The sequence below is a fragment of the Odontesthes bonariensis genome, chromosome 21 (assembly GCF_027942865.1).
Source record: "Odontesthes bonariensis isolate fOdoBon6 chromosome 21, fOdoBon6.hap1, whole genome shotgun sequence".
NCBI lineage: Eukaryota > Metazoa > Chordata > Actinopteri > Atheriniformes > Atherinopsidae > Odontesthes > Odontesthes bonariensis.
The window spans coordinates 23593348-23714126 of record NC_134526.1 but is presented as its reverse complement, the minus strand read 5'-3'; the positions used below and the strand labels follow the sequence as shown (position 1 = coordinate 23714126).

The following is a 120779-nucleotide window of genomic DNA, read 5'->3' as shown; positions in this document are numbered from 1 at the left end:
GGAGGTTCCTGATTAGTACTTTATTAAATGCAGCAGTTTAACTATGTAGTGCCTTTTACAAAAACAGCATTTTCATTTTTTGTTCTTTTTGCTCCATGTGACTTATTGACAAAAGTCTACATTTACCTTTCACTTTTACAGTCTAATCTTAGGCTATTCCACGTGAATTCACTTAAAAATTCCACGAGATTGATGCAAAATGTGAAAGCGCCTAACATTTTAAAGATTTTGACTGGCAGTGTATGTACAAGTTTTTCAGTTATTATGTTTTCTTTCACTTAATTGCACAGTACTTGACATGAGCACAGGTGGAGAGCTATCTTATCAAGACAAAGTATTTTTTTTCCTTTTCTGCAAAGTCTTCCTGCTTCGTATAAATGTAATACTTTTCCAACCCCCCGCGTGGAGATAAACGCACACTGAGCAGACCATTGTCCTAACTGATAAAAGCAATGTAAAGTTTTGACGTACAAAGCACTTTATTGTCTCTTGTATACCTTTTCAGTGTTGTAAATAAATATTTACATAATTTAGTTTGCTTGTTCTTCACTAAACTTGGTAAAAGCAAAAGCTGCACTGACACAAAACCACTTTTTTTTCCAACGCTGCTGTGAGTGTTGAGGCTCCTCTCTACAGTTTGCTATGCCCATCTGGAGCCACTAGATGCCTCTGTTGTTGTTTGCATCCTCAGACACTTCAGCAGACAAAAAAATGCTGCATGTTCCAGCCAGTGGGAGGTTCAAGAGTGGATTACGAAGCTAAACCATACACCCGGGACCTGTTTTGAGAAAAAGAGCAGACTTTAATATATCACAGAATGAAAAAAGCAAAAGGGCTGTTAGCCTCTAGTTTGGAGTGCTTTCAGGCTGCAGTCTTACTTTTTACACTGGAGGATATGGGAGTGGGTGTGGCATCTAACAAAAGACATCATTTTGGAACGCTCATGGCATCATCACATGACATGCCCCTAACTGTAAAAAATGTGGCTCACATGTCAACATGCAGTATCTTTTTCTCGAGGCTTGGTCATAAATAAAATAGACTAAAATAAAAAAAAAAGAATAAAACCAGATAGTGTGATGGTGTATGTAGGAAAGTGTTTGTGGAAAAATCAGCCCACATGGCGTGTCTTTTAAAATCTTACCAGTATTTCTCATTTCCGGTTGCATCCAACGAGTCATATACTGTAAGTAAACCACAAGTTATTACATACATGTCATCTGACTACATTTTATGCGTCATTTCTACAAAGCATGACGCATAATGATGACTGAAGGGCCCCCGTGTGCAGTGTTTCAGTCACGTCTTTGTGAAATTTGTAAATGCGATGGAGGGTTTGCACATGACGCATGGGAAATATCAAAGTAATATAAACACGAGAAAATATGAAAAGAATCTGTTGATTTGAATTCGATGCCAGCAACACATTAACAAAGCAGTTGGCACAGGGGCATGTTGTGTTGCCTCATCAAGTGTTTAGGGACTCCAGGCTTGATTTAGGATTGATATAGGATTTTATTTTAGCAGCCTTAAAAAGTTCAAGACCTCCTTTGCAGAATTCAGTGTTTTATAATATGTTAAAATGTGTTTATAATATAGTATATTTTAGCCTCTTTCACTATCCAAAATAGATTGTCCTCCTCCCAAATTCATCTCCATGGTATGGAGGTCGAAATAAACCTGCTTAAAGAACATGTGACCTCTAGTGGTTGCGAGAGGAACTGCATGTGGAGTGTACAAATGGCGTCCATGGCGGTAGGTAGATGAATGTTTTTAGTCTCTGCTTACCATGTCCTCCCATCTATGTGAAGTTATTGGCTAAACCTAACCAGGAGGTGACTGTTTTTCATTGTAATGGTTTGTGTTTACATTAAACTAAATAAACCAGCAAAACGGTATCCCTGTAGGTGACAGTTTTTTAATTTAAAAAACAAAAACAAACTAAAAAAGAATAACTTAAAGAGCACTGGAAAATGACGAAAGTTTTTAGTAAAGTGATGCTGTGTTCTGAATTGATCATCAGTCAGAAGTTAAAAAAAATATATATATAATGTTCATATGCTGGTCCTCAACAAGACAACACGAGTCGTGAGCTCATGATTGAAATTGAAAGCACTGTGCATTACTGTGCCATCCAACCATGATGATGATGATGGAAATCATGACAATCTTTTTCTTTTTCAACATTATTCATTCAACTTTTTCCATCTTTTATTGACCTTGTCACAATTTTTCAAATTGTGTTACTGGCATAACATTTAAAATGACCTTTCCTCACACTGAAGCGCCGCCTGACCCTAAGCCCCTTTGTTGTTTTTTTCACAGAGTTTTGTTGTTTGTTTTGTTTAAAAAAAATGTTGTATTGTATCAATTCAAACAAGAATTTGTTCAGGCCGGAAAAAACTAATAAACTGGACACTTTGTCTGCAAGATTAATGTGGCCAACTATACACAGTGGATATCAGTGCCCTCTGCAGGCCAGAAACTAGACCTGATCCTCTGTTGTAACCTTTTGAAGGCGAATGAAAGAATTCTGAGAAAACAAAGAAGTATTATTTACGGATGCACTCCAGTTAAACGGGATTTGTTAAAAGGACTTGCTTTGTAGAAAGTAATCTGTGTCTAACTATAAGTTAGATATTTAAAGTGAAACTGTGGAAGCTGGGCTTCAGTGATGGGTGTCAAACTGGCTTAAGACAAATGAATGGTGTCGACTAACAGCATTTTTTTTTTTACACTTTATAGCAGGTCATGTCCAGATACTTGTTGCATGTCTTCTTGGATTTTGCCAGAAAAGTTTCATCAGATTTAGAACAGCAGAAACTCAAATAAATTACCGCAAACTGATTTGATTTGGCCAGAGCCAAGTTTGCTTTTAAAAGTTAATATCAGTTCAAACAGAGAGATGATTACCTGAAACACATAAAGCAGTCTTCTATTCATGCTATCCAAATTTGGTTCCTTGATAGCTTTGACTGAAGACTTGTGTGCAGGACTAAGATGCTGTGATGTTATAGTTGGTAAGCTCTGCATACTTATAGAGGTGGAAGAGCAAGAATCTCAAACAGACTTTAAAACATTGGACGGGTGGATAAGTAATGATCTGGGGAATCCAAACTTTCACCACAACAACTGCAAATCTAAATTGCTTTTTTGGGGGGGAAAAAGGCAATAGATGGTTGTTAAACTTAGAAAATGTTTGGGTGGCTTCAGTGAGGCTAAAGCACAGATTGACCAATATAATTATCACCAGCTTTGAAAAGTCCTTTGGATAACATTCAAGAATATCCCGAGAAGAAATATCTCCACGTACCTTCATCTTTGACTTTTTGACATTATGATTGATTAGGGTGTGTACAGTCCTTGATATACAAGGTTGGTGTAGTTTCAGTCCAGCTTTCAATTCTCCTTCTGTGAGAATAATAAGAAACCCTCATGAATGTCCAGTGTTGAACTCTCTTTAATTATGTATCCCTGATCTGTCTGTCAGTCTGAGGAGGTTCCCATGCACAAGATTCCCGACAGCAAGAGCAGCCTACACGTTGGACCTCTGAACCTCAGGATAACTGAGGAGGCATTTTCTGTCGGTGGATAAAAAGATGAAAAGAGGGAAATAAGGATGAAGGGGCAAGCTGCTCAGTAACCTCAGGCCTTGAGGCTATCAGCTTTTCATTAGCGAGTCAGTGAGTGAATGAGTGTGATCGGTGGAATGGTAAAATACGAGAGGCCGTGCTGGGCCACATCAGCTAATAGGGTGATTTGGGGGCTCCCACTGACTCCTATTGTGCATTGTCTCCAAAGTGAGCAACAGTGGCCCAACAGTGAGCCTTTGTGTGGGACATTTAACTGCCTGTTAGCATGCTAATTATGGGATGTGTGTGTTTCTGTGTCTGCCAGCAAGGATCCATCATGCTCTGGTCTTTTCCATCTCTCTCCTGGGATTTACACTCCTCCAATTTCCCTCTTCATTTTTTATTCCCCCCCCAAGGCACGAATGCACCACCAATCTCTGCAGCACTGTCTGACCCCTTTTCAAGCTCCTTCCTGTTGTTCCCATTTTCTTCGCCTCTGTCTATATTCCTGAATCCATGTGCTTCCAGGGTGTTTTGTATTGGTCTTTCATTTTATTTCTCAGCGGCGTCTGATTCTGCCACGCTTGGATCGGTTTCGCCCTCACTCCAACACTAGAAACACAATTGCAAATCTGCGCTTCCTTTTCTCCTACAGCATCTCTCTGATCCCCAACAATTCTCCAAATAGCATATCCTGCTCAAAAAACTCTTAGTGTGGCAAGTTACTCATGTCATGTGCACCAATGTTACTTTTAAACTGTGCTGCTGACATGTTAGATGGTCCTCTCTCTTGTCTTACCCCTTAAGCCATAAACATTTTTAACGTCTTCTTACTCAGAAAACTACCCAGAGATTCAGCTTGTAAAAGCCTCACAACTGCAAGACAAAACTGAAAAATCTTGTGATCTATCAATGAGAAACACTTGGGATAATTCTGAAATATGGTAAGTCTGCTGATCCTTATCAATGGCGTCATCCTGTGGGTTTAGATATTTAAGCATTACATTGCAACACAATTTCTTTACGTGTCAACAATTTCTATCTTATATTCAAGATTTAATACATGGAAGTTTTCAAGTATAAGTACATGCATGCTGGTGTCATCTGTGTGTGTCTTTACTTTACTTTGGTCCTAATTCCCTTTGCTTGTTGTGAGTGAACTGATTGTTTGAATAATGATAGAAAAATAATTCTCACAGTTATCGCAGGTCAGAAAATGGGCTAGCAATGATCAGTCCCAACATTTGAAGCCTGATGTGCCTGTAAAAATTGTCTTAAATTAATTTGGTGAGATCAGCTGAGGTTCAGGTGGTTCTGGAGTGGATTCCAACTGTAAGGACTTTTTTTTCTTTCTTTGCTAGCTCAATACAGGAATAGAGGTGCAGTTAAAAGAAACAAATCTTAGAGGCAGAGACAATAACTTTCTGTCATTTTTTTTTTTAGGGATTTAGATCGGTGGGTAAGATAAGAGCAGACCACAAATAGCTTTGGAAATGAATGAGGCAGACCATCCAACTTGGACATGCAAAATGGTAAGTAAGAGGTTGAATGCTTGCAGTTAAACTCGGTGCTTCAAGAGGGATCGCTCATTCTTGGCCTTTCGGGATATCATGTGGTTTAGTGTTGGCTTGCTATGTTGTTCCTACATGTGAAGCCTTGTTATTCACAGAAAGTGAAATCGTTCTGCGTGCCATCAGCTATTTTCTGCTAAGCACCTACACCTGGATGCACGTGGCTGTGTCTGTTCTCGTCAAAAAAACTATTGGAATCATGTTTCAGCGCGTAGTTTGCATATATATACCCGCGTGTTTTAGTTTAGCAAGTCTTTGTGTGCATTTGGACGCCCATGTGCACATCTACGTGTATGTCAGCAGCTGTGGACCCTGCATTTGAACTCTAGCTCACATGGGCAGAGCGAGGGAGGGCCGCGGGGTGAGAAGGCGATAGGAGAGGGGACTGATGCTCAACAAACTCGCCATCTCCCTCTTCCCTTTCATCTCACTCTCCCAGCATCAAACAACGACCTCTTTGATTCAGGCGACTTTGCAACCAGCCACCCCCAGACCCTGGAGGCCCCCACCCGTTCACGCCGCTTAATTCAATGTTCAGAGAAAAAACTCATGATTGGAAAAATGACTTTTTTATCCTCTTCCTTTTCCATATCTCCTCCTAAATAACGTCACCCCTCTTCCTGCTCTAACCCTGGCTGGTTTTCCTACTCACATCAAAACAAGTTATGGCCTTTATACACAAAAGAAGTAAAACTCGGGTCCATCCGCTCTCAGAACTAGACTAGACAGTAATGCTAAAAGTCCCTTCTAATAAGCCTTATTTTTATTTCTATGCATTCGGCTTGGAAATAAAATTGATATAAAATGAGGTCTTCCTAATAAAACAGCTGATTAGCTGGTTAGGATGTGAATTAGTCAGATCAGCTGCTCATTAAAATCACTACAAAACTGAGGGACTGCTGTGTGCAGGTAGGATACCGACTGAACAAGGAAGTTTCTGTTCCTCTTGTATAACTTATCAGAGCAGTAATCTTAAAACAACAATAATTATATAAATTCTATAAAGCTGATAGTAACAAACCAATAGAAAAATCTAAATAAAATATTTTAGTAAGGTGTTGGGCAACCACATGCCGCCAGAGCAGCTCGAGTTCTTAAAAAAGAAAAATGGTTAGGAAATTGAAAGAATGAATTCTATGAAGTCTCTGGAACTCTGCTGTAGGAAAGGGTCACCTTTATTCCAAAAGATACTCCGCTCGTTGGTGTTAACTGTCCAACACCTCAGCCCAAAATCTCCCATAGGTTTGTAACGAAGCTGAGATCTGGTAACTGAGAAGGTTGAGCACATGATTCATATGAATGGAATCTTTCAGTCACCCCTTGTGTCCTATGGATCGGGGAATAGGAATCCTGTAAGAATCAGATCCCATCAGAATAAAACTGTTTCACGACAGGATAGAGGTGATCACTCATGGAATGGCTCCCACAGCACAACAGAGGTCACACCACCACGTCTCACTGTAGAAATACATGACATTAGAAAAAAATGTTGTTTTTTTTTTAAATGAATGAAACATGTTTGTCTGACCAAAATTGTACAAAAAAAAAAAAATCTAAGTTTTCAAAGCTGGTCTAACACGTCCAGGCAATGCAGTTGGGGTCAAATCACTTCTGCCAATTAAAAGCCTAGCTGAGCTTTTAAATGTGCTCTGCACATGCTTCAAGGTGTCCTTTCCAGAACAAAGGAGGAGAAGAAGACGGTAACAGTAAAGAATAACTACAAGGGATAGTTTGCATCTTCTTGTAAAAAAATCAGTAAAGTGTAACTGTATATCAATAATGCCGGATTGCAATTAAAGCTGCTCTTGTTCACATATTTTTCCATTTTATCTGTCAGACAGTTACACAGGTCACAAATTGTGAGTGAAAATCAGCCCATTAGGACTATGTGTCAGCTCGCGGTCGCTAAAATTATTTTCAGAGTTGCTTTGCTCTAATAAAATCTTGATTTCATAACCACATCATCTGACAAAATCCCTATTCAAGTAACTTAGGCTACATTCAAATGTGGCCCAAATACGACTTTTTTTTGCTCATATTTGACTCGGACCGATTTTTTTCATGACAGTGTGAACAGCACAAGTCACTTCAGTATGTGGTGTGGTCATAGATTGGATACAGATTGGATTCTTTTTTGCAATGCGACCACAGTCTGAACAGTCAAATTGGAATTCATGTGACTTCGATGTCACTCTGGATCGATGTTTGTCACAATTCTGCGCAGGCCGAAGTCACCACATGCCTGCGTCTGTCTCTTTATTAGTTAAGTTGACTACTTCCATTCTCTAGAATATTGAGCGTGTAAATAGACACCATTTCTGATTTTGACTTCCTGTATCTTTTTTTTATTTTGCTCATGCGCATCTTTGTTGTTTTTTTGCTGCATTCAGGTCGGAACGGTTCACACTGAAATCTGATATTGGCCACATTAAAAAGAGCAACGAGAACAGGCCAACAGAAATCGTATCTGAGCAGTGAATCGGAATTAAGAATTAAGGCCCGCAATATGAGCGTAGTCTTACAGTTAATGTCTGTATAGTGACTTTCACTATACTCACATGTACAAAAATCTCCCGCTGAGAGGGTTAGAAGCGGCAGAATATCTTGAAAGCTTTCTCGGACGTTCCACATCGTCTGACCTACTTCAGTCAATAAAGCGATTCCCCTCTCATGTATTTATGCTGGGACGAGGACAGCTGTTCAGTGAAATTAGCATGAAAAGCTACTTTAAGTACGTTTCATTTAACTGATCTTAATTTCATTGTAATTAATAAGCAATATTAAAGTTGCGTTAGTGCTGCACAGGTTCTAACCCCAATTTGACACAGTCCTATGATTATTATCTATTGTATTAATTATTTTTTATCTACAATAATGTGAGAAAAATACGTTAACATAATGAGTTGAAAGATAAAGAAATTCCCCCAATAAGTGCCAAACTCAAGGCGGAGCACTGCAAATATATGTAATAATTGAGTAAATATTCCCATTTACTCCAACAAGTATCTGAAATGTATGTTGTTGTGTTCGGTGTTCGGTTACAAGCAAGGATGTCAAGTTGAATTACTGATTTAATGAGAATTTTGTTTTGTGCCCATGGGGCAAAAACAGTGAGAGAGAGAATCGTTAAATCGGAACATTTTTTGCGAGGCACATCATAGCTGTGTGATGATCTCCCAAACAGGGACCAGCCAGACATGCAGGAGAATCTGTCCAACAAAGGAAGCCCTTGTTCCCAGCGGAATTCTTGAACATCATTTTCGACATTTTCCTTCAAATGACTCAATCTCCACATCCCTCGCCTCTCATTCCGCCCAATTATCATTTTTCAAACATGTCCCGTCATCCTACAGAGATGGGTTGTTTGGGAGTTTCCAAATCTTATATATGGAGATATGTATGTGGGGGGGGAGGTTTTGTAAAAAAAATCAAATAAAAGAAGCACAAAAATACGCACATTTTGCCCTCATTGTTGATAGAGAGGCTGACGGACAAAACCTGTGGCTGATCTTTCTCCAAAACGGAGACGGGGGACACAAGGAACCATTGAGGTCCCTGTTTATGTTATTCCATCAGCATCGTCCCCCCTTTTCTTTTGCCTCTTGTTGCAGACACAGCTGCAGCAGGCGCGAGCAGAGCGGCTTTATGAGCGGCTCTTGGTTGATACAAAAGGGTGTAATGTTTTTCAGTGTGATAGTGGCTCCTCAGTGCATCTGGGGCAACAGTTAACTATGTGTGTGAGTGTGTGAAAAGTAGTCAGCGTAAATTTGAGTGTACTTTGCTCTGAATGCCGGTGGTCCAGTTTGATGCATCGCTGGACAAATTACGTTGACCAAAGGCACTTTTGTCGATTGGAGCCTTCTCATTGATACTGCACACAGCTCTGCTTAAAAGAATAAAAAGAAAGAACGAAAAGTATACGTGCATACAATTACCCAGAATCAGCCCGAAATTGCCAGTTAACGTCATCTCAGAGTAGAGTGTGCATGACTTCTTCAGAGGATTCAAGTTGTTGATGCGTTGATACAGAAAACTGCAGGAACCAGATTTCTGCAAAGAAGCAACTGCTGGGGGAGAAGATTAGAATTTCTTGGATCAAGAAACACAACAAATGGACCTTTGACCGGTAGAAACATGTGTTTTGGTCAAATTAACCCATTTTTTGAGATTTTTGATTCAAAATGTCGTTTCTTTGTGGGATTCAGGGAATCGAATAGCGTCTGCATGTGTGATTCTCACTCTGAAGCATGGAGGAGTGGATGTGATGATGTGGTGGAGCTTTGCTGGTGACAGCGTGAGCAATTTGTTCAACATTGAAGGTAGTCAACCACCATCTTTACCGCTGTATTCTGCAGTCACAAGCCATCCCATCTGGTTCACGCTTAGTGAGAACGTAATTCATTTTTCAACAGGACAATGATCTAAAACACACCTCCAGCCAAATTACCTGGTTTCCATAATCAACTGTCCCAAACCCAATTTAGAGGGTTTGGGATGAGTTGGACCACAGAGTGAAAGCAAATCAGCCAGCCAACCTCTTAGAGTATTAGAAAAGCATTTTGGGTGATTACCACATAAGAAAAGCAATTGTTGCTGCCCTGGGAAGGGCCATTTCCAAACTATTTGGAGTTCATCTTTCTGTCGTAAGAAAAATGATTCACAAGCGGGAAACATTCAAAACAGTTGCCAATTTCTCAGGAGTGGACGACCCAGCAAGTTCAGCCCCGGGTCAGACTGTGCAATGCTCAGAGAAACTGCCAAAGATCCAAGAGGGACAGTATAATCAGAAAAAGAAAAAACAAGTATGGCTTGTTTGGAAGGGTTGCAGGAGAAAACATGGCAGCACAGCTTCGGTTTGCAAAGCTCCATCTGAACAGAGCAGAAGACTTCTGGAACAAAGCACCCAGCAGCATACAAGCAGCACGTTTTCGTTAAAACCAAACAGAATTTCAGCACAAACACCTCATACCAACTGTCAGGCACGGTGGTGGAGGGCTGATGATTTGGGCTTGTTTTGCAGCCACAGGAACTGGACACCTCGCAGTCACTGACTCCACCATCAACTCCTCTGTGCACCAAAGTATTCTAAAGTCAATTGTGAGGCCATCTGTCTGACGGATCAAACTGGGTCAGGCAACAGGACAATGATCCTAAACACAGCAGTAAAACTACAACATCTCTATGTATGCTGTAGATTTGCTACAAGAGAGGCACGGTTCTCTTTTCTTTTTCTTTTTCTCTTTTCCAACGAATATGCGATAAGACCCCGTAGTTCTAAATACAGTTTGATGAACATAAAACGAGCAAATATTTCTAAATCTCAGCGTTGGTCTGAGAGTCAAAATGAGACTATATGTAGCCAGGTTCACAAAAACAAGAAGGAGGATGATTATAGAATACCAGTAGAGATCAGCCCCAGCTCACAAGTAACTAAACTCTAGCTCTCTCCTTCTCACCTGGGACCCTCTACCCCAGTACTGCCCACCTCCTCCACTCACACCCCACCTCAACCCCCACATATCAATTTCCTTTAGATGTCCCCCCTCACACAACTAAAGTAACTAGATTCTTTCCTTTTGCTGGCCAGCGGAGATATGAAGCTGAACACACAATGGGCTATTCATTAAAGTAGCGACGCACACACACACAAAATGGTGCACGTGCACACAGACTTTCATGTAAACACATTCATATACCCACATGTGGCTCACTCACACATCATCCAAAATCCCTCCCCAGCTGCAGTGAAAGTTCTCAGCCACCCTTTGCACACACGGATACACGCATAAACACGTTTTTTTTTACCGCTACCTACCAGCGAGCTGGTCAATCCACTAGTTCCAGTCATGTCACTCTGTGGGTGACCCTGACCTCTGTCCTCCCTGTAGGGTAGGAAAATCCATCAGTGTCTTGTTATTAGAGCCTCTCCAGAGGAAGTCAAGCTAGAATTCCTCCAAAAAATATAAGACATAGTTGATTACATTAGTAATGACTTAATATCTGCACAGTTAAAAGCACACCGGATCCCTCTGCAGGGTTGACTGATCCACTTCAATGGGGCAGGCAGACACACCTGCTTTGTGTCGGACAGGTGCATGGAGGAGAAGAGAGGGCGTTACAGAGAGATAGTGTGTTTCTGAATGGGACGTATGACAGCTTTTAATTACCACTGTGACTCCACACGTGTGCTTGACCACCCCTACACAATTCTATACGTTAAGATCTTTATATGGTCATATAATCCCCCCCACGTTACGAATGAAGAAATAGATAAATGTATGTAAAAAAAAGAAAGAAAACACGCACCAAGAAACAAAAAGGAGATTTAGATTTCACTGGTGTACGCTGGTCGTGGGCACTTTGTGTGTTAGAATTTGGCTAAACCATAAGGGTTAAAATTGACTCCAAATCCAGATATTTTATACTTTAGTTTTTATAAAATACAAATGAAGTGACATTTCTCGTTTTTATTTTTTTCTTTGTTTTGGTCGACACTCGTTACTGAGAGGCAGCAAAGATCAGGCAATTTCAGCTCTTACCTTTCAGCAGAGGACAGCTGCATTGAGAAAAGAATCCTTTCAAGCTCCATTTTATTCATCTATTTATTTGGAAATCGCTTGGCTTGTTTTCCAACTTTGCTTGCCCTCTAAAAAGGTCTTACCTGATTAGCCATTAGTAGTGGGAATAGTTAGAGAATTTGGGTCCAGATTAACTCTAATTGCAATAAACTAATAAAGTATAATTAGCGTGACATGCAGAAAGCCAAGGCCAGTATTTGGGAGGATGGTGCTTCGGGGATTTTAGGGGGGATTCTGGCATGGCCTTGGGCTGACGGGGGTCACATGGTCCCAGTTCCCCTCTGCCTTTAGAATGTCACACCACAGACTGCTGGCCTTATAACTGTCACCACAAGTGATCTTTAAACCTCACACAAAAACATGAAAATACTGCCCACTGCAAGTATTGGAGATTTTTTTCATTCCATCATATAATCTTCCTGTGTGCATGCTCATCTGTGCATCATATCTTTTTTATCCATACACATATATATGTATATTTATAAACATATATACACATGTAATCTTTATTCTTTCGCTTATTTTGTTTGACTTGGGCAAAGTAGTCAGATCAGACATAACTGGCCTCTAATTCAGTTTGAGTGTTTACTTTAGCCAAAACTGTTTCAATTGGCAAAGCTTGCCTCAACAGTTTTATAAGTGCAGACTGAAACTAAAAGGCTGATGTGTTGAGAACAAATAAAAGGCTCACACACTAACATGGAGAATCTTAAAAGTCTAGGTTGATAGCGCTGCATATAAATCACATTCAAAATTTCAAAACGTCACTGTCATTTCATCGGGCCAATTTTTTTTTCTTTCTTTTGTTTCCACGGATAATGACTACTCCTGAAAATGAAATAATTAGGTTTGAACGAACCGTGCTTAAGTAGAAGCGAAAGAAAAACAAAAGCGGTCAGCTGTTCTATTCAAGCATTTTTTGTTGTTGTTAATCTAAAATCTCTCAAAGTTTATATTATCTATTTAACAGGCAATGTCTTGTTTTGTAGATGCTCCAAATATCTCATGTATTTATGTATTAATTTGTTTGTTTATCTGAAAAAGATCTGGGAAGACCGTCAAGCCGTCCATCATTATCCAAGAGCACTGAGAAAATGATTAGAAAATACTACGCCTTCAGTATCCCTGTTAGATTCTCTCGCAGGTAGCTCTCAGGATGCATCAACAATGTGACGAGCAAATTTATTTTCCAGCATTTTGTCACAACACAAGACATCTAGATTAAATCCCAAATAAAGCTACAATTCGACGCACTTGCTTTAACCTCTGACAATCATCTTCTGGACATAAAAACGTGTAATATAAACTAAACGTCATCAGTTGATAAGTCTTGCAATGGTTGAAATTCGTCTCCCCATCATCATCATCATCATCATCATCATCATCATCATCATCATCATCATCATCATCATCATCATCATCACAAACACACACTGTTAAAAAAGACTCACGGCAAACCGAGGCCGTTCATCCTCAACGCTGCAGAAGCGAAATCCCCGAAGTGGCGCTCTGAAGGTCCCAGTTCTAAAGCTCCAGGAGCCAGACAGTCCCGTCGCAGCTTCCCGGGACGAGCCGCCGCACTCCTGGAGCTTTCCCCCCCTCTACATCAGAATTTAAGACACGGACAAAGAGTGGCAGTGAAGACACAAGCCTTTTTCTCTATTTTCTTTTCTTTTTTTTTTCATTGCACAAAACTGCTTTTTGTTCCCCATTTTTTTTTTCCATTTAAGGGGAGGGGGGGCTCGTTTTTGATCACATGATTACAATTCACCTGAGATAAAAAAAAAAAAAAAAAAAACAAAGAAAGAAAGGAGGGGAAAGGAGGAATGAAAGAGCCAGAGTCGGACAGAGAGATCCACTCATGGTTAGGATTCCCTTATCGCAGTCATCATACAAGGCTAATGAAAAAAAAAAAAAAAAAAAAAAGTGGTGATTTTTGGATTGGGGGCCAGTGTGTCGCATGGCGGGGATACAAGGGGTCATTGTTGTGAAGCACAGCGCGTGTGTTTGTACGGCCCAGAATGTCCACCTTCTCTCCTTTTCCGCGAACCGAGAGGTGCTGATGCAATTAGAAAACTCACACATGGATATAAAGAGGCGCTGTGCGAGGCTACACAAACTCTAGAGCAGTTTGAGAGATCAGACTACACCTGCTGAGTAGAAGTGGATTAACCAGCGATAATAGCTTTTTCTTTAGTAGACATACAAAGTTACTGTACACTTATACATCATTTTGCGAATGTGATCATTTGACACGGCTTTGTATTTTGGTTGATATTTTTTTTCTGAAAAGCTCTTTTTTTGTTGTTCGTCAGAACCTTCATTGATGCAACAAGGAACCTGCATCTTAATTCAGACCTGGAAGTGAGGCCTGTGTTTTTTTTAACGAGGCAGTTTATCGAGCTTCTCCACCCCATCTTGATAAATAAACAGGCACTTCTTTATTTTATTCTCATTTCATTTAATATCTTTTCTTTCTTTGATTATTTGTCTCCTTCATTGCAGTAGCCTACGTGAGGACATTTAGCTCCGCTGATATGTGACATTTATCAAAATCTCAACGTAAACTTGATTTCATTCTGAACATAAACCGTTTAGCTTAAAGGCAGCCGACACTTTTTGTATTTTGTATGTTCTATGCAACAGCTTGAGAGGTAAACTTTGTTTTTCGTGAAATGGATACACAGCAGAATGAAAGCCTATAAAGCAAACTCGGCCTTAAGTATTCAGAGAGATATGATGAATTAAACCTGGACTGCGTTAGGTTTATCAGCTGCCAAGTCACTCCAGATAAAAGCCAAGTTGTTCTGTTGCAAACCTCGCAGTTTCACATGACAGGGTAAAGAATTCTAAAATGATGGCACTCCAAAGTCGTGTTTAGGTTTTGCGTCACGTGAAACTGTCACGCGTGATCAAAAATGTTGGAATTACCAGCCGTAACTTTTTATAAAACCGTTTTCCCAGTTCCAAACTGAAAGACAGCAACGTTCTGCATTTCCAGAAATGATTGCATGTGTGATATTATATCACGAAAACGCTAAAGTGGGAGGTGGGAGTTGTTATTCTGCTGACTTACACGCCGCAGAACCGAGTTCGAGCCCCATCCGACTCATTACCTGTCTTTAAACTTTGTGGTGAGAGCTTGAAATGAAAATGAAAAAGAATAGGGCTGGATACTAATGAAACGTGGTTAAAATTGAGGATTAGAAAAAAAACACCATATGGTTTGTTTCATAAATAAGCTGGTTACAGCTTGGCATCACCTCGTTTGAACGCTGCCCTGCACAAAACAAACGGTCAGCTGTAAAACGTTACCTTCCAAAAACTTCTGCGCCTTTGATGTGACACAAGGTTTATTTGAAGTTTTCTTGGGTGTCGTTTAGTTAAACGACGTAAGACATAAAGTGTAGCTGGGTGAACAAGATATAAAATCGTGTGTATACTTTTCTTGTTCTAAATTACATGCGTAAAATGTGTCAGGCCTAAGCCAAATGAATTCGACCTCTATAGATAGATAGATAGATAGATAGACAGACAGATAGATAGACTGAAAATGTGCGCTGCTCCTTTAAGACTCGTCCCCAGGATCTTTTTATTTTTTTCTCTCAGTCTCATACAAGGGGCTCTTTAAGCCCTGCTGCTGACACACAGAGCATGCATTCATACTCGGGCGGCGCAGGCGAGGGGGCTGGGAGCGAGCGTCACTTTGGAAACTCGGGAACTCACGGATTCTCGTGCTAAACCGGCGACCTCCTTTTCTCATAACTGAAGTAAGGCGCTTAGCATTTCCAACCCTTTGCTCTCTGCTGATGGCGACTGACTGTGCCATTTGATTAGTCCTTCTGGTCAAAATTCTATCAACCTAAGAACTGAAGTTGTAATGTTACTTGTATAGTTGATAAGAGTTAATTTCACAGTTTTGGCACTCATAAGTTGTGCAAAATGACTGCATGTCCTTTCTGGAACCTTAAAAGTGACCCCGTAGGAGTATGATTATGTATTTTAACGACTCATTTTATGCGTGCAACAAGTGGTTTTATTCTAAACTAATTTGAGAGATGTATATCTAAAGGATAATTGATCATTGTTCTTATCTGTCACAATGAAAGAAAAATCAAGCTTTTCAGATAGATAAGGCTACAGAATGTGTTTTTATTTGAGATGCTTTATTTGAAGCTGTTTTTCTTCTTTTTTTTACAGTTATTGCAAGTAAAATATGATTGAGTTTTACACTCTACTTAGTTATATAGGTACATTTTGTGCACTTTTTAAATAGTATATTGTGGTTGTTGCTGCTAAATTGCAGCTACGTGCGCTGGCTGAGCTTAAAAGAGAGAAAAAAAAACTTTCGAGCAAGCAAATTAAGGCCAACTTATTGGCAAATCAGCCGGTGATAATGAGCTCACATCACCGAAATTCATTACGCGCGGTAAATCTGCTCAGTGGCCTATGTAAATCAATAACAATCAGAATCTAAAGAGCACGCAGAAAGTTTTCAGGCTGGTATGCTATATTTGAGGAGACAATAAATCAGGCATGTTTTCACATGATGGATTCACTCTTCGTGTGTCTGTTCCTAACATGGTGCGTACTTATGCCAAAAAAGAAAAGGAAAGAAGTCAGAAAGAAAACAAACTTCACAGTTAAAATGGTCAGCGTCGAACGGCTCAGTCAATGCATTTTCATGTTTAAATCTAAATAAAAGAAGGAATATGTTGTGCAACTACGCGCAAAGTTATTTGGTCTTTTTTTTACGCACGACGTTTACGCACTGAGGTCTCTTGAGACCTGGTGACAGCCTGTGGATTGGTCCTGCAGTCCAGGTGGCGAGCAAATATCAAAACTGGACAGGTGGTGAAGCTTTAGCAGTCCCTTTGCTGGAAATGAATACCCCGGACACCCACTCAAATGTTACTTAAAATCTGTTTTTCAAAACACTTTCATCGGAGCCACGAGACACAATCTGTAATGTAATATTCAATAGTGTTTTATCTACTTGATTAGAAACTGCCTGGCTTGGTAAACGAGCTTGTTCGGCACATTTGCCAGATTTCGACGCGTTTTTGCGCATGCCTCACAAATGATTTTTAAAAATATTTTCGTGGAAACTCGGTGGTTGTTATATTGGGTTTACTGTCCCACATTTTTAAATTGTTGACAGCCTTTTTCATAATCCGCACGCTCTAAAATCCCCAACAACATCCTTTTTAGGTGGAAAACAACGCAGCGGGCTGTGTGTCGTTGGTTCATAGAAAGGGCGCTGATTTAGGACGTAAAGTTCGAGGGAGGGTGTTGGTTTATTAGTCCAAAACGACAACACGTTTTTCTCCCGCCGATAGACCTGCCCCTGTCACACAAGCAAGCTGTGTCTGATTCACACACGCGCAGGGAAACGCACGCACACGGGGTTTATGTTTCCAGCGCCAGGTCGTGTTTATCCAAGAGCTGAGTATAAATCCAAGGTCTGTGCTGTATGCGGCCTCGTATCATTCCAAAGCGTTCTCTCCTGGGAGCTTGGAATAACTGTAAAGCCTTAAACAGTAGCTTGTTCGGGAGGGTGAAACCCGCGTCAGCGTTATGTAGGAGCTCTGCAGATACACATTACTTTAGAAAGTCCGTGTATTGCCGATAAAGAAATTACGCACAATCAAACACATCACTTCCCTGATGGGTCTTGACTCCTCTTCTCCTCTTCTTACACTAATCGGATGCCTCCTGTTTATGTAATACAACTTTAATAATACTCTTCAACCTGCTCTTTCAGGTCCTTGCTGTTGGATTTTAACCACGGGTCAAACCGTGGAGAGAAAGAAGGGGAAGTCGGGAGAGAAAAGAGGCCAAGCGAGTTTGGCGCACACCTTTGTCCTTTGACAGGTAAACTGGGGTCAAAGGTGCGGACAGAGCCGCCTATGATACCAGCAACACGGATGGAAAGAACTTTGATGTGGAATCCTCACAGAGTTTTGCAACGGAGACTGAGAGTCGAGACAGACTGGCAGTTTATATTATAACTTTGAGGAGGACAGAGAGACAGAGCAGACAGCTGCCACTCACTGTAGGACTACACAGGAGCACCAGGAGCCCAACAGGTAGAGCTGAGCATTTAGGCGCAGGTTTTTAGGTTGTATAAAGAAAGATGTCCAGAGAAGAGCAGAGCTTTTCTGAGGTTGAGCTCAGTCCCGGCATGTCGGACGATAGCCGCTCCCTCTCACCGGGTCACTCCTCCGGTGCTGCATGCGGGGGTGACTCGCCCCTCCACGGGCAGCAGCAGCCGCAGCAGGCGGGTCTGGACAGCGCGTCGGCGGGCTGCTCGTCCGTTAAATCTGACGACGAGGACGAACGCTTCCCCGCTGGAATCCGTGACGCGGTGAGCCAAGTGCTCAACTGCTACGACTGGACCCTAGTACCGATGCCCGTGCGCGTGAACACGTCAAGCAAGAACAAACCGCACGTGAAGAGGCCGATGAACGCTTTCATGGTTTGGGCGCAGGCAGCTCGCAGGAAACTAGCCGACCAACACCCGCACCTGCACAACGCGGAGCTCAGCAAGACCCTGGGGAAGCTTTGGAGGTGAGGAGACCACATCATGTGCATAGATGATTGATGATAGTCCACTGCTTTCAAATTACTGCAATGCTCCGAGCGTGGCAGGATTTCAGAATAATTCCAGCCCAATAAGGTGTGGTTCTGGAAACAGCTGTTGTCAAAATATCACCAAACAAAGCAACTTTTAGAAATATTTCTTTTAAAAAAAAATCTTCTGAATAAATCTTGGTTATATTTGCAGACAGATCACTGAAAGGGTGGGACTTAAGGTGGGGAACAGGGGAAGGGCAGGGGTCAGATCTGGGTTTCAGGAGTAATTCCATCAGGTTGAAGTGATCACATAGGCTGTAGTTTGTTGTTTATCCATCCATTTTTGACGGATAAACAACCAACTACAGAGGCATGACTTAAGTCCCCCACTATTTTCCCCAGTTCCTTCCATTTTAATCCCATTTCCATTATTCTCAACTCGATTTTCAGATCAGATGAGCCTCAAACATCTAAACACTAATACTATGAGACATGGATGTTTACATCTCAGATCGATTTCATGGCATAATGCAATTATGTACAGCGTAAGCCTCTACTCCTGTCAGTTTCACATTTTAGGATGTTAGCTTTCATTTTACTGTGAAGAAGGACACAGTTTAAAATGTAGCAAGCCAATACTTACTGATATGTATTATCTGTGAAACGTTTCTTATTAATTTTTTTTTTAATCCATGAGTTGAATATAACTTAGGAGACTTCCCCCAACCATCTCGTTGGCCTATTTCGGTGACAGCTCAACAACTGAGCAGCAGTTGTTTCTGGGCTGAGTGTGTCATGGTCACATGTTCCTGGCTAATTTCATAGTCTGTTGAGGCTATGCCCTCTTGCAAAACAGGGTGTTTTCCCAACCATTAACTTCAGATTTATAACAAAACATTAAACTAGTAAATATGAAAATATTACAAGAGTTCCTTGTTATTGGGACTTCTGTATATCTAATGTCTCAGTTAATGTTCTGAAATGGTCTAATTCTTCTGACCAAAATTTCTGTCCAATGTCTGTTTTACACTGGCGGCTATGCTTCGCGGCTTTTCATACAAATACTCACCGATTCATGTCAAGAAGCTCAGAAAACTTAAATGAATTAACCTTGTTTGGATCGAGTATTAATTAGATAAAAACCTGACCTTGGGCTCAGTCAGGATTAGTTAATTGGCCCTGAAACACGATGAATGGGGATGCTTTGGAAGGTCAGGGGTTTCTCATGCGATCCCTGCCAGCAGTAGTAGTCACAGGAGCTCAGTTCTATGTTTGCAGACAGGATGCAAACTCTGCCTTTATTATTTCATTACTATCCAGAGGTAAAAAGCCTCAAGCAGGCAAGATTTTAGATGCAGCTGTGCTGATTTAGCAAATTAAACAACCCCCAAGGCAATAGAGGACAATTTTACAATCTCCATAGATTCTTAAAATGCACAAAAAAGATATGTTATTGTGTGAAAATTATTTTAAAATACCTGGTGCTCATGTTCTTTTTACTGTTTTCTTTTTTGTTAGTTTAGAATTTTGTTATTGTAAACAAACGCTCTCAGATAACTAGGATTTCCAACAGAAAAGTTTTCTAAGTTGAATTTCTACACTCTTTTTGCAAAAACCCACTCTGTCACCTAATTTCGATGGAATGCTTAGCCTCTGCTTTTCTAATTCTTAAATTACCCAATCTACCAAAATCTTTTCTTTCAATCCAAGGCTTCTTAATGAGAGCGACAAACGACCCTTCATTCAGGAGGCAGAGAGGCTGAGGAAGCAGCACAAGAAGGATTATCCAGACTACAAATACCAGCCACGCCGCCGCAAGAATGGAAAAATTGGCTCTGGGTCAGGAAGTGAGACTGACAGCCATTTGGAGGGTGAGGTCAGCCACAGCCAATCTCACAAGGGACTACACCTGGAAGTGGTCCTCGGTGGGGGAGCCGAGTCCCCTCTGGCAAAGGGGCACCACCCTCATGCTGCAGGTGGGCTGCGGCTTTCCTCTCACAGACATCTCTGTCACACTGTTAGGTAATTGTTTTCGAATGTGCATAGCCAAAGAGGTGTAGTAACAACTTTCCTGTGTCTCTACAGGTCAGAGCCACAGTCCTCCCACACCTCCCACCACTCCCAAAACTGAACAGTCTGGGAAGATAGGAGATGGTAAGAGGGAGGGTGCTGGGAATGGGGGCTCCCGAAGCACAATGGGGGCAGAAGGAAGCTCAGGTCCTCCAGGATCAGGGAAGCCTCATATCGACTTTGGAAATGTGGACATTGGCGAGATAAGCCATGAGGTGATGGCCAACATGGAGCCTTTTGATGTCAATGAGTTTGACCAGTATCTGCCCCCCAATGGGCACCCAGGCGTTGGGCCGAGTGGTGGTGCAGGAGGAGTTGCAGCGGCCTCTCCAGCCTCTCCGTACACCTATAGTATCTCTTCAGCTCTGGCAGCAGCCAGCGGACACTCAGCAGCCTGGCTTTCCAAGCAGCATCAGCAGCCACAGCAACATCACGGCTCCCCTCTGAGCTCAGACGGCTCCAAGGCGCAGATCAAGAGCGAGACAGGGGGTCCTGGGGGTCACTTTGCAGATGCAGCCTCACCAGGCACTCATGTCACCTACACCCCTACTCATGTCAGCCTTCCTCATTACAGCTCTGCTTTCCCCTCGTTGGCCTCAAGGGCTCAGTTTGCAGAATATGCCGACCACCAGTCTTCGGGGTCATACTATGCCCACTCTAGCCAGGCCTCAGGGTTGTACTCTGCCTTCTCTTACATGGGGCCTTCCCAAAGGCCCCTTTACACTGCCATCACTGACCCAGCCAGCGTATCACAGTCGCACAGCCCCACACACTGGGAGCAGCCTGTCTACACAACACTGTCGCGGCCATGACAAATGAGGCCAGAGGGTAGCGGTGCAGGTTCAGCCCCAACATCAGACCAAAAAAGCAGAGGCAGCAGCAACAATGGCACCGCTGGTGGTATCGGTGATGAAAGTTGTCTGGTCTGGGGGAAGTGGGCAGGCACTGGGGGAGTCGGCTGGGAAAGCAGAAGGGATGAAACCTTCTTCTGATCTTGCCCCGATGAGAAAATGCTGTCATAGCCCAGGATAAGCTTGGAGCGTGGTGTTTTAAAGCGTTGTTGATTATTTGGTGGCACTCAGTGTGGTGTCAGAGAAAGTAGTATTTTGGGGATGCAAAGAAAACCCTCCACCCAACACCACCGCAGCAAAGCCTCTAGCACCTCAAACACATCAGTGACAGTCTTTATGGATGGTAAGGGGTCATGTCCCTATCGGTTTGAAGACTGTATCACAGAGGTATACCGTAGTCTACAAACCCCTTCCCCAGCAACAGGGAGTCAATGGTGTTTAGCACGTTCCTAATCTGTGTTATGAAGGGTGTGACTGAGAAGGAGCCAAATTTCTTCGGTATGACATGTTTTTATATGCCACAAGATTGGGGTGCCGGTCTATTAGTTGGCATTTCATTTTGAATTCAGGATTGCCCCTTTACCACACAGATGTTGTATATTTCTTTAAAAAGTCTACAAAAGAAATCGTAATAACACACTATTCAATCAAAGTCAGATTTGTCCCTATTTGTCACAAATTGTTCCCTTTTGTCCACTTAGAATGTCTTCATACACAGAATGAACAGGCGTATAAACCATGCTGAGGTTTTGCAAAGTGACGTGTATATTTAGCCTTAAGCGATGCTCATACTGACTCACTGTTATCAGGTTAGATGAATGCAGTGTACTTGAAGTTATAAATGTACCTGTTGTATATTGATGCATTCAGATGTGAAATATTTGTAAAAAATGACCAAAGTTTTGAGACCAAAACTTTTTGTTTACTTTTTATAGAGAAGAAACGTATTTCATGGACGTTTCTCCCAACATGACACTCAAAACTACCTGACATTTTGTAGCTAGTTAGACGTTTCTTAGCTGCCAACAGCTTCTCTTTTTCTTCATTGTTAATTTGCTTTAAAATGTTTTTTTTGTGTCAAAAACTACTTTTGTCTTTTTCACAGTGGCACTGATGAGTCTGACTGTTTTTTTTTTTTTTTTTGACATATTCATGTCTAAGAGTCAAAGTAAAAGACAATTCTATTTATACTCGGATAATCCATTTTCATTTATGACGGTTGCAGTGTGACAGTAGAGAGTACATTCAAGAAACTAATGATTTACTGTGACATTTACTGTGACAACTTTGTCATACATGTATATATATATAGATAGATATTTCTAACTACACTGAAAACCTTCACTAGTGCCTTTGGTTTTTGCTTGTGTGTAATGCAAAATGTGTTTATAGAACAGTATTCAGTGTGAAACAGTCAAATCTTTCGGTTGTAGTTACTAAAAACAACTTAGGTACAGTTACAGTGTAGGAAATGCCAATACTAAGAAATAGCTGCCACAGATGAAGTGCTTTAACACAACCTGATATTAAATATAAAATGTGCCTTGCCTTCACTAATACATGCTACTAACAAAGTGTGCAGAGGGGTAAAAAAAAAAAAAGGAAAAGAAAAAAAAAGAAAGCAATTTCATTTCATGTTTGTGTCAATCAATTTTGTAATTGTAAGTCAATTTTTCCTTGTGTATTTTGTTTCTCTCCTTTTCATTGGTAACTTTTCTTCATTATATTGATATATCTACATCATTTGAATTTCATGCTCTCCACGCGCAAAGGTATAGAATCCTAATGAATTTAATTTGAATTGTTTCATGTAAAGTCTATCGCTACTGGACCCAGATCGGACCAATATGCATGTACTGCTGCCTGTTTAACTGCTCAGTTAAAGCTTAAAGTCGACGTATTTGAGCACTTACCCCCAGCACATGGAGCAGAGGTGAATGCAATGAATTTTAAATTTCTTATTTATGTTTGGTTTATTGTTTGTGTCCGCCGTTATTTCTCTATTGCAAAGGAATCTTACGGAAGCAGTGAACAGCCACCAAACTTTTACAACAGGAATAAAAGCCTCAAGATGTGATGATGACTAATTATCTGTTCCTCTCAGATGAAATAAAACTATTAATTTCTACTTGAAGACAAGTCTGCCTCATTCTTACAGTGAAGCTAACAACAAAAGGCAAAAAAATCATACATGAAATGCTGCAGTAAAAATAAGTTTCGGTGGTGTCTTGATTTTTAAACCACAAATAGTCAATGTTAAAGAAATGTTCCAGCTGTTGTGAAACTAACAAGAAATAACACAGAAATATAAAGTGTATGTATTCAAAGCATCTTATGATACAGGTTCTGGCAAGTTCTGTTCAGCTAACGGCTAATTCCCTTGAACTGGTATCAAATAAGCTCAGCTTTATTCATATAGCACTTTTCAACCACGAGCACGACACAAATTGCTTTACACTAAAACGACTAAAATGAAATACAGAAGATCCCTCATGAGAAAAAGAAAGCACACCCTCTTTCAGTTCTGAGGCTATATGTATGAGGACACAATGAAAAAAAGTCACTGGTTTTTACCAGGGGTCCGTTTCACAAAGCAGGTTCAACCAACTCTGAGTCTATTCCTGATCTCTGAGTTGATCTACTCTGAGATAGAAAACCCTGAGTTTTCGGTTCCAGAAACGCTGATTTGAGTGAGGTTAATCAACTCTGAGTAGGTTCACCTTGAGTTTAGCGCGTGCACCACAACTTTAAAAAGCCAGCATCAATGGAGCCCCGATTCGACGAGTCACCAACCTCGAATTGGAAATCTTAATGCGCTCATACGGCGAGTTTCAACACGTTTTTAGAAATAAGGGCAACACCGTTGCAGCAGCAAAAGTGTAAGTTTAAATGGAGTCCTTTGCAATCCCAATAATATTACAGGGAAACTGCTTGAATGGTAGCCCATTCATTTATTTCATTTAGGTGCAATCCCGCGGGGGAGAAGCGCACTTGGCACCAGTTTAAGATGACATATAAAAACAATGTTCAAACAGGTGAGACCTCGGCATGGAGGCTCATTTTGATCATGTTTTACACTGTAAAGTAAATATTAAGTGGCTATTTGACTGTGCAATCATTTTATTCCCAACATAATGATGTTTTCACACACATCTATGTCTTCTCATCTATATCATCCATCCATCCATTATCTATACCGCTGAATCCGTCAGTCGGGTCGCGGGGGGGCTGGAGCCTATCCCAGCGGTCAATGGGCAAGAGGCGGGGTACACCCTGGACAGGCTGCCAGTCCATCACAGGGCCACATAGAGACAAACGAGACAAACAACCATGCACACTCACTCCTAAGGACAATTTAGAGTCATCATCTATATCATGTTCTGTTAAATAATTAAGCCTATTTAAACTAACACAGACTTCTACTGAGCCAACAGAAAGAAGGCAGATGCCCGTAAAACGGGTGGTGCCCAGCACCACCACCTCTAACGGGAGGGCAGTGGCTGAGGGAATCCCTGGAGGGAATCCACCCCCAAGACACGAGTGCCTTTATAAAATATAATAGGCCTATGTCTTTTTTAAGCCTATTCATACAAATATTTATTTGTCTTTTATGTCTTTTTTTTTCTTTTCTCCCAACACATTCTGATAGTGCTGCTCAAAAAGATAATTATCTGTAAATGCAAAAATCTATGCTAGTCTGATAACCATCTCCGACGAATATTTATTTCTCTGCGCAGTAATGCTGCACCTTCATCCACGGGATCGTTGTCAAAAGGACATGTTCGTGAAAAAAGTCGTCTCCTACTGTGCCTAATGGACTTCTAGAAGTAGAAGAACTTGCTCTGCTGACTGAATGAATGAGGAAATCAAATGTCGTGTGTGTCTGAAAGAGGGCGGAGACAGAAAGAAACTCGAGGTTTCTTGAATAAAACCTGGTCCCGACCAGGTTAGGTTCAGAGAGTCTGTTACTACGGTAACTGACCGTGAGGTTAAGTTACCTCTCTTTGTGAAACAGGCTAGAATTACCCCTCTTTCTCGGGGTTGAGTTACCTCCCTTTGTGAAACGCAAAACTCAGGGTTTCCCTCATTTCAGGGTTAACCTACTCAGAGTTTTCACTAAACCTGCTACGTGAAATGGACCTCAGGTCTTTAAATTATCAGGTAAATACAGCCTCAGATGCACAACAACCCATGATGCATTACAATGTGTAATTACCTATTTTACAAAGAAAACAACAATAAAGAAGCCAAAATGAAGAAGCAATGTGTAAAAAAAAAAAAGAAAGAGCAATAACTTGCAGTAATAATTTGAAAGAATTTGGGCCCAATCCTCTTCCCAGCGTTGCCTCAGTCATTGAATTTTGTTGGCATTCATTTATCCACACCTCTCAAAGAGGTCTGGCATTTGACTGAAGCATTGGAACGGCTTAATTATAAAGTAGTGGCATGTTCTGCCATGTTCTTGGAAACCCTTTTAAATGAGCCATATTTATTTAGTTTTTTTTCTAATTTTACTGTGATGAACTCTAACATTTAACATGCTATCTAAGGCCTATAGTGCCTTAGATGTAGCTCTTTCTTTTGTTTTTTTTTGTGGTTTCTCTGAGCATCACACAGTCTGACCTTGGGGTGAACTCTCTGGGATTTCTAGTCTTCTCTAAGATCATTGCTGATGCTTTTCCTCCTGGGCACACCTGAATGCTCCGGACCAGCAAACTGGCAAAAGGTCCGCTTTTACAGAGGTGCTCAAACTTATGACCGATGATGAAGTTGATTAGCAGAACCTAGCTGCTACTTATTCTCTTAATTCCCATAGAAACAATAAGGGTGTACTTTGTTTTTCACACACTGCTTCTGCATTTTGGCTTAATTTTGTCGAATAATGACACAGTGTAACATGTCACATTTTGTTGTTTATCTGTGGTTGTATTAGCCTTTTTAAGCTTCATCTTAAAAACTAAAGATGGTGTCTGCGCATCACAGACATACAGCGGGTTCCACAGAAAAGGAACCTGAAAACTGAAAGTTCTGCTTCAGGAACTTATGGTAACAATAAGCAAGCCTGCACTTTGTGAGCAAAGAGTTTGTGGCGGGTGATTGATGAACATTGGCCTTTGAGGGATTTGTTTGCAAGTAGATTTGTTTCCAAAGAAGCAGGCTGCACAGGGATGTGGTGATTAGCAAAGTCGCTTCACAGTAAGGAGGTTCCTGCTTTAAAATTGGCTGGGGCCTTTCTGTGTGAAGTTTGCATGTTCTCTACGCGCATGAGTGGGTTCTCTCTGGCTTCCTCCCACAGTCTAAAAGCATGCATGTGGAGTTGACCCTGTGTGGTTGTTTGGTTCTGTGCTGGCCCTGTGATGGACTGGAAACTGGTCCATGATGTACCCTGCCTCTTGCCCAATGACAGCTGGCATAGGCTCCAGCCCCCTGACTCTCTGAATTGGATCAAGTGAGTATAGAAAGTTGAGAAAAGGGATTTCAAAAGAAGCCAATGTAGAGAGACTAAAACAGATTAAATGTGACATCTTTTGAGGGTACTAGATAATACTCCAGCCATGGTGCTTTGGATGAACTGAAGATTTTCAGGGAACTATTCAGATTGGGGGCGGCTGTAGCTCAGGAGGAAGAGCAGTCGCCCACCAATCGGAAGGTCGGTGGTTCAACTTCGGCTTCCTCGGGTTACATGTCGAAGTGTCCTTGGGCAAGACACTGAACCCCACGTTGCCTACCGATAAATCCATCGGTGTATGAATGTGTGTGTGAATGATTAGAAAGCACGTAGTGTGTGTATAGACTGTATGAGTGTGTGTGAATGGGTGAATGTGGCATGTAGTTAGAAGCGCTTTGAGTGGTCAGTTAGACTAGAAAAGCGCTATACAAGTACAGACCATTTACCATATCAAACTAAAATGGCATTAATTTGATGATATTATGCAGACAAAAGAATGCCACTTTAGAGACCTGTTTAATATGTTAGCTAAAAGACTTATCTTATAAGTACATAGTTGGGTGTCAAATCTCATTTTTAGGGGTGTCTCTGTATGCTGATGATGTAATCCTGTTTTGTTCCAATTTGAAACTGACATGAACTACTTTGCTTGATCTGATAAGATCTTTTGGTGTCTTTACAGGGTACAAAATTAATTATATTAAATCTGTAATACCGTTAATGAATAAATTCAGACTAAACCCTTTAGTTTTTACTTCTTGTTGAGACTTTCCTTACTATTGATAAAATTGTCCTTACTAACCATAATCCACTCAAAAATAAGGTTACTAAGCTTGTGAGCAGATGGATAAAACTTCCCATTTCTATGATTGGATGTATAAATATTCTGGAAATGTCCATTTTAATTTAATTTTTTTGTATATCTTTGAACCCATTTAACTTCCCCCTCACAACAATTCTGTCTTTTACTTAAAAAGCTTTTTTCAAACGTCACACGGAACAACAAGCATCCCAGTCTTAGGCTTTCCGTGTTATATTTACCATATGTAAGGGCAGGATTGCAACTACCAATCTTGAGCGGTACTATTGGGCACCTCAAATTAGAGCTTGAATGTTTTATTTTGAGAAGGATTTAAATCCCCTAAATTATCCCAGTTTTCCCTTATATTGGGTAATGACGACTTCCAACCGGGTAGAGCAGACCCAGGGTTTAAAACTTGGGGAGTCTCAGGATAAAGCTAACATGTCTGGCCTCTTTAATGATAGTTATGTTCTCATGACATTTGAATAAATTAATTCCAGAAAGCATTTCTTTAAAAAGCTTTATCTTGGCCAGACAATGTAATAGCTTGAAACTTCCCCCTCTATCCACTGTACAAAAGTTTACACTGAACTTTTTATACTACAGGAGACAGGTTTCTTGTTGTATGACCTGTTTGTAAGAAAGTCCACAGAATCATCACACAACATTTTACAAGCTTGGAGAATGGACTTGCAGGAGAGTGCAAGAGAAGAAGAATGGTCAGAAGGATGTGTTGTAGCGCAAACCCTAACTATAAACACAAGCTCTAAATTATTACAATATAAATGGTTAAGCAGAATGTACATGGCCCCCAATGGGTGTCATCAGCATAACCATGGAAACACTTGCTATGTTTCCCGATGTTATTTCCCAAAAGAAGGGTATATAGAGAAAAGAAGTGGTCCAAGTCCAGAACACAGTGGAATCCTGTAATGGCTTCTGGTTTGTGTAGAGGACACATCGTTTACATGGTCATACAGGAATCTACCTTTGACTTGAGCCAACCCAAAGCAGTACCTTTGATTCTGATAATATCTTCAGGTCTTTGGCAGGAGAATAGTTCACAGCTACAATCTGGCTATTTGCAGCAGTAAGCTGAGCATTTGATGATTTGTATGCAATCTATGAGTGTATGCAGGCACTATAGTGATGATGCACAATCTTACAACAGTAGCAGACGTGTCATCAGAGCCACGGTCTTGTACTGTGGCTTGTGGCCGATTACAGCACTGAATGTTCCACTGACTAAACTTAGGCTTATCTAGCCGTGGGGAGGTATGATAGGTTATGCGCGCCCGGATGCATATTTCAGGTTTCTTCTATTGTGCATGTATGTGTGTATTTCTGCGAGTATTGCGGGTTAAGCCTGACTCCTAATTCCCTCTCTTTAATCGGCTGTGTGATACTTTGGAAAGACAAAGAGGGCCATTGATGGGGGATGTGGGGGGAGGAGGGAAAGAGGGCAGCGAGGGAGCCTTACTCGTAACTGCCCAGCCTGTAGCTTCACTGGGATACAAAGGGACCCTTGCTCTCTGCATATCGACCCCACAGTCCTCACTGCCCAGCCTCCTCCTCTTGCCCCATTCACAGAGAAAAGAAAAAAAAAATGGAAACTTGCTTGTCAGGTTAAAGCGGTTCTGGGATTAAAATATTAAAAATGAGATAAAAATGTTATGACAGAGTTGCAGACGAAACTGTGTGAATTTTGAGAGCCAGACTGTCAAAGCAGGTGTCAGGCAAGACTGGTGGACTTTTAAAAAGACAGCAATTAAAAAGTATTGTCTGTTGGGCGGATGGGTTGCGTTTCTGTGTCATAGACATGCTGAATCATTGGGGGTTGGCTAAAATCTAAGCTGAGTACTGCAGCTGATCAAATTCTGCTCTTGTAAGCATCTTATTCACCTTAGTGTTAAGAGACTGACTAATCATGAGAAGTCCATAAAAGTGGAACACCACCGAGTGAACACAAACTTAAAACTCAGGAGAAAGAAGAAAAAAAACTGAAAATATGAACTCATACGTAATAATACTGCACGTAGCTAAAAGTTGAGGTTTCTGAGCTCAACGTGAAGCAGTCACGAAGTCGTAATCATGTAATATCATCTGCGATACAATATCTGAAGAATTAAAAGCAACAGCCCTGTATGAAAGTAATGCATTAGCCAGTTATAATCGAGTTTATCGGTCGGAACTGAGAACGAATTGATCAGAAATAAACAAATACCATGCCGTTGGCTGAATTGTGATCTCAGGATTAATGGGAAATGTGCAACAGGTGAAAGAGCAAACAGCCGGGAAAAGACGCGGAGGAGGATGAATCTGAAGAGGACCGCAGACAGAGACATAGACAAAACCCTCAGAAGATATTACTTATCCCCTTTGCTTTGGTTTGAGGCAGCCTGATGGGCTCACACTGTTCGGTGCGGGTGAGTGTCACATGGGCTGTCCTCTCTACCCGATGACAGCAGAGCCGTGTCACCCCGAAGCACTGTCTCCTCCAGTCCAAAGTAATGGATTAAGGCAGTTTTTTTCAGAAATGAATGACCTTACTGTGGCTTCACCCACATAAAGTGTCAGTTCCTGCCTGATTTGGTACAGCTGACAACTAAAGGATAAAAGCTTCCGAGCTTTAGCGTCGTCATTTTTCTACCCCAGATGCATTCTTATACAGTGCTCTACCTTAATGTTATGCACACAATATGTACAAAACACTGAATACAGAAATCCAATTACTTTATTTTTTTGCTATACTGGTAACTTCCTCTTTCGTCCAGCAGGCACTGCCCTCTGCCTGGGCAGCAACCCATTTTTCCATAAACAATACAGGGACTGTTCAGCTGCCCTGTATGTATGTGGTGGAGTCGGAGAAGTGGAGGGAGTCACAGACAGCATCATGGCAGCTACTGAAGTTGTCATGCTGCAAACCAAAAGTTTGTCAGCCTGTTCACGCCGTTTATCAAAGACAGATGGAGAAACTGAAAAAAACTGAAGCGTAAAGATTAAATTCAGTTTTGGATGAAACTCATGAGAGTCAACTTGATTGCTTTTTTTGAAGTTTTGGGACTTTCCCCACTCTTTCAACATCAATTTGAATGAAATTGGAAATGTGTGCATTCTGGAGGAAATCTCATCTACAAAAATTTCCAAGAAAACAGACACATAAGAACACAAAATCAACAAAACAGGGTTGCCGGTGTTGCAAACTTTGTATCTTTGGGGGTTACAGCAGCACCATCAGTGGAAAACAGGGCCCGTTTGGTCAGACCAAAACCTGGACTTTTTAAAAATGCATCCAAACATGTTTGTCTGACCAAAATTGTAAGGAATCCAAGCTGTGAAAGCCAGACGAACATGCCCAGATAATTAGGTTGCGTATGCCAGTTATGCATCTGTGCAACTAGTCTCAAAGTGAGCCTAGGCACTCAGCGTAATGCTCCACAGACATCGTAAAAGCAGTACAGTCTAAGTATATATTAATACAGCCAAATTTAAAATGAAACAGCTGATCTTTATCACATATTTTTGTGTCAGACAGATTAAATCAGCTCACTGATTGAACATTTTCAGACTGTCCCCTCTATTCCAATAGAACCCCAAACCAAATCACCATTCTACTACCTTGAAAATATCTGCAGTGAACTTAGTTTTACTTACAATGAACTCTCACAGAGAAATTTAGAGGCAGCACAATGTCTTGAACATTTTCTCAAACTGTCCGCACCAGACATACTTCAGCCAATAAGCTGATCTGCCTCCCATGTATGTCAAGAGTCAAGGACTCTGGTCCAGTATTTGACCAGATTGAACAATAATTGTAACTTGACTCAAATGTGCACGTCAACTGTGAAATGACTTCTGAGAGCAAGTATAAAATCATTGCTGACATTTGCTAAGCCAAACTGCATCAACCAAACAAAACAGTGGATGGGCAGTTGCTCTGAAAAGCTTATTTGGAGACTAGTAGCAAGGTTAAAGCTGCATAGCTGGTGCACAGTAAGCTCAGTCAGTTTAAACAGGCTGTTGCAGTGTTGTAGATTATTATTATTATTTTTTTAAATGGAATTGGCTAACGGCATAATTATACCATCAAATCCCTGTGATGCAGATGCTTCCTGAGTGTGACTTCACACTAACCGAGTGGCAGTTATATAAATCAGAAATAGTAACTTAGACAAAGGAGTTTATTAACAAGAATAAAACAGCTCTTTTACACTAATCGCCTCTCTTCAAAAACAACAAATGGAATAGACAACACAGGATCATTTTAGTTAAAATTGGAAAAACAAAAAGTGTTTGACAAAAGTGTACGTCTCCCTCTGGTGGCTCTTATATATAATACAGCTTTTAAAATGATGTGCATCGTTGAACTCACTATGTCACCGAAAATCATTAACACTTTGCAACTGACAGACCAAGTATGATGTGTGAACCTGCCGAATGTTTCCTCTGTGCAAACTAGAAAGGGCTGTTCAGTCAGTTATAATGAGCTCGTCACAACCCCAGTCCTCGTAACTGCCGTCGGGAAGGTACCTTCGGATGATGATGGGGATCTTTCTGCTCCTGTTAGAGAAGCCAAACAACAATGAGAGTACATTGAAGAATCTCATCGACTTACTCCATGAAAATTAAAACGTAGTTGTGACAAATTGAAAGCGCAACTTACTTAAGTTCTTTCATAGCTATCTGCAGAGGATCAGTTTCTCCTTCCAACTCCACCATCACAGGAGCACACATCCTTTTGAAAAAGAACAAAAACTAAACAAACCATGACAAAAAATTGTGCAAATGCTACACAACGGGTTATACAAAAAAGTTTGATACAAGTTTAGCATGCTCACACACGTGTAAACACTCACGCTATCTGGAGAGCTCGCGTCCCAAGAACTCTGGCCCTCTCATATTTTGTCATGTACGATGTTGTGATCCTCCTCTGGTTTGCCTGCTGGCCCTCTCCTGCAGGGAGGATCTGCACATTCTCCTGATCTTCCTGCTCACCAGAGCACAATAAACAGATTTACAGCACTCTACAGCATCACAAAGCCTGAGCGGTAGCCACAAGAACGTGTGTGTGTGTATATATATATATATGTATATATGTATATATATATATATATATATCCAGATGGAAGGCAATTTCAGTCGCAGCACAGCTTACATCTTCAGCGTTTTCCAAATCATCTAATCCTTCATCCTCCTCAGCGTCATCAAAATCTCCATCATCGAAGCTACAAATGTAAAATGAAACTTGTTATAAAAGATGCGAGGTGTCAAATAATAGCACTGGGCGTTTATGATGCTAACTGACTAAAGGCTAGTTAGCTTATACGTTAGCTTACGTCGGCTTTACGTAAAAACGCAGTTTATTGTGGCCTGTTAGCGCTGTGTCATTACTTACTTATCTTCATTGTCGGACATTTCTTATTTAGAAGTTTGTGTGTTTCCCCAGTGAATCCTTACAATTTAATGTTTGTCAGGGAAACAATTTGTTGTCAACATGGACCCACATGAGCGCTGCGAACGCTGAACTTCCGGTGTGTGGTACGTTTTATAAAGAGTTCCGGATTCTCAGTGGGAGCGTGTGTTTCGTTCCCTCCTGGTTCCCTCCCGTCGTTCTTCTTCTTCTTTTAAGGTTTTGCACTCTAAGCGTTGCATTACTGCCATCTTCTGGAGTTAGTGAGCTCCTACAATACACTCTCAGATATGCTATTAGTTCCACCTTTGAATTTTTTCATCATGCTTCTAGATTTTGTATAATTTTTCTTGACTCCTGCCCTCAGTGCTGCTGCCACTCTTTACACAACTCTCACAATACAATGCCATTTTCCCTCTGATTTATTATTATTATTTTGATGATTACTACCCACCTGTCACTGCAGACTAACTTTGTTTAATGTATCTATCTGTAGAGAAGATCCATCATGATGATCAACTCTGGTCTGCATGATGTGCACCTTTATATTTCCACTCTACGACTACCAAGTGCAACTTAAAAAAAAACATTTGTATGACATTTACTTCATTCCAATTGTTATTAGAAATATGGAAGGTTTGAAATGTTTCATATTGTCTCTAATGATACCTTCGTGGTACAGGTCAGACTTTGTATTTCTGTTTCATAATGGTGTGAATTTGAAGGTAATGCTTTTGGCAGCTTGTGTATCCCATCTATTTATTTACTTACTTTGGGTTAGGAAAAAAAACAGTCAAAACATTAACACACTCAATTGAATGTGCAGCGTTAACAAACTATATTTCAAAAAGCTAAGGGTAGCACTTGGACTTCAGATTCTCAGGTATATCAGAACAACACTTGGACTGACACTGACAGAATGTTGGCCAAAATCAAACCACAAAATATCAGGAGAGTTTGTCAAGACGTGGTGAAGGTAATTCTTTAATTGCAAAGCCCCATTTCATCTGGATTTGATACAGACACCCCAAACATGGATAAAAATCTGCACAGTCTCAAATAATTCTTTATTTCCAACTTTAAGAATCCACTGCTCGAAAAATACTAAAGATATCCGGCTATCTTTTTTTCTTCCTATCATATAACACATATTTGCGGGTATCTGTGCAGTTTGCAGGCCTCAGGCAGCCTAATTTGGCTGAACCTGGTCCGTTCAATTCTTTATTTTTGTTGCCAAAAGAACATGCTTATGAAGGCTTGAATCGGTCACCTTTTAATGTAAAGAGAACTTTTTTACTCATGTAAAGGCTGCTGTGTAAGAAAATACGGCAGTGAAAACTGCTGGTTATGGTGAATAATTCAGACTGTAGTTGCCATGCGGGAGTTTGTTTTCTTCCATTTCTGGCTGCTGTCTCCGACAAACAGACAGGAATCCTGACTAAGCCCATATCTGTCCCTACAAGTAAAATGATAGCTCCTCATCATGTTGACGTCACATGATTGACATTAAAAACATCACGTGGACCAGTTTGGCTGATCTGGGAAATTAGAGTTTCTGCAGTGAGCACATTTTTTTCTTTTCAGCTCTTCTTCTCCACAGAGTCCTTGCGGCTTTCTGTTTTATGGTTCAGCATTTTAAACACTTTCGCAGGCTTGAACTTTCCTTTTGACTTCTTGGGCTCTTTGGGTCCCTCCTTGAGGTCTGAGAAGACAGATGGGGATCAACAGCGGTAGGTAAAGAAAAAAGAAAAAGATTTTCTGAGGGGTAACTTTGTGAAATTAAGCTACCTTTGTTCCTGACCGTGCCTTCCCAGAGTAAGTCCTCCTCTCTTTCCCTAAAGAGAAAAAAACAAAGCGGCGCTTTACATTTAAATCTATGAATGTTAAAGCACAAGATAAGTTGTTTTTTTTCCTGTGTACCTCTGCCTGTCCTGGTCCAAGCTGCTGACGATCTGGTTCCTCTGTTCAATGATGGCAACCAGCTCATCCATTAGCTGCTGCTCCCGACCTCGATCCTCCTGGCTCCAGTCACTTTCTAAATGGGCAGTTGATAGAGTAAAACACTTAACAAAAATCTAAAGTACTGTATCACATTAAAAAGATTCACAAAGCTGTACTTGGAGAGGGTTTCACTTCTTATATAAATTTCTCTATGTGCCTCTTATTCTGTGAGTAATTTCCCTGCTCGCTAAGATAAATAATTGTTGTTACTCTCAAACGTGTCATGTGATGTCCTGATACACACAGTAACATACTGACCAGGCTTATTGAGGAGACATCTGAGCTCGTACTCCACATCGGCTTGTCTGTCCTCTAACTTTTGCTGTTTTGTCCTGAGAAAACACACACCACTCGAAAATCTTGAAACTTTTCTTCTCGGAATAAACTGCAGTTGAAATGACAATCGTAGCATAAAACACTGTCACATATCCAAACATTTGTACCGTCTACTTACAGATAGACCAGTTCTGTATCTTTGCGAGACAGAACATGACGCTCGTGGATAAGGGCGAACCACTCTGTGAGCATTTGCTCGTCTTCTTTATCTAAAAAGAAATAGACCGTTGCTTGTATTCTTGTAAGCTAATATCAAAAGGACAGTGATCCTGTGTCGGTAAATAATTTGAACTGGAACTACTGTAGTAGGAAAAGTGAAGTGCACCCTTATTGCAGTCTCTGAGACTCCTCTCAAGTTCGACTCCTCGTTGTTCCAGTGCCTCCAGATGTGTGTGCAGTTCTCTCATCTGCACCTGCAGGTCTTCCATGGAAACATCCTGGTCGGCCTTCACCTGTCAAGCAACACATATATATATGTAGGTCCACGATATACATTAATGTCCATGAGGATGCAACAGGCAGATTCCTGCTCAGACTTTTGCTTTTTGGTGTGCTTGTTTTGAATAAAGCCACCTAAAGTACCTTCCTTTTGATGAGGGGGAAACCATGGCCAGGAGCAGGGCCCCGGCCGGATGAGAGGTCCTGACAAGTCTTTGATTTGGACATTTCGACTTTTCTGTCGAAAGGATTTTCTCTGCGAGCTGTCTAAAAGCAGAAAGACAAAAAAGAAAAAAACACACGTGGAAAATTGCAAGACGCTGTCCCGTGCACACGAAATCAGAACAAACAATGCAAATAAATCTGGCTTATATATCTACGCATAGAGTTACAACAAGTAAATGTTCTGATTAGATATAATTTTTTAGTAGGTAGACATCATACCTTACTTTGACACGATGCAAGCTCGACAGGTGCAGAGTTAGATTGGGAGGGCTCAGCTGTGATAGCGGGCACAGAAAGGCTTCTGGGTAAAATGTGACTCTGTGCTTCCGTAATAGCCACTAAAGCAACCTGACTACCATCTCTGGATAGTTTCAGACTGGGTTTATTCGGTGGTTTTACTGCATTCCGTTCAGATCCAACAGAGGGATTTTTGGAATTGCCTTTACAAACCACAGCATACGTGTCCCCACTGTTTTCTGAATACACAGCTGCCTCTGAGGGTTTCATCTGGTTGGCAGAATCAAGTTGAGCAGCCTCCCTCTGAGTGTCCTCAACCTTTTCCTCCTCTTCAAATGGATTGGGAGGAGGCGTTTTGAGCCTGTTCCCTGCCCCCCGCATGTTAGAGACAGTTTTGGACCGAGGGAGAGGCACAGGAGCTGGAGCTGGAGGCAGCTGCGTCCAGGGTCCAGGATGCACGATATTCAACCATGGATGATTGGTTTGCACTTTAGGGCTCGTGCTGGTTAGAATGGGGCCACGAGGAGAGAGAGAAAAAATAATGTCAGCTGGCTTTAATTCAAGTCCAGAAGCATAAAATGTACCATTCGTAACAGAGAAAATCAGCTATCCCTTTATAGCAGTAACTGTAGTCTGTCTGACTTTATCATTATTGTTTTTAACAACTGTTTTCCCTTCATTATACTGCGGACTGCACTGACAGCAGCTGGTCATCTTGGCTCATTTATGTAACTCTTTATGTGGTTATTAAGGCCAAGCCAATATTTCGACTTTCCATTCTAACATGAACATTGTGCACATGTATTTCTAAAAAAATGTTACGGTTATTTTCAAGATTTGATAAATGAATTAAGCAGGGAAGTTAACTTTGTCTGATCAATCAATCATGAAGAGACGTTTGATAATACAGTCGTGTAAAAGAGGGCATTTTAGATATTAGGACAGAATGAAACAATCACCTGCTCCTTACTTGTTCTACAAATGAGGTAAATACAATTTCAGATGAAATCTCCAGAACGTCAGCTGGTGTGTGAACATAGCAGCAAATCTATGTGTGCGTGCTGGCGAGTCTGCTGACCTGCGTGTTGCTTTCCACTCATGCCTCACTTTTGTAGATACAATCAGATAGATGCAGAGCTAATATCAATATATCACGGAGCCTCATATACCCTTATGTTTCCCAACATAAGAGCGGATCTCCAGCAGAAAATTTCCTGCTGTGAAATACACGTGTGAACCGTAGCACACCGTTCCCTCAATCTCCTGAATATCTCCTGTGTTCAAGTATGAAACCAGCTGATAACTAAAAGGTGCCCAGGTCCTGTGGCTGTAAAACGAGCCCAAATCATCAGCCCTCCACCACCGTGCCTGAACGTTGGTATGAGATGATTGTACTGATATGCTGTGTTTAGTTTTAACCAAACTTGGGGCTGTGCATTATGACCAAACATCTCTGCTTTGGTCTCATCTTTCCAAAGGACATTGTTTACATTGTTTTACAACGAAGTAAGGACCAGGATACATAAAACCTTAGAACTGAAAGCGGTTGTACTGCCATATTCAAGGGAAATACAGAGAGCAGTAGAAAGTTTGTACCAAAGAGAAACTGTTTTTGCACACTTACATATGAGAAGATCCAGGTGGAGATTTGCTTTGGCTGTCTGAAATACCTGCAAAGAGAATGAGGGAGGAAAGCAAAACTATCTTCTTTCATTTTCCACATTTAGTCATAACTGATAAGAAGGCATCGCATTATTCAGAGTATAGAATAATGATATTCTGTTCTACGTTTACAGCTACAGTAAAACAATACTGCTTACCTGCAGCGGGGGAGTCGCTCATTGTTTGGGCAGTTTTGGCTCTTGGTGCAGGAACAGGGACTGCGGAAGAGTTCAAGCTTCGTCTGGGTGCTGGAACGGGACGAGAACTTCCCTCCGCTCCTCCTGCACAGGGTGAGGAGAGCTCGGAGACCTTTGCTGCGTTCTGCTGTACTTTGATGTCAGCTACGACGGCTGCAAGTCTCCCGTTTTCTGTTTCCTCGACAGTCTTCTCTTTAACACTGGCCTGGGAACGACAAGAGGTTTCGGCGGCTGAGTCTTTTTCCTCTCTGCTTCCCTCCTGCTTTCCTATCCTGTCTGTCTGCGATGCTTCACCAACCAGTCTGTCCTGTGACTCTGTCGTCTGAGTGCAATGAGGCAGGGCTGTGACAGCCACTCCATCCACAGAGTGAAAAGCTGCCTTAACCTCCCACTTGGGCCGATTATCAGTAGATCTAATTTGCTGATTGATGTCACGACAGGCGGTTCTACTGTCCGTTACGTGGTAAACACAAATCAAGGAGCCAGTATCACTTCCTTGTGTGTAAGATCCTGGTAAAAGAGTGCAGTGGCACACTTTGCACCTGAAAGGCAAAGATGAAATGTGCTGCAGTAAAAGCATTAACATTCTAATGTCTACATAGCTCAAAGACGCTACAATCCAAATGCATTACAAAGTATTAAATCATTCATTAAAAACAACTCTGTAGTTTTAAGGCTGAGAATGTCGCCTCACATATAACCATGGCGATGCATGAATGCCAAATATGACCAGCGGTCACTTGAGACACATTAGAAACGCATTCTTCCACGTGAAGTGCACTGGAACTGAACCAGACGAAAAAGCCATCTGGCTGCATCCAGACATAAACTGAAGCACAAACGAACCTGAAGCAGCTACGATGATAAGCCTTTCCATGCACCAGACGTCTCTGTATGAGGTGGACAGGCTTGAAGCACAGACTACACACGGTTCGTGTCCTTGTGTTCGTGAAACGATCTTCTTTGCAGGTTTCCAAATCAGTCAAGCTCTGAAAGGAGAAGAGAAACCAGTCACTCCAGTCATTAACATACCAGCCAAGATGGCTCAGTGAGATAATTTTTTTTAAAAAGGCAGTGAGGCTCTACCTGTAGGCGAGTCTGACCATCAGGAGTCTTGTTACTCTTTGTGATGCTGTTTAAGACAACAACGTGTGATGACCACAGTCTGGAGGGTCCTGCTGCAAAGTCAAGGGAAGACATGCTCACAGAGTCCAGTCTGACATGAAAACGTAATGCTGTTTGAAAATTTCCTTCACATGACGTGAATAAGTAAATATATACAACAGTACATAAAAAATGCTATAAACTGTACAGGTGGGAAAAGGGGCCAGAACTTTACGCTCATTTTTAGATTGCAATGATATGATCCAACTGTGTGGACTTACACTGTAATTGTAAGTTTGTGAAACCTTTGGAATTGTCCATATTGTTGTAATAACTTGTAATAATAAAGATTACATGGGTAAGCCAGAAGGATGATAGGAAATGATTAGTTTAAACGACAATTTTTATGTTGTAGAAAGAAAAACTGTATTCCAGCTTAAGAACCTTATTCCACCTGTAAAGCATGGTGGTGGTAGTACCATGGTTTGGGCCTGTTCTTTGCTGCATCTGATGGCTTGCTAACATCAATGGAATCATGAATTCTGAACTATATCAGCAAAATGTTTGTTTAGGGCTGGGTAGCTGCTACAATTTCAGGCCATTTTTTTAACCTTTAATTTTTTCAAGTTGACACATTGCACCTTTAATGCAGAATAAAAAGGGACAGTTTTAGAATGACCAAAGTCCTGACTTTAATCCAACAGGACAGAAATGATCCAGAAGGAGTTCATGTGAGGAAACCCAACAAAATCCGAGTCTGAATCAACTAAAATCAGCAGTTACTGGAAATGTTCGGCTCCATTTTATGCTGCAGTAGGAGCTCACACCAAACACTGGAAGGTTCACATACTTTGAGATTGGATCATTTTCTTCAACGAATAGATGATCACGTGCAACATTTTGTCTTTTTTTTTTCTAATCTATTCTGCAGAGGGAAAAACTCAATTACATGCCTCATTACATTAAATCTCTCCTTGTTGTATTGCTGCAACGGTCTATGAATAAAGTATACGACTAAAGACAAATAAACAGGAAAAAGGAGCTATTGCCAACACACCACAGGACGTCCTGCTGAAGAAGTAGTAGTACTGAGAAAGGTAGGTGAAGACGCTTAGACAATCGGGCACCTTGGTGGACACCATGTCCTTTGGATCCAGCAATGCAGGGATCCCCAGTTTCGTTTCTGCAACCTCATATGCCTACAGACCCCAAAAAGTCAAAGAGAGAATGAAGATAGAGGATTTCTGGCTTTGATTTATGGTGGTAATCAACATACAGTCTGTCAAACACAGTGTGGAGGGAGAAATGTCTGCCTTCTGGCTCGCTACTCACCAGCTTGTTATTTTCATAAACATTATCTTTGGAGAGGGAATTGAAATCTCTGGAGCAGAATGAAGAAAATGGAGAAGATTGTTAGCGGGTGATGAAAAGACACAAAGTCACAAAGAAAACAGCAGCCTTTTTTTTGTTGTTGTTGTAAATGATGGTTTATCGAAGAGAAATAAAGCACTGAACATGCAAAATCAAGAGAAAAAAAAAAGACATGAGATGCTTTGGGCTCAGTGGTGGTAACAGGTAAAAACAAACCAACTGATCCCATTAAACTGGACAAGAAAAGGTTAAGGGGAAAGAGTGAGACAGATTAAGACCGGGACAGCAGATTAGTCCCAGGCAGAGCGTGCAGGTTCTCCTCTGCTCAGATTATCTAAGCAGGCCCCAGCCAAGAGAACAATTGAATATCAGGCCAGGGTCCCCATAACAAATAAAGACTTATATTGTTTTCTCATTTAGAGGTGTCCAAAGTATTCTACAGAAAAGAGCACACACTAAGGAAACCGTGCAACTGGTCTTTTTACATTCGGCTGAGGATATCTTGATAACTTTACTATTGATCTACTTACATCAAGTCAGGACGGTGTTTGTGAATGATGGCACAAAATGCAAGTCCGTCTCTGAAAGAAGTTGACGTGTTCTTTATATCCACACTGGGGTAATGGGCGCATGTGACTCGGCACCAGTCCCGTAGAACCTTCGGTGATGCCATCTCTTGTGCGGGATTTGACGTGTAGCACGAGTGAGCATGGCACTCTATGAGTTAGATGTCAAATGAGAATGGGCAGGGTTTGGTTTGGTTTGGTGGGGAGAACAGGAAATAATAAGCATCCTCTGCCGCTGCAGCTAAGTCTATGCACAATACCTGCGGTCACAACTGCGCATCGTCTTGATGAGGCACCAGGAAGGGAATTCTGTTTGTCTTCTGGAGTGTTTCTTTGTCCAGTAAAAACTTAAATGACCCCGTTGCGCATATACAGCGACTTTGCACTGTTTTTAAGCCTCAACTGAAGTTTCACACGGCTCCTCTCACACACGGCGGTCCAGTGTCAGTCTCTCAACCACAAACTACCAACGAGCTCCACAGTGACGTGAACTACTGTTATAACGTAGCCAATACCACAAAAACTCCTGGGCTATTTGACGAAAGCGGAGTTAATTCAAACAAAATCCCGTTATTTGCTGTGCTCCTCTTCATTGTGCTCCACAATAAGGGAAATGACCAATAGCTGCCACTAGAGGGAGACGCAGAGCTGTTACCGCTATAATTAGGAAGGGGAGGTTTCTTGTTACAAGTTTATTTCTCCGTTGCAAACATGACACGTGTTTTCCAGTTTCTAACTCACAATTAAATACATACGTTTCTTTATCAAAACGGAGATGCTTTATCGTTTTTGTAAACTCGCCACTGGCTGATCGTCTCGAACCATTAACCTATTATTTTAATTTCCATCAGTGAATGGATTTTTTTAATTGTTTCATGTAGTATGTAGTTTTATTGGCAAATACGATTGGAGTGTTATTTCTAATAATTGAAAATCGAAATGCAAAATGATTTGGTTGTCACGAGTAAAATAAACAATTATTTTGAAAGTACTTCCGGTTAAACAACTTAAAAAACAACAACAACTAATGTCGTAGTCAGAAAAGATAATGAGATGCAATTTTTATATAGATAAACAACCTAAGTAAGAGTATTCATTTCCAATCAAGTTTTATGAATATATTTTGGAGACGGATCATGGATGCACGGATAGATATACAATCGATCTGCAAACCAATGGCTCTCTTGAGTTACTAATGACTAACTTCCGGTGAGTCCGTTTCCACATTTGACTATAGAGTGTGTAAACTGATTTAAATCTATGGAAAATGTTTATGCACTTGACGATGTTTAATACGAACGCATCATAATCTCACTTATGGCTAAGATTCTAACTTGTAGTTTGTGTTTATATGGTTAAAACACACAAATTGATGCTGCTAAACACTGTAACAGGTGTGGAGAGCACGTTCATATCATAGTTATTTATTGCACGCTGTGACCTGCTATTCGTTTCAGTAAATGTGTGCATGTTAAAAACGTTTAGAAGTCGAATAAATAGATTGTTATCACCGTGTTTTACGAGGATTGCATATCAGTACAATCCACAATGTCTTTGCAAATCTCTGTGTTCCTTCTACGCACTCAAGCTCTACGTCGCTTCTTTTCTGGCTACGTCCGTGGTGTCCCTCGCGAGACCGAACGACCACATAAATCTCGTAGCAATGGCTGCGCCGCCCGACACGGAGAGTTTGGAGTCTCATATCAGTAAGTGTTTTAATCGTATTTCACCGTGTTAGTATTGTCTGAAGACCCCGGCAATGATAAATTGTTATCTGTGAGATGCAGATGAAATGCCATCTCATTACAGCTTCACGAGCCCCTGAGAGGGGGACTCATACCCCGCCGTCTCACCGTGGATGCTAACCTAGCTCAGGAGGTCTGCCTGCCAGCTGTCAACACTCTGAGCACAGCCTCGCGTAACTTTAGCTTTACGGACCCCTTGCCCAATCAATTTGTGGGCGATAAGATCACCATTTTTAGTCCTATAGGCTTCATTGTGGTTTGTCAATCCTTTGACCTCTTAGGAAAGATCGAGAAGAGACAGAAGAACTGCCGACAACAGCAAGCTAGCTATCGTGACACTCTGTTAGCACCTGCCCTTTATATTTGTCTTCTGGGTGATATGCTCAGCCACCAACTTGGTCAATATTGAAATTATGGAGTCAAGACCTTGAGGTCTTCTTCACCGGTCTTACTTGCCGACATAATCAATTTAGTTTTATTATTGTTGTGTACAGTAAATGCATTTCTGCTGTTTTGTGGCTGCTTGTTTACAACAGAAACCTTTAAGATAATCTAGGTTAGCCACTCCTTGCCAAAATCAAATACCAGAACAGAAATGTCAAAAAGACATACCAACAGATCCTAATGAAGGGTAAACATTTTGACGTGACTATTGTGCTGAAGTTGGACTGTATTGATTTGTACGGCATTTTGGCAGTGTTGTGTTACATGCATTGGTGCCAAAAAGAATGTATTAGTTTCATATACAGTAGGTGTGACTGATCAAGTGGGAGTTGAGTGTAGAAAGAAGTGAGCATCAACACTAGGAAAACGTGACCCTCAATACCACAACATTTATGTAACCAAATGCTGATAGGCATTCAAACATAAGAATAGAAATCACTTCTGTTTGTTTGACATCCCTTTTGCTAACATTTCAGACAGAGCCACAAATCCGCTTAATAGGGACACAGACTGGATCAGCATCCATGCCTTCTGTGACCAGCTCAACAATGATTTGGAAGGGTAAGAGCAGGCTCGAGTAAGAGTCTTGTTTGTTAGCTGATTCAAGTTTATTAACCTTGGAGATTCCAAAAGCAGAAATGGTTGTTTTTCATTACCAAGGAGGGCTGTTTTCCATGTTTTCACCTATGAGGGCAAATATTTACTTGTATCTATTGATCAGATTTTTAAAGCTGAATACAAATCATTCTTTTAGTGGAAACTCTAAGTCTTAAAAAATATGTTTACAGGCCTCAGCTGGCCACCAGGCTTCTGGCCCACAAGATCCAGTCCCCACAGGAGTGGGAGGCCATGCAGGCACTGCTGGTGAGTTCAGAACCGAACCAGGGTCTGTCATGCAGAATTTGCTGGCTTTACCAAGCAAACTTGTCTGGAACACCCTATGTACCTTTTGTACACTCTTGTTTTACCACAAGGTTCTGGAGACGTGTATGAAAAACTGTGGGAAAAGGTTTCACAGCGAAGTGGGCAAGTTCCGTTTTCTCAACGAACTTATCAAAGTGGTTTCTCCAAAGGTAAGCCTTTTCAGAGTCTCCACATGTGGATCTACCGTTCTTCAGGTTCAAGGTTTATTTGTTGGGTGTAAATCAACAACTGGCGTTTTGTCCTCACTCTCCTGCACAGTACTTAGGCTCACGGTCTCCTGAGCCCGTAAAAAAAAAGGTTTTCGAGTTGATCTACAGCTGGACTTTGGGGTTACCTGATGAGGCCAAGATTTCAGATGCCTATCAAATGCTTAAGAAACAAGGTAAGAGGCCATCAAGCCTAAAGATGATTGAAGATTACAGTGACACCAGGTACTGCTGCCCAAATCAATTGCTGCCCAAATCTTTTAAATTGGTAAAGAAACTAGTAACCAATGTTAAGAGCCATTTAATGCCTTTTCTTGTTGGTGCTTTGTGCCTCTAACTTAGGTATTATTAAACAAGACCCAGAGCTGCCACCTGACAAACTACTGAACCTTCCTCCACCCAGACCTAAGAATGCCATCTTTGAGGATGAGGAAAAGTCAAAAGTAAGGACTTTCCTAATGAGATTTAACCATCAGTCATATAAAAATGCAATGGGGAATGGTGAAGCACCATCTGTTCACTCATTTTTCACCACTTGAACTCTGGCTTTTTTTGCTCTGTCAGATGCTGTCTCGCTTGTTAAATAGTTCACACCCTGAAGACCTGAAAGCCGCCAACAAACTCATCAAGGAAATGGTCCAAGAGGTATATTCTCTCTGAGCCCCCCCCCCCCTGCTCCTTTTATTGACAGAATGTTTGGTTTTTATACATGAACTCCTGAGACTTTTCATTAGTCTTCTTCCAACTTTGCTTTGAGCTACACTCTCATGTATTTGGCCATGCTACTGCTCAGTCATAACACAATAACCACCTGCCTGATACGGAGTAGCTCCCCATTTTTCCATCAACACAGCTCTGGCCAGTCAAAATACACACTTGTTTGTGTGAATTTTGGCAAATTTGTCTCTTGCACATGTTCATGTGCATGTGTTTTTATGTTTTCAGGATCAGAGGCGAGCAGAGAAGGTGTCGAAGCGGGTAAACGCCATCCAGGAGGTGAAGGAGAGTGTCTCTCTGCTGACTCAGCTTCTGCAGGACTACGACAGCAGTACTGCTGATCAGAGCAATGCTGAGCTGATACAGGTGAAATAAAAGCCAGATTCTTTCAGCCACTCGCGTGTTGTGTCAGCTCTGTTTCGAGTGCACAACTGTAACCCGATCGCAAGCATGTGATGACGGGTGTGTCCGTGTCTGTGTGCTCAGGACCTGTACCAGCGCTGCGAGAAGATGAGGCCTACGCTGTTTAGGCTGGCAAGTGACACAGAAGACAACGACGAAGCTCTGGGTGAGTTGTATGTTTGATGACTGAATAAAAGATTATAGTCCTTTTTTATTTTTTCAGTGAAACAAAATATCTGTTTCTTTTTTAACAAAGTAGTGGCTATTGTCTGAGTACCTTTTTTGAATGCCTTGCACGTAATTTTGGTTTAAAGTTTGACGTCTGTATGAGTGAAAGAAACAAAGGATGCATTTATTGCAAAAAAAAAGGAGTGTGTATATGCTTAAGTTTACGAGGTCTATTTAAATGCACCACGAGGTCTCGCAGTCGTTAATATGCAAAGGCACTTTGAGTGGTCAACGGGTCTTAAAAAAGCACTGTATAAATTACGTCCAATTACCATTTGACTGCAGTTTTTCTGAGAAAGGGGCTGACATGTAATGAAGGGGATTGTAATCCACTCACTACCACCCACACTGCCCCCCTTATTAATCGCATGGTGAAATATTAAGAAATGTGCAAATTTATAGACGTAAAATCATCTAGATCTCATGAACCCAGGTGACCTCTCACTTTATGCCCATAGTGTTCTTGTAAAACAATCTTTCTCTAGTATTCCTTTTTCCATCATGTTCCTTAATCGGAACAATTCAAGGCTCTTTTGCAGTCTGATCCACCAGCAGCCTTTTCACACTCGCTCTGTTTTGAATGACATTAGAAAATAAGGAGCTCTTTCCTGCGTCTCCCCACAGCCGAGATCCTCCAGGCCAACGACAGCCTGACCACCGTCATCAACCTTTACAAGCAGCAGGTGAAGGGGGAGGTTATAAACGGAAACAACACGTTAAGCACACTGAAACCAGGCGGTGAGTTGCACAGCGATTCCCTTTTAAGATTAGATTTGGAATGTAGCTGTAGGGGCAGTGAAGACAACACTTCCACGTGTGAGTAGTTTGAAATGAGCTGTTTTCGAATCCATTTTCTCACAGGTGGAGGGACGGCGCTGCTAGATCTGTCGGGATTGGACACCTCACCCCAGTCGCCCCCCTCCTTCCCTGAGTTTCCCACTCCAACAGACAGCCTGAATGCGCCCTCGCAGGAGATGGGGATTAGTCTCCTTGATGACGAGCTTATGTCACTCGGTAACATCATGTCATGAAATTTGAGCTACATTTGTGGAGGGCTGCTACTCGGGCAAAATGGAGGCGTTTTCTCACACTGTACAGGTTTAAAAACTAATCTTTGTGCGTCGTGCAGGTTTAAGCGAAGGAACACACACTTCGAACCCCCCCTCACACCCAGAGGACTCCACAGCGTGGGATTCCTTCCAGGTGAGGAACAGGGACATGTTTTGCAGAACGGTGATGTTCAGATACACCTGATTAGTTGATAAGTTCATGCTAATGGTCACCAACAAGATCCAAGCACGTTGACAGTCTCATTTTCTCCTTCCAGTCTTCTGACAGCATAGATGCAGACATCCCAGCAGCACCCAGCCTCCTCCTGAGTCCTGACCCTCCCTCCCACTCTCAGCCCCTTTCGCCTGGCTCCACCCCAGGGAACTCGGCCCTGGATGAGCTGGACCTGCTGGGAAAGACACTGTTACAGCAGTCCCTGCCCCCAGAGGGCCTGCAAGTCAAATGGTATTTGAAAAATAGTTGCATGCATTAACTTAATTGCTAATCTATGGGAAATGGCCTCAAAGTGGTCCCAATACTGTCAGCTTTGCTTTAACTGCGCTTTATTACTCCTACTTAATATTCACTTTTCAACATTGTTGGTGATTTATCTAAAGTTGATTTGATAAAATTACAATTATTATTATTTTTTTCTCCTTTAAGGGACAAGCAGCAGTCAAAACCAACTCTGAGAGATCTTCAAAGCAAGTCGGGAGCCAACATTCCCCCCAATCCCATCCCAGCCTTTGCCTCAGATCCCCCTGCTCCTCCTCCCAGCTCTCAGCCCAACCTCAGAGCCACGCTGCTGGATACGTCCCCGACTCACACAGAGACTCCTCCTGCACAAGTTACCCTCACTGATGTTTTTGTACCGCTAGAATCCATTAAACCCAGTAAGTAATCCGAGATCACTTGATGGCTTTTTTTTTCTTTTTTTTCTTTTCTTCTGCATACCTTGAAATCGAGTTGTACAAATCTTTGAGGAAATGAACACGCAAAATACGTGTAAAACACGCTCAGGCATTTCAGCAGTTTTGCAGTTCAGACTTTATGTGATTATGCTGATGTTTTGGTACAAAAGTGTCCTTTTCAGGGCTGACAAAATGACACAAACCATATATGATGTGTCCAGTTGACTTGGAAGCTTTGATTCATTTTATTTTTTGGGTCAGATTTCTACAGTTGGACAAACCTCTGAATCGTCTCCCCTCCCCTCTCCTCTCCTCTCCTGCTCCAGGCAGTCTGTTACCTGTAACCGTTTTTGACGGAAACAGTCTGCGGGTTCTCTTTCACTTTGCTCGGGACTCGCCTCCGTCTCGACCGGATGTGCTGGTGGTGATCATCTCCATGCTGTCCTCGGCCCCCGTCCCCGTCACCAATATAAACTTCCAGACTACCGCTCCAAAGGTTAGCCGTATTAAAGTTCAAAGCCTTTGTCCCATGTTAGATGCAGTAAATGAGCTCCACTGCAGCTGACTTGTCCCGGTAAAGAATGTTCATCTCTCGTGTATAAACTGTAGTCTGTGGCAGTGAAGCTTCAGCCTCCATCGGGAACAGAACTCCCAGCTTTCAACCCCATTCTCCCTCCTGCTGCCGTCACACAGATCCTGCTGGTAGCAAACCCAAACAAGGTAGGCTGAGATTTCTGGTCATCTAGAGGCAAAAAATACCATTAAACTGGCTTTTGTGTGTGAAATGTATGAAAATCGCCTTGCAGGCTGAATTTTTGTTAACTATATGTCAGCAAGAGGTCCTTCCAATCAAATTGAACCATTTCTCTGTCCACCTCTTTGCGTGTTTCAGGAGAAAGTTCAGCTGCAGTACGGATTAACCTTCAACATGGGCGAGCAGGAGCACCATGAAAGCGGGAGTGTGGAACAGCTTCCTCCTCCGGAGAAGTGGGGGAACCTATAGCATTGACAACACGAACACAACCCGACAGACTTTCTGCTCTCAGACTCCGCCTCCCCCAACTGTCCAGCTCAACACTCCTTGGAACACGTTTTCCTTTGCAAACGAGTCATGCTTTCTTCGATTGGTATGGTTTTCTTGGGATTATCATTATACTCTCGCTCAGTCCGTGTAAGGCGCGTATGCTTTGCTCTAAATTAGTCCCACGTGTCTCGGGCCGAGTCTGCTGTACGTTGCTGAGTTCAAACGAGCCTGGGAACTTGTTGCAGTTCTGTCATCTCGTTTAACGGAGTGCTAAAAGGGAAAGAAACCGCAGCAAATGTGAGCATATTTGCACATTTGGTGCTCTAATCCTTTGTTGCACTTTGGGCCGTCAGAATCGTTATCAGTTGTTTACATTCACCTCAGCATGCTCCATGACTACAGGACCGAATGCTTGCAAAAGTATCTGGTTAACATATGTTTGCAGAACAAGGCTGTCCTTAATCAACTCTCTGTGTTGTGTTTATTCAGTGATTACTTGCTTTTCTCACAATGACTGAGTCACTTTTGATTGCACAGAGAATGAATATTTTAATAGTTCTGTTTTCCTGTCATTCCCCTCAATCTTGTCTAAAGATCAAAGTCTACTTTAACATCCGAGCTGTGTATTCTGCCATATGTGCCTATTTTACATTATTTAAAGTTTAGCGCTTCTGAATGGATTTCTTTTTCCTCATCTGTTACGTGTTAGTCATATTAGGACTGCTGTTTATCTGGGCTATAGATCAGCTCCCAATCTTAATATATTCATCTTTATAACAATTTTAAGTTTAATTTTGATTCTAGTCTTTAGTTTTGAATTTTAAATTAATATCAATGAGTGTACCGATTGAAACCGAATATCAAAAAGTGAGTACATGCAAACCGAGCTGCACTCGGGTGCTCCGAGCGCGGCGTCCGTTTCAAACACGTCCAACTCGACTCTACAATCTGCGATGCATGTCAGCTGTGCTGAACACTCTCCCGACCACATTCCACTGCACTAATTTCCAGTAAGACTGCTTTGTAAATGCCACTGATGGCAGATCAGTTCTGTACATTTGACCTGTGCGGTGTGCAAACAGCCTCGCACTGATCCAATATTCCAAATGGGAAATAAAGTTGTTTTTTTTCCCTTGGTGATCGAAAGGAATATTATTTCACGTTGAAGATTGAAAGTTTTGACTCGTGCAAAGATCTGTGATCCACCTCTGTGAAAGGAGTGTTTCAAGAAGACACAAATACACTGAACAGCTTTATTAAATGTGAAAAACAAATGGTACAAAGACACTTACTGTTAGCTAGGAAATCTCAATCCCAGCTCCAACGACAGGACCAAACGGGCGATCAACCTACTAAGTTAACTTAAAGCGGGTCTCCGATTCCTTAGTAAATGCAAACGAAAGCCCATTTACGTGCATGAATACACGGGCCTGTAACGCCTAAATAATGCAACCGAGTTGAAGCTCAATGAAAATGCTAAAGTGAAAAAAAAAACTTTACGAGAGACACCCATTTCATCCTAATTCTTCTCAAAACACAGCAGGATCTCTTCAACATTTCAAAAAAAGGATTTTTCAATCACAAAAATAAAGTTACATCTGAAATTGAAACAAGCCTACATACAATAATTCACTTCAGCACCTACCTTTAACACACCTGGGAACACCAGATATTTGGGATAATCGGGACAAACTCAGTTAACTAACGCAACCAATCCCCTTTCAAACTAAAGAATGCTAATTAGTCAGACTGATGCTGTGGAAATTAAGCTCTGAAGAATGCCACTCATAATAATAACTGGAATGTATGAGTCAGAAAGATGTGGCAAAATCAACATAACTGACTGATTTTGGGACTTTTGCCCCGTCTGTGTGACGGTGCAGATTGTGTTGTGCTCATTTTCTGCCTGATAGAGAGGGTGATGGTGAAGGGGCGAATTGGAACGGTGAGTGCCCCATCAGGCCCATCATGGGCTGTGGTGGGTTGAACTGCTGGGCCATTAAAGGCTGCGGGCCCGATGAAGGAGGTGGAGCCTGCCCCACACCGCCTGCCCCAGAGCCAGAGCCGCCTCTGGAGCTGCTGTACTGGCTGCTGCTGCTGTTATTCTGGTACTGCTCATGTGAGTTGGAGTTGGAGCTGGAGCTGGACCTGGACCCGGACCCATAGCTGCGTCCTCCATCCCTGCCGCTGCGATCTCTGTAAGAGGAGGAGGAGGAGGAGCGGTCGCCATCCCGACTGCTTCCAGTGCGGCCATCTCGGCCGTAGCTGCTGCTGCTGCTTCGGCTGCCCTTGGAGCTGCCCCCTCCACCGACAGAGCGCATTCTTCTATCACATTCATCCTGGTACATCAGGTTGGGATTGTTAGAACTGGAACCACGGAAACGGGAGCGGCCACCTGGAAATGGAAAAGAGTGGGACGGACAGACTGGTTGTTAATGGCACCTTATAAAGTCTATAGCAAATGAATCCAGTTGAATGCATTTTCTCACCTCCCCCACGTCCTCCGTCTACCAGCTGCAGCAGCTTGGGGTTGATGGCCTGTCGGGCTTCTTCCAGCACCCGGATCAGCTCTCGGGCCTGCCGCAGATTCCCCGGAGTGAAGAAGGTGTAAGCAGTGCCTTTGTTTGTGCTGCGGGCCGTGCGCCCGATACGATGGATGTAGTCCTCCGATGAGTTGGGATAGTCATAGTTGATGACAAACTTGACATCCTCCACATCTTTGCATTTGAGGTGGTACAGATCAAGAGTTGGCATTATTGGATCAGTTTCAGGGAGGGAAGAGACAAAAACAGAAGTCAAAACCAAACCAACACCGGGCAGAGAACTGAATGAGTTCACTTACTTCATTTTGGAATTTAAAGTTTTGTTTTTAAAGCTAAGGATATTCAGACAGAAAATAACCTACAGGACACCCATCATTCTCAAGAAGAATCACTTACCTGTCAACTGATCCGATATAAAAACATTAATGCAAAACGACTCTTTTAAATGCCAATTTCAAAACTCAATAATCATAATAGTTTTTACACACGTGCACAGAGGCTACATGCAGTCTAAGCTGAAGATTAACTGAATTAAGTAGGGGATCAATTACAGTGGTTTGCTGGATACTTTGGGCAAATATTTAGACAATGTGACCCCAACCACTCATGTGATTCTTGTGTAAAAGACAGACACACAAGTCGCTGATTAATGATTTCCGTCTAATCTCAACTAAACAAACTGCAGGTCTGTTTCTCATTACGAGGGCTCAGAAAACACTGCTGATTGGTGGAAAAAAAATCTTGTTTTGGAAGCATAATGGAGAAGGCTGACGAAGGAGAAAATGGGGAAGAGGGGGGTGAGGGACAGTACTTACCCTATATCAGAGATTTAGTGATGACATACAGAGTTACTTCTGTCCCCCAACCCATCACCAGTCCTGGGAGGTCTGCAGGGGTACGAGGAGAGCGCAGGGGACAAAAGCAGTCCCTTCTCCCCCCTCGCCACTCCTCCACAACACTCCCAAAGCTGGACAGTGTCTGGATAAGAGCTGGACTGTGGACTGGGACGCGGTCCTACTCTAGTCAACTGTGCCTCTTCATTACTGCTGGGTTTATGCGGTCTCTAGCTGAAGGTGATCGGAGGAGAGGCCTTTCTGGATCCTTTCATGTCAACTTCAAGGATCAAAAGTCCTCCTGAGAATGACTGACTGCAATTTCTTAAACGACTGATTGCCAGGAACATGTAAGCTCTAATTAAGCAGTGGATCAGTGGGAGTGGTAGATTTTCTAATGAGCTTTCATCGGTGTGGTTTGTTCCGAATGCCTCCCAGGTCACTTCCATTGGCAGTGGTAGCATAAAGCCCAGCTTTTCAAGTTTAGTAACAAGAAACAGACACTAAAGGAGAGGACAGGTGGGTGTATTCTGTGAGGGGGATGTCAGAGTGGGCTCCTGACAGGTTCGGAAGATACTTGATGTGATTTATTCAAAGAAAAATGGCCCAAGTTTTAAAGACAAACCAGGGCACATGGGTAGAGTTGGAGAGCGTGAAAGAGGGGACAAAAAAGACAAGGATCAGAAATGGTGTAAAGAAAACAAAATGGTATTGAAAGAGAGACGAATGAGAGAAAGAAGGGAAGATTTGGGAGGAAAAATGAGCAAAAGAGCAAGAGGACCGATGAGAGGAAAGAGAAAGGCGGATGAAGTGGTTGAAAAGGGACAGAAAGAAAGAGAAGTGAAAAGAGGGAAAACTGATCATAGAGAGGTGGTTCCTCCAGGCCAGGACTCCTGCCAGCCAGGACCAGACATGACGTCCGCAGAGGGAGAGGCCGGCCGGCACAGCCAGTGATGGGGGGGTGTCGGGGGCTGGCATCAGGGGGCAGTTCAGAGGGGAGTCTCACTTCCTGGCAGTTGTCTCTTTGTCTTCTTGTGAAACTCCACTGCTTTTCAGTTTCACAAAGCTTACGTTTTGTCTATTAAAGTTTGTTGTGTGCAGGACCAATTTAGGTTAAAGCTTTACTGTCCAAAGTCTGTTAAAGGGAATAGAAAATGCATCTTCTCAAGGACTTTGTGATCCATTCAGAATTGAAAAAAAAAAAAAAAAAAAAAAAAAAAATCTCTAGGTGAGTGCGAGTTAATTTAAAAAGGAAATCTTATGGTGCATCGCTGTGATGATAGCTGGGCCAAAGGGAGTCCGCCCTCCTTCACACCCCCCTCTTCGCCCTCTCACCTGACAGCCGCCCCCAACCCTACGATCAAATTTGGAAGCCCAGGGCCATCCTAGGCTTGCCCCGCCCCCCCTCACCCAAATCGCCCAGGTCACCAGTGTCCTGGAAGCGGGGGGGAGGGTTTAGTTAGTGAGCTCTGTTCTAGGTTTTCAGCAGAGAAGGCTTTGTCTGGGACTGATTAATCAGGCTGTTTTCTCTCCCCGAGTCAGCTTTCGATTTGTCATGCCTAGGTCCGGCTGCAGGCTCCCGAGGGCCTGTGTGCGTCTAGTTGCCGGAGGAGAGACTTGGAAACAAACAAACAAAAACAAAATGAAAAGAAAACAAATGAACACAGAGTTAGGTTAAAGGTTGACTGCCATCCTGCGAGGGGGCTGCTGTACTAGCAACACCCCTCACACTGTCACACTTCATTCAACATTATTCCTATGCTCTTCTTCAGTAGTGCTCAAAAGAGCAAAGTGATTCACAGGGCACCCTGTTTCAGATATATCATATACTTCTTAGATACACAAGTTATCTGAGAAGCAGCATATATTCTCTGAAAGAAATGCAAATCCATACGTTTGTAGTTCAATTCTGAGCAGCCTACTCAACATTAACGTGCAGTGAACAGCCTAATCAACACGTACTGACCATCATTCATAATTTGTACATAACTAATGGTCGCATACAATGTATGTGTTCTGTACTGCGTGTGGCTTTGCACATGGGCACACAACATACCTAAACCACGCGAGGCCACATCTGTAGCGATGAGGATGGGAGCTTTGCCGCTACGGAACTCTGCAACGCCAGACAATCACTGATTAGGTGCAGAAAGTAATTTTTTTTAAAACATGGCATCGGAAGGAAATCAAAAACAAGCATGTGCACCAATATTAAAAAAAAAATTGGCTTTTGGTGTAAGAAAAAAAGAAAGAAAAGGGGACATCTGTGTCTTTTGTACCTGACAAAACCCAGTCTCTCTCTGGCTGGCTCTTGTCACCATGGATACACATCGCTGGCCACCTAAAGAGAAGGTAGCAACCAATCAGATATAATCTTAGAATTAAAACAAGTTGCGATCTAATGCATCACAAAAATGCACAACTCTTTTAAAGCACTGGTGCTGAGACGAGAAGGTCCGGTGATAAACCCACCCGTCCCGTCTCATCCTGCGTGTGAGGTCATCGCAGCGCTTCTTGGTCTCAACAAAGATAATGGTCTTGTTTTCTTTCTCAGCCATGATCTCTTCCATCAGCTGCATCAACCTGGTAAAAAAAAAGTTTTATTACATTACGGTCATTTTGCAGAGCCTTTTATCCAATGCGACTTACAATAAGTGTGTTCCACATCGGTAGGCAAAAGAACTTCAGGTCACAAGAAATCATAAGTGCATTTCCTTCCAAAACCAAACAGCTAAGAGCATAACTAGTGCTAGAGTAAGTGCGGTAAGTTAGTTTTATTTTTATCTAATTTATTTTGCAGGACAATTCACTATGTGATCAGTTTGAACAGGAACAAGTACAGAGCCAAAGAAACAAGAATAAAACAAGGAATATTAGAAAGGAAAATCAATTTAATCAAAATAAAATGTAATAACTGTAATGAAAGATGCTCTATGTGACCAGTCACTTACTTTTGGTCCTTTTCATTCTCCATACACACATCAACAATCTGAAGGATGTTGTGGTTGGCACTCAGCTCCAGTGCCCCGACATTAATTTGGACGTAATCCTTCAGGAAGTCCTCTGCCAGCTGGCGGACCTCTTTAGGCCAGGTAGCACTCCACATAAGGGTCTGTCTGTCCGGCTGCACGCGGAGCACATAAAGCAAACAATGATGACAGGCTATAAAATGACAACTTCTTGCAACAGAAACAGACTAAATCATCCTTCAAAAAGCTACAAAAGCGAGATCGTGTTCTTTTCTACAAAACGTAAATAAAGAAATCCTACACAACCGAGTATTAGCTTTACCCTGATCTGGTCCACAATTTTGCGAATCTGTGGCTCGAAACCCATGTCCAGCATGCGGTCAGCTTCATCCAAAACTAGATTCGTACAGCGCCGCAGGTTGGTCTTTCCTGCCTCAAGAAAGTCAATCAGGCGACCTGGAGTGGCAATGCAGATCTCAACCCCTAAATGAGACAAATTTCTCACGTTTTACTGTGTAACCTTATGCACTTGGTATCAAGTGGACAAATGTGCTGCTGACATAAACAAAAGAGCCGTAATCCAAACAGTAAAAGCGGCTGTTGTCTTTACCTCTCTCCAAGTCCCGGATCTGAGGTCCCTTTGGAGCACCTCCATACACACAGGTGCTTTTGATGCGGGATGACTTTCCATAGTCATGTGCCACCTGCTGGACCTGCTGAGCCAGTTCCCTTGTAGGGGCCAACACCAAGCACTGTAGAAAAATACATTTAAGGTCACAACAATGCCCCGTTTAGTGCATCACACGTGGGAAGGCAGACTGCTCGGTAACATACAATAGGTCCATCTCCACGCTCCAAGTAGGGCTGATGATTGATGTGCACAATGGCAGGGAGGAGATACTGAAGAAAGAAAAGGAGAAAGATTACTAGATGTGGTTACTTTGAGTATTAATCTTAAGAGGTCAGAGCGTTGAAGATGTGCCTTACCGCTAAGGTCTTCCCAGAGCCAGTCTGAGCGATGCCCACCATGTCTCTCCCGCTGAGGGCCAGAGGGAAACCTTGGGCCTGAATGGCTGTGGGCTCCTTGAAATTCTGCTGCACGAGCACATCCATCACATATTCTAGAAAGACACAGACAAAGCATTTGTTTATTTTACGCACAGGTGACTTTCGTTTAATAGTCGAAGCTGCTGTGTTTTGCACATGCACAGAAAGATTTACTGCTTGGGCTTACGGGGAAACTGTGCATGGTGGAAGTTGGTGACAGGCTTTGGGCAACCCGAACCACGAACGGTGATTTCTTTCTTCCTGCGGTACTCCTCGATATCAGACTGAGAGCCAAGGGACAACAAAATACTGGATTAACCAGCAACTTCACATAGTTTTTTTTTTATATAGCCCAGTACATTAGGGAGAATTTTTAGAAGACTGAGTACCTGGCTTATTCGCTGCACTTCCGGGTGTTCAGTGTAAAAGTTTTTCTCAAATTTGGGCAGCTCATCCAAGTCCCATCTCTTCTTTCGTAAACGGTCCCCTGGATTCCCAAACTTTTTCCCCTGTGGTGCTCCGCCCCTGTTGGATCCGAATCGAGGACTGCTGCGTCATAAACAAAACTAGGTTACACAGGCCGCAGCGATATCTATATGTTACTGTAACTGTGCACAAGAAAACACACGAGTCCATCATAGCTACTCTTCTACCAGCTCGCAAGCCAATTAACTTCCAATTAATTTCCTCACCCTCTGTCACGGCCGCGGTCTCGATCTCTGTCACCGTAAGAACCTCTCATTTTTTGATGACACACGCTGGCAAATGATAAATCAGTTATTTAAATATGCAATTTTCGTGGTTTTCGTGTCTGTGTCTGGCCTTTACTGACAAGCACAGGAGCTATATCCGATGAGCCCACCAACAAGTGCCAAAGATAACCTTGACCGTAGACTAAAGGAAGAGTAAAACTCGATTTCTCAAATATTTGCACAAAAATTACGAAGAAATGTTAAAACAAAGTGAATCTCGGTTGTGATAAATGTAGTCAACGTCCAGCTAAATTGGCTCGATATTGGATTGCCGTATTTAGCACTGCTATATTGTTGTTAGCTTAGCTTGGAGCCAGCTAACGGAAGTTAATGTGATTGGTTGGCTACTAAACGAGTTCCGCCCATATATAATGATTGACATCTTCATAGCCAATGTACTGTCATTTGTTTATGTATTTACCAGCGACACAAACTTTACGTTTTCCTTGTTAATGGGATTAGATTCATTTTGCGTCTCTAGATAACATGTAGCTGTGACTAAATAGTAAGCGTATCGTCATGGTGTATATTTTTGGTTGCTCCAACGTTCTGAGAAATAAAAACGAATGTAAAATAAAGTTTAGAATCACTGCACAATGTCCCATATGGCTGTGATGATGGTGTTTACAAGCTGACAAAAAAAAAGAAAAAGTAACTTTTCAATTGCTTTTTTATTTCTTTTGCACACCAACTGAAATCAATACAGCATCGAAACATGAGATAGTACCAATATACATATTAAAAATATACAAAAAAAAGAGGATATAGGAAATTAAAATAATCAAAAGTATTCAAACAAAGCACTATACCAATTGATGCCATTACAGTCATCACCGTGAATATTTCACAGTGATTTCACTATTTACATCACCATGTATACAGCTTTGGGATTGATTTCACACATAGTATCAAAACTATTATTCAAATCAGTATGCTAGAGCCAGATATATGCTATAAATGGGAGCTGAATTTACCATAATTGTTTACCAGTGATGTCCATTAATAGAGCAAATGCATTCAACTTTGAATTTAACGGAGGCACTGCAGGTTCAGCAGAAAGATGGAGTGCATTTGTTGCACGAGATGCTTGGAAAGGAAAATGTCATTTAGCAGTCGAAGCTGTGAACACGATGTAAGAAATGTTTTTAGTATTCTGCTCAATAAATGCAATTTTCTCGTTGCAAGGTTACATGTCCTGTGTGACCATTAATTTTCCATCAATACCACGTTTACTTCTCATTTACCTGGACTGAGCTTTAATGTGCTGCGTGTTTACCTGCAGCCAGTAAACTTTGTTAGGCGTCTGCACTCAAACAGAAAAGCGCACATTCAGAGGCAGCAGCAGGCTTAATGAAGCCTGTCCATAAAAGCTACTTGGCCTTTTCACTGCTGTGCCTCGCCATTAAATATTTAGGATCACAACCACAAGCCACTTATATACTGGCCACTGAGAAAAATGCGCATGAAACATCAGATAGCAATGTATGGAGAATTCAATGAAACATTTATCTCGACTATTGCAGAGAGATGATTAAAACCAGCAGATGTATGGGCTCTTCTGCCGTTCCACAAATCAGTGCTTTAGTGCATTCCCTGTATTCATTTTGCAACTTTTCAGTGCACATATTTTCAAATACAGGGTCCAATTTTATGTGTATGTGTGTATAAAATGTGTTCAGAATGTAACTCCAGTCAGATCTAAAGCCTCGTCTGCACCAGCACATCTCTGCACCGTCTTCTTTGTCTGATTAACGCCTCCCTCTTCTTCTGCTGCATAAAAAAAGATGCCATTACAAGCAGTACCAGCAGAGGCAGGCCTCATCTGTGCTGCATGTAACACCATTAATTATGAGATTACAGTCCACAGCATATCACAGCTGTGCTGGCTCTGCAGGAAGTGCAGCTTCTTCAGTAATCTGCGATCTGCATTGGGCGCCGCCGACCTTCCGTTGGTCTCTCCGCCCACGCGGAAAAAAAATAAAATAAATCTCACGTACAGCTGTTCCCTCACTGCTCCACAAACCATACACCAGACCCAACAGCTGGACTTGGTATTACACTTTTGAGTCACTTCATCCAACAAAACCACAACAATGACAAAATACATAGAATATTTATAACGTATCTGGAATAATCTTTCAACAAACTAGTCTTTAAATGAGTTATACCTTCCAGTTCATACAACATTAAATATAAAATAATTATTTGCATTAAACTCACAACGAAACCCAGCAGTTCAAAAGCTCCTTACCTTTGCTGGACTATAAAGCAAACCTAAACTTAAAGGCAGAGTGTCTCAATAAATAAAGCCCGGGGCTCTGCTCTCTGTTTTTTAGCAGCGTTTTTTTAACACCCAGTAGCCATTTGTTACAGATGAAGATGGCGTAAATGTGGTAACGTTTCTGCTGTACTTTATAAAGTGCACTTTGAAGATGCTATATGCAGGCACGGCTATTTGTACCAGTCCGTCTCCCTCAGGTGGATACTGGATTTCTGTCTGCAACAACCTAAAATCACGACTGCAATATGACATCAACAAAAATAACAGCTTGGTCATTTAGCGAATGGCCCTGACCTCACTGCTCACTTAATTGTATTTGTAACATCTCCATTCTCCTTATGCGTCTCCTCCTTAGAGTTATTTCCCTTATGATCATAAGAACACTTCCTCACACTTGGGTTGCAGCAGTTTGATGCCCACCATTTCATAAATCTGACAGATCTGAGAGTCCATTGTTGTCTAACGTTAAAACTAACTTTACCTTTAAAGGTAAGGCTTAATTTAAAAAAATCTGATTTGTCTCACATTGCTGCTTAGAATTCAATACGGGCAACAGAATGTGAGCTTCAGAAAGGGTTTCAGTCTCAGAACTCGTCGTCAGAGCTCAGCAGAAGGGTCTTTTCATTGTCTCCACGGGTGCTGAGGTTGCTGTGGCTGCGGGACAGGGGCGGCCCCCCGCTTCGCTCCAGTGTGGACTGCTGCGTGTACTGCTGATAAGCCGGGGAGAAATTATGGATGGCATCCTGGACCATGTCGCCTGGATTCATGGTCTCCTTCAAGCTGCTTGAGATACTCTTCATCGGGGCACAGCGACCTGCAGGTGGGAGGCAAAAGTTGGAATATGAATAAAGAGGCCATGAGAAGAACACACAAGGCGGGAGGGATGAAAGGGAAGATTAAGAAAATAAATTTTCTTAAAAAAGACTGAGGGGTGAAAGAAATAAATCTATCCCCCAAATCAAGACATGCACATTATATAGTGGGTAGCTGATATTTGCGGGCATATAATCTAACACAGTAGTCGGGTTTCCATCGCTGTTCTTTGATGCTCACTTGTAATTTAGAACAGGCTAAGTAAATGAATGAATACATTTTTATATAATACAAACGGTTTCTATGCTTACATGAGGTGTTTTATTCTTTTTCAAATAAAAGTAGTGGTGCAGAAGAGGCTAGATAAATGTCTGATGCAGTCAGCCCTAACTTACAATCGCACACTTGATCCGCTCTTTCGGCCTGTAGATGACAAACACGGCCAGTGCTGGAGGGACTTCAATGAATAAACCCAGCAGACTGGGCAGAAAAGGTTTCCTGAAGCACCTCTCTCCGTTTCTTTCTCATCTGTGTCCAAGGCGACTGGTTTTGTCTGTTTCTTCTAGTCAAATTAACACAGCGGAAGCACCTTTCAACTGTTGACTCGTCGGGCTCCCATCTCCCCGTCGGCTTTTCTTTTTGCGTTAAACAAACTATGCAGGAAAGAGCTCTAATGCTGCTGCTGTATGCAGTTTTTTATGGTCAAATATAAAATGATTTTCTTACTGAACAATCCTTAACCGCACATTTGTTCGGGGAAAACAATGAACTCTCAAAACCAGACAAATAAAAATCAAAAAGTCTCTCAAAAAACGGAAAAAAACCCTATACAGTTGAGTTGACATCTCAACCAATCAACTGTTAAATTACGTAAGAGTCCAACGATTGCCATCATTCCCTGATGCACGCAGTTGGTGGAGAGAGAAAGCCGCCTTGAACTCACGAGGTTCCCGCTTCATACGTCACTGAGCTGCCGGAGCAGGTCAGGATCACAAATCTAACACGCCTCCTTTATGCGCCGATCCCTGGTGATCAGTTCTACGCAGATCTGACTAATCCCAACCGATCCCGCAATCAGGCTCCTGCACAACTTAATAACGAGCTGATGCAGCTATTCCACTTGAATGAGGTGTGTCGGAGCAGGTTGGGAATGTCTAAAACGAGCAGAGCAGGGGATCCTCAGGGCTTGGACTGGAAAGGGCTGATCTAACATATCTAAGATACGAATCAAATCATAAAATAATATCACCGAGCAGGTGAAGATTTGACATCAGTTTTCATTCCTTTCCACTGTTTTTTACTCAAAACAAATATTTTGTTTAACATAGGTTTGTTACGATGGGAAACATAAAGGACCAAACAACCGTGGTGAGGACATGCACCCAACAAACAGAAATGGCTAAGGGCTGAAATAACAAAGTAAAGGGAAGACAGATAAACACTCACTATCTAAAATGTTAGAATAAAATAAAGTGTTTACAAAATGCTCACATAATGTGGAAAATGGCAACACCAACGAAACAAATGTAATGGATCTCGAACCAAAATCAAGCACAAAAAGCCTTTTTTTTTACGTACAGCACTGTGACAGGCGACGAAGCGCAGCCACTGTCAGACCTACCGTATTGTCCATAGATAGGAAAAGAGCCTATGAGTGTGGCACAGTAAGGAAAGAAGAAGAGAGAGACACAAAAGACAGTCAAGATGAAGTCAAATGAAGGTAGGGAAAACACAGCAGAAGAAAGGAGAGCAGTTCATAACAGTCATTGTGTTCAGATAGGAATCAGTGAAAGAAAGGAGGGGGGGCACACCCACGGACTGCCGACATCAAACTGTACAAACAAACCTGGGGGAATCGCACTGTAACATGCACACTCACTTAATTGTCGTCTACACGTAGGGTTACATAAGCCTCCGGACTCCCACACACACACACACACACACATCACTTACCGTACGAGTCCAGCCTTTTGTCCATGTAGACCTTGTAAGTAAAGGCATGGCGCAAAGCAACAGCAGCAAAGAACATCTCGATGCAGATGATGAAGTTCTGGTAGCCAGCGGCAACCGTTCCTTCACCCACAGAGAAGTCAGCAGAGCTGATCTGAGGAATGGCTCCACATTTTTCGAGGATTGCCAGCAGCATCCCTGAGTCGTACAAAAGCAGTGTGTAAGAAAACTAAATCGTACACAGAGGAGTCATTGAGCAGTTTCTGGTACGCACTAAATCTATGCAGAGAAAGCCCTCAAAAAACAACTCTCACTAAAAAGTTGGCTCATCAACAGACATTGTTCATGAGAGGATGGTGGAAGCTGGTGGGATTTTTTCTCTTGGACAAACAATCAATGCTTGACCTCGGAGTTCTTCTTCACTTGTTGACACTTTGCAGCTGCTCTGAACGAGCCAGTCCAATACTTAATGTGAGAAGTTAATCTACTTAGCCAGTTTTTCATTTTGTTTTGTTTCAGTCTTCAGCAGTGACACAGCAAAAACAGGGAGGATTCAGTAATCAGACACTCTTCAAATCCTCTGAAAGCACCACTGGCAGCTTCATGACCTCTTGGTAATTATCCTTCAGGTTATCTGAAGCATAAGTAAACCTCCACCCAAACTTAAACTTGTTATTCCTTACCTCTAAAATGAATCTCCTGCCCCCCCTCTTAGAGACTGTCATCACCACCCCATGATAACGCCACCACGTGTTTGACTGTAAGGTTGGTTTTACTGAGATGATGTTCAGAGCCTGGCTTTCTACACAATTCCCTGTCTTGCACGTCTATAGATAATTCTCTTGACCTAATGGCTTTGGTTTTCACACACATAAACTGTGTGACCCTTACACAGACAGGTAGCGGCTTCTTTATTAAGTCCATCACATTAAATAAGAAACAAGTCGACTCTTGTGAAGTTGTAGAGACATCTTGGAGAATGCTGATAAAAGTAAGCTCTATCAAAGCTCAGTATCATAGAAAACTGTCTAAATACTTATGTCAATGGGATATTTTAAGTCTTTTCTTCTTAAATGAGTGAACAAAAAACTGAATCCATACTAAGATTCTAAAGCTCAAAAAGTGGAAAGCTATTATAAGCTTCTGTCAAAGCTGTCCGACAGAAGTTCGGAATGCGGTATTCTTACCCTGCCAGAATGAGAGGAAGATGACCGACTTGACCATGAAGAACTTGAGTACAGGGTTGTAAGGGACAAGAAGTTCTCGTGTAGCAAAGTAGAAGAGGAAGAGTGCGTAGAGCGACAGACTGACAGAGATGTTGTAGATAATAGTAGCGTACAGGTAGCCACTAGCCACACTGGAGGATAGAATCATAGGAAAAATAAATAAATCATATAAACAAACATAAATACGATGAAGTTGCTCTCTGATAAGTTTAATTTCAGTCCAGAGGAACTCTTTGCATCGCCCTAGTATATGTATATACAGAGTATATGCTGTAAAATTTCTGGTTTATTAAAGAAATGACTGTCCGGTATGCGTGTGATTTTGTACAGTAGGAATGCGAGAGTAAACTGCTGTGGCAACATACTTAAAGTCCCCGTCTTTATATTTGCCGAAGGCCTGAAGAATGACTGTGATCACTGCCATGAGGGGCTTCACCACACAGAACTGGAGAGTTGCCTGAGGAAGCAAAAACAAAAGATATGTCAACTACTGTGACAGGATTCTGACAAAAATGGGTAGAAATGAAGATCATTTTGAAAAGGTTAGTCGACAACATGAACTTAAAAAAACCATCAAGGCAACCTCTGAGCATCACATGTTGCATCAGATCGTGAAGAGTTCACACTAATATGACAATATTTGGTTCCATAATCTGTGAAGCACAACACTAAAACATGGTTATTATTGAGCGATGGTAGACATTTACGATGAGGAAAAGGAAGGAGTTGGTACCTGTTTACAAAACCTGAGGAAGCCAATGGAGTAGGTCTTCCCCCACAGGCAACACGTCCCGTACATGCAGCTCGACCTGAAGCAAGGCACAGGTGAAGTTAACCGGGAAAGCAGAGAGGCCAAAGGATTTCAGATTAAAGCAGAAAGAAGGCAAGATGGAGAGTGAAGGCAAAAAGGGAAAAGACGCCGGCAAATAAGACTTACTCAATAGCTTTCCCTCTGATTTCAGCCATGATGGCACTCTCTCCTCCCAGATACTCGTAACACAGACTCAGGAAGTTGTAGATGACGAAGGCTACAGAGAGTGACATACAGGGACAAAAATTAAACAAAAGCCACTCCAAGATTTTATGTAACAGCCAACAAAACAACTGGCAGTGTTTTGGGTTGTTTTAGGAAAACAGATATTTGCTCAATCCAAATGAAGAATTAGATATGATGACATCATATCATCCGAAACAGCCAGAGAAAGCTCACTGACTGTATGCAGCTGCAACGGTGGTCATTACTCAATCTCGCCAATGCTTGCTGCAAACTACAGCTCTGATTAGCTGATTCTGATTAAAGTGCTGACTTTGCCATTTCCAGGCAGAGGAGTGAGTCATACATCAACAGGCTCACAAATGACTGGGTGATGGCTGTTCGAGTGCATAATCACAAAGTGTAGCTCTCCAGTGCAAGAAGTGGATGTGGTGCAGCGTGATAAGAGGACACCTATGGAAACACACCCAGGAGACAGCTTGTGATCATTTCACACTGCCACATAAAAGTCTTACATAATGACAAACATTCAGAAGAAAAAATGCTCAAAACAAATCATTATATTATGTTATTAATCCCACAAGTGAACCACATACATTCCAGGCAGTGGTATTCACTGATTACAAAACTAATGCTTATAATTTAAAGCCAAATGTGAGGTTTTCCTCACCATTTTGGCCCATTTTAAAAGGCTGTGCATATGTATGGTCCTCTGTTCTAAATCTCAATTATCATGGAACTTTACGCACGTGCAAGAACCTGGATACAGACCCTCCCCTATTTAACCGCCATGCACAGCTAAATTGGTGCAAAATTGATACACTCATTAGTGAAGTGGATTAAAATGAAATCAGTTCTATGTCATGTCTCAGTTCTGGAAATATGACCTGAAGAAAAACTGCTGAATGTTAAAAAAGTAACAAAAGAGCAGCTCTGTAAGTTCATGGCAAAGAGCCAAGCAGAGGTAATAAAGTAATTAGGCCTTTGGACCGGGCAGATTTAACAACTCCTGATTTATTTTCAACAGTGAACACATAATCTGTACAGTATAAAGCCTGCGTGGAGATGATCAGGAGAGAGATACAGATGTGCTGATGGATCGTGTTTTGTTGGCTGCCCTCTTAAACAGCCTTTGGACACCTAAAGCAGCGCAGGAGCCAATCTGATGCCAAGAAAATCAGAATGATCTCTACATATTGGTTCTAAGGTCTTCCATAGCCATTACACACAACCATGACTCACAGCTTTATTATACAATCACATAAGAAACAAAGCAAAAAGAAAATCTCATCATATTCTGATTAAATTGTTTGATATCATATTCTGTCACCTTTCCATTTCACATTTTGTCCATTTCTAACGTGTTCACATGTTTGGAAGAATATGGAAGAGCAATGGAAGCCACACATTCTTTCTTTATAAAGATTGGGTGTAGTTATAGGAGCACGTGTGGGTTTTGTGTGTACACGCCATTCCTGTATCTGGCCCCAGCTGCGCCTCGGCAGCTATACTTGGTTGGTTTTGCAATAACGTGACAGATTTCATGGAAAGTCAAAAACCTTATTTCCACTTTATTTCCACAAGGCTTGAAATGGTGCACTCCACAAGACAGTCCACATTTTCAACCCCCCAAAAAAAATAATCACCAACACTCATAGTTTGAACTACATGACTGACGTTACAGATATAGTTAGAAAGCAAACTTTCAAATGACTCATCAGTGACATCACATGCTTACGTTTTTGTGATTAAATAACCAAGTCGGGCACAATCAGCTCTTCCCTGTTAAACATTTAGCGGTTAAAAGTTTACATTACCACAAGTAACCCAAAAACACATTAACAAGAGTTTCATAAAATCCTTTCTGCCCTCTTTGCTCAGCGGTAACACGCAGTTTGAATAAACCTGACAGGACTGCACACTGATTGTAGTGAATGGTGTCCCGGAGTGAGCAGATTGTATTTCATCTGCTGCCCCAGGTGTTTGCAGACTAATTTAGTAGTAACCGGCTCCCCACTGCCTGAGCTCTCTTTTTACTGTCAAAAGTGGCTGAGCTCACAAAAACATTCGCCAGAACACAGTCAGCAGCACAGCGCTGGCTTTGTCAGTGTTGCGTAATCACAGATTCAGTCGTTTTTTTCCACTCTAAAATGCAGCGACACGCCTTAAGCTTTACAGAGACCGGCGCTGTTTTATTGATGAAGTGCAAAAAAACGCCAGAGGCTGGATTATTCGATAAAGAAAACAACAACACATGAATGCTTTAAGGAATTCATTTAAATCTTTAAAGCTGCAGTCTGCAGGATTTGTTGTTGTCATACGTAAAGTCCTAATTTTTGGCATTTTAAGAGTTTACATGATCTATCAGAACGCTTGAAGTTGAAAACGGTGACCTCCGTAGTCGCAAAATGCAAGAAATGCTTACTTTTTAACCAAAAAATAAAAAGTTATTCAACTTCCTGTCCCGCCCCATCAAAACACATGAGAACTCGTGCACGTAGATGAGCGTACACGACTCCTCATTCATCAACTCACCTGTCATTTGCGATCATGGAAGACACAGTAAGTAGACTAGCCCGTAATGAAGTTCAATAGTGTAGATAAATAAGCGTGGGGACGAGCCTACCTTGTATCGCGCGTGCACAATCGGTGATTGACAGGCAGCAGAGCCCAGCTCGTAACCTGATTGGTTACCTTTTACTGGTCCGGTCTGCAATTTTGTAAACAAACCTGCTGGCTTTGGAGGGACCTAGCGGGACATATAGGGGACCTAGAGAACTCATTTTTTTTTGTATTGGGGTATTGAATGTACTACTTTCAGAATCCCCGGACAGTTCCAGGCATTATGTTTGAAAAAGAGTTGCAGACTGCAGCTTTAACTGCGGTAACAAAGCCCTCTGTAACTGTAAGTTCCACTACTGTATCATTTACTTTTAGTTGCCATTCCACAAATTAATTTGCAATTAAATCTAAACTAAATGGTTTTATAGAATCAAAAGGAGAGGTGAGGGGATCTTTCTCACAGAGGAGCAGTAACAGAAAGAGTGTCTATATGAACAGCAGCTAATTTAAAGAGTTGTTTTTAACAGTTAAGGTAAAGGAAGCTCCTTTAGCGATCGGCCTTTTAGCAGCTGCGCACAATTTGTGCATCCCACCTAGTCAGCAGTTAGTAGTCTCCGCTTTGGCTCACAGATTGCAGATGCTTTTTGAAGCCAGCCAAGAGTCTCTTTTCTTGATTAAGGAATTTTCTGACAGTCATCCTTGGAAATCCTTTCAAGATCTCGAGGGGGGGGGGGGCATTTCATTGTGTGTTTGCAGGTTTTCCAGGTCTGCTTCGGATCGTCGGTCACTTCCTGCTACTTCTTTGCAATTGTTTAGTGTCTGTCAGGTTAAAATGGCACATGTGCTGGGGCAGATTATGTCTCAGCTTTTCACCAGTTATTCCAGAACACATCCTACTTCCACAGCTAATCCCCTCTCCTCTAGGTTTAGCTTCACTTTAAGAGTAAAGGAGCCCACGACTGTCGGTTTAAAGAGTCGGAATTGATCAAGCTCCAGAGTTGAGTTGTCATCAGCTCAACAATGCATACTGATAACAGTCATAAAGACTCGATTAAGGCCGAGTAAGGTAATTTGTGTCATTTGCCCAATGTTACCAAAGCTCAGCTGTGAGTAGCAGATGTGACACAAGTATAAAAAAAAAAAAAGCAGTAGGTTTGAAACAGCCGTTCAGTGTTTGAGGCTCAACAAACACAATTCAGTCAAGTAAACTTAAGGAGAACACATGAGTGGATGAAGACTTAAACTTTAAAGGCCACAGATGCTACCCTTCCAACCATTCTTCACCCTCTACAACACCTACTGCGCGACGGGATAAAAACGGTTACCGCTGGTTACTGACCTTTTCTGCTGAAGAGTGAGTCAACACCGTTTTTAAATGTGTCAACTGTTCAGTTATCAAAATGTAAAAATGGTGACAAACACCCACCACAGGTCGTGGTCCTCAAACTCATCAAAGGACCATCAGTTCAAAACTAAAAATATGTTCTAATTTATAATGGTAAAAGCAGAGAAAAGCGTCAAACCAGCGATTTGTTTTCATTCAACAGCGTAATCGCAGCAATCGTAAAATAATAACAGTTTAGGTTTCATTCACCCATTTCCAGTTTTTCCATGACAACTTTCAAGACGTCTCTTTGGCAGGAGCTAAATAATACGTCATGATTAGTTATGAATTATCCGCTCAGAAGTGAGAGGCTCTGTCAAGGATTTGCTCAATTTCACACAGTTGCTAGGAAACTGGTTTCCCCTCCCCGCAGCCCCAACAGGCCATGCAGACGTGAGAACAAAGATGCCAACCTTTGTAAATGCATGCACTACAAAGGCCATCTGCCACTGGGGTAATCACACCATATAAATTCTCACTCCCTTATTTCAAATGGGAGTCAAAACATTTGCTGGAACACAAAACCCTCAGTCTGATCATTGTCTTGAATGTTGATCTGTTCTGCGTCTGTTTGACCTCATTGAAATGAGTCCCTTTGTCTGCCTACCTTCATAGCAGTCTCGGACTGTGTCGAAGTACACGTAATACTCCTCATTGGTGAAGAACAGAAGGCTGAGCCAGGAGTCGAAGGCATAGATGGGGACTATGAAGAGGATCCTGACTATGTGCCTCTGCTCATTTGGAGAGCTGTAGTAACGTAGGTGCATGTAGATCTAAAAAGAGGGGATACAGGAAGAAACAAAGCGATATACTCAGATATTTGAACCAGATGAAAATTCATATCACGTGACCATTTGCAAACACCTGGCAATGACTATGAAGAGCTTGTGTAAACAGGAAACAAAAGGTCAATTGCTTGGTTGTGACAGGCAGGATCAGAGATGATGATAGACAATCTTTAACCAGGCAGCAAACATGAGGTTCTGTGTCACAGTTAAAAAAAAAAAAAAAAAAAAAAAAAAAAAAAAAAAAAAAAACAGACAGTGGTGTCTGATAGCTTCACGTCAACACTGGACAAACAGAGTGCGTGAATATCTTCAACCTTGATGGAGTTTTCCAAAACATGCGCTCTTGCTGACGTAAAACTGGGTTTCCGCTCGGACAAAAGGCCCAAACGCAAAGATAACACAACGCTTTCAGAAAGATCCGTCTGTGCCTGCGCGAGACACGAGCGCAGAATGTTCTTGAGTAGGATAAACAAATTCTTTATCGGCTCTGCTGAGACGGCAGATTTGACTTTGAGATGGTTTTGCGTTGTGCAACCACAGTTCAAATTATATCTGATAAACAGGCTGGATGGCACCAAACGCCAAGTAAACTCGAATGTGTGCAAACAGCGTACACTTACCAAAGTCAGATACTGGAGCAGTGTGAGCCTGCAGAGTGTGTGGGGGGTTGTTTTAGGAAACTGACACCAAGCTTTTGTCACCGGCACCTCTGTCTGCTCCATCCGACCCCTTTTCTACTTACACAATGTCCAGCCCTATCATCTTTCCTGGCCTGTAAACAGACACACACCTTGGATAGCAAAACAAACAGTGGGTGACAACCCACCAAGTGAGGCAGCGCCCTCCCAGGTGTTGTTGCTAGGTGACCCTCGCCCACTCGTGCACAAGCAAACACACACCTCTCCAGCTCATCGATGACGTGGTGGATGAGCCAAGAACACCTGTTGCCTGAGTGACCGAAGGGCATTCTTTGGCCTTCAATGTGAAGAGCATCAGCTAACAATGGAGGACGAGTCATGGACCCCTCGACGTATAATAGATCTCCTGAACATGAAAGGGGGGGGCGTTTATATTAAAACACCTCTCTGCAACAGGGGACTAATATACAAGAAAAAAACAAAACAATAAGACAACGCAAAATTGTATTTATCAAATTGATCAGCACCACTAACACTGAAGAATTTTGTTTTACACAAAAAGTTCAACCATAAAACATTTTCTATCAACTGCAGAGAAGCAGCTGCTAAAGCTGGGTCCTCTAAGGTCTTGCAGTACAACCACCCTAAGTTGCCCCATGCTGGGTAAGTTTCATTAGGCCTAATCAGCCTCAGCTGATCCAAACTAGCACGTGGGACCTCATCTTCAGCCTTCAGCTTGGTGAACTTTCTGTGAACTGCAACACGACCAATCAATCCACATCCAGCCACAACTTGCATCTCGATCTCCTGAAATCCTCCATCACCTTTCCGCCATCAGTTATTTAATGTCGTTTCTTACAATTAATGTTTGCCGCCATCATCGGAAGACAATCTTAGCAGATCTCAAGTGAGAATTCCAACTGGATTCATGGTAAATCCCCTTAAAGCTCACACAATCAATCCAGCTTTTGTTATTCACAAGAAAAAGGGTTATTAACAAAGCATTTTTCTTACTAATAGTTTAGTAAATATGCTATGCTATGTAAAGTAATGCGGTAAGGCAAAAAAGAATAAAAAAATGAATCCCTCTCCCTGTTGGGTGAAAAACTAAGGTTAGGAGCGCATGTGTTTGGTGTGTGAACAAGCATATAAAGAGCCTTAAATTAGGCAGGACTCACGGAAAAAACGCTCTGGGCTGTAACAGCCTTTATGCTTTGATTTCCTTGCTCTTTTACAGAACAGGAGAGCAAACAAGATACAAGATTTACAGGTATAAAGTGCTCTGGCCATTCATAAACACTTGGTATTAGGCAACGTACAGCAGGTAGGTTTTTAACAGAATGCAAGTTGCTTAAGCTTCTGCAAACTTACCTGGTGACATGTGATCAGAAGAGCTGTCCAAACAAAAAACCCTGATATAGTTTGGGCAGTGGAGGTCATGAGGAAAAAGGGCTCTTCTGGCATGACCACAGGGGCTCCAGGTGCCCAAGAGGAGTTGGATCCTTGAGGGGCCACAGTGGCTGAGGAGCCTGGGGGGAGGCCATTCGGAGAGTCATTCCCCAATCTCTCCAACAGGCGCTTGTCTTGCCACAGCAGCCGACTCATCTGTATGAAGAAAGGGGGCCAGCTGAATCAAGATGCTTGAAGTGATACAAAACAACCGACTGTTCAGCAGCAGCACCTCATGTTATGAGGTTATGAAGTCTGAATAAAACATTGAAATGCAGCTCAACGGACCCATGCAAGACTGTGCCGTGACCTAAATATCAAACCGCTGATGTTTGCGTGAAAAAAGCAGAAGAAAAAGTAGGACAAATCTAAAATGCAAAAAAAACAAAAAAACTGTGCGGATGTGACGTGAGATGAAGAGCGAAAAGATGTGACATACGGTGGGTGGGTGGGTGAGGAGCTGGTGCTCCTACAGCAAGAGATGGATTGGAAGTGAAATGAGCTGGGATCTGCAAATCCACTCTGGTCCCTTCTTTTTCTCTGTGCTCTGCCCACAACATGGAGAGGTGCACTGGAGCCTCGCATAAACACTGCAATAAGTGTTCTTTGACATAAAAACGAGCTAAACGTATACTCCTACAAATTTACACTGGGAAACGGATAAAGGTGTTCTAAAGTGTCTTGTTTGACTCAATAGACCAGATGGGAAAATGGCAGCACCGATTTGCCTAAAGAAAACAATAAGTGGCCACACAACTGCACGGCACTTACTGGGACAAATGGAAGCTACACTGGCCCAAACCAAAGACCAGAACATCAAACACATCCAGACACTCGTGCCACCACCCAGACCATCAGCTCTCCCTCGGTCCTGTCATCTCAACAGCTGCGTCACAGTCTTGGTGTGGATTCCAGGAAGGCAATAATGCAATTGTTCACTGTAAAAACTAATTTCACTTTGATTCCTGAGCACCGGCTAAATATAGGCTGGTGCACAGTGTGGTCATGGATGACTCATGCTACTCGCCAAAGCCTAAATCAGCTAGGTATTGTAGAAATCTGTAGCTCGCATACACACAAACAGACATCCGAATTGGTTTAGCCAGATAAAGAAAGATAAACTTAGGACAGCAGGGACAAGTCATACATGTTCCTTTTTTTATTCAAGAAATATGGGGTTAGAACTGCCCATTTCTCTGTGTATTTAAGAATTGATAGGGAATATTTGCCAGCAGATTTCCAGTGTTGAAACAGACCATGGCAAAGTAATGTTTTGTATCATAACACTGGGTGGTGTTCTAACCATCTATCATGGCATCTTTTCCAAGAGCGCCTGATTTGCAACCGTGACTGCATAAAACGTCGCATTTAAAAAGGTATAAAAGATCGCCTGCATGTCATTCTAAAGGGAGGTCTGTCTTCTCAACAACGCAGCGGCGACCATCACGACCATCAGTTTATAGGTTCCCAGTAGGCCACAGATAAAGAGACGGGGGCAGCTCATCGATCCCGCTGACCGCATCCGTGTGGAGGTTCCAAAACATGCATTGTACTCTGAACTCGATCGATCCAGCAGCCTTTTTGATGAGACAAAAGTCTTCAAGCTAACCTGCCTGAGACCAAATGTGATGCATCGGACCGCTGTGGCTGCGTTCTGACACTAGTGAACACAAATCATTCTCACAGAGCCGAGTGTTTCCAGCAACAAATCCCACAAAGAACGAGAGAGCAGGTTCTCCCGTGTTTCAAGCCTACACAGCACATCTGTACATACGCACTCTTGCAAAATGCTAGAAAAGTAGTAATAGATCAAATGGGAATTTAGCGAGAGACAGTATATCCCAATACTGTTAAATTTGATCAGGGTACCGAAACACACTAAATTGAAAAAAATAGTAGCCGAGTGCTGATGTTTCCATCCTGCCGCGGTGCTTACCTCCTCTGCAGTTGTTTGACCTACGCTGGTTCCAATCCGGGCATCAATTTAGCTCATCGTCTCGAACCAAACGCAAACCTTTTGGAATACAAAAAAAAGTTACCTGGCTGAACGCGAACATTCAGTCGACAACCAACCACGTATCGAATCACTGCGATTCTGTCCGAAACTTGCCCCCGTGTTAAAGCTGTGCGGTCTCGGCAGCTGAGCTGAGCCTCAACTGTGCCGAGTGCAGCCGCTAGCCCGTGTTAGCAAACCGTCTTAGCTAGATTGTTTTCCCTTTGCTGGGAAAAAAAAAAAAAAAAAAAAAAACACAGATAAGAGGCCGTGGGCTTAATTACAACGTTAAAATTACACTAAAAAGATAACCGGCGTTGTCGAGCCATTGCCGACCCAACGCTGATGGACCACAAAGCTTTACGTCTCCAACATCAGCACAGTGTCAACAGCAGTAACTGCTTTCGGCGCATGCGCAGACACGCGTTTGCAGACCCCACAGTAAAAGCAGTGTTCAAATACCAGATAAAAGACAAACGCCTCCCTAAAAGTTCCACACGCAGCGACAAGAAGAAGTCGGGGAAACGTGTCAGCAACGTTATTAATTTTTATTACTTCATAAAATATACACAAATACTGTAAATAAAGTGTGTTAAAGAACTGTACAGGATATCAGTACACAATACACAAAGTGAAATCCCCTTGCCTCAAACTCTTTTTCATCATCCCCAAATCTACAGTTACAATGCCACTGGGTCATGGTGTCCTGTACAAAGGTAATTACACACAGTACACTGCTTTACACATACACACGTAAAATCCCTGCAATTGCATCAGTTATGCTTTCTTTTGAATGACATCGTCAGGGTTGTTAAAAGGTTAAAATTTATAAAGTGACATCAAACCATTAGTATTAACTTATGCAGAAGGAATAATGAAAGTCCAAAGAATTGTAGTACTGTATGAGGTGAACAAGCAGCCCCAGAGTAACAAGAACAGAGATTAAAACAAAAGAATTACCCATAAGTTACAAGAGAGCTGAATAAAAGCTTTGCATAAATAGAACAGATTTGAAAAAAAAAAAAAAAAAAAAAAAAAAAAAAAAAAGGAATATACATAAACTAAGTGACTTTATTGTTAACAGGGATTCAAATCTCTCTTTCACGCACTCATACACACACACACACATAAATTGTTTGATGACCCAGCTGGCACAGCAACAGTCACCCATCCCAAAGTTTAATACTCTTAAATACCCCCAATTATGAGTCCAGACCCTATTTAGTCATTAGTATGCATTTTTCTACTTTACACCTTTACAACAAATAAACCACATTTTGGCTTTACACTGAAATAATATTAAAAAAAATATATATTTACAGTGGAGTAAACAAGAAAAGAAAATCTGAGGCTCCAACCCCCCACAAAATGTAATTTCTATCAGAGCTATGAGACCCCTCCCCTATAGCCCCTAATAACAAATTTTTTTAAAAAAAAAAGAAGAAAAAAGAAAAAAGAAAAAAAGGTAACATCAAAATGATCATAAAAATTTCAGCCTCTACAATTTTTAGCCAAAACGAGCTGCTATGGTCTCTGGTCAAATATCAGTAAGCAGAGAACTTCCTGAGGAGCTTCCCTCAAGATCTGGGAGTGTGTCCTTCCAATGTCCGCCATACTTAACCTTACCCACTAACATTAAATGCAAAGAAATAAAACACTCAAGTCAAAACAGGAAAAAGTTGACGGCTAAGTTTTGAGGGACAGTAAATTGCCACTAAATGGATGAAGGGGCAAGCAATCACCACCTACTTCACCAGAAACATTACAACAGCTAAAGACATCACTTGCTTAGAACTTTTCAAAGTCACCCTTCTTGTTGTCGTCCGTTACCGTCTCGGCTACAGGTCCTCATTTCCGCTGCATTTGTATTTAGCTGTTATTTGTGTAGAAAAAAAAAGGGAGAGGGGGGAGGAAACTCAAACTGCAATTAAAACATGTTCGTGAAAAATTAACATTAACATTTACTGAAAAAGTTACATTTGCCGTGTTGAAATTGAAACAGAAATTACTAAGCCTATATAAACCTTTGATTAAAAAAAAAAAAAAAAAAAAAAAACTAAAAAAAAACATGCATGTCCCTGATGCCTTTTTGCTCCTTTGATGTCAACAGTTTTTCACATTTGTCAGAGTATTTAGGGAATGTTGAGGAAAAGGAGGACAGGAATGAGCAACTGTCAAGGTGAAGCATTGTCATTTGCCTTTTTGTGTGGCGGTGGTGGTGATGATCCGGGGTTCAGCAAAGGGTCAATTTCAGAATGCATGTTGGATAACTTCATGTATTTCTCTGAATCCTTAACAGATTTACTGTCTTGTTCCAAAGATCGACAAGTCCTTTAACAAAGCTTTTCGTTAAACAAGGAGGAGGAGAAAAAAAAAAAAAAAACAACAACAAAAAAAATCCTCGGCGGCAAATATTCGTTGCAGCCCTGCAAAGACAAACAGATCGTTGTTAGAGAAGGTTTGGATCAGGGAAGGTGATGTGGGGTAAAAAAAAAAAAAAAAAAAAAAAAATGTTAGAGCTCACCTGTCAATTCCACTTGCATGCAGAGCCACGGATTTTCATTTTCCCATGTGCTCGAATGGCACGCTAACCTGTGAATGACGGAATCAAAATTCATGAGGAGGAAAAGGCAAAGTAGCTCCCTCCAGCACTGCTCAGGCTGCTGTAATATCATGCTGGTGCAGGTCATTACACTGATAAATGCCACCTCACACAGATCTATGCATGCTAACTGCCTGTTCAGGAGACACACACACACACACGCCATAACATTAAAACCACTGACAGGTAAAGCTGGGAGGACCTGAATCCTGGCAATCACGTAGCTTAGACACATGCCACCAACCCCAATACATATTTGCAGGCCGTTCTTAAAAGCATGACAAGGACCTACTCAGTATTAGGTGCGGTCATAATGTTATGACTGATTTGCATAGATCTAAACTGTGCAAATAACACTGATCTGACAGCTTTGAAAACCGTGGGGCTCTGCCAAGTGCATGAGTGTGTTTCTGCCCGCGTTACCTTGATCTATCATAAAAAAGTATGCTGTGCTCAGCTGGCAGCTAGTCATCGCCTCAAAGAAACGGGTGTGTTTGAAAAATGCAAACGCTCATAAAAAGCAGAGATAATCCTGGTTTTATGCCACGTAAGTTTGTGTTGCTTCTTATTTAACCCCCATCTGTGTACGTTTTACATGATATTGTGTGTCAGAGGGGCCATTTCAGATTGCACACATGGGCTCTATGGATCATCTGCCCGACCAAAAGTTGCCGTGGATGTTTTCTCACCTGCGATGTGGAAATTCTCGACTGGTCGTGACGGGCTGTGAGGTCAGAGGACGACACGTTGGCAGGAGCCCCGCGGTGTAACCGCATGCTCACCTTCCTCTCCCGCTCTGCACGAGAAATTGCACGAGGTGACGTATTACCTGAAGCCAAGAATAAAAACAGTCCTTGTTTGATGCATAAATTCAAGGAAAAAAAAAAAAAAAAGAAAGAAATTCTAGTGTCTACGTGCTGTCATTCTTTTGTTAAAAGACCAAGTCAGCTGAAAGCTCACCAGACTGCTGGACCCGTGAGGCAGGATTAGACATGGCTTGCTCTGGCCCATTCCTAACCCTGTTGGGGGCTCCAGGGGTGGGACCTGGAGGAAGGCCTCGTGATGCTGACCCTCTGGGGGCTCCCCCGATCCGCTCATCGCGCTCGTCTCCTGTCCTCCTCTCCCGATCCCCATCCTCAGCTGTCCGACTGGCCCCCTGATAAACGGGATAAACCACATTCTAGATCATCACTGACAAAACTCGGCTTCAAGTTAGCTGCATTAGAAGTGAGATTTTTGAGCACCGCATTCGAAGCTGATGCCAGCTACACACTAAAACAAACGGCAACACTGTTGGCTCCAAATGAAAACTTACAAATTTGAGCATGTTCCAGTCAAACACATAATCGTAGGAGAAACCCTGTCGGTGGAACAGATTTCTGAAAAGCTGGCGCAGATAGGAGTAGTCGGGTTTGTCATCAAAACGGAGCGAGCGGCAAAAATTCAGGTATGTGGAGAACTCAGCTGTGGGAGGAGAAGCAACAAGAAAAGCAGCCATGAAAAAGTGTAACAGAAAAACAACTGAATTCAAATCTAACTTATGTAAATAAGACGACACTGGATTGTCAGCATTCAATTTCAAACACAGAAAACTAAATACTGCATCTGAAGATAACCAGAAGTTTCCATGTGCCTCAAATTGCAGAAAAACACCCCCAGAAGCCACACTCACAAGGGTATCCTTTGCAAAGAACTTCAATGGGTGTGGACATCTTCTTCTCACTGATGCGTTCATACTTCTGCCTCTTGGTTGCAGCCTTGAGGCCCTGCCAGGGGAGGGACCCCAGATTGAAGTACATGAGGACATAGCCCAGAGACTCCAGGTCATCGCGCCTCGACTGCTCTGTGAACATGAAACACAGAATGTATACGGGTGAGACGAGTGCAACAAAAATCAAACACCGACTCAAGTCCAATTCATAGTTTTAAAAAATGAAGCCCCTGTCTTCTTTAATAGCTTGTCAAAGTTTGAATATATTTTCCATTACAGACATAAACACCTCCCAGTAGGTCAATAAAAGTGAACTAATGCAGTCGATTTGACATAGCGTCCAACTCTCACCTGTATACCAAAAGGATAAATACAACAACAGAAACACCATCTGAGCTCTCATGTCTGTAGATCTTTTTAGATCTCTAAAACCAAAGTCCGAATCTAACCCAAATTATTAGCCGGGGCTGCAAACAAGCAGCCAAAACAAAAACAAGCAACCGATGTTCAAGACGGCCAGCTATATGAAAGTGCTCTTTGACAGCAACAGAAATTTCAAGAGAGACAGAAGTAAAAAAGAATTTAAAAAAATTTAATAAAAAGCAGATCAGGTTTTCATAGATCCTCCGTATCAACCTTACCAATTCCAAGATGCGTGTTGATGGACGCGTAGCGCGCTGTTCCGGTCAGGTTCTTGTTCTCCCTGTAGGGGATGTGCTGGTGTGTGCGGGCATCACGGTACTTTTTGGCCAGGCCAAAGTCGATGATGTACACCAGGTTACCCTTCTTGCCGAGCCCCATGAGGAAGTTATCTGGCTTTACGTCACGATGGATGAAATTCTTGGAGTGGATATACTCAATGCGACTGATCTAGAGAGAAGAGGGATGAAACGGTCAGGTTCTCTACGACTAAACTAAATATTTTGGTGTGCAGATGGGATGATATGGTGAGGTGACATTATTACACCTAACATCAGTCAGCAGTATCAAGGTGTACTCAACACATTTGTGACTGTGGTAAAGTAAGACAAGTGAGGGGAGGGGCAACAACAGGAAGGCCATGACCCCAGACTGTACGTGCAGAGTCAAACACTCAGACTGACAAAGCAACTTGGCTAGAATTACACCGAAAGGTGAGCGAGGTGGGAAGACCCTCGAATGAAATTAAATATCGAGGACAGCCCGGTCTCATGGCAAAGCAACCATCATAAAGTACACTGGATGAACAAGTGTACCAGAACATCTATAATCTTTTAAGAGCCTTCAGAGGAATCATATCCAGTGTTTTTATACTATATCATGAACCCAAAAGGAAAAACCCTAAATCATGACCTACTTTAGCAGGATCATCGCTATTGTATTTCTGCACTTTACGTTCAAGCAGACTGTTGGATAGAGCGCGATCTTAACCAAGCGGACTGCCAACATTCAAAGTGTTCCTGCCTTTAAAGGAAAGTTTCTGTCTTACCATCTGGTCTGCCAAAAGCAGGACGGTCTTTAGGCTGAACTTTCGAGAGCAGAAGTTGAAAAGGTCCTCCAGACTGGGTCCAAGGAGCTCCATCACCATGACGTTGTAGTCTCCCTCTGCTCCACACCACTTTATCGATGGAATGCCCACTAATAGAGACAAACAGTCAGCACAAAGTCTGGCCTAACCATATCATTGGCATGCCTGCAAATGACATTACAGGACTTATACAGACTTCTACACCTTAGAATAATTCCAGTTTGAGAAGGCTTACCTCCTCCTTGCATCATCTTGTAGAACTTGCTTTCAATGTGCAGCTGTGGGTGTTTGGTTTTCACACATTCCAGCTTGATGGCTACCTCCTCCCCAGTGGCAATGTTGGCACCTGAGGAGATGCATAAAATTAAAAAAAAAAAAAAATAGCCACAGCTGTAAGGACACGAAAGGGGCATCATACGCCAAGGTGCTAAATCAGCCTACGAGCGTGTCGTCCGTTTTTTTTATTTTGGTGCGTGCGCTCCGCTGCCTTTGATGGACTCAGTCGGTGAAAGAGCTCACTCTGATTGGATGTTCAGTGTAGCGAAAGAATGCACCAGAAGGGAAGTGGCAGTGACGACACAAAGCAACCAGCTAACTTAAACGTATGACTCACCAGCTCTTCTCCAAAACAAGCAGCAGTTTCAGTACAAATGAGCAACTGATGTACACTTGTGGTTTCCCTTATTGTGCAACGTACGTACGACAGGAAGATGAAGTTTAGAGCTCAGATGAAGACAGAAGTCAACCGCACATTATGAAACTTAAAACAAAAAGGAATGTTTTCACTCACCAAGGTAAATGTCTCCAAAGGAACCACTCCCTATTTTTCGCCCAAGCCGATATTTGTTCCCCACTCTCAGCTCCATGACTGCAAGGTGTCACTGTTAACATACAATGCAAATGTTGTTCAAAATAAAGCAAACACAAGCATAAAAAAAAAATAAATAAATAAAAATCTGAGACATTTTGGAAGAAACTACCATTTAATCATTAAAAGAAAAAAACAAAACAACCATTTTTCTGTTCTCCCAAGAGACAGAAATGGGGATGGCATACTCGAGTCTGTCAGCTGCTCACATGATATGCATCAATCCCAGCCACCGTGACCTCATGTTTCTGTGAGAACGCAGCCTGAGCAGAACTAGTTGATCAGCAAACAGCTGTCTGGTTTTAAGAAACACCAGATAAGATTTGTAGGGTAGCTCGGGGTGGGAGGGTGCGGGCTGCTCTGAGTGCAGCAGAGGCAGGGAAGAGGGCAGCAAGAAAAACACAGTGAAATTAGGGCAACACACAAACGCAGGTTCCTCTCGCAAGAGGAGTGAACCAGAGACGAATGCTGCACGAGTACAGGACACTGGCACACATGAGGAAATTAAGCGCAATTTTTGAGCCGAGCGGCACGTGACGCTGGAGCAGGATCATCACTTATTTAGCACTCGCTACCACGCCACATTGAGCAGCCACTGCAAAAGCAAGACTAAGCTCTCTGCTGCTCTGCGCTCGCACTGTCAAAGGAGGGAAGGCGTGAGCAGCCCCAGTGCACTGGCTGGCTTTATCTATGTCAAGGCCCTCAGACAATTCCGTGTAATGAACTTCAGAGAGTCACGTGCTGCAGAGCATGCATCAGCGCAGGGGTAACATTTATTAGAGATTCGTGTCCTCGACACTAATTTGGGAATGCTGTGTCAACAGAACGTGGCATTTGCAGCAACAATGCAGCCTTGTCCGAAAGCAGCCCGGCTTAATCTGCAAGCAACACTCGCAGTCAGACTGAGCTTTCAAATAAATTCAAATCAAGGCAAAACACATCAAGCCAAATGCTGCACGGTCTACCAATTGCGCTTTGAAGAGAGACCTCAATCCACATCTCTTCAGAGGAGAAAAAAAGTTTGACAACTCTGACGTGCCAAACAAGACAAGCTCAGTCACAGACATGCAAAGACATCTATATCATCTCAAAAGATCCTTCCCAATAGTATGCTCGATTATAAGCAGTGGGATCAATAGAAGCTCTTTAAAAAAAAAAAAAAAAAAAAAAAAAAAGAGGCAATCTTAAGCTGCACTGTCCTCTTTTCAGGACACAAAAATTTAAATAAAATCCCAGGACCTTATGGTGACCCCTACCTGGTGAGGGCAGCCTGCCATAGTAGATGTGATGGTGGCAGATGCATCTGGGTTAATAAAGGGTTAGGGTTCATTACACCAAGAGGGTTCCTCATGTGCTGAAGCCAAAGACCAGATTTAGGGTACAACGTTAATCACAAGGCCACGCACGCAAGTGCTATTGATTAATTGCTCAGTCCAGGAACACTGACAAAATACTTAACGGTGTTACACTGCATGCTTAAGACGGTGCATGCGTGTCTTTTATTATTTGCATAAACTCTGGTGTGTTCACTCCAGCAAGCTTCCGAAGGGAGAACTGAGTGTACAGTACAAACTCAACAGCAATGTGACAAATCCCTTATTTGAGCCTCCAAAGACGGCCTGTGTAATGTGAAGCAAGGGGAATTAGCCTGTCACACTGCACTGGAAAAACAACATGTGCTATTACGGTAGTAATCGTCTACAGGAGCATGGATTGGTCAAGATGATACACTACACATCTGCTGGTTAGGGGGGAGTCTTGCTAGTAGTTGTGGAGACATGATGTCCCAAGGAAGGGGGTCCACTATAGTCCAAGTTTCCATAAATCATAAATATGGCCTAAAGTGTAGCATGCTTTTGCGTTTTTACACATCCATCAGTCAAACCAATGTATGTACACTGTATATAGTAGGTAACACGGAATATTCCTCTTTAGGAAAACAAAAATTATTACCAAATAAGACAGCCAAAATATTTCGCAATCGCAGTGCTAACGCTACACCCCTTTAAAGGTATCACTACACAAAACAACTCCTGGGTTATAGATTAGATTGTTTTTTTAAAAATATATCTAATCACCGTGCTTTTGTTTATTTCACACTCACAACCTGGTAGCTGACATGATGCTACATCTATTTCCTGGCAGCGCATCAGAGCATAATTGTGATACTATTTTGCTACATTTCGGCAGATCTGCAAACGGTCACGATCTCCAAAAAAAAGCCTTTGAATTGTTTAAAGACGCTTTCCCCAACGTAAATGAGAAATATAACCCGCAGGAATTAACGCAAGTTAACTGTTAGCTGCTACGAGTAAGCTAGTAGAAATACGTTTACCAAGCCGTGATGTGTACTGCATCAGGGTTTGTTTTTATGTTGTTGTTTTTTTTTTAACTAAAGAAAGCTTCAAATGTTTATATCGCACTTGGCAACATTTTGTTTTTCATTTACAACCGCACCCTTGTATGTATTAAGCTAGCCTGTGCGGACAGCCGTTCCTATTACTCGCCCCCTCCCCCTCTCTTGTAAGCCGTGAATAGGAGACTCCGCTTCGGTCGAACCGGGCCCCTTTTCCCCCTTGATTTCTCCGGTACTCCGACCCAACACTCACCCGATATCAGGTTCGTCCGACAGCTGGTTAAGTGGAGATTCTGATCCGATAGTTGTCAGTCGGACAAGAAACCGACCAAAGGAGGATGGGCGCGGATTCTAGTAGCTCTCATACCCCCAGCTCTAAGCTCAGTCGTCGGTTGCGCTCCCTGTTGATAGTCCCCGAGAAGCTCCAGCTGCACAGACCGCCGTTCTCGACTCGAGTCTGTCTCCCCCTCTCGTTACTTAACAACGTGCGTGCTCACCACGTCGATGATGTCATTCTCTGGATGTCAGGGCGCCGTCATTAAAACAGGGAACGTCACACCTAATCGCTCTATCCTGCTTTACTTCCCCCATTCATTAATTTCAGTTTCTTCCCCTTACTCTTTTGAATAAAACTGCTCAGTTTGCAAAGCTAATAACCTTGTTTGTCATCTAGTCACCCTACTTACAAGCACATACTTAAAGACTATCTAAAACATAATTGATCGATGGCATTTTTTTTAGGACTGCAACAGCCTGTTAACACTTTAATAAATCATGAACACACGAGATTAGGTAAACAATGTAATGCAGTTAGTCACTGTATGGTGACTAGGTGCTAAATAGAATTTGTTTGGCTATGTGTAAGTGACAACTGGCTTGTTTCTCTGAGGTCCAGTCTATGAAAAACCCAGACTGCTTTGTCTTAGTATTTCTCTATGATGATAGGGAATGTGACAGAGGAATTCATATAACATAAAATGCCATGTTGAGTTACCCTGTTTGTTATGGCAATATTGTAGAAGAGTCAAATTGCAATTAAGAGCCTGTATACATTAGATATATAATATATATATATATATATATATATATATGAATATAAACCCACACCATACACAAAAGCCACAAAGACAAATTTAGAAGCCAATACTTTCATCTTTATTAATCTTGTTCTCCTTGTTTAAATAAATTTTCCTTTGTAAAATCTCAAAACGAAAACACTGAACAGGAGTGTTAAAGCCTGTCTTAATTTAAAACGAATACACAACAACAGAACATTAAAAACGTACGGTAACTTACTTTGTATCTGTAAACAACCCATCCCACCCCTCCCCCCCACTCCACACAGTTTGATAAGATTTGGCATGTCCATTTTCTAAACGCATATGCCTTCAGCTCTTTGTGTCATTAAAATGTTGTTTTGTTTTTTGTTTTTTTATTATTATTATTGCAGATCAGACAATTAAAAAAAAGACAAGACTGCTTAAAAAAAAAAAATCAAATGAGAGGAAGGAAAAAAAAGAAGAAAGGATTAGTGCCAATATTTCTGAACACAGTCAGCAGTATACCGAATGCACTCAAAACATTTTTTTGTATAGACCTTCTGTATAGTAAGCAGCCTTGCCCACATTATGACAGGCATTAACATGCACACACATTATCCTCACATTCATACGCACGCACAACAACTGCGGTGGTTTAATCCACTTACTTGGTCTCAGTCTCACTCATACTCATAGCGCGTACAATACTGCACACAGTATCGACACGTGGAGAAATGCATCATGGCCTAAATCTGCCAGCAATTTTAACATTTATCACTGCAACATTAACAAACATGTTCAAGAGAGGATAACAGAGAAAGAGTGCGTGAGATACAACAGTAGGAGGTCAGCATTTTTCGAAAACGGAACAATGACATTTTTCAATATTTTCCACTGTTCAAAAATCAAAACCATACAAACAAACAAAAGAAAATGTGAAAAAAAAAAATCTTAACATACACAGTAAGATACAGTTCTGTTGTCAATCAGAGCTGTTTGCATGTGTTTGGATTCGATCTCCGTCTTTAAGGGGATGTGAATACAAACTGCACTTTTAACCTCACATCATGTGGTAGTTTTAAGTTCTCTTATACGATGAAGGTAACGCTGTTTACAGTGCCTGTCTGTCTGAAGGCTTCTCTGTATTTGGTGTGTGCATGTTTATGTAAATCTGTTGAAAAGTCCCCTATTTACTAAGCACATTGCAATCCAGTCAAGTCTTTCAGACTGACTTTTCATTCTTTTTCAGGTTTCAAGTCAAAGCAGTTGAAATCTTCATCTGTGGAAAAAGGCTGTATACACATCTAACAGTCCCTGCATTTGTTTTTTATAATAGCTTAAGTCTGGCCATGAGAATGTGTGTAAGCATGTCTCACATTTCTGCTTTATATGTGTGCACATTTATATGCATACCATGTATACGTATGCACATATATGTGTGTAATACATTAATATGCATACCATGTAATTGTATGTGTGTGTGTGTGCCATAGTAAGTACATATGTATCCCAGTGTATGCTGTATCAGTGTGTCCAAACCAACTCATACAAATGGAGGGGGTTCATCAGATGGAATCAGCTCCTCTTCCCAGCAGGTCGCCAGGCAGCAGTCCAGAAGGGCTGTCCAACTGGTGCCTTTCTTCCATCTGCGGTGCCCCCCAAAGGCTACTGCTTGGGTATCCTGGAGTCATGCCCCCCCACAGGCCAGACCTCCCAGTCTCTACTCCCCCAACACCTCCTCCTTCCCCTGCCCCGTTGGTGCTCCACTGGGAAAATATCCCCAGCCCAGGTCCTTGGGCTGAAGAAGTTTCTGAAGAAGTGCCTGTACCATCAAGACTCTGCCAGCCAGAGCCGGAGGACCGTACACCGGGTAGAACCCCTGCTCCGCTTTCCCCTCCTCCGCCATTTCCATTTCCACCTGAAGGTGCGCCTACTACTGCCCGCTCACTCCCTGGGGAGCTCCCCCCACTGCTGGCCACAGCTGTGCCCGTTCCAGCTGAACCGGGCACCCCACTACCTGCTGCTCCTCCTGAGCTGGCCCCTTCTCCCCCTCCAGCCTGGGAATGTGCAAAATAGCGCGCAACTTCTTCTTCACTCACAAATTCCGCCAGGATTGTGGTGTTACCCAGAACACACCTGAGAAGAAAGTTAGAAGAAAAAGCTTTTTAGATCAACAGGGGAATGTTTGTCGGTCGACTTTTGTGCAATCATGAAGCTAACAGCAAACCCACATGTGCAGTGCACCCTGGGCCTTGGCTGCTTCCTGCCGGCTGCTGTAACGAATCAGAGCGCTGCCTTGGGTAAGGCCCAGGTGGAAGGTGAGCAGGGGGCCATGCTGCATACAGATAGTCCGCAGCGTGGAGCCATCAATCTACAGGGGGAAAAAAACACAACTGTTCAGTAGGGAAGATTTTCTGTGTGTGAAATATGATCATTCCACAGTAATTATACAGTAGCATGAGACACCTACTACTGGAGCAACCAAATGTCAGGCTGTAACCACAGAGGTTATACAACAATCATTATGTATATGTAAACCTGTGCATTAATAATGTAGATGGTACATTGTGGCTTTATCGATCTGTGATTGTGTAACAGTTACAGTGGGACAAGTTATGCAACACGGAGCACATAAACACAGCGTGTGGCCAGATGGCAAATTGTACAAAAATGAACTTGAAATGAAACACTTTAATGTCTAAGCTTTTCTCACAGAGTTGTCACACAAGTGTCACTTGAGCAAATTAACTGATTAAACGACTCATGCCAACTCCACAATCCAATTCCAGCTGGGTTCATGTCGTGTTCAGTGTGATATGCAAAATGCTCAATGAAAACGAATGAGTGCAGAAAAGCTTCTGAATTAAAACCATGACCAGTTTTATGGCCATCATAAAATCTGTTGTAGTAAGGTTTGTAAGGCCAGATGCATGAAAAATTTGTCAAATGACATTTTTTAACCTTTGGACTTTGGATAAAAATATAGCACAAATGATTTAATTCATTTATGTTTTAATGTTTTTAAATAGTGTAATTATAAACTGTACATGAACACAGGAACAAGTATATTCACATAATACCTGCATTTCCAACAAAATTAATTAATTACAGAAGCCCCCTCAGTCACATGATGCTTCAATTCAGCGATGTCTTTAGATGAGCAACATCCCGAAATGGTAAACTGGGGACTTTCATTTTCTGCATTTTGATGCGTTTTCAGAAATGATGCATGTTTGAATTCCAAATTCCTTGCACATGATACACTGGGTCCTATATGTACACTACCAGTTTATAGACAAGTGGTCAAATCGCTGATTGTTCGTTTAATCTCGTTTTAGGGGTTTTCCTTTCTCCTCCACCTTTGCTTACCTGAGGAGTCAGGTTGCTCAGCAGCAACCAGCAGCTTCCTCTGGAGGCAACCCCGTCACTCCAGGCGGTGCCTGTAGAGGAAAAAAACACAAGGAAAAAGACAAAGTTAAAGATGACAAGGAAAAAAACAACAGCTCTAAAAATTGCTTTATTATGATTAAAGACTAATTCTAACAAATTAGATACGTCATGATACAGTAGTCAGACCTGAGTCTATCTTGTGAGAAAGATCTATCCGGTATGAAGTACAGTCATAATCTAACAACATGGTTATCACACAGATTCACTGTAAAAAGTACCTGGCCCATATCTTGACTCTGGATTAATTCCACCCCCTCCCCAATTTCGGGCCAACCGTGGACCTCCAGTACCCCATGGGGAGGGCGAGGCCTGCTTTTGATTGGTTAGGCCAGGAGGGGGGCGTGGCAGCTGCGAGCTGTTGCGATTGGTCCTCCACAACTTGTTTTGTCCGATGGGCTCTGGAGGCCAGCTGGGCTTGTACTCAGAGTACTTTCCTGAGAGGGATATCCAGTGAGAGAGAGGAGGCGAAAACAAATTTGGACCACAGAGAAAAACACCGCAGTTAACTCGCAGGCCGAGAACAACTAACGAAACAATGCTCATGCAGCCAGGGTTACGGCAGATAAAAATTGAAAGACTAAGCAAATCACAGTAAAAGGGATCCAAAAGCCAAGGTGCAGAGAGGAAATAAAGGAAACCAAAGGAAAAGGTACCTGTGCTGTGTGCATTGCTGAGGGAGCTGTCTGAGGCACTGTAGGGCCAGGCACCAGGTGAAGGCAGCGAGGTGTTGAGGGAGGGGTTTGGCCCTGCAAAACATTACAACATTGTTTGAAATGCAACACGTCATCTCATAACCTAGACAAGGAGGACATAGCTGAGCTATACTGCAGGTCAAGCCTGAGGAGAAAAGTGCTGACTGAAGAGGTTTCATGGAGAAAAGGCAATGGAAAAGGTTTCTCAAAAAGACCATAATGAGTTAAAAAAAAATAAAAAATAATGTCTGCACTTGCGTCTGCTGCATCAATCATTTAAGAACCATAAGCTCTTATTCCAGCTGGGGAACAGCAAACTGAAAGCTGGGGGCTTTCCTTTTGTTTACAAAAAGGAAGGCCAAAAAAAAGAAAGAAACGACAACCGAAAAACAAACCGAAAGCCATTCCTCAGTTTGTCACTCTGCTGGCACATCTTGGCTGCATTTGTACTGCCAAATTACATATTTCTTGTATTTCTTATGAGCATATTATTGGTTTGTTCAACAATACTTTGATCTTTTTATTCATCTTGAATGACCTCGACTTCGTATGCATTTGCTTATGCTTATTTTCAGTGAAAGAAACCACCACAGCAAATTCCTTGTATGTGTAAATCAACTTGGGAATAAAGAGAATTCTAACTTTTATGTTGACAGATTACAACACAGGGTCGACATACTGTAAAGTCATGCATTTCACAGTAACCACACAACAACGACCTGTAGTACACTACCTTGTCCAGTTCAGTGTTTTAGCCATTGCAAAGAGTCATGAGGGCATTATCAACGACCACAACACCATACTCTATGCACCTCGCTATCTGAGCACTGACGACACATTAAAGAGCCATCGGACTGGAAGGTTTTCAATTCGGCCGAAGCGACAGCAGGCCAGCCGAGTCAGTTTCAGGGTATATCCTGTAGATGGCTTGTTTGTGTTTCAGCTGCAAGTGTGCATAACAACCAGAGGAGTTTTGAGCCGTCCACCCTTCTTGAGGAAAAAATGACATCATCTGCTTGTCATTCATGCTGGCAAAAAGTGAAACACATCAGTGTCTCTGTTCACGTTTTGTCTAATGCATTTATGAAAGGATAATTGCTGCCATAAAGGAACTGAAAACTCAAAACTAAATGCTAATAAGTAAGCAATGTCCCATTAAAAAAAGCTAATTAAAATGACGAGTAATAATTAATACTGTTGTAGTCTTTGTTTGGAATGTTTTCATAGAGAAAGTCTAGAGCCAACTCTGCTCTCCTCTCTCTGACAGACAGGCCTGAGCTACAGTACAGTACAATACAATACAGTGAACCAGGCACGAGCGACCAGTTCACTATCATTAAGAACAAGACTTGATTAATCAGGATGTTCGGCAATGCAAGCTCCCGAAAGTAACCGCACTTTCACAAAGCAAAGCCTCCACATCAGAGATCGTATGTGGGGTACGTGGGGCTCTCCTGCAGTTTAAACACAGTTCTACACTGAGAAAAGTAATGAATAGATTCATCACTCAGCCTTAAGCCTAACGGAGACGAGCTGCAGCTTCAAAATGGAGCTTTGCATAATGTAGTCTGGTAGCATCTGCACCTTAAGCTGATTCAGTAGTAATATTCAATTAACATTCAGTCATTTCGGTCATTTTTTGCTTGTTACAGTGTTAGTCTCCGTAATTTATTCTTTGCTTTATTAATAACCAACAACTAAACTCATCAAAATATTTATTTGTGTTTACACCAAGTCAAATACCTATGTTGTCTCGGAGTAACTGGTGGTCAGGGTCATTGAGGTTCGGGGATCCTGGGGAGCCTAGAACACTACCAGGGGTCATGTAGGGATCAGACTCTGGGTCTCCACTACTCTGTATTCCTTTCCAGGGCACACCAGGCTGGAATTCTGTCATCAGAGAAGAGAAAACATATTAAACTAAAATGATCATTTCAGCAACACTTAATAACATAACTCATATTGTGGATGTTTGTTTCTGTGGATATTTACGTTAGATGCATTTAATCTCATTTTAGAACACTTATTCACATAGTCTGGCCCCTGCTTTACAAACAAGTTAATCAAGTTCCTCTTTAAAAGCTTTTGAACTTCAGTTGAAAACCCTATTTTTTGTCCTCTGGTCCTTGTTTATCCTTCTCTGTAACAAATTTCAGAGAAACACTAACCTGGAGGCCAGCTAGATGTAGCAGGTTTACTCCCCATTTTACTCCCAGGAGTTCTGTGCCAGTTGTCTGCTGGGCCCTGTGGTGGAATCCCTAAACTTTCACTGCCCAGCATCTCATACTGGGAGTAAGGGGACCCTCCCCTAACCTTTATCCCACTGGGTAAAGGGCCTTTGGGATAGCACACAAGAGAGGAACAGAGTCAAACAGATTGACATGAATACGTTTCAAATCACTGATTCACAAGGTGATTGCTAGATCCAGAGCAGCCGGGGAGGTGTGTTTTCCCAAAGTGTGAATTTTCGATGTAAAACAAATAAATAAATAAAATCCTCCTTCAAACCATCTGTTGACATACCATTCTTATGAAGGGCTGTGTCTGGGGGTGAGGGAGCAGGGGAATTACCCTCCATCATCCATTTGAAGCGGGATTGCTGTCCACCCATGTCCTTCATCCCTCCCATCATGGGACTGAGCTCCAGTGCCGACAGGTTACCCCCAGGTGTTAGACCTGGCAAGAAAAACACAGCTATAGAAAAGAGCATATAGCACTCTACTACTGCTCAGTTATATCTGTCCACTGTGCAAGCTGGTGAGTGCACTGCGGTGTCTAACCACCTACCAGCATACATCCCTTGTGTTTTGGCATGAAGATCTGATAAGGGACCCCCCATTCCAGGATGTGGAAGGGGGTCTACCATGGTTTGTTTGGACAGGCCTCCTCCCAGGTGAGATGGGGACAGTTTGGAGCTCCCTCCAGCTGTCGGTGCCCCTCCTACACCCTGCTGTTGCTGCCTCCGCTGTTGCAGAACAGCCATAATCCTTGCCAGCTAAAAAGTAAACGATTTAGAAAAGTACAGCAAATGAACAAGTGAGTTAGTAAGTTAACACTTTTAACAACATTTGGTTCAACAGACCACTGTCTCCATGACTGAAGGGTACATTCTGGTAACATATAAATAGTAACATACTAGCTAACATTTAGTTGTCTGTAGAGTGAGAAAGCCAGTGTGGTTGCAGCAGATAAATTAAACAACAATGTCCGATATCCGGACTGTATGCCATCACATGGTTTTAAAACCTATTCCTCTCATATCCTCACCTGCTGTGGGTCTGGCTGCTGCCTGAGAGGCTGAGGTTGAGGGAACTTCCGCTGGTTCTGCAGCAGCTGCTGCTGCTGCTGTTGCTGTTGCTGCTGTTGTAGCAGGAGCTGACAAGCCTGTGGGTTGGCAGACAGAAGTGGTCAGACACTGGCATGAACAAACAAACAAAGTCTTGAAATGCATTCCAAACAAACATTTTATCGAGGCAGATCGTTAATCAGCTTTACAAACAGTTCGTAATGCATTTAAAAGCTATTTAAATACGCTATCACACAATAACTGTACAAATCAATCCAAGGTGGATTATTAATTTGAATACGATGACTCAGTCTATCGATGAGCAGTGTAACATTTTAGCACACACCAGATGGAACTGCTGCATGTGGGGGTAAATGTTGCTGAGCATTGCTAGCTGCTGCGGAGAAATTTGATGAGGAAACACTCCTCCACCAACACCACCGACCCCTCCAACACTTCCAACACCACCAACACCTCCTACTCCTCCGACTACTCCACTCACACCACCACTAGGGGAGGGCATCTGCTTCAGCATAGGACCCGGCACCTGCAAGTTAAAAGAATTTATACATACTGTTACGGTCAGGGACCGTATTAACTCACAGATAAGTACATAATCTTAGAATGGAGAAAACTTGTGTTAATAGCCTCTTAAAAGTTAGAAGTATGACCGTGGCATAAAATTTATAAAGTTGCTGCTGCTGTATTATTTCTGACAGTCGTACACAAATGCAAAATTTGTAGGACAAAAGGGACGTTCCATCTCTTATAAAAACAACTTAGTCATAGCCAATAACATGAAAGACTGGAGACACCAGACCTGAGCAGGCAGGAACTGATGAGGCACTTGAGCACGTAACCCCTGGGAGGGGTTCATCGGATGCATGCCAGGCTGCTGCATCCCTCGAGGCTGAGGCATCCCTCCTCCACCAGCAACAAACACCCCATGGCCACCCACCTGGAATTCAAGGGAAATAAAGTCCAACAGTATATTTATGATTATGTTTTCTCAAAATAGCCCAACTAGCACTGATTTAGAACAGCTTTCATCAACTATTTTATATTTCAGACAGATACAGTTGTTGAAATGGCACAAAGTTTTGGAAATAAAAAATTTAACAGTGATTAAAAAAACAAAAAACAAAACAAAAAAAAAACTAAAGAGATTTGTACCTTTTCACCATATGGCCCCATGTCAACAGGACCCATGTCTTTGGAACTAGGCATGCGGTACCCTCCGCCACCTCTTCCTCCCCTCCGCATCTCTCCATTAAAGTCATTTATTCCTCTCTTGTCTCCTTCCATCTTTTTGTCAACACTTGGATCGTCACCCTGAGAAACACCAAAATCACAGTTTAAAAGGACAGGAAGAAAGTCCTGAGGGATTTATCATGTACAATTCACAATTGTTATACAAACAGATTTGATTCCTAATGAATATCTTACCAGAAGACCCATGTTTGAAAACTGCCGCGATACAGGATTCATCCAGCTGTCTCCTGGTCCACTCTTTAGGAAAGATCATTAAAAAAAGCAAATTATATTTATTAAAAAAATATTTTTATGAGAAGTGCCTCATCATACTGAAACGAACCAGAAGTGGCTATATGCACTTGTTTGCGCGTCCTAAATCGTCCCTTTCCCACCTTCATGTTGCCTCTCTTTCCTCCATGACTCTGACCCCAGCCGCCAGAGTTGAAAGAAGAGCCGCCTCCCTGGGAGCTGGTGCTGTTCCAGACCCCTCCACCACCATCGTCTTCTTCTTCCCAGCTCGGGTGCCTGGAGGCTGTGATGGAGCTGTCTCCCTTCCCACCCCAGCTTTCAACTGACTTCATGCCTGTAGGAAAATAAAGCAAATCCATCACTTGGACTTTGAGGTGTGAAACACATTTATATTGAAAGATGTGTAATTTATGTCATAAGTTGTTACTCTAATGCATGTGTAGAAATAATAGTCAAAAACAAACTAGCATACTGCAACACATTTACTTATAACAGATTGTTTGTGCCAATCTTACCAGGTTTACCAGGGTTGGGTGAAGGGTTCCTCCAGCCAGATATTTTGCTGGGCTCTTCTGGTTCCCCCCAACTTGCAGCTGCATCAGGCGTCTGGCTCCAAGCCGCTGTACCATTATCCACAGTTTGTGCACCTCCTCCCCACATACCTGGGTCAGGACATTTAAAGGAATGCAACACAAAGCTTTAGAGTGCACAAAGTGAGTCACTCACACTTATCATCAGTAGTGATGTTCAATCTACTTTGGCTGTCATTTGCCAAATGCACTTAAATGTGATGGTGCAACTGCTTACCCACTGCACCATTGCCAGGGTTTGTGTTAGTGCTGTGCTGCATCCCCTGCTGCCTCCGAGGAGGTTGTTGCTGCATGGGTGGTGGTGCGGCCTGCTGACCGTGGCTTTGGCTCGGCGTGGCACTGCTCTTGTCCCACAAGTTCACATTCTTGGTTTTGTAGCAAGTTGGGTCTCCCCAGGCTGATGTGCCATCATCAATTTCCATTTTACGACTGATGGATTGAGGGGAAGGCTCTTCCCATCCACTGGGCTCCGCAGAGTCACCCCCACCCCCACCCCCAGAGATTTGGGGGATTGGACCCGAGGTCCAGCCTGAATTTTGGTTCTGATTCTTGGAAGGTGGGCCTCCACCTCCAACACTTGGCCGACTGTTCCACCCTCCTTGCATGGGTCCTCCTGGTGGTTGCTGGGCCTGGGATTGCTGCTGCTGCTGATTTGGGGCTTTCATCGCCACTTGGCTGTTTGGTATCTGTGCTGCTGTTGTATGGGGTTTGGCACTCCCCCAGTCTGGGTGGGATTTGCCTTCACCCACATCTCCTCCCCCCCATCCTCCTCGTTGAGATCCTCCCTCATTTAAATTCCCCCAGGTGGATCCCTCGTCAGAGCTGCTTGCACCTCTGCTTTTACCACCTCCAGGAGTAGAGTCTTTCTGTCCCCAATCCTCTCCTGCACACTGTCCTCCCCAACCCCTCGTCTCCCCTCTTGTAGATCCCTTCCACCCTCCTGTTCCTTTATTCTCTGGACCTTCTCCCCACCCACTATCGCGTTCCTCAAAGTCTCTGGAGTTTCGTCCTCCTCTGTGATCCCCCCATTGTCGCTCTTCAGTCCTCCATCCTTTGCCCTGGTTTTTCTGGGGGGGTTCACCCCATCCTCCAGCTGCCTTCCCCTGGCTGCCCTCAATGTCATCTTCTGGCAATACTGGCTTCTTTGTAGTGCTACTAGGCATAAAAGGACCACTGGTGGACTGTGTAGCGCCACCCTCCCAACCATCCCTAACTGAAGCAGAACCAGAGCTGAGGCTGGTTGTGCGACTGCCAGATGCATCATTAGATACTGAACCAGTGTTAGATGGGTACCTAGGACTGCGACCAGCTGTAGTGTTCATGGTTGCTGATGAGAATGCAGATGAACACGAAGGGTTCCTTTCATTTCTTTTCACCACTCCTGTTGTGGTGTCCAGGTCCCAGGCCACATTCTGACGAATCTGGGTCTGCCCCCAGCCTGTGTTAGACAAAACCCTGGGGTCCAGGTCAGATCGACTGAGCATGCTAATTAAGGCCACTTCAGCAGTGGAGGACTGGGTGGCGAGAGGCTGTGCAGAAGACGAGGGCTCCTGCTTATGTCCACTACCATCCGCTCCGCCACCACTTCCAGCTATGGATCCACTGCCACTTGAGGATGAGGGTCCTCCACCTTCAGTGCCTCCACCCTGTCCTCCTCCACCCCACTCACCAATTGTCCCATCCCCACTTTCAATCCCTTTCTGATTGTCCCAAGCTTTTGCAAACTTTGGTGAGGCAGAGTCCTCCAAACTGCTGCCACCAATACCTATACTGCCTGCACTACTGCTGATGCTGCACCGATCTACTCCTCTTCCACTTCCTATTGCTAAATTACTCGAACTTACACCTTCTGCAGTGCCACTCCAATTTGCTTCTGAACTGCTCCCTTCCCACACTCCCTGAGATACTACTGGGGTAGTTGATCCCCCACTATTTCCCCTGCCCCATCCTGCCTTATCATCTCGACTACCAAAGCCCCAAACATTCCCTTCCTCCCCCTGAGCTCCAGTCCCTCCACCACCCCACCCATCAGCCTGTGAGGCACCTATACTGAGTTCAGAGGACACTGGAGGCATGGATCTCCAAGAAGAAGAGGCAGCGGAGGAGGAAGATGAAGAGCCAGAAATATTACCACTCCCTTCGACTTCACTTGCAACTCCAGAGTTCCCCTCACTGTCACCATCTTGATTTGGTCCTGCTTCTTTAGCTCCCCCGCTTGAACCCAGCTCTGGCCCTGGGTTTCCCAAGTGCTGCTGCTGTTCTCCACTCCTAGCTCCCACAGCTGTTTCAGTGTGCTGCTGGTAGAGACCAGTTTGATTCACAGATGAAAGCGTTTGAGTGGTGATGAGGGTGGTGCTGGCAGAGAATGAGGAAGCTGAAGTAATGGACGAGTGTAGTGGGAAGCCGTCACTGGCCGAAGTGGAAGTTCCACTCTGCCCCAAGGCGGGCCAAGCAGAGGGGTTCACATTGGGGTTGAAATTGGCACCAGGGACACTACTGCTGCCACCCACAGGGCTCTCCTGAGGCCCAGGAAGAAGATGGGAGACTTTGGAATTGTAAAATGCTGCTGATCCTAGCCCAGCCTCCACCTGGGACGTGGTAGAGGAGGCCCACGCACCACCAGTCGACTGAGCACATTCATTAAGCAAGGAAGAAGAGGAAAGAGGAGAAGAACGAGGTGGGGAAGGATTGTCCATGTTCCCTGCTCCTCCTCCTCCCGTTCCTCCCTTCTGCTGGATGTTTCTCTCACCCCATGAGGCACTACTGTTGTTGTTGTTGTTACTAGGGCAGTCTTGCTCCTGAATACCTCCTCCAGCCCCATCAGAATTCAATTTGGACCCGCCCGTGATAGTGGGCCAGTCCTCCAGGTCAGTCCCATCCACAATCATCTTCCCGCAGCCCTGAGAAGAGGACTGGCTGCCAGAGCCTGCCCCCCATGTGGAATTTGCATAAGTTGAAGAAGTAGTAGAAGACGACAGAGCAGCAACACATAATGAGGATGAGTTGGGGGGTGAAGGGGAGGACGAACCCAGGTTGGAATCTAGGCACAAAATTGTTCATGTTTATTTAATTGGCAATTTAACCATTGATAATTTAGGCACATTACTATCATGGTTTACAGAAGGATAGTCGCACCATATTACTGGTCAGGAGAGCTAATGCATGCTTTTAATACAACTTTACAAATATAATTCAAGTGCATTTTGATCATTTAATGTACTGTAAAGTACAAAATAGTGCTTGTAAACATAAATATGAGCTAGTTTAAGACAGATGTCCTATTGGGACTACATATTAAAGACAACCATGTTAGTTTATGCTAAAACATCACTCACCTGTGTTTGCATTGGGGTTATCTGCTCCCTGTGAGGACGATGCAGCAACCCAGCCACTGCCTCCTCCTACCCCACCTGCACCCCCTTCCCCACCTCCTCCTCCCCCCAGCAGCATGGAGGACAGGGGAGGCTGGCCCCTCTTCAGTAGCACTTTATGGTCCTGCTGGCAGCGAAATCTTGGTGGGACCTCTCTTGACATGTATCGCTGCTGTTGGGGGGTTTGACTTCCAGAGGGAGAGGAGGAGGGCTGTCCGTTGGCCACAGCAGTCCGCTGCTTTGCATTGTTCCCACCACCAGGAGGGACTTGGGAAGAGACCCCACCTGCACCAGGACTAGGGGATGAGGGGGAAACAGGGCCAGGGCTGGGGGACACTGAGCCTGGGGTGGCGAGTGGCTGGGAACAGGAGGGCTTGGCTGATTCTGGCACTGAAAAACACAGACAGGTAAAGCTGTGAAGCATATTATTTATCATGATGAAAAGAGAGACTTTGTGGGTTTCTTATACAATTCAAGAAAATGTGTACATTGTCTAAAAAAAGTGGCATGTGTAAGCAATGCAATAACTTCCAAGATAACTTACAACTGATCAAAATTGATAAAGGGCCTGATAGTGATCAGTATATTCATTAAATAGCAAGACAAAAAAGTCATATCATTCTGTCATACAGAATAATAAATAACAAAGCAAAGAGTGTGGTGACAAAAACAAAAGCATACCTTTGATTTTCGGTTCTGGCACCTAAAAGACAAGAGCCAGATGTAAAGATTTAAGAAGAAGGACAAACAAAAGCAACACGGTCAGTTCACTTTTAGGTGATTTTACAAATAAATCCATCGAGACCTTTAGTGTATTAAAGCTGCAGTCTGCAGGATTTGTTGTTGTCATACGTAAAGTCCTAATTTTCGGCATTTTAAGAGTTTACATGATCTATCAGAACGCTTGAAGTTGAAAACGGTGACCTCCGTAGTCGCAAAATGCAAGAAATGCTTATTTTTTTACCCGAAAAATAAAAAAGTTATTCAACTTCCTGTCCCGCCCCATCAAAACACATGAGAACTCGTGCACGTAGACGTGCACGCCAGATGCGCTTACACGACTCCTCATTCATCAACTCACCTGTCATTTGCGATCATGGAAGACACAGTAAGTAGACTAGCCCGAAATGAAGTTCAATAGTCCAGATAAATAAGCGTGGGGACGAGCCTACCTTGTATCGCGCGTGCACAATCGGTGATTGACAGGCAGCAGAGCCCAGCTCGTAACCTGATTGGTTACCTTTTATCGGTCCGGTCTGCAATTTTGTAAACAAACCTGCTGGCTTTGGAGGGACCTAGCGGGACATATAGGGGACCTAGAGAACTCATTTTTTTTTTGTATTGGGGTATTTAATGTACTACTTTCAGAATCCCCGGACAGTTCCAGGCATTATGCTTGAAAAAGAGTTGCAGACTCCAGCTTTAATGTTACAACTGTACTGTGGTGGTATACTTTGCAAGTAGTGCTTAAGCACACATAGAACATGCAATATTCATTTTACAGTTTTTCACACACTCAAGACACTTTAAAGCCTGAGCTCATTAATTCTCAGTCAAATATACATAAAAAGTCAGGACACGACTTACCTTCTGAGAGGCTTCCCTTTTCTTTTTCTCTTCTTTCTTCTTTTTCTTGTCTTCCATGAACTACTGTTCCCCTTCTTGATTCTCCTGTCTGTGAAGAGAAACATGCACATTCAATTATTTATGGAATTCAATCCACAATGGAAGCAATTTAAAGCTCTCAGAAGCATGAAATTTCCACAAACACATATAGAGTCTCACATGTATTCATCAGATAACTGCTAAGACAACTCCAACACTGTCAATGTTGTAAAGACTGTAATGTTAACCAGGGGTAGGACAGCTTGACAACAGACCTTAGTAGCCTCGCATCTCTCTACATAATTCATTAGCCAGCAAACCATTGTGATTCCAACAAACAACACAGGCAACAGCCAAAAAGAATGTAAAACTTCAAACATTTCTGTCAGTGTTTTTTTTCCACTGACGGGGAGAATGCAATGGCTGAGTGATCCAAAAGATACCAGCCCTAATGCGAAAACTTGAGTGAGTCATCTGTCCAGTACTATGATGGACAAGCTCATTTTCATCCACACAGCTGCCTCCCACCCAGTCATAAGTTAACATATGCAATATGCATAAGCATCCAAGTCATGAGGGGGACGTTTTGTAGGAAATGTTCAAGACTTCTAAAAACCAATGTAACACCAAATTATGTGACCCCAGTAGAATTTGAAGCTCCTGCAAAATGTTTTTCATATTTGCCATTTTCAAACATGGCTACATTAAAGTGTATACATAAGGTTACACATCTGTTTTGTATGTGTGATTTGGAGTTTTACAGTAACTTAAGATTCCACAAAAAAAGTACACCTATTTATTTTTTTTTATTTTTTTTCAGGTGAACTTATACCAGCAAAATGTGAGACATAGTCAAAAGATGCATGCAACTGCAAAACTGAAATTCCTATCTGGCTTGAAAAGCTACATGTAGAAAGGTAAAGGGGAAGGATTCTAGACCTGTACGTATGACTAGGCCAAACTATTCTGTTAGCTAAGCTGCACATAATTAGCACCGTGTCACACAGAGCTGAGGCAAGCTAACTGGATAACTTAAGGGTTTAACCCTTCACTGTGTAATGCACCAAGTGGCATTACCTTTTTATAATCAGTTTATGATGTACATAAGAACCCCCACACAGCAGATGTCTGCTGCCACCTGAGCAATTAACCTAAACCTCACGTAAAAACCAGGTCGGTAACGACTAGCTGTACGGCTTCTATGAGCCAAGAGGGGGAAGCCAGGCTAGCTCAGTCCACTTTAAAGCAGCTGTTGACCACCGTGTTTTGACCCTACAGAGCCGGGGAGCTGTCACGGAGCAAGGTGCCTCTACAGCTCGGTACAACTATAACACAGCCGAGTCCAGACATCCAGAACGTCATTTCAAATTACAACGTGCCACCTAATTAAAAAAAAAAAGAAAAGAAAAGAAAAGAAAAAGAGTATTTCATTGCCACATTTTACTATAATAATTTCACAACGTTTCATTGGGAATAGAAACACAATTGGCAGGCCAGTAAACAGAGCTAAATGATACGACGAACTTGTGTGACGTTTCTTTAGCAATTGAACGCCTAACAAGCGAAGCTATCCTAAAACTGAGACCAGTGTGTTGTTTGCTGTGTAAATAAAGAAATAGCCAACGTTATTATTAAGCGTGTATGCTGCGAAAAGTTTCCAAAGCGCATAAAGTTTTCGTTCAGTACTCACCTCGGGAATCACATAGGACATAAAGTGCTTCTGTGCAAAAATTCTTGCAGACCTACCGCTAGCAGGCTAGCAAGGTAGCTAGCCTAGCAAGCTAGTTCTTCGAGGCTTTCAAGGCTAAATTGAATAAGAAATGACATCACGGATAGGCGAAATGTTAATCGTAGAAAAAAATGAAGAAAGGCGAATATCCTGTTTATGCCCGACTGTAGTTTTCAAACTGTAAACAACACATGCATAAACCCTTGATGACTGTCAGACGCTGTAAAATCGGTTAGTTTACTATCGGCCATTTTGCTTCTGTGTGGAGGTTCAGCCAGCATATTATATCACCAGGCTGGTTGTTGATCAGAGAGGGGAGGAGGAGCACGGTGATCATCGATACCATCCACTAGAGGGCGCCTTCATGCTGGGAATGGATATACGTCATGCACGCCGGACACGATTTAGTAAACAAATGTGCCGGACCATACAAATGTGGTGATCTTGGATATTGTGGCTTTTTATTTCATGCCAGGAAAAGTATTTATACTAAAATCGTCTTGTTCTTGTTCTTCTTCTTGTTCTTCTTCTTCTTCTTCTTCTTCTTCTTCTTCTTCTTCTTCTTCTTCTTCTTCTTCTTCTTCAATATTATTAATATAATCATTATTATTATTGTGCCCATGCTTCTAAAATACTGTAGTACTTTTGAAAGTTTTAATAATAGACTAGTCACTTTGTGACAATTGGGAAACACTCTCTGAAGAGCTTATGTAGAATTATGCAGGGCATTTTTCCCAAGAGACATTTTCCCTTTTAGTCACTTTAGATTACAATATATAGCATAGAAATATATATATTCTAAAAAAACACCACACCATAATCTTACCTTCATGTGAGTGATCTTTTTTAAGTTAGGATCCTCTATTATAGGCCTGAGAGCTTGCAGTGCCTGAGCTGTTCCTTGGACAGCACTTTTCTTGACAGATATCTCAGATACACTTCCTGGGATCTGTTGGAGCCCCTCTCATAAAGTGGGAGGTACCAATGTTGCCTTCACTTCACTTCCCTTTTTTTTTTTTTTTTTTTTTACTTCTTCTTTCAGCCCTCTGTATTTTTTGAGCTTCTCTTGTTCCTTCTTCTTAATGCTGTCACAGTGGATTGCTAGATCTATCACTATTGCTGTCTTCTGTTGCTTATTAACCACCACAATGTCTGGTTGGTTATCCCAATGTCGGTCTGGATCTGGAAGTCCTACAAGACCCTTAGCTCAGTCATTCTCCACCAATTTTGGAGGTATCTAAAACTTGGACTTCGGGACTTCCAAAATATACTCAGTCCAGATGTTTCTGTACACTACTGCAGCTACTTGGTTATGTATACCGTACCTGCCTGCTTCTTTTATAAATATATATGTATATTGTTTGAGCTCATGGGTAAAATCAGAGTCAATTAGATTTGTATTCATTTATTTTAAAAAAAACATTATAAAAGAAAGACTTAAAAATCACAGTGTGGTGTAAACTGAGATGTACTTCAGTCATGCATTGTTCACCTAAATTTTTTTACTGTAATAAAGTGTTACTCATATAAACGTCACAGTAGCTTTTAATGAAGCATGGTTTGCATTACAGTGTTTTACAGAACGGCCCATAAGTATTCGGACTATCACATATTCATGGTTTACATACAACCATCCCCTTAACTCGGAGCTTTTTATTCTTCTTTGTGTGCTCATCTTTCGGTTCCAATCAAAGCACAACTGAATGGCCTAAATATTCTCAAAAAGGACACCTTGTGTGAGCCCCAAGTGTTATTTTGACAATGCAGTAACATAGTAAAACCTTAAGTTTAGTTGTCTTAAGCAACATGGTATGATACAGAATTTTCTATGGCTGGATCTGAACTGTCATCTACCATCCTTATGTGGTTCAAGGCTTAAATGAATATGAGTGTATGCCTCTTTTTTTTTGTCTCTTCTGTTGTAGACATCTTCTGTAGACTTTAATTATTAAAATAAAAAATAGGTATCTAGGAATGAATACAAGCCTGATATGGCATCACTTGAAATTTTAGGTAGATTTTAAGGCACACATATTAAATAGTAGCCCCTGTGGAGTCCTTGCTCTGGCTTCCTACCTGTTATCAGCTCCCTAGGGCATCATGGGAACTGAGTTCATGCTAATGAATAAATACAGTTAGACACGTGCCTCTTTTATTGCAGTCTATCAAGCTCAACCCAGGCTACTGCTCTCTGCTGGTTGTCGATGGCATTGCACAAGGCTTCCAGCAGCTCCTCGGTGCAGCTCCAGGTGTTGGGCTCCAGGGTGTAGTAAAGCAGGGGCAGTGTTTCCAGCTGCAGCTCCTCTGCCTGGCACACCTCCTCCATTACATTGTCTTTCCCACAACGTGGAAAAAATTTCCTGTTTTAAGTGTTAGATTACAAACATATTGGAATAAATACACGAGGTTCTGCAAGAAAATGTCTCACTGCCTGCAGATGCCATATACATGTTTTTATTCTCTGCAATGTGAATGCCAGATGAGACTGAACAGAATACAGTTACAATCGTGCAAGAACTTACAATAGCATTAAACTAGTTTTATTTGCAAAGCAAATGAGCGTGCACCTACCTCAGCTTTTTGCGCTTTTTATTTTTAGGGCGAATATGGATGACGATGGGATAAATCCCCTGTCTCAGTAAGCCCTCAACACTGGGCAGCCCCAGCTCCAGGAGACAATGCCTGTCCTGAACCAGAGATAAAGAGACAGAAAACAATAAAGTTCAGAAATGTCCATTCAGCAATGGAGAGGTGAAAAAAAACACACCACTCTGTTGTTTTTACTTGGCTCATGACATCATGTATTGACTGCAGCCGTATGCCCAGAGCCTGCTCTGGACTGCAGGAATCCAACAAGAAGATGCTCCTGTCTTGTCTCTCTGAAGCTTGAATGGGCTCTAAAAACAGGAAACAGACGGAGGATGATGCGGTGCATAGTGTGATGGTCATTTTTGTCTGTGTAGGTGATGTGGTGTCTATAGATTGTTGTGCTCACCTGGAGGGCAGGTGTTAAACCTCAAGCCAGACTCTGCTGGTTGCAGCAGCCTCTCTATCAGACCACGGGAGAGAAGAGACGGGGAGAAAATGACCGGACGCTTAGTCTGTATCTTCACCGGTTGCACCAAACTGTAGGGGATTAAATGCTCCTCATGGCCTGTAAGAGGAAGGTCATATGTGAGAAGTGCATGATTACAAAAATAAATAAATACATTTATGAAAAGTTGCTACAGCCCAGTAACATTTGGCTGGAACTTACGCTTGCTGAGTGTGTAAAGGACCTGCTGAGTGGAGCCGATCCCACGGCAGCCGGGATCCACTGCCTTGACCAATCGGACGCGGCCTGGTGTTTTCTTTAGAAACTACAAAAATGTGGAAAAAATGTCTAACACTTAGCTTTAAATGTCTTGTATAAGAGCTGAGTTAGGGCACCAAAACTGAAATCAAGCATCCTGTTTGGGTAATCTCAAAATGAGCAGATTTACCACCTTCTTCTTCAGGTCCTTTTGCTCCAGCGCCATTTTTCGTAACCTTATGAGTAACAGCTGTTGTGCCCTGAGAGAGAAAGTGGTGTAATTTAGGTCATTTACACTCCAATGTGCTGGTGCTTATCAGCTTAGTTTTAATACTATCCATACGATAGGCTATGATTTATACCAGATCGTAATGCATTTTTCTCTCTCACACATTAGCACTGGCCAGAAATACATCATAGTCTGACTGGCACACCTGTTGTAGTTGGGCATGGTTCCCGTCTGCAGGGGCTTGGCTGTGCTCTGGTCCACCAGGGAACAGTGCCACTGGTATTTTCCTTTGTACCTTGTGTCTGTGACATGTATAATGTCATCACACGAAACACCCAGACATGGCGGCTCACCATGAGGCTCCACGTTGAGATTGACACGCACATAGAAGGAGTCAGCACCCATGAATTTAGGCAAAGAAAGCTCGGAGCTCAGCTTGGAATAAGCTGAGGACAGGAGACAGAACGCGACAGATTAGCCTCAACCTTCTGCGGCATGAATACACATCCTTTTTCCTGTCACGAGGAGAGGTGTATTTTCAAACCTGCTGACTCACCCTCTTGGTTGCTCTGGTGTTTGAGCATTGACGGTTCGGTCCACCACTGAAGAGAAAAGTGGGCCACCTCAGCAGTGCACTGACCTAGCAGCACGCATCCCCCACCAAACAGAACCCGCTCCAGCTAAACAGCAAAAAAACAAACAAACCTGCATGTCTTCATCTCATTCAAACAATCATCTCTTTCTCTGTTGTTGTTTATTTCATTTTAAGAGCTTGCATAGGTGACACAGCTAGAATGTCACTGTGCCATGTACATATAGGCATGAGCGAAAGCACAGAATTTATTTGCAAAGCGTTTATTCAAAATCATGCACGTTTTCTTCACCACACAGACACACACCTCCAGCAGCTCGCTGCCCTCCTTTAGTCCACATTGTTCAGCTGGAGAGCCAGTTTGCACATGGCTGACAAAGATCCCCGTTCGATTCCCTCCAACTATCGTGATACTGTCTGCTAGGCTGGTTCTTCCATTCTTTGGTGAGGTGGGAGGACTCGAAGAGGATGAGCAGGAAGAGGTGGAGTTCCTAACAGATGGCAAAGACAGGCAGCAACAGAGAAGGTGGGTGCGACGTGCATTAGGCAAAAGTCCAAGATTATATTCACTTTTGACAATCAAAAAGTTGACTTTTTTGCTCGCCATTTTCTCCACAAATTCCTTAGACAATGTGCTCACATCACAAATATTCAGATCAGAATATTTGCACTTCACTCAGGTCTATCTGCTAAAGAACATATGAAGAACAAACAGCAGGGTAATAAACCACGACCCTGTCTTAAGAGTATAACCTTTAACCTTCACAAGACAAATCCCTTAAGATGTTCTATACTCAAATTTGTGAATTAGGTTGTTCAGCTGCATCATCATTCTCCAAATAAGGTCAGGGGAGAGTGGGGTAAGAGCCATTTTTAACTAACGTGGTCCTTGTGATAAGAGAAATTAAGATAGAAATCCAATGAAAGCATCTAACAAAAATTTCAGGACGTTATTATCAGCATTAAAAAAGCAAAAAAGAATTAATGTGTGACAAAAGCGCCCTCTATGGGTAAACTGAACATCTGATTAAATTGAAATGAAACCAAAATGACTATTTTAAAGATAATTCTTTCTTTGTTTGAAACACTAAGTTAAAAATCTATTTTCCCTTTACAAACAACCAAATTTGTTTTCATAAAGCTGACTAAACGACACGAAACTAACCAAACGAAGTTGAAATGTCCGCACGCTAATTATTTTTGATTTCTTAAAACAACTTCTGGAACACCAAAGATGTTCCCTTCCCAAAAATGGATTAAAGAAGGTTTGTTGAATAAAGACGTATCAAAACTGGAATAGAATTAATAAATAAACGCCACTTGACACTGTAGTCAAAAGATTAAGTATAAAACGAAATTTAAAAAAAGTGTAGCAGCCATTACATCTGGCATGTCAAAGTTTTACTTTGATGAACAAAAAAGAAAGTTTTTAAAGGAAATTAGTGCTTATCGCTCCTCCCATTTCTGCAGAAATGATGGGTGCTTTCAAAATGAATAGTCAGATGACAGTAAAAGTGCATGGTTGGGTCAGCTCGTCCACTGGCTCATCTGACCCCACTCTCAACCTTTATGTTACAGGAGGAGCATGTGAGTGACTGGTTATTGGGCAGGAAGATGCCAGTACGGTCAGTGTTTTTAGGCAACTTTTCCCCTCAAATTTGTATGGTGGTACCTGGAAACTCCGGGAATGGGTTGGTGTGAAGAAACTGTGGCCAGGTTGACCAAGTCAGGGGGGAAGGGATGAGAGTGTAAGGAGGTCCAGGAATCACACAGAGAGGGTTCACTCTGCTCACCTGAAAACACCAGGAAGCCTTCTGAATTTGCACTTACAACGAACTCCATGCACGTGAAAAAAAAACCCCCAGAAAATGAATAATTTTGAATATACCTGGAATGTTATCATTTTCATCACTACCCCAGGAGTCCATGTCAAACCTTTGTGGAGAAAAACAAGAAGGATGCTAATAAAATGAAATTAAGGCGAGGTTTAAGTAAGAATGAACCAATTACTCACTCTGCGTTAAAACGTCGGTTGATGGAGTTCGCACAAGGAGGAAAGGGAAAAGTGGAGAGGCGATTGATTTCCTTTTCATCGTCATTTGTCTGAGGGGACAGAGGTAAATACTGATATACTGATGATTTTGAGCCCCAGTTAATTTGCTGAAGTCAAGAGCTTTGAAACTCACCGTTGACAGGAGATTCTCCTCCGAGGTGGAACGTGAACCTGTGAATCAACACAGGGGACGTTGAGTTTTAGTAACCCTCCTCACTCAGCCCAGTTATGAGTTACTTTATGTAGACAGAAGAAGAAATGCAAATTCCATTTTCCCAACAAAAAAAACTAAAGAAGGAACTTCCAGCAATCAGTGCAGACAACTTACCCTCTGAGTTGTCATTGGTTTGGCCACCAGAGAGCGCCTGGGGCACAGAAAATGTGGGTTAATAGTTTGACCTCACAGCTAGTCAGAGATATCGTGCGGGTAGAAACATGTCAAGGTTTGCATAAGAATGAGTTACTGTTAAAAACAATAACATCCTAGCTTAGCTGAAGAAATCTGAAGTGCAGATGGTGCATTCCTTACGTAACACAATAACAGCAGGAGAAAACGTGTTTGTGCAGGACAAGCAGAGCTGTGACTTGCGGATACGATGTCTTACAATATGCAAGAAAGTATTTACACTACATCCACAGAGACTAAAACACAAATACAAAGCATACAATCACCAGGACACCACTGATTATACATATGGATTATAACTAGAGCGGTGGTGATCCTGCTGCTGTCAATTAGCTAAATAAAATTGTGATGTCGATCAGGGAAAAAAAAACAGAACTGACCTTTCTTTGCACCAGATAGGTGCCGCTGACCTGGGGGCTCAGATCCAGGTCAAGGGAACAGCAAGGTCCAAAGCACTGATCCTCACTCCAAAGAGACAGGTGGGACTGGGGCGAAGACAGGGAACAATAGATGTTTACGCAGGTCTATGTTGGCATTGAGAGGACAGTTCTGTGTCTACTTACACAGTGCAGACAGGGGCTCTGCTCCACTTGCTCCCGGCATCTCTCCCGCTCTCTTTCCAGCTCTCTCTCCTGTTGTTCCAGGCTGGCCTGCAGCTCTGCAATCCGTTTACGCAGACGATTCTTATCCAGCAGGCAGTCGGTGTACTCCAGCTGCAGGCTGTCTCGACTACGCAGAGCCTGGAGAAAGGATGAAAAAAAGGCAGAAAATGACATTTGAATGCCGTAAGAATTAGTTAGAGCAGCTTTAAAATAATACAGTTTATATAAAATTAAATGCCCAGAGGAACTCTGACATGGTAGGAAACTTTGTTGGGCAGAGCTACAGTGCCCTGAAAAAACATTCAAACCCTTTTGACGTTTTTTCTTTCTGTAATTTAAAGGGACAGTTTTCGGTCCAATTTGGTGAATCAAGTTAAAAGTAGCGCAATTCATCCCCTTAGTTTTGAAACCCAAAGTTATAAGCGGCACAATAAAAATGAAAGAGTTCTCCAAACAGGTCAGGAACAAAGTTCTGGAGAAGTACAGACTGAGGTTGGGTTATATCACTCATAGCACCATTAAATCAATAATCAATATTAAGAAAGAATATGGCACCACAACAAATTCATCAAGAAATGGCAAGCTGACAAAATTCACATACCATCCAATAAGGGCTTTAATCTAAGTAGTAGCAAAGATGCCAAAGGTAACAGTGAAGGAGCTACAAACTGTCTGTCCATGGGACCGGTTTAAGCACTCCACAAGAATCATCTTTGTGCCAATGTGGCCATTGCTTAAAAAAAACAAAACATGTTTGGACTAGACCAAGTGTCATATGAGAGACTCCCCTAAACAAGAGGAAGAAGGGGCTTTAGTATATATGAGACTAAAACTGAACCTTTAGAGCATCAAGGAAAACACAACATGTGGCAAAAACCCATGACCCCAGGAGCACTATGCTCACAGTGAAGCACGATGGTGGAAGCATCATTTTGTGCTAATGTTTCTCATCAGTGGGTCATGGAAGACTGGTGGGATCTGTGCAAAATATAGGCAAACCCATGAGGAAAACCAGCAACAACAGAGATAGAGGTTGTTCAATTAGAGTGACAGTGACCCTCAGCATACATACGCCCTCTTTGGGGTTGAAGGCACCGTCCACTTGGTAACCATGAGGCCAGACTGAATTAACTGCTTCCTCTGTTCACACTGACCTGGTCTCTCTCCTTTTCCAATTCCATGATTTGGTTGAAATAAGACACACTCCTCTTCTGCTCTGTCTCCCAGTCCAGCTGGAGAGTCCTCACTTTCAGCTGTAGCTGCTCACACTGTGACTCCAACTGAAAACACAGTTTGCGATTACACAATTTATCTAAAGGCAGAACAATCCCGTTTACATTGGAAAAAATTAAATGAACGCGTAGCGACAATTTGACCCCTTTAGTCTATGGATTATGGCAATGTGCTACAGGTCTTCACCGTGTCCCTGACCTCCTCAGCGTTCTGTAGTTCTCCCTGTAGCCTTGTGACCATATCACACAGTTCTTGTCTTTGTTCTGCAGCCTCTCTGCGGTCCTGCTGCAGAATATCCATCAGAGCCTGAGATTAAGAGAAACATTACTTATAGAAACACACTAAAAAAGCAAATACAAATATGTTTTCAAATGATAAAGAGTGCATAATCACAAACACACAATGACTCCAGTGGAGGGAACTGAGTTCCTGGTTTGAGTTCCTGTCCTGTCAGCTTTCTGAACCTCAATGCGACGCAACGGCTTCTGAGGTAGAGCAGGTGGAGAGCCATTGATTCCATTGCAGACAGAGGTGTTTGTCTTGGTCTTTGCCGGAGTATCAGTTGTTTGTTTGTCTGCTTCTGTCAGCCTGGACTTTAGCTCCTCTACCTGTTTGAAGAAAGAACAAAACTAAATTACCCAAACACATTTTTTTAACACCCTTCTGTATGTGGTGTTAGGTAACAGGAGCATAACTAGCTGTTTGGTTCTAAAATCAGTCGTCTCACTGGAGGAGACTAGAAAGCCGGTGCAACAGACTGAGGATTCAGTTTGATCTCGGCCTATCTCAGTGTGATAGGTGGAATTGTGCATCTGGACAGCAACTCCAGATGCACATTGAGTTGCCTGTGGTATGAAATGCGCTATATAAATAAAGATGCCTTGCCTTGCCTAATATTGTTATTATCATTTAAGGTGCCGGTATCTCGGCAGTGCCGCCGCCATGTTCTGACAGCACAGATTAAATAAATGCGGCTGATAACATCTACACAGGGGTCCTAAAGTGCTCCGTTCAGCTCTGGTTGCAGCTGCGTGCCAGCTGAAGCAGTTTCTTTTAAACTGCCTTGGGCACAGTTATTTGCTGACTTCTCATGCCGTCAAGCGAAACATTAACTATTTTCCACTTGCTCTGAGTCTTTCACAAAAAATTATGGATTTTTTTCTCTTCCCTTGTACCTATAGTGCTCCTTACCTACCCACCTACCTGCCTTAGCAGTTCCCTCTCACGAGCAGTCGCTTTGCCTTGCTCCTCCAAAGCCCTGGAGTACTTCACAGCCTGCTCCAGGTGTCTGTCCTTCAGTTTTCCGAGCTCTCGACTGGCCGACTCCGAGTCCTGACGCAGCCTTCAGATCACACATCATCCAGTGCTTAAATTTTTACCATTTCCAATGTTGATGAAAAACAATGCACAGAAAAAATGTAGCTACCAATATAAATCTGTTAGTCTCTTGTCTGTTAACCATAGTTCTGTGAGACAGCCTCTATGCAATGCAAATAGCTTACAGGAACAAACTAAGCCATCTGGTGAAGTGATTCAAACCTTTCAAGCTGCAGTCTGTCATGCCGTAACTCCTGAGCTTTACGTTCAGCTCTGCTCCGTTCATCCTCCGCCATCCGACAGCGGTGAGACAGGCGACGCTCACACAGGCGGCTGTTTCGAAGCTGCTCCCTCAGTTTACGCACCTCCAGCAGCAGAAACTGGGTCAAACCCTCTGGACCTTCCTCATCTGGGGAGGAAAACAGTCGGAGGTTGTTATCATGGAGGCTGTCGTGCAAATTGGAATCTCATTCTCAAAATAGAAACTTGTTTAATGTGTGAGGAAAAAAAGCTCGGAGCTCAGCTTGGCAGTACTCACTATCTTGATAACAAGTAGATAACATAAAACACAAGTTTCTGGATCGAAAAGATAACTGTTATTCGCTTTTTAGGTCCATGTCTCTAAACGTCCTTGCTGCTCGTATTAAAATTTGAAGACACGACTTTTAAAAGTTTGATGCCTACCAAATACAAATGGGACAAAGAATATTTTTGGGGCATCAAGAAGAGGAAATGTCTAAAACTAACAAGTAGATTTGTTTCCAATCTAATTAAATATCTACATTTTTACTGAAATATTTCAGTGAAAAACTGATGCAAATGTGAGCATTTATTTCCAACGATTTAAATGAAAACACATGGAAATCCTGGTATCGCAGCCAGATAACCTCGTCTTTTCCGAACGCAAAGTCAAAATAACTCCCCTTAAAGATGTCACATCATGCTGTTTAGGCTCTTCTCAGTCCTCCAGTGTGTTATTGGGAGTTACTCTCTTCTACAGAAGACGCCTTCTAAACTGCCTGAAACGTCTCGTTTGTAATACAGGCTTTTCTTCCACAACTAATCTATAGTCCCAATGAGTGTTTGAGTAATAAAAAGTGTTTGGATTGGTACTGTACATCAACATGAAACAATGGTTGCCTAATGACTAGTTGGCTTGCAGTTTTGATCCACTAACCAATCAGAGCAGACTGAGCTTTTTGGGAGGGGGGCCTTAAAGAGACACAAACTACAACAGAACATTTAAAACAGCACAGCACAACTTAATCTTATAGACGTCCAAAACAAAATGTTGAAGCTGTAAATGAGCATCATATGGGCTCTTTAATTTAGAGAACATCCTAACATGTCATGCAAGTGTTTGGGTGACTTTTCTTAAGCCTGAAGTTCATTTAAAAGTCTAGTGTGTCTTTTTCTGCCCCCACATTCTATCAGTCGAGATGTAAAGAAATCACTGCTTGCCCAGTATGAGGGAGCATCGCTGCGTGGGCTGCTCTCCGGTCAGCTGCGTGTACTGTTCCGGATGGTAAAACTCCAGTGACTCCATGAAGGCCTGAAGGCCTCGCTGGCCCTGACCCCGGAGAATGTCCAGCAAGCGACCTGACCGACAAAAGAAGAACATACTTTCATGTCCACCCCACAGAACTGCAAACCTCCACAGCTGATGCAGTGTACCCACAGAAATGCTTCGATGAGAGTGTCATCACCGCTGTAGTTATAGTTCATAGGCTTTTCAAACATGCCCATGATTAATGGCTGATAAACGAGAAACAGTGTGAGTTGGGTCAGATGTAGAAATTTTATTGGCAACATCTGCCCCTTTATCTTTATCGTCTTTATCTTGCTACACTCCTCATTCTCTCTTCCTGTCTCTCTCTTTTATTACTTACATCATCCTCTAACTGTCTAAGTTCCTGTTGGTTTATCTTGCTGCAACATTTATCTTTACTTCTTCCTGGCCTGACTGCACAGTCATTCACTTGAAAGTCTCTTCATTATGAGTTTACCTAGATCATTTAATACTACTGGGTTTTTTTTTGTCTATTAGGCAAATAAACACTTGAAAGCTGTTAGTTTTTTTCACATTTCCCTATGATTTCTTTCATAAAGGGTTAGATAGTTGTGAAAAAGAACAAACATTCTCTTTCACTTCCAAGGTTTTATATATCAGGACATAATCAAAAATGATTTGGTCCCAGAAGCCTAAGCTCTCTTCTATAAGTCTTCCAAATAAGCCATACTTGTTCAGTCTTTTTCTAATCATACTGTCAAGGACGTTCATATTTAGCGTGCTAACTGAACTTGCTGAGCCAACTGGCAACTGTGGTGAATGTTTTCCACATATAAATAATCTTTCTTATCATAGAATGATGGATAGTTTGGAAATAGTCTTATAACGTTCCCAGAAGATCATTAAAGATCTTAGACGGTTTTCACACACAACTTTTTGGATTAGCTTTTGTTCATTAAATAATAACATAGTGTAATAGGTCATGCGTTGCTGTTCATCTGAGGTTGTACCAGATGATTTTCATTTGTCTGATATGGAAAACCATGGGATCGAAGGATATTGTACGTTCCAGAAAAATCCCAGGTCTTTCATATGGCATAGACATAGATGTATGGCTACTGTGACATGAAGGACAGCCTAATAACTCTCAAGCAAATGTCTTTGCTCTATAACCTCAAAACAAATTTGGGGAGGACTATATGTGAATGTGGTTGTTATATCTGTGTGCTCAGACTTGAATCATGACTCAGACGTCATCAGCAGTTTAAGTGCTTTAGTTATGTTCATAAGACTGAACAGTCCAACTCAACAGGCCAAACGACCTATTCTTTTACACAGCAGCATATCTTTACCTCATCTTCCACTCTTTGAATTTGATGTGTTGACAAAATTAATCAAACCCGGTCATTTGATCTAAAACTGCTTATTCGATGAGCAAGCTCTCACCAGCCTTGCTGATGCGCAGAGGGTACTGCGTGGAGTTGAGCACTTCGTCCTCATCCTGCTCATCGATGACCTTGCACTGGCGCAGATACGGGGTGAGCTTGGCCGGGTGGAGGATGCGGGTGAGCTTGTGTCGCACTCCCTCCACGCGATCCCACAGCTCCTCGCAGCGCTCCTCCGACCACAGGAGAGAAGAGCGCGCCTCCTCCTGAACTGCATCACACTCCTCCCAATCTGTGATACCTGCGGAAGACACAATACTTCCCATTTCAAGACTTTTGTAGAAGAGTTTGGTTAGGCATGAAGTGAAAAAAAACCTGCATTGAAGTGGGAGAAGAGGCATTAATGTGTTCTTTTTTATTCACTTTACATTGAATATCATTTATTTTCTAAAGACATGTTTGCTAGTGTTGACCATGTGTCTGTTACGGTCACATTTCAACCAGTCACAGACTAAATACTTTTCCCACTGAGAATTCCACTGGAGTTTGTTTTTGTCTGACTACTTTTATCTATATCTCTGATACCATCAAAAGAGGATTCGCTGTAGATTTGTTTTCTCTCATTCTAACACAAATAAGCCTTTATGAACTATTTCAAAATAACTTAAGAGAGCTTATTGAAACTGCCAACATGGTAATTTTCTTTCCTCAACACAATGTGTCCCTAAATAAATATTTGGAAAGGATTATTAGCTCTGCTGCATGGTAATGAGGTAATGAGATGGAGCTCTTTACTGGAAATCTTCCAAAGGAATGCTCTGGGGGTATAGGAAACACAACACCAGCCTGAAGCTTTTCCCCTGGATGATCTGATATGGTCTTAAAGCTCCAAACTGCGACAAATCTTCGGTGAGGTGTTCTAGAAATGAAAAGTAGCTTGGATAAAACTGCAGCTTCAGACTATAGTTTAAGTGTGGTGGACCAAAAGGCTCTGGTGCTGTGCGGGTCACAGAGGAGGGGGAGGACTCTTTGTAGGTCATTGTCTCAGAGCGCAGGAATGAAAACACTTGCGTGACTCATGTAGCACACCTAAAAACACACGAGAGGACCACAGACAAAAGCTTTCTCAGCTCAATTCGCCTCAGAAAGCAATAAGAGAAAGTAAACACAACTGAAGCAGCAGGAATTTGTAGCTACATAAATATTTAACCTAAAACTGATTGAATTCTTTATGATTTATCTACATGTAATAAGAGGTGGTGAATCTCTCTTTTTTTTTTGTACTGTTGCAGTGTAAAGAAAGCTTTGATTCATTTTCAATGTCCAGGCATAAACTGCTGAGACGGGCACACTTTAACAACACATGTTCCCGTGAGAACTGCTGTGGATCCTGCTTTTCAATGAAAGACCTAAAGGCAAATCAGTCTTCGGATTATTATTTATCGCAGCTCTCTGTTGTTAACGGATGAATCGGGTGAAGCGAGTGCCAGCAGCAGCTTTCTGCAGCTCATCAGAGCTAACAGGCAGGTCATGGCATGTTGGTCTGGAATCTCTGTCATTACCCCTAAAACAGTCTATTCAGACTTTGTCCTCATGTGATTATTAGCAATCTATACGGTTAAAGAAAACACGTTTATGAAGAGCAAAAACTTTCCTGGACTTACCATCATCTCAGCTATTCAAAATAGGTGCTCTGTAATAAGAATGCTTTATATTCTGACTAAGTATCAATGGCACAGAATTGTACTCTAATAACAAAATAAGAAATAAAAAAGAAGGCAACTAATGATAATAACTTTTCATCGTACTGTTCAGTCATTTTATATAACTGGACTTGATGAAATTTCATTTATTTTTTTACTTTTCTTGTTTAAAAATGTTGGAAACTTAATAAAATCAAATATATATATATATATATATATATATATATATATATATCTTTTACAATGTCAGATGTATATTTTCACTGTTGATTCAGGTGGTTTGAAAAAAAAGAGTTCACATATAACGTGAAATTTGGAAGGACATACAATGGAAATCAGTATTTAACATGACTTAATAAATTCATAGGGAGTTTTAATAATGTTGTGAGAAATTAACCAAAATAGTAAATTCAAGGTGCTTAACTGATTGCCCTTGATTTTTAACATTTGACATTGTATTACAGACCTGCACGTGTCTGAGGATTCTAACCAACAATATGTGGTTGATTACACTGCGAAATATGATCTTTAGATCACTTAATTTTTTTTTGGCCACAGATTGGAATCCGGACTTCAAAACCTCACCACTGATACCATGTGTCTAACAGAATTAAAGCGCACTCCTGGCGCCGTTTAACGCGCTGCTCTGACGTTACTAATTGATGGAACAGTTGCAAGTCTGTCAATTATTTCCCTGTGACACATTTGCAACGGACAGTATGACCATTAATATTGAGATACTGGACTATACCGAAATACTGAAATTTTAAATGTTGACTTACCACTCATGTCCTCTTTCTGTAAGTATGAGACCAAGTAAAGAGCGGTGTATTCAAGTCTTCGACATCACACTCGCATACAAATACTAGTCACGAGTGAAACCCAGGAGTGAAGTCATTAGACAGTATGTGGGCGCCTCCTCACTCCTCGTACGCGCAGGTCCCTCCTTTACGCACGCACATGTAGGCGCACTGCTCCAAATGAGCCACTCTGACCAGCCCGGAGGTGGGGAAGAAAATCCCCCGCTTGTCACCTCTTCGTCGATACTTCTTCCACTGACAGTAATTGGCACGTATGGTTCGATGGAAAGCAAGTATTCGTTCAGTGGAGTCCTCAAGCACTAGATGGCGCTTTCAACTAATGCTTGTCGTCTCACAAAGCCACATAAACTGTGTTTTAACCTTAAACCGTCAGTGCTGTAAAATGAATTCTGAAGTTAGGAAAAGTATGCCCACCCAGCCCGTGAGGTACTGTAGCGCTAGAAATAGGGAAAACAATTTGTGACAAAAAATGTCTCGAAGACAATGTGACTCATCAGCTTTATGAATCACCCTCCAGGTGTCCCTCACCAATCGAATGCAGACCTTATTAAACAAGAGGCAGAGGTTTGATTTGTATGACTGTGTCCTGGAAAAGCAGATTAGTAACATCAGTTTCTGAACCCGTTGCGGTCTGTTACATCACAATGAAACAGTTTCACCCTAGTAGAAGTTTAATGCTTGTTCACCTATGGTTATACTGTCTCTTGAACTTACACCAGACTGACTGTAACTAATGGAGATAAGCACTAGACTATAAGCAGCGCAGCCGAGCCATGCACTCAGGGAATGACTCAAACAAGTACAAACAAGTGCAAAAATAATTATGTTATAGGTGTGCAACATACTGTAGCTACTCGCAATATTACAGCCTGATGAGCGTTGCGTTTGTGTCATGATTAAAGCTGTGCACATTAAGAGGGGAAATGCTATGAAAATAGCAATGAAATGCTTTGTTTGATATCTATCTATAAATGTAAATTACGTGTAAGAATAACAAAATAAGAAGATATACATGTCATTTAGGAGTTTATGTTGTCATCCCACAGTAGCTCAACACATAGTGTGGGATGGCACAGTTGACAGTATGTCATGTCTTCCAGTTACAGTATGAAGGCGGACAGGAAGTATGCTGTTCAAGGCAGAAGAATGAACCTCTTTTTTTGGCATGTGTACAGGAAATGTAAGACTCCTCCATCTCTGGGCCTCCCCTGAATAAACACTACTGAGAGACTGTGGGCACTAATGTAGATAGAAGATGTAAAGGAGACACTATGAGCTCTCACCTTCCAACACAATGCAGAAAATAGGTGACGATTCTGAAAGTAAGCTGTCTGGTTGTTTGTGCTGGAATTGAAATAGACTTGGCATCAGGGCACTCTCTGTGAGTGGGTTGTGTGCATCTTTCTCACACTCACTGAAGAGTGTGACTTTGGATTTGTATCCCATTATTGTCTAAAATAGTGTCAAGTTTGTGTAGAGATGATATGATTTTATAAAGTTTTAGCTGTCAATTCACTAAATAGTTTTAAATGAGAGGGGTTTATAAATAGGAGACAGAGTGGCTCTGATAAAAAAAAAAAGCTCAGCTTCCTCCTACTGTTTTAATCTTGTGCTATATCATCTAATCTTGCCTTTCTTTTTAGTCCTTTGCGGAAGACTCACAGAGTCAGGTCTTGCTTCTGTCTGTCTCTCTTTTCCTTTTATGTGGCTCTCACCCGCCCGCTCTGTCCTGCTCTGTTCTTCCTCCTTTTGTTTTGTCCCCTCTCTCTGCTCCACTGTCTGTCGTTAGCTTTCCTCTGCAGAAAGAACAGTCCATCCTTCAACAGCGTCTGGAGAGGGAGGGCAGCAGTGGATGAGCATTCCTGTTTCTGTCTCTGAGGTGACGGCGACACAGAGGAGCCATTGATAAGAGGACTGGACCCCACAGTTTGCACATGCTGGCATGTGTGACACCGCGACGGCTTATTCAGACAGAAATAGGCCGGTCAGAATTCTTCAAGTTCACTTTACACTTTAGGTTTTCGTTTTATTATGTGGTTTGTTTGTTTTTTTTGCTTTTTTCAGACAGCAAGGGAGCAAGAGCCTATGTAAGTTTAAACCAGCTGGCAGTGAAGGTGCAGCTGAATACGTCCCGTACCGCAGAGGACTGTGTTGATCCAACAGCTTTACTGGCTGTGGTTGTTATCAGTCACTGTGACAATTAGTCAGGTAAAACTGCACCAGTGTCGGTTGCTTTTATTTCTCTCTTCGTTCCATTATGTTCCCGCTCACAACACAACAGGCTTGGCTCTTCATCTAGCAGCTGACCCCCCCGCCGATGGTTCCATCTATGACTCAAGCCTGGTGGCAATACAGAATTGCTCCTTTGTGCTCATGAAGAATGTGTCTTTTCTGGCTTTTTTTGGAAAACAGAGGCAGAGCAAGAGTCTAGTGGGGGTATTAGTGAGTGAGAGATTTAAGTCTGATGACAAGTGATTTATGCTTCCTTTGTGGGCAGGATGTTGGGACAGTAGTTTTTACTACTGTTCAGGCTGTTGATATAAATTGCCATTAAATACCATAGGACAAAGTGGAGATCATAAGTGATTAATGTATTCGGCACAAATGGTATGCACATATTCAACTCTCAACTTGTAAAGAGGAAGATATATGTGCTATGCTGTCCTAAGACACTTGTGGTCTATGCAGTTAGTGTCTTCTCATAAGGAACACTAGTGAGGCCCAATGAGGTCCTGTAAATATCCCAAATTAATATCAAGTAATTTCCTGTTTAACATGGACTCAACATCAGTAACACCATGGAGACAGAGTGAAGGGAGGAATTCTTGTTGAAGCAAACAAGAAGCTCAGAAAAACAATAACATAAAGTTACAGCCAAGGAGTGTTTATTTATGACTGCAGGAACTTGAACTCGAGGATGATTTTCATAAACCTATATGGTGAAATTCTGTGTGTACCCACACAGGAAGAGTTTGATCTTGGTCAAAGTTTTTTTTTTTTTTTCAAATGCATAAATACGAAGATAAAACATTCTTTTCATCATTTTAGGAAAGAGTTGTGATTTTAGAGTGACAATAAAGGACCCTGTAAGGGTGCTGTTAGGAAATAGCAAAGTGTTTTCAGAAGCCTTTTTCTCGGGCCTTGTTATTAGGAGATAACAGTTAATAGGAATGATGGTTGAGCAATGAACCTTTTTTAGTGAAGTGCTGGGAAAATTGTCAGGAAAACAAATTCAAACCCCATACTGACTGCAAAACACCTTCAGGGAGACTTCCTCTGTTCTACTGTGTAGTGACTTTTGCACAAATATGATCCTTATAGAAGAGTAATTAAAAGGAAAAATTCTCTATGTTCCCAAAACAAAATTCAGCTAAATAAATTTTGCATTTCATATCATGGTTGTGTGTGTGTGAGCACCCAAAAGCAGACTCGGGCACAAGAGCCAGGCAGGTGAGAAAGAACAAACCAAAAAGGGTTGAAGTGGCAGGTAGTCCACAGACACAAATCCTAAACACAAGGGGGAAACTTGGCAGGGAGAAAAACTAGTTTGGCACGAGGAATGGCACACAACAAGAATGAAAATAAGGATATGTGTATTATATGTTCAGTATAGCTCTTGTAATTAGCGTAAAATGTATATTGTAGTATCCACATTGCCTATTTATTGTTACTGTTTTTGTTGGAGTACTTATGTCATGACATGTTACGGCATGTTATGTCTTGTTATGGTAGCTGCTGTACTTTGTCCTGTCCTAAGAATTTCAGTGCCCAGTTCGACTCTGTTGTTCTGTGTATCTGAAAATAAAAAGACTTGACCTGACTTGATCTAGCAAGGAACAGAATATACACCATATTGTGTGTATTCTGTGGGAGAATAACCACCAACACAGTGCAGATGCGGTATTTAGTAAACTACAACCAGGTGAGTGACAGCGGCAGAAAGCAAAGGGAGCGGACTCTGCAAAAACAAAACAAGGGTACAGAACATATAAATATGGTAAATACTAACTAAATACAGAACAGGAGTAAAACAACAAGATAAGATAAACAAGATAAACTGAGCAAAACAAGAAGATCTAACGACACGTCGCAACAGAAATCACAAATCATGACGATGTAAACAAGTCAGATGCATTTTATCAGCATGTCGTCTGAACTAACAAAGTTGAATTGGAGTGTTTGCCTGCAATAAGCAAAGTAATGTTTGGAGATAATAGTACCTAGAAATTCATAAAACAACCTCTCCAACTGTCAGCACAGGAGTGGATCTATCATGCATTGGGTTTGTGTTGCAGGAAATATCACAGGGAAGATGTCACCGAAAGAGGGAAGAATTCAAATTCAAATAAACCAAATAAACCTGGAAGCAAACATTACACCATCTGTAAAACAGTTGAGGATAACAAGAAGATGACTTCTACAACAAGATAATGATCTCAAGCACACTTCAACATCCACAATGGACTACTGTAAGAGGTGCAGGCGAGATATAACTTCATGACCCTCACAGTCTCCTGACCAAAACGTCATGGAAGAGCTATGTACTGATCTCTAAAGAGCGATGACAACAAGATAGAACTCGAAGCCGCAGACAGAGGGACTGAACATCCCCCAAACAACTTCACAAATTTGAACTAGTTACTTTAAGTGCTTAAAAGCTGTGATACTTGCCAAATGGATGTGTTAATTGCTAACCTGGCCCAAACCTTTGCCCTGGGATGGTTTACGTTGGATTTTCTGTTGTTATGTTGAAGCAAGGAGTAGCCATCATTCTATTTGGGTGTGTTTGTGTTCTTGTTATCACTATATGTCGTGTCCTGGGTCCAGGCTTTCAAGGGAATTATGCAGTCATTTTTCTGAACAGATGGACACAACTGAAACTGTGTGAAAGAAAAATATAAATGTGCACTGCAGGAAGGGTAGTTTAGGCTGAAACTAAAGTCTTCCCCATGCTGTTTCATGTCCAGTGTATGCCATCAGTCATCTCTGATTAACTCGCTTTGCTACCTCGAGTCAATATTTTTCACATTTAGATACACCAACACGGACAAATATCCACACGCAAACATAATTCCGTGTGGTGGCAGGGAAAATTGTTCCCCGGCCTGCACCTCTTCCTGTCACTCTCCTTCCAGAGCACTGAGGTTTTAGTTGCCGTTTGAATTACAGGGTGTAACGCACCCATTTAAATCTCAGTTCCACCACACATTTGAACTGCAGACAAAGACTGCTTTACCAGCCACTGCACATCAATTTCCAGATACGCAGTGTTAAAAATGCATCTTTGCCAACCGCACGCTCAAAGCTGCCTGAAAACAAGGCTTCCTTGTTGTAATGAGGCAGTCACGATAAGCAAAACACTTTTGGTCTAAAGGGGCTTTTTTTTAAGCTCAGATATCAGTGTGTGCTGTATGGTGGTCTGTTGGTGTCCCTGCCCCTGTGCTTTGTGTGATATTCAAATTGTTCAAACAAGGGAACTGTGCAGGGTTCATTAAATGCAGTCAAGGGTCATGAGTCTGCCATGTGCTTCGCTTGCTGTTGGGTCATATTCCCCCTAACATCAACACAGCATGTACCAAGAGGGAAACATGGCCTCTTATAAGCAATAACAATACATTAAGGCACAGTCACCCAAGGAGTTACCCACTATGATTCCAAAAAGCCATCTCCCTACTTTATAATAAATGTATTGTTTGCATATCCAAGTCAGCATCAGCAACTATGCCTTGAATAACAATAGCTTGTATCAGTTCTAACCAGCTTTTGTTGAGGCAATCATTGCCCCAGCAAGATATAAAGGGACAAAGGGTTGAGTCCTGATGGACTAAGTAATATATTCGGATAGCTCCTGTGGTTTCTGCTTCACATTCCTCTCAAGTCTGATTTTGGAAAACTTACACAAGATCATTGCATGAGACGCAACTCTTGCTGTTCCATGCGTGATGTGGAAATCATCTCTAGGCATAAATGTTGAAGAACAAACTTTCAAGTGCCACTGTCAGAGTATTAAGAGCGCCACTATGAAATAGCTGGAGAAAAGGCTGCTGCTGGAAAACTTTCCCTGGGAAAAAAGTAACCAACAATTCTGTTAGAAAAATAAAAATTCTGCTCTGAAAAAAAATAAGAGTATCCGAACCAAGCGCTTGAATGTGAGTAATTGCTCAGCTGTTGTCTTACTGTAGCCTAGAAAGCACTGAAGACTGACTTTGCAACCCTCTATTGTCTGTGGGCCAACTGTTAGCTTCCTGGCAGGTCGGAATTCATGGAAACAGGAGAGCAACCTAAACAAAGACACAAGGATCAACTTCTTCCCATGTACCCTTCAATCCAACCTTCTATCTTAAAATAATCACTTAAAAGGATCCTGAACTGTCGACTCCAAAAGCACATCTGTGTTTCACGAGGTCAGCAGTTTTTACCTGGATGTGTCCTTCAGA

At 42.2% G+C, this 120779-nt stretch overlaps 9 protein-coding genes across 18 annotated transcripts; 2 read left to right on the top strand and 7 right to left on the bottom strand.

Annotated features, from left to right (window-relative positions):
- Positions 1-17846: 17846 nt before the first annotated feature.
- On the top strand, positions 17847-23317 carry sox10 (SRY-box transcription factor 10). Its single transcript, XM_075453955.1, has 3 exons — positions 17847-18291; positions 20008-20273; positions 20383-23317. The coding sequence occupies exons 1-3, from the start codon at positions 17858-17860 to the stop codon at positions 21177-21179; spliced, it is 1497 nt and encodes a 498-aa protein (XP_075310070.1). The 5' UTR covers positions 17847-17857; the 3' UTR covers positions 21180-23317.
- An 8315-nt stretch (positions 23318-31632) lies between these two features.
- polr2f (RNA polymerase II, I and III subunit F) lies at positions 31633-33029 on the bottom strand. Its single transcript, XM_075453508.1, has 5 exons — positions 32865-33029; positions 32625-32694; positions 32326-32456; positions 32133-32204; positions 31633-32029 (listed from the first exon to the last, which is right to left on the bottom strand). Exons 1-5 carry the CDS (start codon positions 32882-32884, stop codon positions 31939-31941), a joined length of 384 nt encoding a protein of 127 aa, XP_075309623.1. The 5' UTR covers positions 32885-33029; the 3' UTR covers positions 31633-31938.
- Positions 33030-33845: 816 nt separating this feature from the next.
- On the bottom strand, positions 33846-41748 carry LOC142371796 (MICAL-like protein 1). 3 transcript variants are annotated; one of them, XM_075454538.1, is made up of 16 exons: positions 41277-41748; positions 40981-41167; positions 40412-40460; positions 40137-40278; positions 39062-39153; positions 38822-38964; positions 37937-38517; positions 37741-37786; positions 36099-36618; positions 35799-35921; positions 35542-35668; positions 35335-35425; positions 35139-35212; positions 34800-34914; positions 34668-34714; positions 33846-34581 (listed from the first exon to the last, which is right to left on the bottom strand). In XM_075454538.1, exons 2-16 carry the CDS (start codon positions 41121-41123, stop codon positions 34460-34462), a joined length of 2415 nt encoding a protein of 804 aa, XP_075310653.1. In that variant the 5' UTR covers positions 41124-41167; positions 41277-41748; the 3' UTR covers positions 33846-34459. The 3 variants fall into 3 exon arrangements, with proteins under 3 accessions (XP_075310653.1, XP_075310654.1, XP_075310655.1); XM_075454539.1 differs by lacking the exons at positions 40412-40460; positions 41277-41748 and having other exon boundaries at positions 40981-41052; XM_075454540.1 differs by lacking the exons at positions 33846-34581; positions 34668-34714; positions 34800-34914; positions 35139-35212 and having other exon boundaries at positions 35334-35425; positions 36104-36618; positions 40981-41748.
- Positions 41749-42048: 300 nt separating this feature from the next.
- Positions 42049-49807, top strand: LOC142371436 (ADP-ribosylation factor-binding protein GGA1-like). Its single transcript, XM_075454102.1, has 18 exons — positions 42049-42225; positions 42605-42722; positions 43682-43766; positions 43994-44069; positions 44180-44278; positions 44388-44511; positions 44678-44778; positions 44900-44980; positions 45281-45418; positions 45539-45620; positions 46307-46420; positions 46544-46696; positions 46812-46885; positions 47010-47197; positions 47396-47625; positions 47970-48139; positions 48253-48363; positions 48536-49807. Exons 2-18 carry the CDS (start codon positions 42680-42682, stop codon positions 48644-48646), a joined length of 1980 nt encoding a protein of 659 aa, XP_075310217.1. The 5' UTR covers positions 42049-42225; positions 42605-42679; the 3' UTR covers positions 48647-49807.
- Positions 49808-49906: 99 nt separating this feature from the next.
- LOC142371437 (putative ATP-dependent RNA helicase DDX17) lies at positions 49907-57138 on the bottom strand. 2 transcript variants are annotated; one of them, XM_075454103.1, is made up of 13 exons: positions 56752-57138; positions 56449-56608; positions 56247-56343; positions 56000-56133; positions 55847-55912; positions 55623-55764; positions 55335-55495; positions 54995-55167; positions 54516-54626; positions 54323-54384; positions 54100-54159; positions 51157-51384; positions 49907-51062 (listed from the first exon to the last, which is right to left on the bottom strand). In XM_075454103.1, exons 1-13 carry the CDS (start codon positions 56799-56801, stop codon positions 50563-50565), a joined length of 1944 nt encoding a protein of 647 aa, XP_075310218.1. In that variant the 5' UTR covers positions 56802-57138; the 3' UTR covers positions 49907-50562. The 2 variants fall into 2 exon arrangements, with proteins under 2 accessions (XP_075310218.1, XP_075310219.1); XM_075454104.1 differs by having other exon boundaries at positions 56449-56605.
- Positions 57139-57463: 325 nt separating this feature from the next.
- Positions 57464-73287, bottom strand: LOC142371439 (transmembrane protein 184B-like). 2 transcript variants are annotated; one of them, XM_075454105.1, is made up of 11 exons: positions 73007-73287; positions 72833-72910; positions 70819-71052; positions 68629-68794; positions 64019-64109; positions 63815-63890; positions 63447-63538; positions 63043-63212; positions 61859-62053; positions 61527-61553; positions 57464-59906 (listed from the first exon to the last, which is right to left on the bottom strand). In XM_075454105.1, the coding sequence occupies exons 3-11, from the start codon at positions 71050-71052 to the stop codon at positions 59677-59679; spliced, it is 1281 nt and encodes a 426-aa protein (XP_075310220.1). In that variant the 5' UTR covers positions 72833-72910; positions 73007-73287; the 3' UTR covers positions 57464-59676. The 2 variants fall into 2 exon arrangements, with proteins under 2 accessions (XP_075310220.1, XP_075310221.1); XM_075454106.1 differs by lacking the exon at positions 61527-61553.
- Positions 73288-74321: 1034 nt separating this feature from the next.
- Positions 74322-82400, bottom strand: LOC142370978 (casein kinase I). Of its 2 annotated transcripts, none has more exons than XM_075453533.1 (11): positions 82187-82400; positions 79500-79590; positions 78945-79055; positions 78671-78819; positions 77844-78072; positions 77164-77334; positions 76807-76955; positions 76452-76647; positions 76181-76320; positions 75414-75481; positions 74322-75315 (listed from the first exon to the last, which is right to left on the bottom strand). In XM_075453533.1, the coding sequence occupies exons 2-10, from the start codon at positions 79573-79575 to the stop codon at positions 75449-75451; spliced, it is 1254 nt and encodes a 417-aa protein (XP_075309648.1). In that variant the 5' UTR covers positions 79576-79590; positions 82187-82400; the 3' UTR covers positions 74322-75315; positions 75414-75448. The 2 variants fall into 2 exon arrangements, with proteins under 2 accessions (XP_075309648.1, XP_075309649.1); XM_075453534.1 differs by having other exon boundaries at positions 76181-76287.
- Positions 82401-83065: 665 nt separating this feature from the next.
- Positions 83066-100144, bottom strand: LOC142371693 (trinucleotide repeat-containing gene 6B protein-like). Of its 3 annotated transcripts, none has more exons than XM_075454417.1 (21): positions 100026-100144; positions 97453-97540; positions 96547-96568; positions 95830-96255; positions 92712-95534; positions 92420-92566; positions 92048-92238; positions 91848-91910; positions 91575-91733; positions 91222-91359; positions 90748-90948; positions 90383-90499; positions 89903-90110; positions 89639-89791; positions 89284-89451; positions 88859-89005; positions 87077-87169; positions 86642-86857; positions 86343-86413; positions 85205-85344; positions 83066-85109 (listed from the first exon to the last, which is right to left on the bottom strand). In XM_075454417.1, exons 2-21 carry the CDS (start codon positions 97507-97509, stop codon positions 84539-84541), a joined length of 6111 nt encoding a protein of 2036 aa, XP_075310532.1. In that variant the 5' UTR covers positions 97510-97540; positions 100026-100144; the 3' UTR covers positions 83066-84538. The 3 variants fall into 3 exon arrangements, with proteins under 3 accessions (XP_075310532.1, XP_075310531.1, XP_075310533.1); XM_075454416.1 differs by lacking the exon at positions 100026-100144 and adding an exon at positions 99161-99501; XM_075454418.1 differs by lacking the exon at positions 100026-100144 and adding an exon at positions 99161-99501 and having other exon boundaries at positions 90904-90948.
- Positions 100145-100588: 444 nt separating this feature from the next.
- On the bottom strand, positions 100589-114561 carry LOC142371695 (caspase recruitment domain-containing protein 10). 3 transcript variants are annotated; one of them, XM_075454419.1, is made up of 24 exons: positions 114304-114561; positions 111880-112119; positions 110385-110522; positions 109146-109332; positions 108810-108948; positions 108008-108214; positions 107793-107912; positions 107528-107653; positions 106335-106511; positions 106152-106256; positions 105694-105730; positions 105499-105536; positions 105327-105415; positions 105201-105247; positions 104985-105105; positions 103620-103803; positions 103277-103400; positions 102926-103166; positions 102682-102751; positions 102456-102558; positions 102195-102353; positions 101984-102096; positions 101771-101886; positions 100589-101559 (listed from the first exon to the last, which is right to left on the bottom strand). In XM_075454419.1, the coding sequence occupies exons 1-24, from the start codon at positions 114308-114310 to the stop codon at positions 101352-101354; spliced, it is 3096 nt and encodes a 1031-aa protein (XP_075310534.1). In that variant the 5' UTR covers positions 114311-114561; the 3' UTR covers positions 100589-101351. The 3 variants fall into 3 exon arrangements, with proteins under 3 accessions (XP_075310534.1, XP_075310535.1, XP_075310536.1); XM_075454420.1 differs by having other exon boundaries at positions 102685-102751; XM_075454421.1 differs by having other exon boundaries at positions 107805-107912.
- Positions 114562-120779: the final 6218 nt, after the last annotated feature.

Bases quoted from the DNA above. Each gene is read 5' to 3' on its own strand.
- sox10 (XM_075453955.1), top strand. From the start codon at position 17,858: ATGTCCAGAGAAGAGCAGAGCTTTTCTGAGGTTGAGCTCAGTCCCGGC. The intron at 18,292-20,007 runs GTGAGGAGACCA...TTTCAATCCAAG, and splicing joins ACCCTGGGGAAGCTTTGGAG to GCTTCTTAATGAGAGCGACA. The intron at 20,274-20,382 runs GTGGGCTGCGGC...GTGTCTCTACAG, and splicing joins GCACCACCCTCATGCTGCAG to GTCAGAGCCACAGTCCTCCC.
- polr2f (XM_075453508.1), bottom strand. From the start codon at position 32,884: ATGTCCGACAATGAAGATAA. The intron at 32,695-32,864 runs GTAAGTAATGAC...TTACATTTGTAG, and splicing joins ATGTCCGACAATGAAGATAA to CTTCGATGATGGAGATTTTG. The intron at 32,030-32,132 runs GTAAGTTGCGCT...CTTCTCTAACAG, and splicing joins ATAGCTATGAAAGAACTTAA to GAGCAGAAAGATCCCCATCA.
- LOC142371796 (XM_075454538.1), bottom strand. From the start codon at position 41,123: ATGGCATCACCGAAGGTTCTACGGGACTGGTGCCGAGTCACATGCGCC. The intron at 39,154-40,136 runs GTGTGTTGGCAA...TTGACTTTGCAG, and splicing joins CTTCAGCAGGACGTCCTGTG to CAGGACCCTCCAGACTGTGG. The intron at 35,669-35,798 runs GTACTTTAGGTG...GTTGCTTGACAG, and splicing joins TCCCCCTCATCAAAAGGAAG to GTGAAGGCCGACCAGGATGT.
- LOC142371436 (XM_075454102.1), top strand. From the start codon at position 42,680: ATGGCTGCGCCGCCCGACACGGAGAGTTTGGAGTCTCATATCA. The intron at 45,621-46,306 runs GTGAGTTGTATG...GTCTCCCCACAG, and splicing joins AGACAACGACGAAGCTCTGG to CCGAGATCCTCCAGGCCAAC. The intron at 48,140-48,252 runs GTTAGCCGTATT...TATAAACTGTAG, and splicing joins TCCAGACTACCGCTCCAAAG to TCTGTGGCAGTGAAGCTTCA.
- LOC142371437 (XM_075454103.1), bottom strand. From the start codon at position 56,801: ATGAGAGGTTCTTACGGTGACAGAGATCGAGACCGCGGCCGTGACAGA. The intron at 55,496-55,622 runs GTAAAGACAACA...TGTCTCATTTAG, and splicing joins GATCCGGGACTTGGAGAGAG to GGGTTGAGATCTGCATTGCC. The intron at 54,627-54,994 runs GTAAGTGACTGG...TTTTTTTACCAG, and splicing joins GAGAATGAAAAGGACCAAAA to GTTGATGCAGCTGATGGAAG.
- LOC142371439 (XM_075454105.1), bottom strand. From the start codon at position 71,052: ATGAGTCGGCTGCTGTGGCAAGACAAGCGCCTGTTGGAGAGATTGGGG. The intron at 68,795-70,818 runs GTAAGTTTGCAG...CCCTCTTTTTAG, and splicing joins TTCTGATCACATGTCACCAG to ATCTACATGCACCTACGTTA. The intron at 61,554-61,858 runs GTAAGTGATGTG...CCACACTCATAG, and splicing joins CAAAAGGCTGGACTCGTACG to GCTCTTTTCCTATCTATGGA.
- LOC142370978 (XM_075453533.1), bottom strand. From the start codon at position 79,575: ATGGAGCTGAGAGTGGGGAACAAATATCGGCTTGGGCGAAAAATAGGG. The intron at 78,073-78,670 runs GTAAGACAGAAA...TCTTCTCTCTAG, and splicing joins TGCTTTTGGCAGACCAGATG to ATCAGTCGCATTGAGTATAT. The intron at 75,482-76,180 runs GTGAGAAAACAT...CGTCATTCACAG, and splicing joins CGAGAATTTCCACATCGCAG to GTTAGCGTGCCATTCGAGCA.
- LOC142371693 (XM_075454417.1), bottom strand. From the start codon at position 97,509: ATGGAAGACAAGAAAAAGAAGAAAGAAGAGAAAAAGAAAAGGGAAGCC. The intron at 92,567-92,711 runs GTAAGCAGTTGC...GTCCTGACCCAG, and splicing joins CCCTGGCAATGGTGCAGTGG to GTATGTGGGGAGGAGGTGCA. The intron at 90,949-91,221 runs GTCTGGTGTCTC...TTTAACTTGCAG, and splicing joins ATCAGTTCCTGCCTGCTCAG to GTGCCGGGTCCTATGCTGAA.
- LOC142371695 (XM_075454419.1), bottom strand. The intron at 109,333-110,384 runs GCAAGCAGTGAT...TTTCCTCCCCAG, and splicing joins GCGATGCTCCCTCATACTGG to ATGAGGAAGGTCCAGAGGGT. The intron at 101,560-101,770 runs GTAGGTGCACGC...CACTTAAAACAG, and splicing joins AAAAAGCGCAAAAAGCTGAG to GAAATTTTTTCCACGTTGTG.